This window comes from Dendrobates tinctorius, unplaced genomic scaffold (assembly GCF_039654945.1).
Source record: "Dendrobates tinctorius isolate UK_male_01 unplaced genomic scaffold, ASM3965494v1 ptg000028l, whole genome shotgun sequence".
NCBI lineage: Eukaryota > Metazoa > Chordata > Amphibia > Anura > Dendrobatidae > Dendrobates > Dendrobates tinctorius.
Window position 1 is genome coordinate 25,665,164 of NW_027361696.1, and position 144,179 is coordinate 25,809,342.

The 144,179-nt window shown below is 44.8% G+C and overlaps 1 protein-coding gene across 1 annotated transcript; it reads left to right on the forward strand.

The window, feature by feature from the left end:
* The first annotated feature begins 60,284 nt into the window (after positions 1–60,284).
* Positions 60,285–119,085, forward strand: LOC141085231 (uncharacterized). The gene is made up of 13 exons (XM_073570501.1): positions 60,285–60,391; positions 84,343–84,396; positions 95,001–95,051; positions 95,754–95,971; positions 96,474–96,527; positions 96,989–97,042; positions 101,386–101,628; positions 101,901–101,987; positions 102,660–102,722; positions 105,883–106,137; positions 109,410–109,490; positions 110,839–110,918; positions 117,436–119,085. Exons 2-13 carry the CDS (start codon positions 84,356–84,358, stop codon positions 117,436–117,438), a joined length of 1,230 nt encoding a protein of 409 aa, XP_073426602.1. The 5' UTR covers positions 60,285–60,391; positions 84,343–84,355; the 3' UTR covers positions 117,439–119,085.
* The last annotated feature ends 25,094 nt before the right edge of the window (positions 119,086–144,179 follow it).

A 144,179-nucleotide genomic window follows, 5' to 3' on the forward strand; every position in this document is an offset into this window, starting at 1 on the left:
ATGAGGACGTCATCTGGCAGAGGGTAAAGTCATATCAATCTCTGTTCTTGCAGGCTGCCCCTTCCCTTCTAGACCTCTCAGAAAAAAACCAGTGCAGAGTGACCAATCAGAGCTCAGCTTTATCTGGTTAAAAAGGATCAAAAATGTACATAAGACAGCATCCAGGATAGATCTTCTACTTACTAACATATTCACTCTGTCCAAAATTAAGGACATTCGCTTCATGCATAAGTCCATCTCGGATCATACCCCGGTTCTCATTGACTTCCTTGTGGGTCCTCCCCCTGACAAACCATTCCGCTGGAAGCTTAACTCAGCTTTGCTATATATACCAGAGTACAAACAAGAGATAGAAAATGCTCTCTTAAACTACTTCAAGGAAAACGTACCTGGTGAAGTAGATCAGTTCACAGTCTGGAACGCCCATAAAGCGGTCCTGAGGGGGTGTCTTATGCAAATTCTTTCTAAACATAAGAAGAGAAATAGGGAAAATATTTCAAACCTACAGGCCAAAATTAATGATCTAGAGAAAAAACAAACAAACTTAAAAGTTCCTTCCCAGACCATCCAGGCTGAGATTTTGAGACTTAGACAGAGTTTGAGATCTGAAATCTACCAGGAATATGATGCAGTCATCAAAGCATCTAGGTACAAATCGTATGCGTCTCTTAACAAGCCTACCAGGTTTATGATGAGGAAATTAAAAAGAGAAAGAATTAAAAGGAGAATAAATAAGATAGTATCTCCCTCGGGTGACCCCAAAACTCACCCTAGGGACATTGTCAACTCGTTTGCAGAATTCTTTAAAAATCTCTATAACCTGAAAGATGACCCCCAAACACCGGTGGTTAACTCGAATTTTGTAGATTCTTTTCTACAGAGTATTGATCTACCAAGAGTCGATGAGCTGGACTTGAGTTATGTCAATAGCCCCTTTACAGAGAGAGAAATTGCTGACGTTATCAAGAAACTGCAGTCCCAAAAATCACCAGGGCCGGATGGCTTCTCTGGAGACTACTATAAATCCTTTACAAAAATTCTGGCTCCACAGCTGGCTTCCGTCTTTGATCTGGCGTCCTCTCAGGGTTCCTTCCCAAAGGAGATGTTAGAGGCAACAATTATCATGATTCCAAAGGAGGGGGGGGACCCCGAGAGGATACAGAGCTATAGGCCAATATCACTCATAAATAGCGATATTAAAATCTACTCAAAGATCATTGCAAACCGATTAAAAAATATCCTTCCACGTCTGTTGGTGGATGATCAAATAGGCTTTACAGAGGGCCGCCAGGCCTCAGACGGAACTAGAAGGGTGTTGAATCTGATAAATTTAGCGACCAACCTGAGAACCCAAACTGCTTTTCTGGCACTGGATGCCGAGAAGGCGTTTGATAGACTAAATTGGCTTTACTTAAAAGCAACTCTCGCTAGATTTGGCTTTGATGAGAAGTTTCTATCAACAGTCTTCGCCTTGTACTCGGGTCCGAGTGCCAGGATTTATGCAAACAATTTCCTCTCCGACCCGTTCGACATTACCAATGGCACGAGACAGGGGTGCCCCCTGTCCCCCCTTCTATTTGTGCTTGCCATAGAGCCCCTAGCTGAAAAAATAAGAATAAATATTGATATTAAAGGCTTTGAATTGCCATCACGAAATTTTAAAATTGGATTATTCGCAGATGATCTATTCCTCACGCTACTGGATCCTGCAAACTCCATTAAAGCCCTTTCAGTTGAACTAGAAAAATTCTCTAGAGCATCTTATTTTAAGATAAACCCAAACAAATCAAAATTTATAACTCTAAACATGAAACAATATGAAATTAGCGAAATAAAGGCCCAAACCCAGTTCATTTGGGAGGAGAAAGAGATTGTCTATCTAGGGATTAGAATAGCAGGATCAATCCAAGCCACAGTTAGGGCCAATTTAGTCAGCATTATAAAGACTATTACAGGCGATCTATCCTTTTTGGCTCAGCTAGAGACTTCCATCTTTGGGAAGATTCTGGCAGTCAAAACTTTTATCCTTCCCAAAATGTTATACATATTTAGGACTTTACCAGTTAGCTTTCCACGCCAAGCCTTTGATAAAGCTCAAGAGCTCATCCGACTATTTATTTGGAAAGGTAAAAAAGCAAGAATATCTGCAGACTTGATGTACAAAAATAAAAAACATGGGGGCGCAGGACTGCCCACCATATACGCTTATTATCAGGCCTCGCTCATCAAACAGAGCTGGCACTGGTTTACTGAAAACATGACACATCCAGCTTGGTATGGCTTGGAGAGAGATGCTAGTGATAGAGGTTCCATTCAAAAACTTTTCTTTCACTTCCTTCTGCAAAAGCCCAGTGCGAACTCATCTCATCCTATATTCCGGCCGATAATCTCAGCCTGGAGGGATCTCATTAAGCCGACTAAAAATATCAAAAAAGCAGAGCAAATCTTAAAGTTGCCTCTATCTTCATTGGCACTGATGGATGATCTCCCGATACCGGAGGTTTGGGGGAAATCTGGAATTAAAAGGGTGGGGGATGTTTTTAGTGGAGTGGAGTTCCTGAAATTCAGTGAGATCAGGGTTAAATATAATTTACCGTCATCTGAGCTAGTCTTTTACACCATGTTGAAAGACAGAATTTGGAAATTCATAAAAGGGAAGACTTTGAATTATGAAATGCTATCTTCACTACTGTGCAACCTTAAAAATAAAAACCTCTGGAGTCTGCGTAATTTGTATAGATCTGTTGTCAAAGACCTAACGAGCCAAAAAAACATATACATGAAGAGATGGGAGTCCGATTTTGGTGCTGATATCCGTCTCGAGAACTGGAATAATGCCATCAAAAACACTTACAATTCCAACATATCAATGGGTCTTCATGAGAGTTATTTCAAATTGTTAAATAGATGGTACTATACCCCGACGAGGTTATCGCATTTTAACACAGAGCTATCTTCCTTGTGCTGGAGAGATTGTGGACACCAAGGGAACCTCTACCATATTTTCTGGGGTTGTTCAAAAATCAAAAACCTCTGGCTTCAAGTCACACAGCACATTAACCTCATTGCTAAGGACTTCATAATTACACCCGAAAGAGCACTTCTTTCTTTAGACATGGAACAATTTGATGATTCGGTAAGACACATTATCATACACATCCTCTTAGTGACCAAGACCATGTTAGCACAATGGTGGAAGAAAGCAGAGGTTCCCAAGTTTTCAGACATACTTGACAAGATAGGCCAACACAGCGATTTAGAACGCAGATTTGCGATCAACAACAATCACATTCACAAATACTCAAAAAAATGGAAGACCTGGAACAACAAATTTCATATCAACTAGACTTAACAAGAGGCACTATATTTTGAAGTTTAAACCTGGGCGCTTTAGTACTGGGATGCTGTATCTCCTTCCAAGAATGTTACCCCATAATAAGGATTGTCAATTTTTTTTTTTTTCTTTTATGTTGTTATTCGATATATGTTATTCTATGCCTGTGTGTGGGTCCTCTAGTTTTTAATTTTTTTTCCGTACCTGTACAAGGTTGTTTATTCCCCACTCCCTTCCCTCCCTTCCTACCTTCCTTTCCCTACCCTGTTTATTTAAAAAAAAACAATAAAATTATTTGAAAACAAAAAAGATCAAAAATGTTACATAACCCCAGAATCAAGTTCTCCAAAATCTTCCCTCCTTTTACAGCTAAATCACAATATCGTAGCTTCTTTTAGATTTTTTATTAAGGCGTCTTTGAAAGTCATCGTGTGTGCACATGAGAAGTAACACCATTTCTGGCCATTATTGGACTTTTCTTGGTTTTTCACCAGTTTCAGAGCATCAGAATCCATCATCAGAGCAAGATAACACACTTACTTTCCTCTCCACAGATTTTAATAGGCAGTAGTAATCTGACAGAGGGAGTGATAAATTAAGAAGACATGGAGGGTGAGGCAGTCTTATTTATATGGAGAAGTCTGTAGTGTTTTGGGCACAATAGTCAATGAGAATTTCCAGATCATGTCAGGTAATCCATTGAGAAAGGGTACAAACTCACAAGGGCAATAATCTTTTTATAATCAATAATCATTAAACTTTTTTCATTGCTTTTACAGATGGGTTGACTCACTCCTCTTGTCTGGGAAGAAAAGATAACAATAATGGCTGTGAATCCATCCCTTTACAAGACCCTCCCAATAATAATAATCCGATCAAGAACACCGTCTACTGAGCCGTTGTACTGATCGGATGGATATTTCTTCTCAGCTAATGAAGTAGAACACTGTCTTTCTTCGCTGAGAATGGACGGAGACATCTGGAGTAATTTATCTAGAGGTTCACGTGTTTTAATGAATTAAAAAAACAAAAGGAAACAAAAATCCGCACATGTATATTTTTCTTATTTGCCTAAGTAATTTTCAGAAATATTCCAAGAGGGCCAAATTGCAAGAGAAACATGACATGTCCAGTGTTCTCTGGCCACATATTCATTTCCCCAATGTCAGAGAATTGGTAATTCCTCAGTGGTTCTCTCTGGATATGGGTGAAGGATTTGTTTAATAACTGGGTTACAGTCACGAAAAATTTCAGTCTACAATAACTCAATTTTATCAAATATGAAAAAAATGAGCCTTCCTTTTTGTCTCTTTTCTTATTTTGTTATTAAATATGGCTTACAGAATACATGAAAAATCTGGAGTCCAAGGGTGAAATATAAATAACAAAAGAACATGCCACTTTTGGCTTGTAGGTGCCCAAGCAGGGACCTACTGACTCTAGTCACCCATTCCAATTTTCTAGTAAAGATCCTAACATAGTAAGTGAAAGACATGTGATCTTTCCTATTGGATACTGGATCCTTTTAAAACTTATTTCAGATCTAGAATATATCAACAGTGAGGCCCTCTTAGTTTAATTCAATGTCAGCAGTCTATATACATGTATTCCACACACCAGGGAGTTGGGATCTATCAAGAATCTATTCACAACATCTCGGTATGATGGCAGTCATTCACGAATGGATTTATATACCTTAGTTCTAACTGAAAACTTTTTCCTCTTCCAGCACACATTTTATTCATATAGAAGGAACCGCGATGGGCTCAAATTTAGCCCCATTTGCAAGTTGTGAATAAATGCTAGTGGTGCACTCGGTGGTCATCTCTGGGACCCGCATATATCAGGTTCCCTTGTCCTGATCTCTATTCTGCACTCCAGTAAGAAGTAGATGTGTACATCCATGACACATCTATCATTACACCTCTGAACAAGTCCTTCACATCAGCGGTCACCTCATCCTACATCCTAAAACTGTACTATTAACTTTCTATATTGCTCATAGATCCAGTAACATCAAAATCATGTTCTCATGCTGATTATAATAACGGGAATATCCAGAAAGATTGAGTTTATCTTTTGAAATATTGTACTTATTCCTTAAATTTATTTATATACTTGATGCTCCCTTTATAACATATTGCCTTTAGGCAGGTGTTACACAGCAAATTTGGCTGTGATACCGGTTGCTACTGCATCACAACTCAATACAACTAATTGGGATCACATTGCGACCTCAAGGGTTCCGTGACAAACAAATCACACAAAAAAAAAAAAAAAAAAAATCGCACCTGGTTGTATTGATCTGTGATGTAGCAGCAACACCTAGCAATATTTGGCCGTGCGACCTGTGTCATTGCCAAAGTCACCATATAGCCCCAGACTTATAATGAAACATGATCAAAGCCATACTGGCTAAAACGTAAAATTTGCATATTGACACATGAATTACCTAAACTTACTGATGTCTGTAACATTGCAATAAAGATATTTTTAACATTGAAGGTATGCACAATACTTGGCAACAATATGAAACAATTAAAGTATGTTTATTGCTGTGTAGTTACATGGCTCCATCTTTTCACCCTCCTGACATATTAGTTGATAGGCAGAGCCGTATTTGGCATTGATGCTGCCCTAAGTCGTCATCCCCCTTTTGATAACCTTTGGATGATCACATTTTTACTCAGGTTTGTTACAAAAGCAACAAATCCGTGATGTAAAGCGGTAGCAAATGTGAAGCCTCCAATCTGCATTTGTGTCTCCTGGATCTCCATAAACCTGAATGACCGAGTCTGATCCACGGATAGGATCAGGTTAAGACCTCTTCGGATTCACAGGGATGCACTACCAAATCCATGGTATTACCGATGTGTGAATACATTCATTCTACTATATGGGACAAAGTGCTGTCTGAGGGAAAAAGAAAAATTGAACAACACAAGTGAATTAGCCGAAGAGCGCAGTCAGATGATCGCATCGCAGTGCTCGAACTGGCCGGCGGCTCTCCTCACCTGAGTGTGATGGCTGTTTAGAAATACATTCGAGTCAGGAGAGCCACCGTCCAAACGGAGAACTGTGATGCGATCGTCGTCCATGTTATGCAGTCGTCTAGCTGCGCCTCAGGATAAGTTCCTGCAGTGAGTATTTTGTTACATGCACTTTTATTGAGTTACTGCTGTGGAAAAGCACAAAAGCATTTTCCCCATTACATTCAAATTTATGAGTAAAATCTGAAAATAAAACAGATATTTACTGCAAGAGAAACTGACGTGGGGCGAATTCAGCAAGATAAAGGTAAGGAGAATGGAACTTACCTAATATGCAAGATGATTACCATCAGACTGCTGATCCTTTCATAGGATAAGAGACGTTCCACCACCACAGACGTCGGACAGTGGGTCTGTCATAGAGAACATCGAAGACCTTGGTGTCTGGGCCAGATTGTTGTTGATATTCATCTTTTATCGGTTATGTGAGGAAGCTGCTCAGAAGATAACTCTGCCTCCACACTTCATCTATCTCACTTCCCTGTCGGCTGCTCATATCACAGTTCTCTTCTTTAAGCCACGGTCTTCCATCCTTCCAAGCATCAACTGCTGTTTCCAGTGCATGCAGCTGCTATACAGTAGGACAGAAGAGAACATGCACAATTTCCTCTCGAAATACCCCTATATATGGCCTATACACCCATATGTACCACTTCATATAGTCTGCAACCCCATAAGTACCCCTCACATTTAGCCTACACCCCATATGTACCCAATCTCACAAATGTACCACCCAGCATGTAGTCCACACCCCCATATATATTTTCATAAGTCCCAAATGTCTCAGAAGGATTTTCCAGCTGATGATTCTCCAATACTTGAACTCACACCTCCATTTTGGCAGACTGTTGCTCTACCAATGAGCCACAGCTTATAATTATACACATAGAAGAATCTAATGATCTTGACCTCTATAGTAGGCAATGAACCGAGAAACGGAGTATACATATCAATAGAGGTACATTGGTTACATAACAATGTATTTCTATGGTCCCTGTATACGGAGGTGAAGAAAAGGATTTATTTGTTCCCATAAAAGTAGTAAAAATAATAGTGACCAATTATAACAACATCATTTTATTTATATACTAGATGGAGGTCTGATGCTATCGCATCGGGATGGCGGTAATGTCAGGATGGGGCAGGCTTTGCAGCGTTGAGAATTTCTCCCCCCATGTGCTCAACCAACTATCCACTCTCTCTTTCCCCATGTGCTGACTTCTCCCGTCTGTGCTCTCTTTTTTGACCTGTCTACCCCATGTGCTAGCCCCCTTGTCTGCTGTCTCTCTCCTTCCTTCGCTGTGTTTTCCCCTCATGTGCTGTCCGTTTGAGTTGTCTGCCCCCTGTGCTCTCTCTCGCCCCTGTGTCTGACTGTGTACAGAACATACCACAGGTCCTGGGCAGGGGAGGAAGCAAATGACAATACTGACATTACAGCAGGAGATGGCAGAGGATACATTTTGTGAGGTAAAATATTGTTTAAAAACAGTCAGTGAAATATTTTACCTCACAAAATGAATCCTCTGTGATCCCCTGCTGTAATGTTAGTATTGTCTTTTGCTTCCTCCCCGGCCCAGGAGATGTGGTATGCTCCGTACACGGTCAGACACAGACAATTTTTAAAAAGAACTTTCGATCGTGGGAAAACCCCTTTAATGTGACCAGCTTCTTCTGCCTGTAGAAACATCGCGCATCTGCTGCCAGGATCAGCCGAATCATTCACTGCGCTTGCGCGGAATTTGCGCAGGTGCAATGCGACGGTGTTCCACTGGTGGTACCGCGCAAGAGGCTGCATGGGTGTGTGTGTGTCTGCGTGTGTGTGTGAATGGTGCGTACGGCGTATAGAGTGTGTGTGTGTGGTGCGATGGTGTTCCGCTGGTGGTACCGTGCAATAGGTTGGTACCAGCAGCAGTCTCCATATTGAGACACCCATCACTTGGGTGTCCTAATATGGTGGTCGGTGAACTTCCTCCGCTTGGAATTCTGGGATACAGTGACATCTGGAAAGAACAGGAAATGAAAACATTACCAGGCAATTATATAAATAGATAATATTAGCTTCTTCTCCTGTGATCAGGCCTTGCACTCATATCATAATGTTCACAGGCTGTTGCCGTACCAATGAGCCACTGTTTATAATAATATATGCTGGAGAATTTGGTAATCTTGACCTCTATTGCAGACTATGAACCCAGTAACAGTAAAATACATATCCATAGAGCTACATTGGATACATAACAATGTATTTCTATGGTCCTTGCATACTGAGGTGAAGAAAAGGTTTTTTTTTGTTCCTATAAAAGTAATAAAAATAGTAATGATGAATTATAAAAACATCTTGTTTTTTCCAAGTCTCCCCAGATTTCAAACCCACAATCTCAATATTATAGGTTGTAGCATTTGCTACCGAGCCACAAGCTCTGGTGATGTCACTAGCAGGCAGGTTACATAGAGATGCATTGTACACAGCAAAGTATTGATATGAATTTATATTCTAGAGGGAGAATAAGATTTTTTCATCCTATAAAATAATAATGAAAAACACTTGATAATGAAAAAAAGTCATGTTTATTATTGAAAAAGAAAATGCATTAAAAATCACAAATCCGCAAAAAACACAAACATATTTGCGTCCCTGCAGTTGTAATGACCCTACTGCGTTCCTTTTATGTGTTTTCCCCTTATTTGATGTCATTTTAGAGCAGATATTAAGCAGAGTTTGTGACACTTTTTTAGTACTACAGAAAAGCTTTGATTGTGTTTAAAAATTCAACTTTTTATCATGCGTTTTTTTTTCTTTTCCAATATTTTTATTGACAAATTTTAAAACCATACAGTAATGACAAAAGTGTTTCACAGCTGGATATTAATAGGAGGGGGGAGGAGGGGGACAGGAAAGGAGGAGGGGGATGAGAAAAGAACTTATGCTTTATTAAATATTACCATATGAGAAAACAGTGAGATAATGAGATCTACAATAATATGGCAATGCTCTTAAGACATTGTTATGGTTGAAAATATTACATTAACAACAAGACTATCAAAGCCTAAAAAAACAAAAGCAATAATAGCACAAAGGTTTCCTAACCAAAGAGGTATAGTTTAGACTGTAGACTAATTAAATGTCAGGTCCCTTCAAGACCATTTTTTATAGAATTTTGTAAATTGGTCGTTTGCCAAGGCAAACTTCAGCTCATATGTGTAGTGAAACCTCCACCAGGGGGAGCTGGTGAGGGAAGAGAGGTTACACACTAAGAGCAGCAACCCTGAGCAACAGCACAGGTGCCACATGTAATGAGGGAGAATAGTCAGACGAACCGAGTCAGAAACTAGCAGGAGCAGACGTACCAGAAGGAGCAGCAATACATGTAGTCAAAATACCAAGCCGAGAGTCAGAAAGCCAGAACATGAGCATGGGTTCCAAAACGTGAGGCGAAATATGTGGTTGGGGTACAAGCCGGGGAGTCAGATGCCAGAGAGGGAACGTAACAGCAGAGACGAATGCCAAGAGATGGGGTCAGAGATCAGTCTGGGTCATACACGTGAATATCAGTCAAAGGCAGGAGGATCACCAAGGTACAAGGGTCAGAGGCTCTAAACTGGAAGCTTGAGCTATCACTAACACTGGTCAGCAGGCTGTGAGAGATTGAAATAGCCCAGCTAGCTCCAGAACGAGGCTGAGGAGATTAACCCCCGCATGACCAGTCCGGAGTGAAGACAGCAGAAGATAAACTCCGGACTGGACCATGACAGTACCCCCCTCTCAATGGGGGGCCACTGGACCCCCAGGCTTCCTTGCATGACGCGCGTGAAAGGCCCGGACCAACCGATCCGCATGGACCGAACACGCCGGCACCCATGACCGATCCTCAGGACCGTATCCTTTCCAATGGACCAAGTACTGAAGTGAACGACGGAACATATGAGAATCCACCAGCTGTTCCACCTTGTACTCGGTCTGACCATCTACCATAACAGGCGGCGGGTGCGAGGGAGACTCATCAGAGGAAGGCACCGATGGCTTCAGAAGTGCCTTATGGAACACATTAAGAATCCGTAATGATGGAGGCAAACGCAGGCGAAAGGCCACAGGATTAATCACCTCTAAAATCTCATACAGACCAATAAACTTGGGACCCAACTTAGCAGAGGGAATTCTCAGCCTTATGTTTTTGGTGGATAACCATACCTTATCCCCCACCTGATAAGTCGGCCCCACCGAGCGTCGTTTATCCGCAAAAAAATTATATTTGCCTTGAGCCTCCCCAATGTTTCTCTGAACCTCCCTCTAAACCTCCTCCAACCGCGAAAAGGCCGAATCAGCCCCTGGACACTCCGAATCTAGTCTGGAGAATTCACCAAAATGAGGGTGAAACCCATAGTTGCAGAAGAAAGGAGAAATACCAGTAGCCTGATTGACACAATTATTGAAGGAAAATTACACTATAGGGATCACAGAGCACCAATCATCCTGTCTGGATGTGACAAGACACTGCAGGATCTGCTCCAAAGACTGTGTGAGACATCAGGTTCCTGCCACTGCACAGCAGGAATCCAGAGGCTTACTTCCAGCAGTCTCCCATTCCTCTCCAGCCACAGAGGAGGTTGCTCAGCAAACTCGTCGGCCCAGGCGCTCTGCCCAGAGCAGCTCCGTGGGTTTGCTTACTGCTGCCACCTCTGGCACAGCTATGTCAATACATGCTGCTCAGCAGCAAGATTCTCCAGGGACTAAGTCCCCATGTCGGGCCACTGAGCATGCCCATGGAGTGATCTCCCATCGGAGATCGAAGGTCACATGCTCAGGTCCTGCTCCTGTTCGGATTGGCCCATCCGAGAAACCAGGAAGGTCCCGGATGCTCGCGGCTGTAAAAGGTTCGCATGGCCACTCGGCCATGCGCTAGGATAAGACTGGATTTACAGACTATGTGGAGTGAGTGATGTATGCATGCATGAATGTCTCTGGTGAATGACTCATTAAGAAACCCCTACCCTTGGTATGCATGTGTTGTGCAGCCTAGCCTGCTAGCACCCAGGCTTAGGCGTAGGTAGAACAGAGGTTGAGTCAGGCATCAGTCCTCACCAGGTACTCGGCACGCCTCAGTTCACGTGCTCCATAGCCAGCGTCTATAGCGGCGTTCGCGGCAGCGACGCCGCGCGTTCATTGGGCCTAGAAGGACTCTAACCCTGTGTCCTTGGGGTAGAGTTCTGTGGCCGTACACTGTGCGCTCTTTTGGCCGGGCTCTGTGAGCTTAACAGGCTCCGGCATCTACGTTCAGAGGTTGTGCGGCTCTGTGCTTTAACAGAGTTCGCACCTGTTCACATTGGGTGACATAACCCAGGTGTTACTGGTTTCCCACCGCTTAATTCTTCCGCCATTACTTAGCAGCAGTGTACCACCTCTGCGCGGTGGACCCCGGGCTGCGAACGCACCTACTATTATTTTATAATTTTGTGCGTTCCGCCAGCCCTAACAGACTGATTGGTCCTTTCAGTCTGACCATACGTCTCGGGATGGTAGGCCGATGAAAAGGTCAGACTGATGCTCAGCCTTTTACAAAAAGCTCTCCAGAATTTTGCCACGAATTGCACCCCTCTATCAGACACCACACTGACAGGCACACCATGCAACCAAATCACATGCTCAATGAATAGCTTAGATAGAGTTTCAGCAATAGGAGGGCCCGTTAAGGTTACAAAATGTGCTTGTTTACTGAACCTATCCACAACTACCCAGATCACGGTTTTGCCATTAGAGGGTGGGAGATCGGTGATAAAATCCATGGACAGGTGAGTACACGGTCTATCCAGAATTGGCAGTGGCACCAATTCCCCGGCCGGCCGGTTATGGGAGGCTTTAGCGCGGGCACAAATTTCACAGGAGGACACAAAACTAGTGACGTCAGAAGTCAACGAGGGCCACCAGAACAGCCTAGTGATGGCTTTACGAGTGGCCGAGATTCCATGATGCCCACTCAGAGCTAAGTCGTGGAACTCCCGAAGCACCCTTAACCGATACTGGAGAGGCACAAAGAGCTTATTTTCAGGTATGGACGGAGGAGCAAGAGATTGGGCCTCACGAATCTCCTGCTCCAATCTCGGGGACACCACAGCCACCACCACCCCGCGCTGAAGAATGGAGGAAGGAGGCTCAGGAGGCGATACCGGATATAGGCTACGAGACAAGGCATCCGCCTTCACATGCTTGGAACCTGGTCTGAAAGTGATGTAAAACTGAAATCGGGGAAAAAAAAGTGACCACCTTACCTGTCTCGGAGTCAGACGTTTGGCGGATTCGATGTAAGACAGGTTCTTGTGATCTGTAATGACAGTGATACCATGGACAGCCCCCTCCAAAAATGCCTCCATTCTTCAAAAGCCAATTTAATGGCCAACAACTCTCGGTTACCCACATCATAATTTCTTTCAGCAGAGGAAAATTTTTTAGAAAAGAAGGCACAGGGTCTTAAGTTAGTTAATGTGGTGGGCCCCTGGGACAACACAGCCCCCACTCCCACCTCAGAGGCATCCACTTCTATGATGAATGGTTTAGACAAGTCAGGTTGAACCAGTACCGGAGCAGTCATGAAGCGTTCTTTTAACAAAGAAAATGCCGCCACAGCTGGAGCTGACCAGTTTTTGAGATCCGCCCCCTTTTGGGTGAGATCAGTGGGGGGTTTGACCACTTTAGAGAACCTCTTGATGAATTTTCTATAATAATTGGCGAAACCCAGAAATCGCTGAAGACCCTTGAGATCTCTGGGTTGCACCCAATCCACAATGGCCTGTACCTTCCTAGGGTCCATACGAAACCCCTCGGCGGACAGGATGACCCCTAGAAAGGACAATTCTTGAGTAAAAATTGAACATTTCTCCAATTTGGCAAAGAGTGGGTTCTCCCTGAGCCTCTGGAGAACCGCATGAAGATGACCCATATGACTTTGTCTATCAGAAGAATATATGAGTATGTCATCAAGATAAACAACTACAAAGCATCCAATAAAATCAGAAAAAACATGATTAATGAAATTCTGGAATACCGCTGGTGCATTAGTCAAACCGAAGGGCATAACCAAATTTTCAAACAGACCCTCAGAGGTGAGAAACGCGGTTTTCCATTCATCCCCCTCCTGCATACGGAGGAGATTGTATGCTCCCCTGAGGTCCAACTTAGAGAACCACCTGGCCCCCGACAATTGATTGTACAAATCAGGTATCAGTGGGAGAGGAAAAGTGTTTCTTATGGTCATTTTATTCAGTTCTCGAAAATCGAGGCATGGGCGTAAACCACCATCCTTTTTTTTTTTTTACAAAAAAGAACCCTGCTGCCACGGGAGAGACAGATGGCCGTATATGCGTTTTACGGAGGCTCTCAAAGATATACTCCTTCATAGCAGACTGCTCAGGGCCAGAGAGATTGTACAGCCGGGCTTTCGGCAATTTGGCACCAGGAACAAGATCCACGGCACAATCGAATGGGCGGTGTTGTGGTAGAACCTCAGCCTCCTTTTCGGAGAATACATCCTCAAAATCCTTCAGGTACTCCGGAATACCCTCCAGACTGACGGATGACATAGACACAGTAGCAAGACAATTTTCAGAACAACCAGGTCCCCATTTATCAATATCCCGGGACCCCCAGTCAATAACCGGGTTATGTCATTGCAACCAGGGAAACCCTAACACTAGGCCAGCAGGGAGGTTATCCAAAACAAAGGATGACATGCGCTCCTGGTGTAGGGCCCCCACCCTGAGGGTGAGTTCTTTAGAAATGAAATGGAGACTATCCTTAGTGAGAGGTGTAGAGTCAATAGCCACAATTTTTAAGGGAGTCCCCAACCTAACTGTCCCTAATCTACAGCGAGCCACCAGCTTAGAATCATTCAGGTTCAGGGATGACCCACAGTCTACAAAAGCCGACGTATGGAAAAAGCCATTCTCAACACCAAGTTCCACCTTTAGCAGTATCTTTGAAAATCAAGAAAAAGGTACCTGAGAGTCTGGGTGACCTCCACGATTATCACCCAGACTCAGCCGCTTGTTAGTCGGAGGACAGGAGGGGCAGTCTTTTTTCCAATGTCCAGGATCTCCGCAGTAAAAACACAACTTTCCATCACGTCACCGTTTCCTCTCCTTCTCCTGGGGGTTGGTGGCTCCCATCTCCATAGGTTCAGATGGAAGCAAAACATCAGGGTTAGCAGGGAAAAACGGAAACCCTCGCTTAGTAACACTTCTCTCCCGCAGTCTCCGATCCATACGGATAGCCTGAGTCATAGCCTCCTCCAATGAGCTGGGAGGTGGATGGAAAGCCAGAGTGTCCTTCAAGCAATTCGACAGTCCCTTCCTGAACAGACATCTCAGTGCGGAGTCGTCCCAGGACACCTCAGAGGACCATCGACGGAATTCGGAGCTGTACCATTTGGCTGAGTGCTTCACTTGCCCTAGACCCATAATAGTGTCCTCTGCCACCCTAACACGGTCCAGTTCATCATAGGTAAGTCCTAGGGCCTCAAAGAACCTATCTACCAACATCTGTTCAGGGGCAGTAGGGGGCAACGAGAAAGTCCAGGATTGGGGACCCTCCTTAAGTAAGGAGATAACAATCCCCACCTGCTGAGTCTCATCCCAAGACGATCGGGGTCTAAGAGAAAACCATAATTTACAACTCTCCTTGAATATGTGAAATTTATCCTTTTCGCCAGAAAATGTGTCAGGAAGTTTAACTGAGGGTTCAGGAGAGTGCAAAATAACATCTACAGAGTCACCTGGTGGACAAACAATAAGAGAGGTGTTTCCTGCATGGTCTTAATAGTCTCAGTCAGTTCCTTCTGTAAGTGGGTATGAGACATGACAAGGGACTGATGATTCACAGAAAAGTCCTGCGCCATCTGCGTCAAACTGGACACTTGATCTGCCAAGTTATGCAGCAGATCCATGACCAAAGAAAAAAAAGTGCAAAATCTCGTTTAAATGTATAGGTTAGTGATAATGTAGTGAAACCTCCACCAGGGGGAGCTGGTGAGGGAAGAGAGGTTACACACTAAGAGCAGCAACCCTGAGCAACAGCACAGGTGCCACAGGTAACGAGGGAGAATAGTCAGACGAACCGAGTCAGAAACTAGCAGGAGCAGACGTACCAGAAGGAGCAGCAATACACGTAGTCAAAATACCAAGCCGAGAGTCAGAAAGGCAGAACATGAGCACGGGGTCCAAAACGTGAGGTGAAATACGTGGTCGGGGTACAAGCCGGGGAGTCAGATGCCAGAGAGGGAACGTGACAGCAGAGACGAATACCAAGAGATAGGGTCAGAGATCAGTCCGGGTCATGCACGTGAATATCAGTCAAAGGCAGGAGGATCCCCAAGGTACAAGGGTCAGCGGCTCTAAACTGCAAGCTTGAGCTATCACTAACACTGGTCAGCAGGCTGTGAGAGACTGAAATAGCCCAGCTAGCTCCAGAACGAGGCTGAGGAGATTAACCCCCGCATGACCAGTCCGGAGTTAAGACAGCAGAAGATAAACTCCGGACTGGACCATGACAATATGACCTGTGTAGAGCTATTTTTCAGATAATGTCGTCCTTGTTCAGAAGAGTTTGACTTTTCCAATGAAAGGCAATTGTATTTTTAACTACCATGCAGATGTGAATGAACAATGGTTGTATTACTGTGTTTATCTTTTCCAAATCAAAAGAAAGTAAGGCCGATTGTGGGGAAATAATTATGTTTTTACCAGTTAATTTATTTAGAATGGAAGAGAAAATTTGCGACCAGAGTGATTTAAGAGTAGGACAATACAAAACATGTGAAGTATGTCGCCTTGTTGACCACAATTTCTCCAACATGTGGGTGAATTATCAGAGTCAAAGTGTGCCAGTCTAACTGATGTGTAATACCATCTTGATATTACCTTAAAGTGAGTTTCCTGTAGTGGCATTGACAAAATTGAGGCATATGTCAGGGTTAGGGCATCTTCCCAGTTTTCAGGGGAAAAGGAGGCTTTGGTTTCTTTTTCACATCTATCCATAAATGGGCTTTTGACCAAATTAGTGTCTTGGTTAAACCAGTCATAAATGAAACTATGACTCCAAAAGATCCCATAATTAAAGTTGAGCGAAACAGGTCGGTCAGATTAAAAAATCGCCAACTTTCGCCTAAGTCGGGTTTCGCCGAGCGAAACCCGACCATAGCGTGAGGTCGGCCATGCGGTCGTCGACCTGAGCGAAAAAGTCGCATTTCCCATAATGCTCGCAGGCGCCTTTTCTCAGACAATGAGCAAGGATGCACACTGTGGGCAACGAGATGACATGTGCACTGTCCGGGGGGAGGGAGAGAGAGAGAGTTTTTGCGCACTTTAAAAAAGCGGTCCGGCATGTAGGTGTGTTTACTGTCCTCCACTCCCTGCTGACTTTGCTTCCCCATTGACTTGCATTGGGTTTCGTGTTTCAGTCGAACCTCCGACTTTTCCCGTTAGTCGGCCGATTTCGTTCGACTCGACTTTTGAGAAAGTCGGGTTTCATGAAACCCGACTGGACCCTAAAAAAGGCAAAGTCGCTCATCTCTACCCTTAATTAATATTGCTTAGGGTCTAGTCGGAAAAACAACATAATGTTATACTTCAAAATTGTGTATTCTAGAAACAGTGATGAAGGTACACCATATTTAGTTTTTACGTTGCTGAGGTCTAGAAATTTCTCTCTGTCAAAAATATTTCCAAGCCTTTTGATTCCTGATTCTGACCAGATGTGGGAAGATTTTTGTTTATAATAGAGAACAAAAGGATGAGGGGTAACATCTTTAAAATTATTATTTTGGGGGTCCCTCTTTTTTTGGTTTGGATAATTTTTTCCAAACTTGTGATAGGGCCTGAAAAGTAGGATGGGCTGATGAGCTAGGTAGACGGTTAGAAATAGCATTGAAGGGGGCGTGGCCTGGGCACTGAGCATGTAGGCAGCAAGAGCTCTAAGCTCCCACAGTCACATTCTAAAGCTACAAAATAAGCGAGCATAAGGTTAACCAAAATTACCTTGCTGGACCCTATTTTATTTATGAACTTTGGGTGCCCATTTTGAGACAAAAAGCATGACTCTGGTCCAAAGAGGACCGAAGAAATAAGCTTTTACAAGTCTGGATGGCTGCAGTGCAGAAGAAGCTGAGGGACATTACCTCACATCATCTGCCCTCCTGTGAAGAGACCGGAGTGCCAGCGCTGGCTTTACTGAAGCCAGGATTGATCTGGAGGATCATTATTGGTACTTAGGACCTTATTTGGACCCCCCCAGTAAGGCACAATGTAAATCCAGCTGTCTGCACGGCTTTCTGTCTGTGGTGTGTGGAGGATAGCAGGGTGGCTGTGGCGGAGGGATACAGACTCCTGCATGTTCATCCCTGCTGATTACACCTGAGTGCCGCTGAATTTTAACTGCTATAACATCGGGGTGAGGTTAGCAGGGACAGAAGAGCTTCCCTGGACATATTCTAGCATGGCACGCTGAAGAGGAAAGCAAAGACATCGGCAGGGACTCTTTCTTTGCCAAGGAGCTGAAGGGCTGAGGGATACCCGGACTTCTAGGACCAGACCCCGGAATCGGCCAAGAACAGCGCTATACAGCCTCATAAAGGACCAGATCAGAGGTGACTAGCACCGGGGGAGCCACTAAAAACTGCTGAGGTGAGGCACAACTGAAATCCGGTCACTAGAATCGGACGCTGCACACTGATCACAGCCGCAATAGAACTCAATTGGAAGTAGTTCCGGCTGTGTACAGCCTGTCAGCATTGCAGAAACCTGATGTCACAGGCCCCGCAGCACATAGCAAGGGGCAGCTATACTCCTGAACTGTGCAGCGCAGCAGGCAGTTAGCCCCAAGAATACTGAGAAGGATATAGATTGCGGGGAGGGCCCTCACTATCCCCACGCAATAAAGGAACACTGACTATTCTGCACTTACCAGCGGCGCAGACTTATAACACAATAGTGACCGTAGTTTCTGGCTGGTGGCCCCGGTGCCCTATACCCATCTGTGCAGTGCACCATAATAGAGGATTATCCACTCTTCAAGCAAGGATCAGAGCTACAGTGGCCTGCTTGCATTATTATTGAGGAATCGTGTGACTTGGCTCTCTTACTGAGGGTTTTTTCAGTTGACTCCTTTTCTGAAACTTGTTTTTAGACCATTTTACTTAACTTGTCTGATTGATCAAGCTAAAAGGGTCATAGATCTGAGGCCAGGGAAGGCTGCGTGGCAAATTAAGATGGAGTCGGGCAGGGGCAGAATTAATAATAGCTCACACAGGGTGACGAGGCACAATTTGGGGGCATATTCAAAATCCTATGAGGATATCCCTAATGTGTTAAGCCCCACAAAATCTAGGTCATCTTTGAAAAGAGGTTAGCCCAAAACGCCTTATATAAAACAATCCCATAACCCTGCACCTGTCAAAGCTGCAAAAGGGGATCAGGCATCAATAACCCATTGACCAAAACACTGCCTAAAACACAACCTGAAACACTTCAAAAAAAGAAAAATTGGGGGGGACACGTTAAAACTCCTCCTCCAAATCAGCCTCTCACGGAGGAAATGGACACTTCCAAATCAAACAAAAGGAAGGGCCCAGACGATCAGGAAAACACAGAGAGTCTTTCTTCTGAGGACTCCAACAGTGTCTCAGCTGACTATACCCCAAACACAAGCCCTGAAAGGCAGAGGCCTAGAAGGGACACTGCAGGTCCATTTCCTTCATTTGAGGTTCCTCCTCCATCCGTCAACCTGGGGGAATACAAGGGGTCCAATAAATAAGCCACCGAAGGATTCATGGCGGATCTCTTCCAGTCCTTCAGTGATGCCCTAAAAATAGGGTTTGAGCAGAGGCGTATCTAGGCTTTCTGGCACCCGGGGCAAGAATTCGGTTCGGCGCCCCCCCCGCCCAAGTACATATGCGACTTGCACACTTAGCCATGTACCTGCGAGCTGCTCTTCCTAATGCTCTCAATGTTCAGTAAAAAACTGAGAGAAGCAGGAAGAGAAGCTCGTTGTCACAGGACCATACCTATGAAAATCGCATATGAGAGAAGTGTCCATGTGATGACTACTGGAACCTGCAGAGCTGAATCCTGACATTGCAGCTTCTGAATTCTCACAACGAATGCACTGCACACTTTTAGGGTTCTCCCTGGCCGATGTACAGTCATGTCAGCACAAGCATGTGATTTATATACTTCTGGCCACATTCCGACTAGACGTGCCCGGCCTCGCTCTGTTCATTTTCATTGAGTGAAATGTCTAGTCAGCATGTGACCGCATGTATGTAAATTACCGGCACGAGAGAATCCTAACAGCATTCAGTGAGCACTGTGAGAATTCAGAAGTCTGCAGTCACATAGAATGACTGCAGACTCCGTACAAACCTGGACAAACCCTTTAATGTTCCTAACAAATAAAAACATGAGAATAAGTCAGTAGCACAAATAACATTTACATCCAGGTACCTTATAGATGACATCGTCTCTGCAGTCAGTCACCTTTTCTTCTAGACCCCATGATGGGTTTTCTCATCCACATCTCGTCTCTGTAGACGTCCATCTTCTCCGGTCTTCTGCAGCAAATCTCCACACGACGCCCTTAAAGATAGAAGTGTCATTATACTGCCCCTAAATAAAAATATCTGCAATATACTGTCGCCTCACACTATTCCCCTCTAGCATCCCACCTGTTCACCATACTGTCTCTTCATATATTTACCCCCTCACTCTCTATACTGTCTGCTCACACATATCCCTGACTCCCCATACTGTGTCCACTTACATTAACCCATTCGCTCCCCATACTGTCTGCACCAATCCCCCACACTGTTTCCTCATACATACTCTTTATTTTGTGTCCTCAAATCTCCCCACACATTAAATCCCCCCATCCCCAATCCCCCACACACATTAAGTACCCCCATCCACACTCCAAATCCCCCCCACACATTAAATAACCCCCCATCCCCACTCCAAATCCCCCCACACATTAACCCAATCCTCACTCATTAACCCCCATCAGCACTCCAAATCCCCCCACCCCCACTCCAAATCCCCCCACACATTAACCCCAACCCCACTCATTAACGCCCCCACACATTAACCCCCATCCCCATTCATTAACCCCCGCACACATTAACCCAATCCCCACTCCAAATCCCCCCATACATTAAATAACCATCTCCACTCCAAATACCCCCACACATTAACCCCCATCCCCATTCATTAACCCCCACACACATTAACCCCCATCCCCACTCATTAACCCCCATCCCCACATTAACCCCCATCCCCACTCATTAACACCCCCACACATTAACCCCCATCCCCATTCATTAACCCCCGCACACATTAACCCAATCCCCACTCATTAACCCCCATCACATTAAATAACCCCCATCTCCACTCCAAATCCCCCCACACATTAACCCCATGGCATCCCCACTCATTAACCCCCACACACATTAACCCCCATCCCCACTCTAAATACCCCCACACATTAACCGCCATCCCCTCTACAAATCCCCCCCATCTCCACTCATTAACTCCCCCTCATCTCCCATCTTCGGTGGTTCTTCAGCTCCACAGAGGAGCACACTTACCACCAGCGTTTGCTTTGGGCGCCCGGGAGTGACGTCAGCAGCGTGATCACATGACCTGATCACGATGCTGACGTCACTCTGGCCCGGCGGTCAGAGCTTCATTTGTACTGGCATCTGTATAGACGCCAGTACAATTGTTCCCTGGGAGCCGGCACGCGCTCCTTCTCTGCGCCGGCTGTCAGCTTGACAGCTGACACAGAGAACCACCGACTCTCTGGCCGGGGGGGCGGCAGAACGCAGCCGCCAAGGAGGACACTGCGGACCGCTGCATTAGGTGGCCCGACTGCGCCCCCCTGCTGGCTGCGCCCGGGGCAACTGCCCCGGCTGCCCCCCCCTAGATACGCCCCTGGGTTTGAGACTCAGGCTAAGGCCCTGCAGGAAACTTGCAAGAATCTTAGCCAAAAGGTTGAGAAATATAAGATAAAGATGGTACAGACAGAGAGGGACATAGTCTACCTCTCAAAGGAAAATTCTCTCCTCAAAACGGAGGTTATTTCCCTTAAAAACAAATTAACGGATCTGGAGGACTGAAGCAGGAGAAATAACTTAAAAATGCGAGGTATTCCTGAGTCGGTCTCCCAGGCAGATCTTTCAGATAACACTAAAAATTTATTCAAAAAATTATGGCCAAAATTGACAGAATTAGAAGTAAATATTGATCGTATACCCCACCTCCCATGTCCAAAAAGGGTCACACAGGAAAAGCCTAGGGACACTATACTCAGAGTCCATTTTTTTGAAACCAAGGAGAAGGTTCTAAAATCTCTGAGAGAGAGGTTCACCTCCAGGGCCATATAAAGATTTAAAGATTTTCCAAGACTTCTCCAAAGAGACAATAGGCGCAAGAAGGTCCTTCAGAGATTTGACCTCTAAACTTAGGGAACTTAGAGTGTCATATAGATGGGGTTTCCCTACCATGCTATTAGTCTGGTATAATGACAAAAACTACTCCATATACACTCCACACGAGGGTTAGAAGTACCTTAAATTTCTGATGGATGAACCAGCAATTAGGGATAGGGATTAGGACTGATTTTTATCTTATGTTCGAATTTACATGGTGTATACTATTAATTTCCTTTTCATGAATATGAATATCTTATGACCTGTATTTACAGTTTATTGATGTCACTGTGGGAACTTGCCACTTAATTTTTTCCCACTTTTTCCCCCACACTAAGGTGAGACACCAACCGGTTTGGAGTCCTCCAGGAGAACTCTCAAGTTCCTAATTATTTTTTTTTCTGTATTTCACTGTTTTGCTTGTTTCCATTTTTCTGTTTTGATTTCGCACTCTAACGATGAAAATCTTATACAATGTTAGGGGGCTCAACAGTCCGAATAAGAGGTATGCGGTATGGAAGGAGATCAACCAAACCCGTGCCGAATTGGTATGCCTCCAGGAGGTTAAACTAGCCTCCGATCGACACCCAGTCTTCCAGCACAAGAACTTTCCACACATGTACAAGTCACTGTCCACAAAGAAAAAGTCATCACACTGGTAGATGGCACTGTTCCTTTTCAGCTCATCAAAGAGATACCAGACTCGTTTGGCAGGTTTCATATGCTCATATGCTTACTCCATGAAAGGCCATGCACAATAGTGAATGTATACGCACCTAAGAAGGGACACATTCGTTTCTTGAACAAGCTAATCAAAAAAATAGACAAAGTCAAAACAGGTGATCTGATCTTACTAGGCGATTTTAATATTGTCCCAGATAGTAGCATTGATTCATCCTCATTAGTTCGCCACAAGGTTCCAGCTTTGAAAAACTGGTTAATTCAAAATGAGCTTTATGATGCTTTTCGTTGCTTGAACACATCGTCTCGTGAGTATTCTCACTTTTCAGATGTACATAAGACAGCATCTAGAATCGATCTACTACTTACTAATATATTTTCTTTAACCAAATTTAAGGATATATGGTTCATGCAAAAGACCATCTCGGATCATACCCCGATTCTCGCTGAGTTCATCGTGGGTCCTCCCTCTGACAAGCCATTCCACTGGAGACTTAACCCAGCCTTGTTATATATACCAGAGTACAAGCAAGAGATAGAAAACATTCTCTTAAACTACTTCAAGGAAAATGTATCTGGTGAAGTAGATCAGTTCACAGTCTAGAACGCCCATAAGGCGGTCCTGAGGGGATGCCTTATGCAGATCCTCTCTAAACATAAGAAGAAAAATAGGGAAAAAATTACAAACCTACAGGCCCAAATTAATGATCTAGAAAAAAAACAAACCAACTTGAAAGTTCCTTCCCAAACCATCCAGGCTGAGATTTTGAGACTCAGACAGAGTCTGAGATCTGAAATCTACCAGGAATACGATGCAGCCATCAAAGCATCTAGGTATAAATCGTATACATCTCTCAACAAGCCTACCAAGTTTATGATGAGGAAATTAAAAAGAGAAAGAATCAAAAAAAGGATAATTAAGATTGTATCTACCTCGGGTGACCCCAAAATTCACCTTAGGGACATTGTCAACTCGTTTGCAGATTTCTTTAAAAATCTTTATAACCTGAAAGATGACCCCCAAACACCGGTGTTTAACTCGTACTTTGTGGATTCTTTTCTACAGAGTATCGATTTACCAATAGTTGATGAGCGGGACTTGAATTATGGCTATAGCCCTTTTACAGAGAGTGAAATAGTTGACTTTATCAAGAAACTGCAGTCCCAAATATCACCAGGGCCGGATGGCTTCTCTGGTGAATACTATAAATCCTTTTCAAAAATTCTGGCTCCACAGTTGGCTTCTGTCTTTTGTCTGGCATCCTCTCGGGGAGATGTTAGAGGCAACAATTGTCATGATTCCAAAGGAGGGGGGAGACCCCGAGAGGATAAAGAACTATAGGCCAATCTCACTCATAAACAGCGATACTAAAATCTACTCAAAGATCATTGCAAACCGACTAAAAAACATCCTTCCACGTCTGTTGGTGGATGATCAAATAGGGTTCACAGAGGGCCGCCAGGCCTCAGATGGGACAAGAAGGGTGTTGAACCTGATAAATTTAGCTAACAACTCGAGAACCCAAACTGCTTTTCTGGCACTGGATGCCGAGAAGGCGTTCGATAGACTAAACTGGCTTTTGTCAGGGTCCTGACAGCGCCGGTGTACAGCCTCCGCTAAGCAGGGACTCACCCGCACTGTAGGGACCCCTGGGGACAAGAACAGCTGGAAAATAAAGATGCATGGGACCTGAATGTGGAAATTTAGAAAGCAGGCACAGGACCTACGGTCATGTGAACGGTCATGTGACTGCATGGGGGCGGGGCTTAGCGTCCTGCTTTCAGAGGAGGAACAAAACTCAGAGTCAGGCAAAGCAGAGGTCAAGCACCATACAGACAAGCGAGGTACAGGAGGGATAAACAAATGGGAGGTCAGACAAAGCCAAAGGTCATACACAAGATATCAAAACAGTACCAGGGATGAGACAGAATGGACAGTCAGGGCCAAGCAGAGATCAAAAACCAAACGGACATAGAAGGTACCAAGCAGAATACAAAGCAATATCCAGAGCACAGACCGAGTCATACACAGAGAATCAAGCAACCAGAACACAGCACTAACACACTCAGGGGTCACCACACAATGCCAAGGGCGAAAGTTTAACTGACGGGGGATGGGAGCTTCCTGAGGCTATAAGAAGCCTCCCCAGAACCAATGAGAGGCCGCCATAATAGGTCCCAGGTGTGCAGGTGAGAGTCTGCACTGAGATCAGAACATTAACCCCAGAAGTGCCGGTCACCCAGCACTGGTATCATGACAGCTTTATTTAAAAGCAACTCTCGCTAGATTTGGCTTTGACGAGAAGTTTCTATCAACAGTCTTTGCTCTATACTCGGGTCCTAGTGCCAGGATCTATGCAAACAACTTCCTTTCCGACTCGTTCGACATTACTAATGGCACGAGACAGGGGTGCCCCCTTTCTCCCCTTCTATTTGTGCTTGCCATAGAGCCCCTAGCCAAAAAAATTAGATTAAACAATGATATTAAAGGCTTTGAACTGCCATCACGAAATTTTAAAATTGGGTTGTTCGCAGATGATCTCTTCCTCACACTTCTTGATCCCGCAAATTCCATTAAAGCCCTTTCAGATGAACTAGAAAAATTCTCTAGAGCATCCTAACATAAACTCACACAAATCCAAATTTATAACTCTAAACATAATAATCTTTATTTTTATATAGCGCTAACATATTCCGCAGCGCTTTACAGTTCGCACACATTTTCATCACTGTCCCCGATGGGGCTCACAATCTAAATTCCCTATCAGTATGTCTTTAGACATACTTCACTGTTGTGCAACCTTAAAAATAAAAACCTCTAGAGTCTGCTTAATTTGTATAGATCTGTCATCAAGGACCTAACGAGCCACAAAAACATATATGAAGAGGTGGGAGTCCGATTTTGGTGCTGATTAGAGTTGAGCAAAACGGGTCGGTCAAATTCATAAGTCGCCGACTTTCGCTAAAGTCGGGTTTCATGAAACGAAACCCGACCATAGCATGAGGTCGGCCACGAGGTCGGCGACCAGAGCGCCAAAGTCGCATTTCAAATGATGCTTCCAGTGCCCTTTTTCAGCCAATGATGGAGGACGCACACTGTGGGCAACGCGATGACATGTGCAGTGGTCACCACCATCTTTGAGAAGGGCATGCAAGTGATTGGCTGGCTTTGTGTGGCGTCACAGGGGCAATAAAAGGGCGTGCATGCCGACCGCCATCATACTTCTGCCGATCTTAGCATAGGGAGAGGTTGCTGCTGCTGATTCTGAATAAGGGAGAGCGTTAGGCAGGGAAGAAGAACAAAAAAACTGCTTCTGCTGGTAGCAATTTTCACTGTACAACACAACAGTTTGTGTGCAGTGACAAGGGAGGCTATATTTTTGTGCATCAGCTCTGTTGGTTATTAGGCTGCCTTATAAGGCTCCCTGATAGATGCATTGTTGTTTGCACACTACTGTGCAAACTGCTTTTTTAAAAGCAAAAATACTTTTCTTCCTCTTTTCTGCACAGTTACCAAGCGTTTATTTTTCCACACTTTTGTGTGCAGCAGTCCTAATGGCTGCCTGCTGCCATACTTGGACTGAGAGCATCATTGTCAGCCTGCTAAAATCTGTAGGGAGATTCAAATTCTCCCCAATACTATATACACCTTGTACTTTGTCATACACCAGCCAATTTCAGCCTGTTAAATTGAGGTGTAATCTATAGTGGGCCTGAGATAATAGTTCAGCCTCCTAAAATCTGTAGGGAGATTCAAATTCTCCCCAATACTATATACACCTTGTACTTTGTCATACACCAGCCAATTTCAGCCTGTTAAATTGAGGTGTAATCTATAGTGGGCCTGAGATAATAGTTCAGCCTCCTAAAATCTGTAGGGAGATTCAAATTCTCCCCAATACTATATACACCTTGTACTTTGTCATACACCAGCCAATTTCAGCCTGTTAAATTGAGGTGTAATCTATAGTGGGCCTGAGATAATAGTTCAGCCTCCTAAAATCTGTAGGGAGATTCAAATTCTCTCCAATACTATATACACCTTGTACTTTGTCATACACCAGCCAATTTCAGCCTGTTAAATTGAGGTGTAATCTATAGTGGGCCTGAGATAATAGTTCAGCCTCCTAAAATCTGTAGGGAGATTCAAATTCTCCCCAATACTATATACACCTTGTACTTTGTCATACACCAGCCAATTTCAGCCTGTTAAATTGAGGTGTAATCTATAGTGGGCCTGAGATAATAGTTCAGCCTCCTAAAATCTGTAGGGAGATTCAAATTCTCTCCAATACTATATACACCTTGTACTTTGTCATACACCAGCCAATTTCAGCCTGCTACATTGAGGTGTAATCTATAGTGGGCCTGAGATAATAGTTCAGCCTCCTAAAATCTGTAGGGAGATTCAAATTCTCTCCAATACTATATACACCTTGTACTTTGTCATACACCAGTCAATTTCAGCCTGTTAAATTGAGGTGTAATCTATAGTGGGCCTGAGATAATAGTTCAGCCTCCTAAAATCTGTAGGGAGATTCAAATTCTCTCCAATACTATATACACCTTGTACTTTGTCATACACCAGCCAATTTCAGCCTGCTACATTGAGGTGTAATCTATAGTGGGCCTGAGATAATAGTTCAGCCTCCTAAAATCTGTAGGGAGATTCAAATTCTCCCCAATACTATATACACCTTGTACTTTATCATACGCCAGCCAATTTCAGCCTGTTACATTGAGGTGTAATCTATAGTGGGCCTGAGATAATAGTTCAGCCTCCTAAAATCTGTAGGGAGATTCAAATTCTCCCCAATACTATATACACCTTGTACTTTGTCATACACCAGCCAATTTCAGCCTGTTAAATTGAGGTGTAATCTATAGTGGGCCTGCGATAATAGTTCTGCCTCCTAAAATCTCTAGGGAGATTCAAATTCTCCCCAATACTATATACACCTTGTACCTTGTTTTACAGTACCATATAGCTGGTGGTATTTTGGGTGCATTTTACCAAAAATGAGGAGGTATGGTGGAAGAGGCCGTGAACGTGGGCGGGGGTTGACAGCTGGTTCTGATGGTGGTGCTGAATCTGCTGGTAGTGGCAAAAGCACAATAGCACCTAAGGCAGGATGTGTTGAGCCTGCGTCATCGTCTGACTCCACAAGGCCTCGAAGGCTCCCTTTTCTGGGAGTAGGTAAACCGCTTTTAAAGCCGGAGCTTCAGGAACAAGTTTTGGCTTATATTGCTGACACAGCCTCCAGCTCTATCGCCTCCTCTTCTGAAGTTTCAAAAAATAAAAGCACTGAGTCGTCATTGGAGGCTCCTGGTCAGGAACAACACCTTTCCTTGTGTCCTTCACCCCTACCAAAAGTGAAGGATGTGGCAGGCCGCACTACAGATTACTCCATGGAGCTCTTTTCACATACCATGCCTGGGTTATCAAGTCAAATTGTGAATTCCCCAGTCCAAGATGAATCTGACATGGAGTGCACTGATGCACAGCCACTGCTAGATTTTTCTGCTGGTACATTGTGGAGGAACGCACACAGATCCGTTCCTCCCACGTCACCACCGTGACGTAACTACACAGGCACAGCTCTCGGCGCCCCCTTTGTCTCTCAGGTCAGTAAGGGAACTGCACCTAGAGCAAATGGTCGCCAGGGAGGAGGTCCTGTTACCCGCTGGGGGTCCTAAGATTCGTGATCAGAGTAAGAGCATCAGCCCAAGATTAAGTTTATAGTTTAATTGCCTTAAGGGCGCACTAGATAATTACAGAAATATACAGTAAATTTGCAGTCAGAGAAAAGATATAACAATAAGGGTACAAGACTTAAGATATTAAGCTGGAGGTCAATTTACCAGATTGTAGGGTCATGTGGGTGCTGGGGAGCTCTGCAGTCCACAGGTACAAGAATCTTAGTTGCCGGACAGACCCCCAAAGCATGTGCCGCTGCTCCCCTCGGCAGGTCTGTCCCCAGGTCCTTCTTAGATCGTCATCGTCCAGATCTTCTGTGTGAAAGAATGAATATCTGCCAGGGGCTGCTAGCCCATATACACGCTAGGTTCCTCCCCCTGTGTCAGAGGGTGGGCTAATAATCCATGCTCCTAGGATGGAGCCAAAGCATCTGGGACACACAAAGGACGTATATTCCTGCGTCTGCTAGCAGGTACATTCTAATTGAAGCCCTAGGCTTTTTTCCGGCCCCCTGCTGGCACGGCTCCGTACCTGAGCTTTGAAGCTCTGTTTTGGGACTATTCTCATTATCACACCAATGGCCCTGGCTATTTAGCATTGATCACTAAATCCTGCTTGTATTTACTAAGTACACAGCACCTGGGGGTATAGAAGCCGTTAGCTGCCTGTAATTCCTGAACTTAGACCAAAATGGATGCCAAGCTCAGACATGTGGCCCCATATCTAAGATGGCGGCTGCTCCTTCATCACATACATTCACTCAGAGCACTGCATTGTCCTCGCAGTGTACTGAGCCAGAATATGACCCTGATGAAACTCAGGTGCCTTTTACCGCATACTATACCACCTTACACGGTGACACAGAGGAAGGTGCACATGAAATTGAAGAGGAGGTGATGTATGACCCAGTTGTTGACCCAGATTGGCATCCATTGGGGGAAGAGGGTGCTGCTGCCAAAAGCTCAGAAGAGGGGGAGGAGGATCTGCAGCAGGCATCAACATCGCAACAGCTGTTAGCTGGCAGGCCCGTAGCAGTCCAAAAATGGGTTACAAAAACCAAAAGAGTTGCAGGACAGCTTGGCCCGACGGTCAAATTAGCACAGCATTCAAGGCCTCAAAATGTCTTCCATAGTAGGAAGAGTGCAGTGTGGCACTTTTTTGAACAAAATCCTAATGATCAGGCAAAGGTTTTCTGTAAGAAGTGCGCAAAGACCTTTAGCCGAGGGAAAAATCTGCGAAATTTGAATACCTGTTGCATGCTTAGACATTTAACCAACATGCACTTGCAAGCTTGGATGGACTACCAAACCTTACGTACCACATGTGCACATGCTCTGAAAGAAGGTAGTCAGCAACGCTACATCGCTTCCCCCACTGTAAGCCCACCGGTTAGCACACCACCAACAGCAAATGTTGAGGTGTCGTCGCAAGGCCAAAGCAGTCAGGGAATCACAATGTTATTGCTACGAAAGACTGAATCTAGGCCATCAGTAAGACCACCAACACCATCACCATCACCATCACCAACCCTCTCTCAGTCCGCCATGACCACCGCTAGTTCCACCATATGCAGAAGTCCAGCTCACCCTACCAGAGACTCTGAGTAGGACAAGAAAGTACTCATCCACTCACCGCGTTCACTGGCTTTGAACGCCAACATTGCCAAACTAATCTCGTTAGAGATGATGTCCTACCGGTTGGTTGAAAGCGAAGCTTTCCGCGAGCTCATGGCCTACGCAGTACCATGCTATGACGTACCCAGTCAGCACTTCTTTTCTCGAAAAGCCATCCCAGCCCCTCACCTTCATGTGAAAGACCGCATTGTCCATGCACTCAAGCAATCAGTGAGTGGAAAGGTGCACCTCACAACAGATGCATGGTCCAGTAGACATGGCCAGGGCCGTTACGTGTCCATCCCTGCGCACTGGGTTAATGTGGTGGATGCAGGGTCCACAGGGGACAGCGGCGGTGGAACAGTGCTGCCTAGCCCACGGTATAGGAAACAGTTGGCTGTAGGTGTTCGACCCTCCTCCTCCTCCAGAAGCAAAAGCTCATCCACAGAGCGCAGTCGCATGAGCACTCCATCCGCAGCTGCCAGCGTTGCACACGAGGTGTCCCACTATTGAACAGCTAGTGGTAAGCGTCAGCAGGCTGTGTTGAAGATGATGTGTTTGGGCGACAACAGACACACCGCAGAGGTACTGGCCGACTACTTGCAGCGACAAACTGAGTCATGGCTGGGCAGTCTACATCTTGAGGCAGGCAAGGTAGTTAGTGATAACGGATGGAATTTTGTGGCAGCCATAGCCCTTTCAAAACTCAGACACATACCTTGCCTGGCTCACACCTTGAACCTGGTGGTGCAGTGCTTCCTCAATAATTATCCAGAGTTAACAGCCCTGCTCCATAAGGTGCGAAGACTGTGCTCGCACATCTGCCGGTTGCCCGTACACTCCAGTCGTATGCAGAAGCTGCAGTGATTGCTCCACCTTCCCAAGCACCGCCTAATTATTGACCTTGCAACAAGGTGGAACTCCACCCTGCACATGGTTGAGAGGCTGTGCGAACAGAGGCAGGCTGTAATGCATTTGTGGGAGCATACACGGGCAGGCAGTTTGAGGGCAGACATGGAGTTGTCTGGTGTGCAGTGGTTGAAGCTGAAAGACCTCTGTAAAGTCCTTCAGTGTTTTGAGGAATGCACATGGCTGGTAAGTGCAGACGACACCATCATAAGCATGAACATCCCACTTATGCGCCTGCTCATCATGCAAACTTTGATGCACATTAAGGAGCAGACGTCTGCAGCCGAGGAGGAAGAGGAAGAGGAGGAGGGAAGCCTTGATGACAGTCAGCCATTGTCTGGTCAGGGAACTGTCCTGGACGAGGTGGAGGAGGAAGAGGAGGAGGAGGATGATGGGGATGATTATTTAGGGAAGGAGGATGCTTCTCAGGGGGCAAGAGAAAATGTTGGGGTGGCAAGGTCAGGTACAGGGTTTGCGCGTGACTGGAGGGATGTGGATTTGCCAGAAAGTGCTCCTCCACCCAGCACTTGCAGTGCATCATTGACACCTGGAACACTGGCCCACATGTGTGATTATGCCTTGCAGGTCCTAAAAAGGGACCCCCGCATTGCTAAAATGATGAACGATGACGACTACTGGTTGGCCAGCATCCTGGATCCACGCTATAAAGGCAAATTCCAAAACATCATGCCACAGGAGAACCTAGAGCTAATATTGGCTAACAAACAAGCAACTCTGGTAAACCGTTTGTTTGGGGCTTTCCCAGCACACAGCAGCGGTGATGGTTCTCACACGAGCCGTAGGGGGCAACATGGAAGAGGTGTTCGTGGTGCACACATCCGAAGTGGCGTTGGACACAGGGGTTTCATGACCATGTTGTGGACTGATTTTTCAAGTACCGCTTACACGACTGGTAATACTGCATTGATTGAAAGTGACAGGAGACAGCAGTTGTCAACTATGGTTACAAACTACTTCTCATCCCATATCGATATTCTCCCTCACAGGTCATTCTCCTTTGACTATTGTGCCTGTAAACTGGACACCTGGCCTGAATTGGCACAATATGCCTTACAGGAGCTCGCTTGCCCTGCTGCTAGTGTGCTATCTGAAAGAGTCTTCAGTGCTGCTGGATCAATCCTGACAGAAAAAAGGACCCGTCTGTTGACCCAATGTGTTGGTGATCTAACCTTCATTAAAATGAACCATGCATGGGTTTCAAAGGATTTTGTCCCACCTTCCCCTGCTGACACATAGGTTGACAGAAAAATGGCTCACTTTTGTCCTCTTCCTCGGACTTCTCCAATTCCTCCATTTGCAGCTGCTGAATGCCCAACATCAACATATGCCATTTTTTCAACCTCCCTAAATGGGCTGCCTCCCCCCCCCGGGCTGGGGTCACCACCTGGTGCACGCACCCGTGCGAGTGCCGTTGCCCTGGATAGGTGGGTGGGCCCACTCTTGGGCGATGGCACTGGCACAGGGTCCCTCATAGTACAATCAAGTGTCTCTGACGGTGGGGGTGCACACCCGCCATCAGACACACCGGCGTACTATAAGGGGCCCTGTGCCAGTATCGCCGCCCACGAGTTGGCCCCCCCCTGCTTTCTCAGGGCCCCAGCACTTGCAATACTTACCTCTCCCTGCTCCACTGCTGTGTAGTCTGGGCTGTTAAATCCTTTTCTGGGACTGCCACTACAAATTTGGTGAACTGATAGATGATGGTTAAGACGTAGCTATGCCCTGTCCTGCTGGGCTCTATCTTCAGATTATCAATGGCTTCCATTTGTTATGGACATCGACTCACAATGAGATGCAGTGGTGGTTTATCATCAGCTTTCACAGTTTTCCTACTCACAGCCATGTGACATTCCTGCCCACATTTTTAAATGTGTCCTCTCATGCCAATCCAATAGAATCGCCTACGGCCTGTGGCTTCAGTCTTTTGCACTCCAAAGTTACCTGACAGATCATGATAGGCAGTGAGGACCATGTCTACATCTCTCCCTGTAATCACAATTTGATGGAGATGAGTAACGGTGATGGGATCCACGGTACTGCGATACAGCAACCCTTTCTTCACAAAGAACTGTTTTCGCTGTCTCCACAGACAAAGTAATTGAGGGTCAGCATCGCCTGTGAGAATTCTCCCAGGAGTTTTTCCCATGATTAGTAATTACAAAATTTCTGCAATCACTCGACTTTCCATCTGTACTTGTATCCATCTCGTTTCCTCTTGCGGAGAGTCTGGACTGTCTTACTGAGACTGAAATATATATGAAGTTTTAAAAATGCCCCCACAGTATATACTGGTGTACGCTTCGAATACATTACCCTTTTTCAACTTTTTAGATTCTTGTCTAATCCATACTGAGGCTGTGAGTGTCCTTGTCGCACTCCGGAAATATACACAGAGATTTTTAATGTTTAAACTATGCTATATATACCTGTTATCCGGTGATACTGTACCCTTTCTCAACTTTCTACTATCTTGTCGAATCCATACTGGGCCTGAGACCATCTGAGTCTGCCTCCTGATTAGAGATGAGCGGTGTTCGAGTGGAACTGTTCGCCAAGTTCAAATTCAAGCTGTTTTGGACGGTGTTCGAGCCATTCGTCAAACTCGAACACTTTGCTTAAAATTCGGCTGTTCGAGGTTCCGATCGAAAACGGTTCGTTCACCAAAAGCGTAACTTTATTTTCACATTAATAATGGTTTTCAATGTTAATAGACAGTTTCATGGCATTGTAGCGCTGTCTGGTAGCCAGCGGTGTAGTACACCTGTCAAGGAGCTACACCATGTGTGTTTCTAAAAAATTTTTACTGCATCTTGTCCAGAAAATCCTTTTGGGCCTTGTAGCACTGTCTGCTACTCAGCAGACGAGCCCACCCGTGAACCAAGCTGTGCCGCCTGTTTATGTAAGAACCATTTTTTAACTCCATTTAGCCCAGTCAATACTTTGGGCCTAGTACCTGTGTCTACTGCTCAGCAGAGGAGCCCACCCGTGAACCTAGCTATGCCGCCTGTTTATGTAAGCACTGTCTGCTACTCAGCAGAGTTGCCCACCCGTGAACCAAGCTATGCCGCCTGTTTATGTAAGAACTGTGTGCTACTCAGCAGAGGAGCCCAGCTGTTAATCAAGCTACAGAACCTGTGGTTTGGACACTTAATTTTTGCACATTCTTTCTGGAATGCCAGTTAGGCCTAATTCCGGTTGACCTGCACTTACTGGGAAATCCTCGTTCGCGGGGAAGAATTGGAATCCCAGATACCCATCACTAACGGGGTTCAGCGGGTTATCCGCACATGTAAGCGACACACACTGGTCCTTTCAGTGTAGCGCGCATGCAGCCCCGGACATGTAAGGGCGTGACAGACCTGTTATTGCTCGATCTCGTGTGCCAGAGCCTTGCGTGTCCCTCTAGTAAGCTGGACGCGGACCACGGGGGCATGCCGGAGTCTCGTTCGTTAACGGAATTAAGCTGACAAATCGCTAGCACAACTAAAAACGGCCATGCACCAAAACCCACAGAATCGAGAAACCTTGCAATCTGTCCATCTTTTCTGTAGCTGGCATGGTTGAGGTTGCCCGTGTGGAGTCCAATTAAGCCGCAGGCTACACTCCTTGTGGTGGTTCCCTTCTGGACATTCCTTTAAGGTTCAGCTTTGCAACCATACTGCCCCCGTAAACCAAATACTTTGCCTTCATGGGCGCTGTTCGGAGGGTCGTGGGAATAACACCGCCCGATCGGCAGTTGGCATAATTTATGGTGGGAAGTCCGACGATATATGATCGTCTTCGATTTTAGAATTGTAGAATTTTTTTGGTATTTTAGATTTTTATTCCAGCCTTTCTTGACTTTATAAGGGCATGACATGCCTATATCTTTGTCTCCTCCTCCTCCTTTTAGTCCTCCACCTCTTATCTATATGTAGCTGCCCTTTTCCATATGTTATTTGTGTTTTCTGAGCATTATGTCTGCTTTGGGACACCTTTTAAGGTGTTTTGTATGTGTTTTCTATGTGTTTGCATGTGTTTGTGTTTGCCTGCCATTGTTTTCAATGGGGTTCGATGGTGTTCGTCGAACGTTCGTTGAACGTTCGACGAACTTGCCTCCTGTTCGACGAACCTAACCGAACTTGAACACTAGCGGGGTGGCTCAACACTACTCCTGATATATAGATGTACATTTTTAATGTTTAAACTATGCTATATATACCTGGTATCTGGTGATACTGTACCCTTTCTGCCAGAAAGTCCTCCTCCACCCACCACTCTAAGTGTATCATTGACACCTGGAACATTGGTCCACATGTGTGATTATTTCTTGCGGATCTTCTTTTTATATTGTGGTGTGATCCATCCTGAGCATGTGAGAGTCTGTGGGTTACTCCTGCATTTTATATGTAGATTTAAAAATTACCCCAACACTGTATACAGCTCTACGCTTGTGATACATTACCCACTTACTGCTTTTTATATTCTGGTCTAACCCAAACTGACCAAGTGAGTCTGTTTCTGACTCTGGAAATAAATACTGAGATTGACAATGACCCCTACACTGTATACAGCTGTACGCTTCATATCCATTACCGTTTTACGGCTTTTTATATTGTGTTGTAATCCATACTGATCCTGAGAGCGTCTGTGTCTGCCTCCTGAAATATATACAGAGATTTACAGTGATTAAACTATACTATATATACCTGCTATCTGATGATACTATACCCTTTTTCTACTTTTTATATTCTTGTCTAATCCATACTGAGCCTGTGATCGTCTCTGTGTGACTCATAAAATATATACGGAGATTTACAATTATCCTTTGACTGTATACAGCTGTACGCTTCTGATACAGTACCATATATAATGTTATTTTGGGTACATTTTCTCCAAAATTTGTAAGTATGGTGGAAGAGGCCGTGGATGTGGGCGTGGGGGGGCCAGCTGGTACTGATGGTGGTGGTGCATCTGCTGGTAGTGGCAAAAGCACAATAGCAGCTAAGGCAGGAGGTGTTGAGCCTGCGCATTGGTCTGGCTCTGGAACGCCTGGAAGGCTACCTTTTCTGGGAGTAGGTTAACTGCTTTTAAAGCCGGAGCATCAGGAACTGGTTTTGGCTTACATTGCCGAAACAGACTCCAGCTAATATGCCCTCCTCTTCTGTAGTTTCAAAAAATGCAAGTACTGAGTCGTCAAGTGCTGGCTCCTGGTCAGGAAGAACCCCTTTTCTTGTGTCCTTCACCCCCACCAAAAGTGAATGATGAAGCAGGCCACACTTCACATTAGTCCACATAGCTCTTTCTCACATACCATGCCTGGGTTATTAAGTCAAATCGTGAATTCCCCAGTCCAAGATGAATCTGACATAGAGTGTGGGTTGCCAGCCAGGGCAGTGGGGTTAATCGGTACCGGGCCGGTGTCTCAGAGGGATGTTTCACAGTCGTGGTGACCCGGTCCGTGGCCCTGGGCGTCCATGCAAAGGGGTGAATAACGTTTATGGGTGAATGATACATGACGCCACCTGTGGTTTCTGATCAGATTGACCAGCGCTGCAGTGTCGCTTCTCTGGGACAGATGTTGTGGTGCAGCTAAGATGAAGAAGCCCTGCACAGGTAGGGCCATAGTCGCAGATGAAAGAGTTGGTAGATGGTGTGCAGTGCAGGATGTAGCAGAGCCGTGCGCCAGGCGCATGAGAAAGACGACAGACACAGTCGTGCAGTTCCTTTACCTGTACTTGGTAAGTGCCATTCAGGACCCAGAGTACAGATGGAGAAGGAGTTGGTCAGCCTGGAAGCAAATTAGGAATACTCTCTCTGCAGATAGGTAGTGTGGCCTCCGTTCTAGCGCTTATCTGAGGTACTCGCAGTACTGAGTTCACTGAAGTTCCCCCTGTTGACTCTCTTTTTGAACTTTCTCGTATGGCAGGCAGCCGTAGCCTTTTCCTTCTGGCTCCCACACGTCACTGCTGGGGCCTCCGAGCCTTAGTTGGGAACAAAGCATTTACAGCTGCTACTTCCTCCGGTTTCTGCTGCAGGACCGTCAGTGTCCCTACAAACTCGGAGACCGGAATCCGGACCATGCGCTCCAGCTAGCAGTGAGCCTTAACTCTGCTCATCCTCCAGCTCCCCTTCTCACATCCACACGCTTCCCCTTCCCTTCACAGACTGCCCTAACTTCCCTCCTCCCGACCACAGAGAGCAACTCCTCAGCAGTCAGGTTCAGAGTTCTCCCTACTGGCCTGGAGTGGGAACTGTGTTGTGTGTTGGTTTAACTGCTAGAGAGATCCTTCGTTGCTCCCAAGCATGACATCACACTCCCTAGGAGGAAGGTAATACCACTGTGGCGACCGTACTCCTGGGGGCGCCACAAGTGCACTGTTGCCCAGCCACTGCTAGATGATTCTGCTGGTACATTGACCTAGACCTCTACATTCCCCTCGCACTCTACACAGCCAGAATCTGACCCTGAGGAAACTCAGGTTCCCCTTCCTGCATACTATACCACCTTACACGGTGACAAAGAGGAAGGTGCAGATGAAAGTGCAGGTTCCTTGAGCAGGTGGGGGGGCATACTCATGGGTGATGGCACTGGCACAGGGCCCCTCATAGTATGCAAAAGTGTCTCTGCCAGTGGGAGGGCCACCACCCACCATCAGACACACCGCCATACTATGAGGGGTCCTGTGCCAGTGCCAAATCGCTAACGAGTGGGCCCCCCCTGCTTGCTCAGGATCACAGCACTTGCAAAGTTGAAATACTTACCTCTCCCTGCTCCACCGGCGTGACGTCTTCCGCATTTCCTGACAGTGACATTATGGTCAGAGAGCGCGATGACATCACGTCTGTACGCCCTCTGCCTAAACAGTCCAAGTGCAGAGAGATGGAAGATGGGGACGATGAGGAGTCCAGAGTACAGGGATTCCCTAGCGAGAAGACTTATTTAATTGTTTTAAAGGTTGGGAGCAATTTTTGGGAAGCACTATACTCTGGAGAATGACATATGGGGCCACTATACACTGGAGCATTCCAAAGGTGGACATCAGACACTGGAGCAGCATTTACAGGGCCTATTATACACTGAAGCATTATAAATGGGGCCCATTATATATGGAGCATTATTTGGGCCCATAAGACAGTGGAGCTTCATCCATGGGGACCAACATATACTGTAGTATTATGTGGAGCTCATCATATACTGTATCGAACATTATATGGGACCAATGATTCTGTATGGAGAAATATATGGGCCTCATTACTCTGTATGGCACACTATGCGGTGGCCATAATACTGTATGGAGTAATATACTGTCCGTTTTTGAAGCTATTGGAGAATTTAAAATGGATATCAGTCATGTGATGTAAGAAATGAAGTATTTTGCATTGTACTATACTGCTATTTCTCTGCCGTAGGCGGAGATACCGGTGGAGGCGGGGCAGGGGGCGGGGCTTAGCGGCGGCCGTGCGCAGGCCGTTGCTGCGCTCAAAAGCGCGAATGTGAAACCGGCCTTAAGGTTGCCAAGCTTAAGTAATAAGAATTGATGTTTTTGGCATTAAAATGGGCACTGTAGATGTGTTTCCTGTCCTCCACTCACTGCCGACTTTTCTTCCCCATTGACTTGCATTGGGTTTCGTGTTTCAGTCGGCCTTCGACTTTTCATGATAATCGGCCGATTGCATTTGACCCGACTTTTGCGAAAGTCGGGTTTCATGAAACCTGACTCGACCCGAAAAAAGGCAAAGTCGCTCATCTCTAGTGCTGATATCTGTCTTGAGAATTGGAATGATGCCATCAAAATCACTTACAATTCCAACATATCAATGGGTCTTCACGAGGGTTATTTTAAACTGTTAAATAGGTGGTACTATACCCCGACAAGGTTATCACATTTTAACACAGATTTATCTTCCTTGTGCTGGAGAGGCTGTGGACATCACGGGAACCTCTACCATATATTTTGGGGCTGTTCAAAGATCAAAAACCTCTGGTTCCAGGTCACACAGCACATTAACCTCATTGCTAAGGACTTCACAATTACGCCTGAAAGAGCACTTCTTTCATTAGACATGGAACAGTTTGATGATTTGGTAAGATACATTACCATACACATCCTCTTAGTGACTAAGACCATGTTAGCACAATAGTGGAAGAAAGTCGAGGGTCCTAAGTTTTCGGACATACTTGATAAGATAGGCCAACATAGCGATTTAGAATGCAGATTTGCGATTAACAACAATCACATCCACAAATATACAAAAAAATGGAAGACTTGGAGCAACAAATTCCATATCAAATAGACCTATTAAGATGTGTCATATTTTGAGGCCTAAACATGGCAGTTGTAGTACCGGGATGTTGTAAAGCAATAATAAAGGATTTTGGGGATATGTCAAAAGTAAAAGAAAAGTCAAAGATGCTATAGGATTTTTACAGGATGAAAATGATGAAATGGCAAGACAGGATGTTGAGAAGGCTGTACTTTTAAATTCCTATTTTGCATCTGTTTTCTCTCAGAAAGGAAATGTAACATCAACTGTTCTTCACTGTCCTATTAAGGGAATAGAAGAATCCAGGATATCTATAAACAGAAAGATAGTGAGGAAACACTTATCTAACCTAAATGAATTCAAGTCTCCAGGTCCAGATGAATTACACCCCAGAGTACTGAAGGAGATAGCAGAAGAAATTTTTGAACCCCTCTCCATAATCTTTGAAAATTCTTGGAGAACAGGAGAAGACCCAGAAGACTGGAAAAGAGCAAATGTTGTTCCTATCTTCAAAAAGGGGAAGAAGGTGGACCCAGGCAACTATAGGCTGGTGAGTCTGACTTCTATACAAGATCTTTGAACAAATTATTAAACAACATGTATGTCAGTACCTGGATAAGAATGAAGTGATTAAACAGAGTCAGCATGGGTTTGTAACTAATAAGTCATGTCAGACTAACTTAATTTCCTTCTATGACAGAATCACTGATTGGGTGGATCAAGGAAATGCTGTAGATATAGTATATCTTGACTTCAGCAAAGCATTTGACAAAGTATCTCATACAATTCTTATTGAAAAAATTACTAAGTATGGAATGGACAAGGCAACTGTTAGGTGGATTCATAACTGGCTTAGTGATCGACCCAAAGAGTGGTCGTAAATGGCTGCACATCCAGTTGGAAGAATGTCTCAAGTGGGGTACCACAGGGCTCTGTCCTGGGCCCTGTATTGTTCAACATCTTTATCAATGATTTAGATGAAGGAATTGAGGGTAAACTGATTAAATTTGATGATGACACAAAGCTAGGAAGGATAGCTAATACTAGAGAAGAGAGAGAGAGGATTCAAAAAGATATAAATAAACTGGACAAGTGGGCAGCAACTAACAGAATAGTTTTTAACAGGAAAAAATGCAAAGTACTACATCTGGGCAATAAAAATGAAAAAAGCATATACAGAATGGGAGGAATAGGGCTAAGCAACATCACATGTGAAAAAGACTTGGGTATACTAATAGATCACGGACTGAATATGAGCCAACAGTATGATGCAGCAGCAAAAAAGGCAAATGCAATTCTAGGATGTATTAACAGAAGCATACAGTCTAGATCATGTGAAGTCATTATTTCCCTCTACTCCTCTTTGGTCAGACCTCATCTGGAATATTGTGTGCAGTTTTGGGCACCACATTTTAAAAAAGACATCAACAAACTGGAGCAAGTTCAGAAAAGAGCGACCAGAATGGTGACCGGTCTGCAAACCCTGTTTTATGAGGAAAGGTTGCAGGATTTGGGAATGTTTAGTTTGCGAAAGAGAAGACTGAGAGGAGACTTAATAGCTGTTTACAAATATCTAAAGGGCTGTCACATTGTAGAAGGATCATCTTTATTCTCATTTGCACAAGGAAAGACTAGAAGCAATGGGATGAAACTGAATGGGAGGAGACACAGATTAGATATTAGAAAAAACTTTTTAACAGTTAGAGTGATCAATGAGTGGAACAGGCTGCCACGAGAAGTGGTGAGTTCTCCTTCAATGGAAGTCTTCAAACAGAGGCTGGACAGACATCTGACTGGGATGATTTAGCGAATCCTGCTTTGAGCAGGGGGTTGGACCAGATGGCCCAGGAGGTCCCTTCCAACTCTGCGATTCTATGATTCTATGATCTCCTTCCAAGAATGTTACCACATAATAAGGATTGGCGATTTTCTTTTCCTTTTTTGTTGTTATTCGCTATATGCTATTTAATGCCTATTTGTGGGTTCTCTAGTTTTACATTTTTTCCGTACCTGTACAAGGTTCTTTACTTCCCATTCCCTTTCCTCCCTTCCTACCTTCCTTCCCTTACCCTGTTTAATTACTGAAAACCAATAAAATTATTTGAAAAGAAATAGCATTGAAAATTATATTTTTTGGGTGTTTGTTGTTGTTCAACACAGTCTCCTAATCAAACCATGCAGGAGGGTTATCATGAGATAACCAATGAGTGCTTTGTTTTGTCAAGATGGTGAAATAATGAGCTGTAATGTTTGGTATTCCCATGCCGCCATTCAATTTCTTTTTGCATAAGGTTGAGGAGGCTGTTCTGTTTTTTGTTCTGCCAGATGAAAGTGTTTATCAACCCCTTTCTGCCATTAGACGTACTATCCCGTCCATGTGCCCTGGGACTTAATTCCCAAGGACGGGATAGTACGTCTAATGCGATCAGCGGCGCCCACGTGGTGAGCGCCGCTGATCGCGGCCGGGTGTCAGCTGATTATCACAGATGACACCCGGCACAATGTGTCAGGGGCGGTCACGGACCGCCCCGACACGTTAACCCCTTGTACACCGTGATCAAACACGATCGCGGTGTACCGGGTGTTAAAGGGAAGCATCGGCAGGGAGGGGGCTCCCTCCGTGCTTCCCTTTAACACCCGGTACACCGCGATGGGCCTGTAGGGAGCTGACTTCCTCACTGCCTGCAAAGCGCAGGCATGAGGAAGTCTGCAGAACTGCCTGTGACAGATTGCTGATCAGCGATCTGTCACAGGACAGTGATGTCCCACCTGGGACTATGTAATAAAGTAAAAAAAAAAAAAGTGTAAAAATAATTTTTAAAAAATCGCTAAATAAATTAGTAAAAAAAAAAAATATTCCCCAATAAATTCATTTTTTGAAAAAAAAAATAAAAGTAAACATATTTGGTATCGCCGCGTCTGTAGCGACCCGCCCTATAAAACTGTCCCATTAGTTAACCCCTTTAGCGAACCCCTTAAAAAATAAAAATAAAAAACAAAGCAAAAAATAATGATTTATTATCATACCACCCAACAAAAAGTGCAATAACGCGCGATCAAAAAGACGCATATAAATATCCATGGTACCGCTGAAAACGTCATCTTGTCCCGCAAAAAACGAGCTGCCATACAGCATCATCTGCAAAAAAATAAAAAAGTTATAGCTCGCAGAATAAAGCGATGCAAAAATAATTATTTTTTATATAAAATAGTTTTCATTGCAAAAAACCGACAAAACATAAAAAAACGACCTAAATGAGGTATCGCTGTAACCATACTGACCCGAAGAATAAAACCGCTTTATCAATTTTACCGCACGCGGAACGGTGTAAACGCACCCCCCCAAAAGAAATTCATGAAACGCTGGTTTTTGTTCATTTTGCGTCCCAAAAATCGGAATTAAAAGCGATCAAAAAATGTCACATGCCCGAAAATGGTATCAATAAAAACGGCAACTCGTCCCGCAAAGAATAAGACCTCACATGACTCGATGGGTCAAAATACGGAAAAATTATAGCTCTCAATATGTGGTGATGCAAAAACTATTTTTACAATAAAAAGCGTCTTTTAGCGTGCGACAGCCGCCAAACATAAAAACCGCCATAAATAGTAAATCAAAACCCCCGTTATCACCCCCTTAGTTAGGGAAAAATAATAAAATAAAAAAAAGGATTTATTTCCATTTTCCCATTAGGGTTAGGGTCAGCGTCGGACTGGAGTACCTTGGGCCCACCAGAGAAAAATCATTCTTGGGGCCCACCATGCAGTTATATAGAAATAATACAATATATGCTACAGCCATTACTTAAAAAACCATCCCTCGACCAAAACTGTGCCGCTAACTATAGACCTGTCCCTAATCTTCCCTTCATCTCTAAACTCCTGGAACGCCTGGTCCACTCCCGTCTTATCCACTACCTCTCAGATAACTCTCTCCTCGACCCTCGACAATCCGGTTTCCGCTTTCTACACTTTACTGAAACTGCCCTCACTAAAGTCTCTAATGATCTACTAACAGCTAAATCAAATGGTCATTACTCCATGCTAATTTTCTTGGATCTCTCCGCAGCATTCGACACTGTGGATCACCAGCTCCTCCTCACTATGCTCCGCTCCATTGGCCTCAAGGACACCGTTCTCTCCTGGTTCTCCTCCTATCTCTCTGACCACTCCTTTACTGTATCTTTTGCTGGTTCTTCCTCCTCTCATCTTCCCCTTACTGTTGGGGTTCCTCAAGGATCGGTTCTAGGCCCCCTCCTCTTCTCTTTGCTTGACCAATAGGGACAGTATACAATCAGTAGATTTGGGTTCCAGTACCATCTCTATGCTGATGACACTCTATTATACACTTCTTCTCCTGATATCAGGCCTGAGTTTTTGGAAAACACCAGTGATTGTCTTACCGCTGTCTCTAACATAATGTCCTCCCTCTATCTGAAACTGAACCTGTCAAAAACTGAACTCCTCGTGTTTCCTTCCTCTACTAACCTACCTATGCCCGACATTGCCATTTCCGTGTGTGGTTCCACCATTACTCCCCAGCAACATGCCCCCTGTCTCGGGGTCATACTTGATTCCGAGTTTTCATTCACCCCCCACATCTGATCACTGGCCCGCTCTTGTTATCTGCACCTCAAAAACATTTCTAGAATTCAACCTTCTCTTACTTCTGACTCTGCAAAAATTCTTACTGTTTCTCTTATTCATTCTCGTCTGAACTATTGTAACTCTCTACTAAACGGTCTCCCTCTTACCAAACTCTCCCCTCTCCAATCCGTCCTGAATGCTGCAGCCAGGATCATATTCCTCACCAATCACTATACCGATGCCTCTACATTGTGCCAGTCCTTACACTGGCTACCCACCCACTCCAGAATTCAGTATAAACTTATTACCCTCACCCACAAAGCACTCCATGGCTCAGCACCACCCTACATCTCCTCCCTAGTCTCAGCCTACCACCCTATCCGTGCCCTCCGTTCTGCTAATGACCTGAGGTTAACATCCTCATTAATCAGAACCTCCCACTCCCGTCTCCAAGACTTTTCATGTGCCGCGCCAATTCTTTGGAATGCACTACCCAGGCTAATACGATTAATCCCCACAGTTTTAAGCGTGCCTTAAAAACGCAATTGTTCAGCCTGGCCTATCGCCTCAACGCACTAACCTAAATATTCCTGTGTGGCTCATTTCAAAATTTTTTAACATATCCAGGTTCCTCGCATCATGATCTCACATGCTTTTTGCAGTTAATAGCCCTCTGTGTCTGTACTGTTACACATTTAGACTGTTAACTGGTTCATGCAGCAACAGGAACACCCGATTCTTACACTATGGCAGGAACAAACAAGAAAAGCAATTGTTACTATCCACATTTCGTGTCTCCCCTTTTACCTTATAGATTGTAAGCTTGCGAGCAGGACCCTCATCCCTATTGGTATCTGTTTTGATCTATGTGTTTATTGCTATGCTATGCTGTAATGTCTATTTTCTGTAAAAGTCCCCTCTATAATGTAAAGTGGTGCGGAATATGTTGGCGCTATGGAAATAAAATTATTATTATTATTACTACTACTACACCACACAGGACACACACTCTATATACTTCACCACACAGGAAACACCCTCTATATACTACACGGGACACACCCTCTATATACTACACCACACAGGGACACCCCCTCTATATACTACACCACATGGGACCCACCCTCTATATACCACACCACACGGGACACACCCTCTATATACCACACCACACGGGACACACCCTCTATATACCACACAACATGGGACACACCCTCTATATACCACACCACACGGGACACACCCTCTATTTACTACACCACACGGGACACATCCTGTTATGAATGGGTCACTGAGGAGAAAAAAGCAAAACAAGCTAAGTCACAGAAAACTAGAGAGGTTGGTAACTATGCAGATTGCAGATCCCTGATCCTACCACACAACTAGCAGCAGCCGTGGGGCGTACCTATGATGTTCCTAGACGCTTCGTCACAGCCGGAGGACTAAATAAGCCTGAAGCATGAAAAGGGGAAAACTAACTGCCCCAGAGCAGACCCCAAAGGAATAGATAGCCCCCACACATGTATTGACGGTGAAACAAGATGAAGGCACAAACACAGGCAGGAAAATAGGCTGAGCAAACGATGGGGCCCAAACTAACAAGAAAGGAAAGGAAAGACACTGTCTGCAACCTGCAAAAAACCCTACAAAAATAATGTCCAACACTTCTGATAGCAAAATTAACCCTGAAGTCACTAGACTTCTCCCACTATATCAGCACTCTGAAATATTCTGAGACAGAGCAAAAAGAACCAAACTAGTAAGAGACAAAAAGCAAATTGGCAAAATACTGATAAATAAGAGTGGAAATTCAGCCCAGCCCCCAGCCGGGGCTGGCTGACCACACAAAAAACTGAATAGACCAACAAAATCAAGTGTGAATATTAGCAGAAAAACTTAGCTTTAGATGACTGGAACAGAGCTGAAAACCAAGAGCTGACAAGCCAGAAGGAATCACCAGCAACTGAATAGGGCGTCGGCTGTCTTAAATCCAATCTGAGACTCCTGAGGTCCAATCGTCATCCTCATTCTCAGGTGGCAGATCTCCACCGATCAAATCAGCCTCACTACCTCCTGTCACCACCAGAGGGAGTCTGGAAGGAGAACTCACAACTGGTGAACCAGAGAATGAACTCACAACATCCTCTATATACTGCACCACACGGGACACATCTCCTATATACTGCACCACACGGGACACACCCTCTATATACCACACCACATGGGACACATCCTCTATAAACTACACCACACGTGTTAGGGCCTGCGGAACGCACCAAATAATATAACAGGAGATATGAGGTGTGTTCGCAGCCTGGGGTCCACCGATGGAACCTGCTGCTGAGTAATGGCGGAACTAGATGGTGAATGAACGCTTACTCACGCGTGGGTTCACTTCACCCAGTGTGAATGGAAGCGAACTCTGTTGCTCCACAGAGCCGCTAAAACAAACGCCGGAGCCTGTCGAACTCACAGAGCTCGGCTGAGTGAGCGCTAATTAGAGGTCACAGAGCTCTGTTTTAAAGGCACAGGACTAGAGCTCCTCTAGACCATCAGCGCTCGGCACCACGACTGTGGTGCCAGCAAAAGGAAGTAATCTATATGATCGCACCAAGTGCACACAGTACCGCTTCAGCGGACGCTACTAACCACCCAGGGAGGGGAGGTAAGCGCTAGAGGTGCGCACGGCGTCGCATTGATGGTTACTGCTTCCTGGTGCGGTACGACAGTGCCCTGAGCAAGGAGGCACAGTCGGACGCTAGCTAGTCCAGAGGACTAGGATGCACTGTGGCGTATAGCTAGCCACTGACAGGTGCTGACTCTAACCTCTAAGCCCTATCAACAGTCACAAGCAAGGGTAGGGGTTTCATAATGAGTCATTCGCAGTCAAAAACATCCGTCATCATACACACCATAAGCCAAAAGAGTCTATACTAGCGCATGGCCGTGCGGCCATGCGAACCTTTTATAGCAGCATCCTTCCGGGACCTTCCTGGTGGTCCAATCCAAGCTGGAGCAGGACCTGAGCGTGTGACCTCCAATCTCCAATGGGAGATCGTCCCACGGGCATGCTCAGTGGACCAAAACGGAAGACTTAGTCCCTGCAGTTGTTCGCTGCAGGCTAACATGCGTTGCTATAGCTGGACCAGAGGTGACAGTGGCAACCAAACCCACAAAGCTGGTCTGAGCAGAGCACCGGGATAGACAAGTCAGCTGAGCAGGCTCCTCTGCGGCCGGAGAGGAATGGGAGACCGCCGAATGCAAGGCTCAGGATCTCTGCTGTGCAGCTACAGAAACCTGATGCCTAACAACACAGGACACATCCTCTATATACTGCACCACATGGGACAAATCCTCTATATACTACACCACACGGGAAACATCCTCTATATACTGCCCCACATGGGACACATCCTCTATATACTACAGGACACAACCTGATGGGCCCCATATAATGCTCCAGTATATGATGGACTCTATATATATAATGGGCCCCATATATTGCTCCATACAGAATGAGCTGCATATAATATTCCATATGTAATGGGCACAATATATGATGAGCTCCATATATAATGGGCCCCATATACTGTATGATGCTCCAGTGCATAATGGGCCCCATAGATTATGTGCCAGTATATGATGGGCACAGTGGCAGATGGGGTGGTCGCCCGGGGCAGGGGTGGGCTGGGCCGGGTGACAGAGAGGCAAATGCTCCCCCAGCTCCTGTACAGGGCCGGCCGTGCCCTGTGCTGTGACGCCGCCGGCAGCAGACAGCTGCCCGCGTCACATTCTATGAGGGGCCGGGAGCTGTGCACGGCCGTCACCTTGACGGCTGCTCAGCTCCGGCTGTACTTCCGGGTCAGATGTCGGGCGTGCGCGATGACGTCATCGTGCACGCGCTGACATGTCCTGGAGGATGCTGAAAGCAGAGGCGCTGTTGGGGAGCGAGCCGGCTGTGAGGTAAGTATGGGGAACTTTTTTTTATTTTTTTTTATTTATAAAATGAATTAAATGGGGGAGGGGGTGAGTGGGGGCTGTACACAATGAAGGGGGGGTGACTGGGGCTGTATATGATGAAGGGGGGGTGACTGGGGCCTGTATATGATGAAGGGGGGGTGACTGGGGGCTGTACACAATGAAGGGGGGTGACTGGGGCCTGTATATGATGAAGAGGGCTGACTGTGGCCTGTATATGATGAAGGGGGGTGACTGGGGCCTGTATATGATGAAGGGGGGTGACTGGGGCTGTACATGATGAAGGGGGGTGACTGGGGCCTGTATATGATGACGGGGGGGTGACTGAGGGCTGTATATGATGAAGGGGGTGACTGGGGGCTGTATATGATGAAGGGGGGTGAGTGGGGTCTTCACATGATGAAGGGGGGTGAGTGGGGCTACACAGGATGAAGGGGGTGAGTCGGGGCTACACATGATGAAGGGGGTTGAGTGGGGCTAGACATGATGAAGGGGGTGAGTGGGGTTGTACAGGATGAAGGGGGTGAGTGGGGGATTCACATGATGAAGGGGGTGAGTGGGGCTGTACAGGATGAAGGGGGGTGACTGGGGTTGTACAGGATGAAGGGGGTGAGTGGGGGCTTCACAGGATGAAGGGGGATGAGTGGGGGCTTCACATGATGAAGGGGGGTGAGTGGGGCTGCACATGATGAAGGGGGGGTGAGTGGGGCCTGTATATGATGAAGGGGGGGTGACTGGGGGCTGTACACAATGAAGGGGGGTGACTGGGGCCTGTATATGATGAAGGGGGCTGACTGTGGCCTGTATATGATGAAGGGGGGTGACTGGGGCCTGTATATGATGAAGGGGGGTGACTGGGGCTGTACATGATGAAGGGGGGTGACTGGGGCCTGTATATGATGACGGGGGGGTGACTGAGGGCTGTATATGATGAAGGGGGGTGACTGGGGGCTGTATATGATGAAGGGGGGTGAGTGGGGTCTTCACATGATGAAGGGGGGTGAGTGGGGCTACACAGGATGAAGGGGGTGAGTCGGGGCTACACATGATGAAGGGGGTTGAGTGGGGCTAGACATGATGAAGGGGGTGAGTGGGGTTGTACAGGATGAAGGGGGTGAGTGGGGGATTCACATGATGAAGGGGGTGAGTGGGGCTGTACAGGATGAAGGGGGGTGACTGGGGTTGTACAGGATGAAGGGGGTGAGTGGGGGCTTCACAGGATGAAGGGGGATGAGTGGGGGCTTCACATGATGAAGGGGGGTGAGTGGGGCTGCACATGATGAAGGGGGGGTGAGTGGGGCTGCATATGATGAAGCGGGGGTGAGTGGGGCTGAACATGATGAAGTGGGGGATAAGTGGGGCTGCACATGATGAAGTGGGGGATAAATGGGACTGCACATGATGAATTAAGGGGTAAGGGGGACTGCACATGATGAATTAAGGGGTAAGTGGGACTGTACATGATGAATTGGGGGTAAGGGGAACTGCACATGATGAATTAAGGGGTAAGTGGGACTGAACATGATGAATTGGGGGTAAGGGGGACTGCACATGATGAATTGGGGGTAAGGGGGACTGTACATGATGAATTGGGGGTAAGGGGCACTGCACATGAAGTGGGGGTAAGGGGGACTGCACATGATGTGGGGGTAAAATTAACTGCACATGATGATGGGGGAGTGGGGCTGCACATGAAGTTGGGGGGGAAGGGGACTGCACATGATGAAATGGAAGGGGGGATAAGGGGCTGCAAATGATGAAGCGGCACTGCAGATGAAGTGAGTGGGTGATAGGGGACTGCAATGGATGAAGTAAGGGGACTTCAAATTAAAGTGGGGACATTAAAGTGGATCCCCTATGGCCAGGATCACGTTGGGCGATTTAGTGCGTATTGGCCGTAGGCCTACAGCTTATGTGCAACGTCTTTTTAGGCCATGTCCACACGTGGTGGAATGGTGGCGGGTTTTCCGTATGGACCCGCAGCAAACCAAGTGCTGCGGTCCGTACGGCTGTCAATTCCCGCACGGGGACCGCAGCGCTCAGGTGGGAAGGGGGGTACAGGGGCCCAGGTTTTATGAACAGCCCTGGGCCCATAGTCCACTTAATCCGCCACTGGATGGGCACCATATATGATGCTCCAGTGTACTGTATATTGCTCCAAACATTAAAAAAAAACAAATTCTCCCCTCTAATGACATTAGGCTTCCTTTAGTTACTGCACTCACATAGTGTACTTTAAAAAGTGAAACAAATTCCAAGTGCAGTGAAACTGGGGAAAAAAAATAAAATTCTGACATTGTTTTTTGGAATTGTTTTTATGGTGTACATTTTGTGGTAAAAATGACTGTGCAATAGGATTCTGCTCATTACTACAATTACGGCGATACTAAACATGTACAGTTTTTTTTATTATTTTAGTAGTGAAAAAAATAGAATTTGGGGAAAAAAAATGTTTTTGAGGTTGTGTCACTATCTTCTCAGACAAGTAATGTTTTTATTTTTCGGTCGATGGAGCTGTGTGACTGGAACTTAAGTGACACAGTGACACAGTGGGGGAAGGGGCCCACAGGAACTTAGGTGACACAGTGAAACATTGGGGGTGGGGGCCCACAGGAACTTAGGTGACACGGCGGGGGAGGGGGCCCACAGGAACTTAGGTGACACAGTGACACAGTGGGGGAGGGGGCCTACAGGAACTTAAGTGACACAGTGGGGGAGGGGGCCCACAGGAACTTAGGTGACACAGTGAAACAGTGGGGGTGGGGGCCCACAGGAACTTAGGTGACACGGCGGGGGAGGGGGCCCACAGGAACTTAGGTGACACAGTGACACAGTGGGGGAGGGGGCCAACAGGAACTTAGGTGACACAGTGAAACAGTGGGGGCCCACAGGAACTTAGGTGACACGGCGGGGGAGGGGGCCCACAGGAACTTAGGTGACACAGTGACACAGTGGGGGAGGGGGCCCACAGGAACTTAGGTGACACAGTGACACAGTGGGGGAGGGGGCCAACAGGAACTTAGGTGACACAGTGAAACAGTGGGGGCCCACAGGAACTTAGGTGACACGGCGGGGGAGGGGGCCCACAGGAACTTAGGTGACACAGTGACACAGTGGGGGAGGGGGCCCACAGGAACTTAGGTGATACAGTGAAACTGGGGGTGGGGGCCCACAGGAACTTAGGTGACACGGCGGGGGAGGGGGCCCACAGGAACTTAGGTGACACATTGGAGGAGGGGGCCCGCAGGAACTTAGGTGACACAGTGAAACTGGGGGTGGAGGCCCACAGGAACTTAGGTGACACAGTGACACAGTGGGGGAGGGGGCCTACAGGAACTTAAGTGACACAGTGACACAGTGGGGGAGGGGGCCCACAGGAACTTAGGTGACACAGTGAAACAGTGGGGGTGGGGGCCCACAGGAACTTAGGTGACACAGTGAAAGAGTGGGGGTAGGGGCCCACAGGAACTTAGGTGACATGGCGGGGGAGGGGGCCCACAGGAACTTAGGTGACACAGTGACACAGTGGGGGAGGGGGCCCGCAGGAACTTAGGTGACACAGTGACACAGTGGGGGAGGGGGCCCACAGGAACTTAGGTGATACAGTGAAACTGGGGGTGGGGGCCCACAGGAACTTAGGTGACACGGCGGGGGAGGGAGCCCACAGGAACTTAGGTGACACATTGGGGGAGGGGGCCCACAGGAACTTAGGTGACACAGTGACACAGTGGGGGAGGGGGCCCACAGGAACTTAGGTGACACAGTGACACAGTGGGGGAGGGGGCCCACAGGAACTTAGGTGACACAGTGGGGGAGGGGGCCCACAGGAACTTAGGTGACACAGTGAAACTGGGGGTGGAGGCCCACAGGAACTTAGGTGACACAGTGGGGGAGGGGGCCCACAGGAACTTAGGTGACACGGCTGGGGAGAGGGCCCACAGGAACTTAGGTGACACGGCTGGGGAGAGGGCCCACAGGAACTTAGGTGACACAGTGGAGGAGGGGGCCCACAGGAATTTAGAAATTTACTGTGTGGCTCCCACACTCCATGTCACCTTTAGACTGCATGGGGGCCCCCTCCCCTAACTGCCTCCTGGCTGGAAAACTAGAAATTCTGCTGGCCTCATATATTTTACTTACTTTCACAAGTCACACTGCTGCAGTCATATATGTTCCTCTGTTTATCTGTCCTGCCTGCTGCTTGGTCAGAACAGCCAACCAATCACAGTACAGTTCCTTGCCTGAGCTGTGCTGTGAGGTCACACCAAGAAAACTAATGCTGATTGGCTGAATTTCAGCCAGTCAGCATTAGACCACCTCTGTCCTCGGTTTTGAGGATGAAGAGCCTGAGACGCAGCCAGCACAGGAGGAAACAGGTGACTGCAGTGCAGCATGTGCTTGTTGTGTCACCTCAGACTCCGCCTCACACAGTCAGCTGTTCCTCTGACTGTGCTGGATGAAGTGAGGTCGGCACTAGGCACATCACACATGCATGCTGCGCACGGTTCTTAGCTCAAAGCCGGCAGCAGGTGATGTGAACGAGCTGCCGCGGGGCTGCACTTCACATCACTTGTGCAGCCTGCTCACCGCTGCTGGCTATAGAAAAAAGCATGCACCGCTTGGTGCACACTATTCTCGTACAGGGCAGGGACAATTGAAGGATGCAGAGGCTGGGGGCGGGGCCCACCGGAGGATTCTCCGGTGTCCCGGTGCCTCAGTCCGACGCTGGTTAGGGTTAGGGCTAGGGTTAGGGCTAGGGTTAGAGTTAGGGCTAGGGTTGGGGCTAGGGTTAGGGTTAGGACTAGGGTTAGGGCTAGGGTTAGGGCTCAGATTAAGGTTAGGGGTGTGTTGGGGTTAGGGTTGGAGTTATAATTGGGGGGTTTCCACTGTTTGGGCACATCAGGTGCTCTCCAAATACAACATGGCGTCTGATCTCAATTCCAGCCAATTCTGCGCTGAAAAAGTCAAATGGTGCTCCTTCCCTTCCAAGCTCTGCCATGCGCCCAAACAGTGTTTTACCCCCACATATATGGTATTATCATACTCAGGACAAATTGCAAAACAACTTTTGGGGTCCAATTTCTCCTGTTACCCTTAGGAAAATAAAAAATTGGGGGCAAAAATATCATTTTTGTGGAAAAAAATGATTTTTTTATTTTCACGCCCAGGCGTTATAAACTTCTGTGAAGCACTTGGGGGTTCAAAGTGCTCACCACACATCTAGATAAGTTCCGCGGGGGGTCTAGTTTCCAAAATGGTGTCATTTGTGGGGGGCTTCTACTGTTTTGGTACATCAGGAGCTTTCCAAACGCGACATGGTGTCCGATCTCAATTCCAGCCAAAAACGTCAAATGGCGCTGCTTCCCTTCCGAGCTCTGCCATGCGCCCAAATAGTGGTTTACCCCCACATGTGGGGTATCAGCGCACTCAGGACAAATTGCACAATATCTTTTAGGGTCCTGTTACCCTTGGAAAAATAAGAATTGAGGGTGAAAAGATCATTTTTGTGGAAAAAATATGATTTTTTAATTGTACGGCTGTATGTTATAAGCTTCTGTGAAGCCCATGGGGGTTCAAAGTTCTCACCACACATCTAGATAAGTTCCTTGGGGGGTCTAGTTTCCAAAATGGTGTCATTTGTGGGGGGTTTCCACTGTTTTGGTACATCAGGGGTTTTCCAATCGCAACATGGTGTCCGATCTCAATTCCAGCCAAAAACATCAAATGGCGCTGCTTCCCTTCCGAGCTCTGCCATGCGCCCAAATAGTCATTTACACCCACATATGGGGTATCAGCGTACTCAGGACAAATTGCACAATAACTTTTAGGTATTTGTTACCCTTGGAAAAATAAAAAATTGGGGGTGAAAAGATAATTTTTGTGGAAAAAATATGATTTTTTAATTGTACCGCTGTACGTTATAAACTTCTGTGAAGCCCTTGTGGGTTCAAAGTTCTCACCACATATCTAGATAAGTTCCTTGGGGGGTCTAGTTTCCAAAATAGGGTAACTTGGGGGGGTTTCCACTGTTTAGGTACATCAGGGGCTCTCCAAACGCGACATGGCGTCCGATCTGAATTCCAGCCAATTTGCATTGAAAAAGTCAAATGGCGCTCCTTCCCTGCTGAGGTCTGCCATGCACCGAAACAGTGGTTCCCCCCCACATATCAGGTATCAGCATACTCAGGACAAATTGCACAATAACTTTTGCAGTCCAATTTCTCCTGTTACCTTTGGTAAAATAAAAAAAATTGAACCTGAAGTTAAATGTTCATTTTTTTTTTAAATATTCAAAAAATTCCTGTGATGCACCTAAAGGGTTAATAAACTTCTTGAATGTGGTTTTGAGCACCTTTAGGGGTGCAGTTTTTAGAATGGTGTCACTTTTGGGTATTTTCTATCATATAGACCCCTCAAAGTGGCTTCAAATGTGATGTGGTCTGTAAAAATAAAATAGTGTTGCAAAAATGAGAAATCGCTGGTCAATTTATAACCCTTATAACTTCCTAACAAAAAAAAATTTTGGTTTCAAAATTGCGCTGTTGTAAAGTAAACATGTGGGAAATGTTACTTATCAATTTTTTTGTGTGCCGTATCTCTGTGATTTAAGGGCATAAAAATTCAAAGTTGGAAAATTGCAAAATTTTCGCCAAATTTCCATTTTTTCACAAATAAATGCAAGTTATTTGAATGAAATTTTACCACTAACATGAAGTACAATATGTCACGAGAAAAATGTCAGAATCACCGGGATCCATGGAAGCGTTTCAGAGTTATTACCTCATAAAGGGACGGTGGTCAGAATTGTAAAAATTGGCCTGGTCATTAACGTGCAAACCACCCTTGGGGCTTAAGGGGTTAATGATTGGAGATTCATTAGGTAGATTGTAGGTATCAGAAGAGGCAGGAATCTCAAGACATATAATATCTTGGGGAGCGTGAAAGTTTTAATTGTAAAGTTTCTACCCCACCAGGATAAGTCCTTATCCTTAAAAATGATGCAGTCTTTATTAATGGGTTCCGTTAAAAATTTTAAATTGGACGTCATTGTATCTTGTAAGTTTTTGCTTAGGACTATGCCTAGATATGTAATATCTTTGTTGGACCAATTTAAGGAGGAGATCTTTTTAATTAAATTGACCTGTTGCGTGTTTAAATTGATTGGAAGAATGTTGGATTTTTCCTCATTTATTTTAAAATTTGAGAGCACTGAAAACTCTTTTAATGCTTTGAAAGCTTCTAATGTGGAATTTGTGGGATCAGTCAGGGTGAGGATAATGTCTTCCGCAAAAAGATTCAATTTGTGTTGACGAGTAGAGGTCTTTATTCCTTTAATTTTTGAGTTTTGTCTAATATGTTCGGCCAATGATTCCAGTGCCATGATAAACAAGAGAGGGGAGAGCGGGCAGCCCTGTCTCGTACCATATAATACAGAAAAAGAACCAGAGATATGGTTAATAGAGAGAATTTTTGCTATGGGGTTGGAAAAGAGGTCCTTAATAGTAGAGGTAAGACGATCAGTGAAACCGAATTTTTGTAATGTTTGCTTCAGAAAGCCCCAATCTAAGCAATCGAAGGTCTTCTCTGCGTCAAGCGAAATGAAAACTGTTGGTTCTTAGAAACAGATTAACCATTCTGCTGGAATTAATAATCCTTCTAGTAGCGTCAGAGGATTGGCGTCATTTTATAAATCCCATCTGGTCATTGCCAATGAGAGTGGGTAGTAATGTGCTTAACCTATTTGCCAATATTTTTGAGTAAAGTTTCAGGTCAGTGTTTATCAAAGAGATAGGGAGATAATTAGTTATTTTTTCAGGGTCACCTTTTGGTTTGGGTATCAGAGTTATTGAGGCTTCAAGCATCTCGGCTGGGAAAGATCCCATTGTTGAGGCTAAATTAAATGTTTCGGCAAAATGGGGGGAAAGTAGACTACTGAATACTTTGTAGCATGTATTGCCGAATCCATCTGGTCCAGGTGATTTAAACTGGTTGAGATTTTTAACAGTCTCCTCAATTTTTGGGGAGTAAAGGGAGAGGTCATAAATTCATGGTCTTCTGGGGATAATGTGGGTAAATTAATTGATGAAAGGTAAGCTTCTATGTCTATTTTATTTGGTTGGGAAGAGGATGGGTTAGATTTTAGGTTATATCATTTTTTGTAGAATTTAGCGAATTCGTCTACGATGTTTTGGGGGTGAGATAAAATGTTATTGTTGGGGGTGATTATTCTATTGGTCCTGTTGTGAACTCGTTTTTTATTTATGTGATTAGACATATACCTGGTGGCTTTGTTCAGTGATGCGTAAAATTTGTACCAGGAAGATTTGATCACTGCGTCATAAAAGGAATAAAGTAAAGCTTTGAGATCTTGCCGCAATTTAAATATCTCCGATTGTATAAGAGGGGAGGGTGAGGGGAGACTAATTTGAGATTTTTCTTTATTTCGAATTAAAGTTTGGATTTCTCTTACTTTTTTAAGTTTTCCTTTTTTATCCTTGAGGATATTTCAATAATTACCCCTCTTAGGACTGCCTTATGAGCACACCACCTAACAATTGAACTTGTGGAATATGAACTATTTTCATCTAAATAGATTTTTATAGCCTTTTCAATGGTGATTTAATGGGTGGGGTTGTGAATTAGTTTTGAGTTACATTTCCAAAGTTGAGTGTTTTTGAGAGGGGGGCATAAAAAGAGTGGTCTGAAATGGATCTGTCCCCTATAGACACTTTTCTAAACCTTGGGAGGGAGAAAATATCCATGACTATTATGTCGATTCTGGAAGCAGTTTGGTGCACATCGGAGAAATGTGTGAATTCCTCTGAGGAGGTGTTTATAGATCTGAAAGCATCGTAAAGTTCATTATTAAAGAGCCAATTATTTAAGTTGCCAGTATATGGTCTGGTTTGTGAAGAGGAGTCCATGGAGCTGTCTGGGACTGTATTGACGTCACCCAGTAACAGCAGTTCGCCTTTTCTCACTGTGGTAATTTTTTAATAAGTTTATTAGGAATCTGATCTGATTGTAATTAGTGGCGTAGATATTAACCACGGTACAGAGTTGATTATTGCGGTTGCACACTAAAATGTGACACCTAACTCTAGCATCCTTGTGCTCTTCCAAAAATTCGAATGGGAATGAATTTTTTATTAGGGTTATTACACCCTTTTTCTTTGCATTATTGGACTCATAAATGTGGGGGAATTTTTGATGGCCAAAGTATGGGTGATTGTTATTTAAAAATTTAGTTTCTTGAATGCAAATAATGTCCGCCTGGGATTTTTCGAGCTCTCTCCATAAGGAGAATCTCTTCCTGGGGCTGTTTAAGCTTCTAACATTGTAGGATGTTAGTTTGATACTCATAGTAATGTCATACACAGAAGTTATAAACCAAGAAAATATTTATTAAGTAGTTAAGTACTTGTGCTTCTTTAGTAAAAAAGAACTATTTTTCAAATACACACAAAATACACCAAACAATAAATAACAACTTTAGGTTTAGTTAGTGTGACAATTTTTGAAATAAGGAATTTTATATAAGTTCTTCTTTAGGTAACTCACTTAAAAATGAATTACTTCTTTATGATCTGGATAAGTGTGGACGGGAAAGACTGAGGTGAAACCTCATTATCAACTTTTTTGCAAGCCAGATGAGTCTGGTAGTAATAGAACTGCTCTACATGAATAATATCTAGATCGTTTTTTATCTCTAGGGTAGGAAGGATCATTCAAGGATTTTAAAAATTCCGCTCCCTCTTTTGGAGAGAAGAGCGGAATTGTTCTTCCTCTGAAATGTACTAAGAGTTTAAGGGGAAATCCCCATTTGTAGGGTTATCATGAGTTTTTTTGCAGAAGAAGTTTATAGAGAAAAAATGCACCAAAACCGCATTGTTCAGGAGCGTCTTCTGATGCACAGAGAGAAGAGACTTCATGGAACCACATCCACTTTGCTTGTAAATGTATACCTTGTTCACAAGTAGCGTAAATGCTGTGTATTTTCTGCTGCGCTGCTTTTTTTTTCCAAAAATTCTGGTGTTTAACTGACCAAGCAAAGTGGATGTGATTTCATGAAAACTGCGCCCTCTGTGGTCTAAAGATACCGCTGAACTGTTCAGTTTTGGTGCTCTTTTTCTCTGTTGTCTTCTATGTGAAGCCTAAAAAAACCACAGGCTGCTTTTACACTTGCCGTGTTTTTGCGGGCCATTTTTGCTGCCCCAATAGCTTTCTATGGGGCCGCAATACCGGCCTGCAAAGATTCATCGGAGCGCCGTGTGCCGTACGGCCGTGAGGGCCGTAGATACGGCCGTGAAAAAATATCAAGCATGCTCGATATTTTTCACGGATTATGGACACGGCCGCAATAGATTTCAATGGTACCGACCGCAAAAACAATGGTAGCTTGTTTTTGCAGTACACCGTATTTTTTCCCACCAATTTGTTAAAACTGGGAAAATCGGCGATCCGAGAAGGTTTTTTGCGGCCCGCAAAAACGACCAGCAAAAACGGCCAGCAAAAAACCAGGGGAGTGTAAAAGAAGCCTTACTTTTTTTATCAAAGCTTTTCTGTACTATAAAAAGCATATTAAAAATGCGGCTTCATAGCATCACTAAAAACACATCAAATAAGGAGGAAAAGATTTTTAATATGCAGTTTGGTGCAGATCCTGCAGAAAACAAAAAACACAGTATTTCTACACCGTGTGAACCCTGCCTTACAGACACAAAAAAGCCAGATGTCATATAGTGACGCTACATAAGGATAAGAAAGTTCTGGCGGCTCCAACTATGAATGAAGGTGGAACGACTGGTATGCTGTTCGCTGCTGAAAAACAGAATATGGCGCTACTATGAATGACTCAGAGCACAATATGATATTAAACCAAATTTTCTTGATATCCTTTGCACAAGTTAACGGGATTCTATGTCTCAACAAAATATGGGCCACAACAGCCACAAATCACACAATACAAATTATACAGCCTGAGAGATCCCAAGTGCCAGCTTCATGGAGAAAGACTACCCCAAGACTATGCCACTCCCTCCCTTATCCGGTACGGTGCTTATACAGTGTTTTACCGTCCTCTCAGGTATACAATCTTACACCTGCATCCCGCCTTAATTTCATTAGATTACAAGTTTTCCTTTATAAAATATATATTTACGTGACAAATCACTCAAAGGGAATCTGTCACCCTTTTTTTGGACTATCAGCTGCCGGCATTGACATCAGGGGATTATCTCTAATTTTCATTATGTATTTTCAAACGCTGCACAATCTCTCCATTTGTGGTAAGTAAATCTACTCTCAGTATCAGAATATTTCACTTTTCAGTTGTTCAGTGAACACATTTAGTGTTTTGTTTCAGTATTTTTTTCCACCCATGAGAACTTGGTGTCATATCATGCATGAAAATCATTTTTTTACTTTTCTTGCCATTAGAAATACAATTATTCAATAAATATTTGTGCAATGATTACAACCACCACAATTTACATACACAGATGTTGCCATTCTTATAGAAAGATACCATGCAGAAAGTAAACTCTTAACACAAAAAAACTAGGGAATCTGTGTAGTTACATCTCAAGATCCACTTTATGGAATATTCTTCTGCACCATAATACCTTTGTCATTGACCAGACCACTTCTTCATCATCTCTTGTTTGTATCTGAGCACTTCTTACCATCTCTCCTATGGTAGAGATCACTCCTTCATCAACAATCCCATGGACCAGACAACTTCTTCACCAACTTTCCTATGGACTTGACCACTTCCTCACCACCTTTCCTTTTGTCAAGACCACTTCTTCACCTGATTTTCTATGGACCAGGCCAACTCTCCCATGGACCAGACCACTTCTTCACCAGCTCTCCTAAGGACTAGATCTCTTTTTCACCACCTCTTCTTTGCTCCAGGCCATTTCTTCATCAGCTCTCCCATGGACCAGACCACTCCTTCATCAGCTGTCCTATGGACCATACCACTTCTTCACCAGCTTTGTTATGGACCAGACCCCCTTTTCACCAACTCTCCTATGGACCTGACCACTTCTTTGCCATCTTTCCTATAGACTAGACCACTTTTTCACCACCTCTTTACTTGGGCCAGATCACTCTTTTTCCAGCTTTCCTATGGACCAGACTACTTGTTTACCAGCTCTCACATGAACCAGACCAAGTATTCATCAGCTATCCTATGGACCAGACAAGTGTTTGCCAGTATTCACCCAACTGTGCTACCTGCAAAGAAAAAAAGATCAAACAACTTACTAATAAGGTCAATACCCCACTAGCAACTACTTCACTGTCTATTTTCAGGATTAGTGGCACATATCAAGGTGAGATACTAGATTTATGAACCATCCTCATTGGATCATTTTGTTGCGGTGGGATGGCTTTCAGGCTCTTTTGATCAAAAATGTGTTAACAAAGTCTCATATGTTATACTTGTACTACTACGGATCATTTTCTTACTACAGGGTATCTATTCATTGTTTTATTCTAGATTTTAACCACATACTTGTCTGCCAGGCTGTGTTATACAGGCACTTCTGGCTCTATTATGTGGGTTTGTATGAAGGCATTATGTGACAACAATAAGGTGCCTGAAAACCAAACTTCCATGCAGATTACATTTAGCACAGAGCTCAGTGAGTCGTGTTCAGCTTTAATAATTGGAAATGTTCCTGTGGGCGTTACACCTCAAAGTCCTCCCTAATCAGGAAGCTGAAAAAGAAAGTAAAGCAAAGCTTTCTGACAAGTAAAGAAGTGACAGCGGAGGTCGCACAGATCCCTGGACAACAGTGGCTGTAAGTCTTCTGCTCACCTGTCCATCAGTCTGTAATACGTCGATATGGGTCCTTCTGCTACATATGTGGTCACAAGTCCTCAGACTTCAAAGGCGTTGTCCCTGTCGAAATGGCACAGCTGCCTGTAGGCCTAGATGTTGGAGTTTTGAAACTTATAAGGGAGGCTGAGATTAATCCTAGCTGGATAGCTAGCTAGATAAATAGATAGATAGATAGATAATAGATATGTAGATAATAGATAATGATAGATAGATAATAGATAGATATATAGATAATATATAGCTATATAGATAATACATAGATAGATAGATCGATCGATCGATAGATAGATAATTGGTAGATAGATAATAGATAGTAGATGATGGATAGATAGATAATAGATAATTGGTAGATAGATAGTTAATAGTTAGATAATAAATGATAGAAAGATAGATAGACAGATAAATAGTAGATAGGTGGATAGATAATAGAGTAGACAATAATGCTTGAAAAAGTTTCTGCAACACTTGTGTCAAAATGCCACAGTTTCCATTGGCCACTAAACATCTACTTTTGTTGCACAAAAGTTTGCTTTCTGCACTCCACTAAAGTATTAATACACCTATGTTCCCATTAAAGGGAATCTGTCTCCCCATTTTCGGCCTATAAGCTGCGGCCACAGCCATCAGGGGCTTATCTACAGCATTCTTTAATGCTGAAGATAAGCCCCCGATGTAACCTGAAAGATAAGAAAAACAAGTTAGATTATACTCACCAGGGGGCGGAGGCGGGTGCAGTGGGTGTCGCGGTCCGGTGCCTCCCTTCTTCTAGAGATGACTTCCTTCTTTTGACTTCTACTGCGTCTCATGCGCAGGCATACTTTTTCTGCCCTGTTGAGGTCAGAGTAAAGTACTGCAGTGCGCAGGCGTCGGGAAAGGTCAGAGAGGTCCGGCGCCTGCACATTGCAATACTTTACTCTGCCCTCAACAGGGCAGAGAAAGTACGCCTGTGTAGGAGCCACAGCAGAAGTAAGAAGGAGGATGTCATCTCTAGAAGATGGGAGGCACCAGACCGGACGGCGACACCCATCGGACCGGACCGGACGCCAGGGTGAGTATAATCTAACTATGTTCCCACTATTGTTATAATGCCCCCTATGTTCCCACTAAAGTAATAATACCCAAATGTTCCCACTTAAGCAGTAATGCTCCCTATTTTCCCACTAAATTAATAATGCCCCTATGTTCCCAGTAAAGTAATAATGCCCTTTTGTTCCCACTAAAGCAATAATGCCCCCTATGTGTCCCTCCAAAGTAATAAAGTTCCCTTTGTTACCACTAAAGTAATAATGGCCCCTATATTCCCACTATTGTAATAATGTCCCCTGTGTTCCCACTAAAGTACCATAAAAATGTTCCTTTGTTCCCACTAAAGTAATTCCCCTATGTTCCCACTAAAGTAATATTGCCCCCTATCTTCCCACTAAAGCAATAATGTCCACTTTTTAACCATTTATCTAATAGTGCCCCTATTTTTCCACTATTATAATAATGCTCCCCATGTTCACACTAAAGTAATAATTTCCATGTGTGCCACCAAAAAATAATAATACCCCCCCACAAAATAATGACCCTCACATAATAAAAAATCTCTTACTAGTGCCCACTGATACTTTATTGCATCCTCTCTGTTACCCAGAAGAAAATAAAATTTATACTCGACAGTGATTGACTGCAGCAGTGATGTGCACTGCAGCCAAGATAGCACCCCTGGAACCAAAACACATATATCAGGGCAATGGCGGAGAGCTGGAGCTGCATACGAGGAGAGTAATATCTGTGTTGTTTTTGGGGGGAGGATTACAAGTTTTGTTAAAGTGGAAAACCCTTTTAAAATTGTGGAACTATACAAAAATTACCTACTGAACCAACACCATTAAGGGCTCTCTCAAAATAAATACCAAAATCTTATAAACATGGAGGGACATGAGAAAAAAGAAGCACCCAGATGCGCGTTTCGCGTACAGCTTCCTCCTTGCGTGGGTGCTCCTTTGGCTGCAACCCAGGTCTATTTGTACTCTTGTACAATGTTATTTCCAGCTTTTATGCTATGTTGCTCATGATTGAGCCTATTCTTTATACATCTATGTCTTACTTTAGACACAGTGTTCATAAAATCATAGAGTCATAGAATTGTAGTGTTGGAACTGACCTCCTGGGCCATCTGGTCCAACCTCCTACTCAAAGCAGGATTCACTAAATCATCCCAGACAGATGTCTGTCCAGACTCTGCTTGAAGACTTCCATTGAAGGAGAACTCACCACCTCTCGTGGCAAGCCTGTTCCACTCATTGATCACCCTAACTGTCAAAAAGTTTTTTGTAATAAATAATCTGTCTCCTCCCATTCAGTTTCATTCAGTTTCATCCCATTGCTTCTAGTCTTTCCTTGTGCAACTGAGAACAAAGATGATCCTTCTACAATGTGACAGCCCTTGAGATATTTGTAGACAACTATTAAGTCTCTTCTCAGTCTTCTCTTTTGCAAGCTAATCATTCCCAAATCCTGCAACCGTTCCTCATAGGACATGGTTTGCAGAGCGGTCACCATTCTGTGCGCTCTTCTCTGAACTTGCTCCAGTTTGTTGATGTCTTTTTTAAAATGTGGTACCCAAAACTGGACACAGTATTCCAGGTGAGGTCTGACCAAAGGAGTAGAGAGCAATAATGACTTCATGTGATCTAGACTGTATGCTTCTGTTAATACATCCTAGAATTGTATTTGCCTTTTTTTGCTGCTGCATCATACTGTTGGCTCATGTTCAGTCTATGATCTATTAGTATACCCAAGTCTTTTTCTCATTTGCTGTTGCTTAGCCCTGTTCCTCCCATTCTGTATATGCTTTTTTCATTTTTATTGCCCAGATGTAGTACTTTGCATTTTTCCCTGTTAAAAACCATTCTGTTAGTTGCTGCCCACTGCTCCAGTTTACTTATATCTTTTTGAATCCTCTCACTTCTCTGGTATTAGCTATCCCTTCTAGCTTTGTGTCATCAACAAATTTAATCAGTTTACCCTCAATTCCTTCATCTAAATCATTAGCAAAGATGTTGAACAATACTTGGCCCTGGACAGAGTCATGTGGTACCCCACTTGAGACATTTTTCGAACTGGATGAGCATGTGGACCTGGTGACTTGAATTAATTTATATTAGCTAAGTATTAGCTAAGTATTCCCTCACTATCCACTTGATATTCTTCCAACTGGATGTGCAGCCATTTATGACCACTCTTTGTGTCCGATTACTAAGCCATATAAGAATCTACCTAACAGTTGCCTTGTCCATTCCATACTTAGTCACTTTTTCAATAAGGATGGTGTGAGATACTTTGTCAAATGCATTGCTGATGTCAAGATATACCATATCTACAACATTTCCCTGATCCACCCAGTCAGTGTTTCTGTCATAGAAGGAAATTCAGTTAGTCTGACATGACTTATTAGTTACAAACCCATGATGACTCTGGTTAATCACTTCATTCTTATTCAGGTACTTACATACATGTTGTTTAATAATTTGTTCAACGATCTTTCCTGGTAAAGAAGTCAGACTCACCGGCCTATAGTTCCTTGGGTCTACCTTCATCCCATTTTTGAAGATAGGAACAACATTTGCTCTTCTCCAGTCTTCTGGGACTTCTCCTGTTCTCCAAGAAATTTCAAAGATTATGAAGAGTGGTTAAAAAATTTCTTCTTCTATCTCTTTCGGTACTCTGAGGTGTAATTCATCTAAACATGGAGATTTGAATTAATTTATGTTAGCTAAGTATTCTCTGTCTTTCTGTTTATAGATAGCCTGGATTCTTCTAATCCTTTCATAGGACAGTGAAGATCAATGTTACATTTGCTTTCTGAGAGAAAACAGATGAAAAATGGGAATTTAAAAGTTTGGCCTTCTCAACATCCTTTTTTACCATTTCACCACTTTCATCCTGTAAAAATCTTATAGCATCTTTGACTTTTCTTTTACTTTTGACATAACCCCAAAATCCTTTTTATATTGCTTTTGACGTCTCTTGCAAGCCTTAATTCATTGTCAGCTTTAGTAATCTGATTCATGCCCTGCAGGGTCTGCAGACTGCATTATAATCTTCTTTCTAGATTATAGAATCTAGATATGCCTCCCTCTTTGACCACGATTGTGCTTAGAGAATCTATTTTTCAAGATTTCCCTTCCTTCCTGGACATTTTTGTCCTTAAGGATATCCAGCCATTGGATCCATCCAATTTTCTTTCTGAGTCCCTTAAAATCTGCCTTTCTGAAATCTAACCTTGAAGTCTGAGTCTTCACAGGTCTTCCTCCTCTAGATATCCAAAAATCTAAAATAGCATGGTCGCTACCTCCTAGGGTCCCAGTATCTCTTACCTCCTCAACCATTTCCTCCCTGTTTATAAGGATTAGATCCAAGGTAGCAGATCTCCTTGTTTTCTCCCCTATCCTTTGGAAGATAAAGTTGTCAGAAAGAGGTGATAAGGATCTGCTTGACCTGTTAGTTTTACCTGAGAGAGATTCCCAACAAAAGTCTGGATTTTTGAAATCTCCCATGACCACTATGTCATATTTTTGGAGAACTTGGCCATCTGATGCATAAAGAGTAGTGATGGGCAAGCACTAAAATGCTCGGTTGCTCTTTGCTCGGGTCAAGCAAATTGGAATGCTTCAGGTGGTCGATCCGAGCAATCAGCCCAATGTAAGTCTATAGGAAACTCGATCATTTTTCCTGCAGCCCCCCTGGCAGTCTGCAGAGGGACTAGAAATTGCGGAAATCAATGAGAATAGTGCTCATCTGATATGGTAACAGCATGGAGAAGACCCCTGGAAGCATTTCTGGCTCCCAGGTCACTGCTGTGAACAATGTTGTCAGAGTTTTATGCCACTTTTACAGACTCACAATAAAACATACAAAAACGAAACCAAAATACATTTTCCTGGGAAATATGTTAAGGAACATCCTTTCCAGGGTAATGACTTGTATATAAGGCAAAATATATAACCAAAAACAAAAATGCTCCTCCACACCTTGGGTTATGTTCACACGTAGTGTTTTTGATGTGTTTTTGAACTTTAGCATTGCTTTCAACCAAGACAAATGCATTCACTGGGAAATGTCATTTTAACATTTTACAACCTTATCTGGCCATGTGGTGTGTGACTTATCATCAGACACATACTATTTCATTTATGAAGGAGGGATTCTGTAAGTCACAAAGCCTACTTTTATGGGGCCATTAGGCGGTCTTTACTATTCTTAAAGGACCAGCAGTCTGCCCTCACTATTCGTAGAGAGCCATCAGCCAGATATGCTTTGTTGTTCCCATTATTAAACAGTGGGTCTCCTATACTGTTATTGCGTATGCAGTGAGTGTCAGGGCTGCCCAAAAGTTTGGATGTACCCCAATACCCCTTTGAAGAGATGTACAGGAGGGCCTCCTGAAAACAATGTTCCCATTGTTAGAAAGTGGGTCTCCCATAGCGTTTTTCCTATGCAGTGAAAAATTTGGAGGCACTCCAATGCCCCTTGGAAGAGAGGTGGAGGAGGGCCTCATAAAAAATGTTCCCATTAGAAAGGAGCGGGTCTCCTATACTTGTAATGCCCATGCACCAAGTGTATGGGCTGACAAACATTTACCCTTGGGGGCATATATGAACATACCGTATAATAAATTTTTTTTACAGGCATCATAAACACCTTTTAAAAAAAATTATGTGGGTGTTGCATCACCGACCACGGTCACCCTGAGGATATGATGGTGGAGGATGAGGATGAGGAGAAGGAGGTGGACAACAGCAAATAGCCACAATCAGGAAGGTTATACCCCTGTCTGGGTGTGAAGAGGTGCATGGAAATAGACCTCCCAAAAAAGACACTGGATTTGAGTTTATGTTACGCTGCTAACAAACAGTGGTATTGAGAAGTCTGGCCCAATCCAGCCCTTGTTCATTTTTACAAGAGTCAGCCTGTCAACATTTTCAGTTGACAGGCAGATGCGCTTATCAGTTATAATTCCACCAGCAGCAGTAAAAACCTGCTCTGACAAAACGCTAGCAGCAGGGCAGGCCAGGACTTCCAAGATGTAGAGAGCCAGTTTATGCCATGTGCCCAGCTTGGATACCCAATAATTATAAGGCACAGAGGAATCACAGAGGCCATTGGTACAGTCAGCAAGGTACTCCCTCAGCATCTTCCCAAAATTTGCACTACTTGTTAGAGTACCCAACGCCACAGGGTCTGTGCGATGTGAGGGTGTCAGGAACACCGCACTCCACTTGCTCACTGAGCTAGTGCGTGTGTCCTGAGTAAGACAAACTGTGCTCAGCGATACCTGTGGAGCGGGCAGCAGCAGAGAAGGTGCGTGCTTCAGACCAGTAGGACCTAAAGCACATGACTGCTGGGGGCGTGGCCTAAACCTCAGAGAGATAGGAGCTGCAGGAAAACTCCTAGCAGGGTAACTATGGGACAAAGTTACCACAGAGCATAGACAGGCTGGGGTCAAAGCGCGAGATAGCACGACAAAACCAGAGGATAGACAGAACGGGGAGTCAGGATGTAGCCAATGAGTCATACACTGAGATAGCTGCAAAGTACAAGAGAGGCAAACAGAATAGTCAGGTCACAGGCAAGGAGTCATACACAGAGAGGGTAGCGCAGTACAGAATCAACAGGCAAACTCACAACGGGGTACAGAACCGGGTCAGAACCATATAAGCAAGCTAGAAGACAATGAACAGGTACAGACACACAGGGGTCAATACACTCGGCCAAAGGCAAAAGTATAACTGACGGGGATTGGAGTTTCCCAGGGCTATAAGAAACTCTCCCTGAACCAAAGAGAGGCCACAATAAATAACCCCAGGCATGCAGGTCAAAGCCTGCACAGGGCTCAAGACATTAACCCCTGACGTGCAGGTCAAAACCTCCACTGGGATCATGACAGAGGGCCTGAGAAAACTTTCCCAGAACTTTGACAGTGTTCCCCTGGCTCTGCTGGATTGGAGTTGTGTCTCTCTCGATTGTAGTCCTTGGTTGACCAACCAACTGTGACCTATGCTGCCAGCATTTTCAGATGGGAATTTTTTTAATAATTCCGCAACAACGGCCGTCTGGTACTGCGCCATTTTAGTAAACCTGTCCGCCTAGCATATAAGAGATAGAAGGTTCTACTTATATCGTGGGTCTAGATGTGTCATCAACCAGTAATGACTGTCACCCAAAATTTTGAGAACGGGAGGATCACGGGAGAGGCAGCATTACATAAACTCAGCCATGTGTGCCAGACTGCTAACAGACAAGACTTCCATGTCCTCACCAAGAGGACAACTGACCGTGCCCTCCTACTCCTCCTCCCTGTCCTCAGGCCATCCAAGCTGAACACATGGTATCACAGTTGTGCAGGCAGTAGCATCTATAGCACATGAAACTAGCTCCTGTTCTTCCTCCTCCTCTTCTTCCTCATTGTCACCCAATCCACGTTGGGATGAGATGAGGCTGGGCTGTGTGTAATCACCCTGTATGGTTCCTTACTCCATCTCATCGTGCTCTGCCTGCAATGCATCCTTTTTGATTGTGAGAAGAGAATGTTTCAGAAGACAGAGAAGCGGGATGGTGACGCTAATTATGACGTAATCACTGCTCACCATCTTGGTGGAGTCCTCAAAGTTTTGGAGGATGGTACATATGTCTGACATCCATGTCCACTCCTGAGGTCTTATGTGTGGAGTCTGAACTGAATATCGATGGTCTTGTTGATGCTGGTAGTCAACAACTGCCCTGTGATGAATGGGTCACCGAGGAGGATGGCAAGAACAGGCTAAGCCAAAAGAAGACCAGAGAGGTTGGTAACTAACGGGATTGCAGACCCCTGATCCTATCCGCACAACTAGCAGTAGCCATGGAGCATTCCTACGATGCCCTAGACGCTTTGTCACAGCCGGAGGACTAACTAAGCCTAAAGACAGAAAGATGAAATCTAAACTGCCCCGGAACAGATCCCCAAAGGAATAGACAGCCCCCAAACATATATTGTCGGTGAGACAAGATGAGACACAAACACAGGCAGAGAACAGGCTGAGCAAACGGTGGGGCCCAAGCTATCTAGACAAGACAGGACAGAAAAGATACTGTCTGCAATCACGCACAAAACCCTGAAAAAGTCCAACACTTCTGATATACAAGAAAACCTGAGATCACACGATCTCACCCTCGCTAGATCAGCACTCTGGTATAAACTGGCAGCAAGCAAAAATATACTAACATAACAGGGAACTGAACAAGCTGCAACATATGAAGCAGGGCCCAGCGCTGCCCCCAGCAGGGAGCACGCTGAACCCTAGCAGCAAAGCAAAAAAAGACACAACCAGATTAGATGCAAAGGATTAACAAAAGAATCACTTAGCTGAACATGCAGATCAGGCAGGGGACATAAGAGCTCCAAATGCACACAGAGGAAAAAATCACCAGCAACCTTCAAGAGCAGCCAGCTCCATTATATGCTCCCAGCCAGAAATCCCAGATTCCCAATTATCATCGTCAGGTGGAGAACCTCCATCCACCTGGCCAGCTCCACTATTCTCAGTAACCACGAGAGGGAGCAGAGGGAGCTTCGGCTCAGAAATCCGAGCAAGGGAGTTCACAACAGTACCTCTCCTTGAGGAGGGGTCACAGAACCCTCATCCACGCCACCAGGCCGATCAGGATGGGCCCGGTGAAAGGCACATATCAATCTCTTGGCATGGATGTCAGAAGCAGAGACCCAAGAATTATCCTCCTGGCCATAACCCTTCCACTTGACCAAGTACTGAAGCCTCCGTCTAGCCAGACGAGAATCCAATATCTTCTCTACCTCATACTGCAAATTACCCTTAACCAGTACAGGGTCAGGGGCGCTGCCATGGGAACGACTGGCTCCACAAACCTTTTCAGCAAAGATTTATGAAAGACGTTATGAATCTTAAACGTAACTGGAAGAGCCAAACGAAAAGAAACGGGGGTTAAGGATTTCCAAAATCTTATAAAGTCCAATAAACCTTGGCTTAAATTTTGGAGATGCAACCTTCATGGGAATATTTTTTGAGGACAACCAAATCATATCACCCACTTTAAACCAGGGACCAATGGTCCTACGCCTGTTGGAAAACAGTTGGGCCTTTTCCTGAGAGTGGGACAACTTATCCACTACTTGGTCCCAAATCTGCTGCATTCTCTCTACCACAGAATCCACACCTGGGCAGGCAGAAGCTTCTACCTGCCCTGAAGAAAATCGAGGATGAAAGCCAAAGTTACAAAGGAAAGGAGACATCAAAGTGGCAGAGCTAGCCCTATTGATTAGCGTGAATTCGGCCAATGGCAAAGATGAGACCCAATCATCCTGATCAGCAGATATGAAACATCTCAAATAGGACTCCAATGTATGGTTTGTTCTCTCAGTCTGCCCATTGGTCTGAGGATGAAATGCAGAGGAGAAAGACAACTGAATTCCCAGTTTGGAACAAAAAGCCCTCCAAAGTCTGGAAAAAAAGTGGACTCCTCTGTCCGACACAATGTTCTCAGGAATCCCATGCAAATGAACCACTTGTTGTAAAAACAATGGCACCAACTCAGAAGAAGATGGCAACTTTAGGAGTGGTACAAGATGAACCATCTTAGAAAATCTATCACATATCACCCAAATAACAGTCATTCTCTGAGAGACAGGAAGATCAGAGATAAAATCCATTGAGATATGGGTCCATGGCCTCCTGGGCACCGGCAGGGGCATCAACCACTAGCACAAGAACAGGGCTTAGACCGAGAACAAGTCCCACAGGAAGAAAGAATTACACCCTCATTTAGAATGGTCGTAGGCTCAGTCACGTCAAGAGAATCCGCAAAGAAACTCCTAGAAAGGGCGTCCGCCTTAACATTCTTAGTGCCTGGAAGAAAGGAGACCACAAAATTAAAACGCATGAAAAGCAAGGCCCACCTAGCCTGTCTAGGATTCAAGCGCTTGGCTGATTCAAGATAAATCAAATTCTTGTGATCGGTGAGGACCACAACTTGATGTCTAGCTCCCTCCAACCAATGTCTCCACTCTCCAAATGCCCACTTCATGGCCAATAATTCCCGATTCCCCACATCATAGTTACGTTCAGATGGAGAAAATTTTTGAGTATAGAAGGCACAGGGATTAATCTTAGAGGTTACCGGATCTCTTTGAGACAAAACGGCTCCTGCACCAATCTCAGAAGCATCTATCTCCACCTGAAAAGGGAGTGAAACATCAGGTTGCCGTAGAACTGGAGCAGAAGTGAATCTCTGCTTAAGCTCCTGAAATGCCGAGACTGCCTCTGGAGACCAATTTACCACATCAGCGCCCTTTTTGGTCAAATCCGTCAAAGGTTTAACAATACCAGAAAAATTACTTATAAATTTACGGTAGAAATTAGCAAAACCCAAACACTTCTGAAGAGCCTTCAGAGAAGTGGGCTGAACCCAATCATAAATGGCATGTACCTTGGCCGGGTCCATTTCAATAGTAGACGGGGACAAAATGAATCCCAAAAACGAATTCCTCTGTACACCAAAAAGACATTTTGATCCCTTAACATACAGAGTATTTTCCCTCATAATCCAGAACACAGTCCGGACATGTTCCACATGAGAATCCCAATCACTAAAAAAAATCAAAATATCATCCAGATAAATGATCAAAAACTTATCCACATGGTCCCGGAAAATATCGTTCATAAAAGATTGGAAGACGGAAGGGGCATTAGTGAGCCCAAAAGGCGTCAACAGGTACTCAAAATGTCCCTCCGGAGTATTAAACGCCATCTTCCATTCATCCCCGTGCTTGATGCAAATAAGATTATACGCCCCCCTGAGGTCAAGTTTGGTAAACCAACAAGCACTTTTAACTCTGGAAAATAAATCAAAAATCAGGGGTAACGGGTACTAATATTTAACAGTGATCTTGTTAAGGGATCGATAGTCAATACAAGGCCTTAATGAGCCATTTTTTTGGCCACAAAGAAAAAACCAGCCCCCAAAGGCGAAGAGGATGGTCTGATATAACCCTTCTCCAATGATTCCTTGATATAAGATTGCATAGCATCATGTTCAGGTACAGATAAGTTTAAAATCCGACCCTTGGGAAATTTACAACCAGGCATTAACTCTATTGCGCAGTCATAACTCCTATGAGGAGGCAAAGATGCGGACTTACTCTCACTAAATACATCAGAAAAATCAGCCAAATAGTAAGGAACGTCTTGAGACTGGGGAGAGGTGGAGAAAACAGGAGTGTCACTAAGAACACATTGACAACCCCAACTCACCACAGACAGAGATTTCCAATCTAAAACAGGATTATGGGTTTGCAAATAAGGAAAACCTAGTACAATAATATCATGCAAATTGTGCAACACCAAAAATTTACAATTCACTTGATTGTCTGGGGCGACCCGCATTATCACCTGGGTCCAAAACTGGGGTTTATTCTCCGCCAAAGGGGTAGCATCAATCCTCCTCAAGGGAATAGTTCTCAGGGGCACCATGGGGAAACCACAATGCTTGGCAAAGTCAAGATCCATCAGATTCAAAGCTGCTCCTGAATCCACAAAGGCCTTAGCAGAAAAAGTAGACAAGGAGCAGATCAAGGTAACGGCCAAAAAGGAACTTAGGCTGTACACTGCCCACAGCAAATGCATGAGTAAAACGTTTTTCTGGTTTAGTGCAGACAGAAATAACATGAGAGGCGTGCCCACAAAAAAAGCATAACTTATTACGCCTTCTAAACTCTTGACGTTGCGCCCTAGACAGAACCCTATCACATGGGTTCAGAAGTTTGTTCAAAAGGCAGCACCGCCTCTCGTGTACTTTTATGTTCACGTAAACATCGATCAGTTTGAATGGCTAATGATATGGAGTCGTTAAGACCAGAGGGGACAGGAAATCCCACCATAACATCTTTTACGGTTTTTGCCAGACCTTTCCGAAAGAGAGCTGCTAGGGCATCATTCCATTTAGTAAGGACCACCCACTTTCTCAACTTCTGGCCGTATAACTCTGCAGAATCCTGACCCTGGTTCAATTCCAAAAAAGTCTTCTCAGCTTGATCAATAGTATTAGGTTCATCATACAACAACCCCAGGGCCTGAAAAAACACATCCACATTAGCCAGAATAGGATCTCCAGGTGTCAGAGAAAAAGCCCAATCCTGGGGATCGCCGCGCAGCAGTGAGATGACAATTTTAAGCTGCTGCACCGAGCTCCGTGATGAATTAGGCTTCAAGGCAAGAAATAATTTACAGTTATACTTGAAATTCAAAAATTTAGACCGATCCCCAGAAAACACATCAGGAGTAGGGATCTTTGGTTCTAAAGCAGATGACTGAGCGAGATAGGAAGAAATTCCCCGCACTTCAGCAGCGAGCTGCTCAACACGATCAGATAATTGCTTAGTCTCCATTAAAGGAAAAATCCTCCTACGGCCCCAGAGAAAAAGTGGAAAAAATGTATGTAAAAAAAAAATTCTGACACTTTTTTCTTTACAATTCTTTCCTTCTTTTGAGTACCCTAGTGTCTGCGGTTTGGCAGGTGATTCTGTTATGAATGGGTCACTGAGGAGGATGGCAGGAACAGGCTAAGCCACCAGAAGACCAGAGAGGTTGGTAACTAAGCGGATTGCAGACCCCTGATCCTATCCGCACAACTAGCAGTAGCCATGGAGCGTTCCTACAATGCCCTAGATACTTCGTCACAGCCGGAGGACTAACTAAGCCTAAAGACAGAAAGATGAAATCTAAACTGAACCGGAGCCGATCCCCAAAGGAATAGACAGCCCCCAAACATATATTGTCAGTGAGACAAACACGAACACAGGCAGAGAACAGACTGAGCAAACGGTGGGGCCCAAGCTGTCTAGACAGGACAAGACAGAAAAAGATACTGTCTGCAATCACGCACAAAACCCTGAAAAAGTCCAACACTTCTGATATACAAAAAAACCTGAGATCACACAATCTCACCCCCGCTAGATCAGCATTCTGGTATAAACTGGCAGCAAGCAGAAAGATACTAACATAACAGGGACTGAACAAGCTGCAACATATGAAGCAGGGCCCAGCGCTGCCCGCTGAGCCCTAGCAGCAAAGCAAAAAAAGACACAACCAGATTAGATGCAAAGGATTAACAAAAGAATCACTTAGCTGAACATGCAGATCAGGCAGGGGACAAAAGAGCTCCAAATGCACACAGAGGAAAAAAATCACCAGCAACCTTCAAGAGCAGCCAGCTCCATTATATGCTCCCAGCCAGCAATCCCAGATTCCCAATTATCATCATCAGGTGGAGAACCTCCATCCACCTGGCCAGCTCCACTGCTCTCAGTAACCATGAGAGGGAGCAGAGGGAGCTTCGACTCAGAAATCCGAGCAAGGGAGTTCACAAGACTACAGTCTTCTGCTCACAAATCCTTCTTAACATCTGCAGTGTAGAGTTCCAATGTGTGCAACATCACACACCAGATGGTGAGCCGGAAGCTACAAAAGCTGCTAAAGCACAGCAAGGCCGTCGGAAGCTGTAGCTGACTTTCTAAAATGGGCATACAGGAAGTGTACTTTGACAAGCAGATCCTGCAGCTCCAGATCAGTTTTGAGAAACTGCTGAACCACAAGGTTAAGCACATGGGCACAGAGACACAACGTTTATGGACGAGTAACCTGGGTCAGCAACCACAAACCGAGTATACGGAAGTATCACCGACACCAAATCCCGGAACTGCCAACATTAAATAATCGCCCCAGAACAAAAGAGAGGCGAACTAGAATTAACCCTGACCTGACCAGGATGGAGGTTGGAACCATTTTGACCAGAATCATGACAGTGGGTGTTTGTTGTGGCACAATTTGAGCTTGCCCACGGCCTCGGCCTCTGCATGCACTATCACCATCACGTCCAGTTCCCCATCTTTTGCCACGCGCCTTGCCCATTTTAAATGGAGGACAATATTTTCTATGTTCACTACAAATGGCTGAATTTGGAGCGAACTTATATGTGATCCGTGTGATGGACAAACCATAGTTTTGAATAGCTGACCTGTAGGTAACTATTTTTAGCAGCAAACTGATGTCAATAACTTCGCTAACACACTGCAACAAAATTTAAATGGAGGCCAGAAATGGCAGAATTTTGAGCGCACTTTTTATCTCTGATCCGTGTGATGGATAAACCACAGTTTTAAATAGATGGATTTTTAGCGCTGTAATATGGAAAGGATCTGGCTGTATTCTGCAGTGCCAACAAGCAAATATTCCTGGCCCCTGATACCTGGGGCTATGTCTAGAAATATCTGTAAAAGCAGCAGTTGCAAACAGAACTGGAATGGACCCTCTTGCTATATGCACTGCAGTCTGCCAAATACACTGCCTGCCTGCCTAGCACTGATATCTATGCAACTGGATTGGTCCTCAGAAGGACTGTTAGTTGAGATGGATATGTGCATAATATATTGTGGTATACCTATACTAAGAAACAAGCAAATCTCTCCCTAGCTCAGCAGCACCTCTCCCTATACTGCCTGATTCCGGAGCTGACTGTGACGAGTATGGCGGTGCCAAGTCTGATGTAGACCTGATGACGCTGTGCGCCCGGCCAATCACTGTAATGCCACAACCAACATGGTTGTCTGTGTGGCAGACAATCCCTGCATGCTCATTCGCTATCTAAAGAGCGCCAAACATGCAAGGAGGGGACCCGAGCTCCCACCGAGTAACCCCAGAAATATTCGGCGAACTCCAAGCATCTCAAGCAGTGAGATGTTCGGGCGAGTATCGAGTAGTGGCGAGCATGCTCGCTCAACACTAATAAAGAGTTCATCCATATCTTCAGCTTGCACAAGCAGCCTGTAGTAAATGCCTACAGTGGTGTCCTTTCTGTTGTTCTCTCCTTGTATTCTTACCCAAACAGTTTCCATAGAACTACCAGTCTCTGAAGCTTCACTCTCTGTGCAGATATATGCGTTTACACGTTTCTAACATTCAATGCGACACCTCCTCCTCGTTTATCAAGTCTGTTTCTTGCAAATAAGTTGTATCCTTCTAGCCTTGTATTCCAATCATGTATATCGCCCCATCAAGTTTCAGTGATTCCAATGACATCATATTTCTTTTCCTGTGTTAGTAGTTCCAATTCTCATTGTTTGTTGCCCATGCTTTGTGCATTCGTATAGAAACATTTTAGCTTGTGATTGGTTTCTCTTTCTCCAATATTTTTATTATTTAGATTTTTTTGTCTTTGTTCTTCCTTTTCACTTCTAATAGCAGAATTCTCAATGGTATTTGTCCGGTGTGTGACTTTTTTCAATGAGTGATTCACTTATGCAGTTGTATTTCATGTTTTGTTCCAGTGGCTATTTGCCTATACTCCATATCAGGGATGGAGTGGGACTAAAATTGAGCCCTGGCATTTGAAATGACACAGGCCCATGCTGTCCTCACCCCTGAGTCCCAGATAGCGATATCTATTACTAATATAACCCTACCTGGGAGAAATCAAGATTTTCTACAATGCTATTATTTCTAATACCAATAATATTGCTATATATGATGAATAATGATAATAATTATTATAATTATTATAATAATAATACTGCACATAAAGTGATTTCAGACTTTAAGTTCTTGCCTGGAGAATCTTTCTCTAAAATCACTGAACTAGGACTGATATCACCACCATACAGTGACCATATAATGATAATATCAGTTCTGCACTTGTGCTCTGCAGAGCATATATGTTTGTACTATACAGGTTCTCACTAGTAATGTTCTACTGATTGTCATAATTCACTTTCCCTTTTTTTCATTTGACCTGGACCCACCATGACCTCTTCTTCCATCTATAATTCTTCCCTGTAAAATGTCACACACAGACATCCTTGATTTAGTGCTTTCCTCAAATCCTACCAATTCTACACAAGCCATACAGTGCTATTTATAATGCTCTAGACAGTGATAATGCCCCTTCTTTGCCCCATATAGTAATAGTGGGTCGCCCTCCCAGGGCTGTGGGGTACTCGGTACCGGGCCGGTGTCAGGGGGATATGCTGCGGTGGCGGTGACCCGGTCCGTGGCCCTGGGCGCCCAGTAATATGGTCGTTTAATGTAATGGTTTATATGGATAGTTCGTGACGCCACCTGTGGTGTTTGGCAAGTAAGATGTTAGGCCAACGCTGCATACAGACCCGCTGAGACTGATGGTATGGTGCAGCAAAGATGGTGTAGTTCCCCACAGGTGGAGCTGTGGTCCCAGGGCAGTGTAGATGCGCTGGTGGAGAGGTACCGGCAGTGTGGATGTTGGCACCCAGATGTAGCAGTGCTGAAGGTGTGAACGCACAAATGATTGGCGGACACCAGGGCTTGCAGTTTCAAAGCTTTACTCACAGTTCGTGGTGCACACTGGTGCCTGCCTCCGTGCCGTGTCCTCTGGGGAAGAGGCCCAGCCAACCTTCAGGCAAGACAGGATTCTCCCCGCCAACACTCCGCCAACGTGTGCCTTTCTGAACGACTCCTCCAATGCGCCTTTAATTGTGAAGCACTCCAGTTATTAGTTACCCTGGAATGCCTCCTACAGATGTTCCTAGAACCTCACTTGTATGACAGACAGCTGTAGCCTGCTCGGGGACCTCCTGGATCCCGGCTTTCTATCAGTGTTGCTGATGTGTCCCAAGTCTTAGATGGGAGTAGTGCATTTACAGCCAACTACTCCACCGGTGTCTGCTGCTGAACCATAAGTGTCCATGCAACCTCGGGGACCGGGCCCCGGCCTTGCGCTGAGAACCTATAGGCAGGGTTCCTCTCTCAACCCACGTCTCCTCTCTGTTCTCTTCTCCTTCGTTCCATGCTTGTCTTTCTCTCTCTTATGGAAATGCAGGTTACAGTTCTACGTCTCTCTCTTTCTCTCTCTCCTTTCCTGTGCCAGCTGGCTCAGATCACTGAGGCAGCTGCAGCACTCCTTCTCCTCAGACCAGTCCTCAGACTCTCCTGTCTGACTGTCTTCCTCCTCTCCCCTCCTGAGACTGACCTATAAATCCTATTTTTCCCCTTCTTTTATATCTAACTCCTCCCACCTCCCAGCACATCTCGTGTTTCGAAGCAAGGAACCACCAGAGGTGCTCTGCTACTCTCTAAGCACTGAGCCGCAATGTGGCCCTGCTGAACTATCCTGTGTGTGGGGTGCAGGTGTTGGAGTGTGGCAAGGAGTTCCCACCTTACCTGGATGCTGAGGCACTACACCTTAGGAGAAGGTGCAGCACCTCTGTGGCGACTGAGCCTCAGGGGCGCCACATACCCCCCCGTTAAACGCAGCACGTCCACGGGCTGCAAGGTAAACAGAGTTGACAGCAAAGAAACATACAAAAATTTTGTAATGCAAAACAAACTTTTCTTATACTAATCTTCCTAGTATAGGAGGCACTCATCTTGAACGTTACTAACAATTCTTATCTAACTATCTAAAATTTTTAATTCCTAAGTGCAATTCTCAGTTCAAAGTGCTATGCTCTGTAACACATTTTCTTTATTAGTTTCCTCTTACTCTGTCAGTTTACTCTTCTTGACGCAAGACGCTGACCACAGATACCTGGTTCGTCATCTGTCTCTTTCAATTCTTTATTCACACTGCTCATCTCTATATCAGACATTCCTAATTTTCCATAAAAGCCGTTTCTCAGTTATTAATACTCTTATAAAACACATTATCAAATGCTTTTCAATAAAACATTTCAAAGATTCTTGTAAGTGCTGGACACCGCTCTTAGCCGGGATTTCTTGCAGTGTCCTTGGAGGTAGACATCATTCTTCGAAAAGTGTCCATGCAAAACATCATCTTCGCAAAGTGTCTTTATGTAAAACATCATCTTCGCAAAGTGTCTTTATGTAAAACCAAGAGAAAGCACCTAAAGAGGTGCAAACTATTTACAATAAAGTTTTGGATCATACAGCGTCCATGATCTCCTCAGTTCCAATCAGAAAACAACGCTGCCAATCAAAACTAGGCAACCATGATGAACAAAAAGGCACAACTAGTGCAACAAACCCTCCTGGGTAACAAGATTATTTGGGGAAATTTTACTTGTGTTGATCCCCTCCTGGGGTTCTAGAAGCTGAACTGGAACTGCTTCCAGATGTAGTGTCTTCATCTTGATTCTGGTTTCTGGCTAAACGCATGTATTCTGCCTCCCACAAGGTGAGATAGGGACTAGTCGGGGTAATTGAAAGGGCCATCGAAACGTCCACTGCCTGCGGGGACAGCGCATCTGCTGCCGGCGCCACTGCTGCTGTTGAGGATTCAGCCAGCTCTGCCGCTAGTTCCTCGGGGTCTGATTCCTCAGTGTCCATTGGGACTTCAGTCAGCGGTACCGCAGTCGGGGGTCGTCAGCGTAGGTCAGCTGGGCCTTTCCTGTCCAGAGGTTCCGTTCCCAAAGCTAAGGTCACCCCCAGGGCAGTCACCATACCTGGCCTTTCCAGCCGCGGGTCCGGCTCCAGTTCCGGGTGATGGATGGCAGCCACTGCAACTCCCAGATTTCTTGCCTGGATGGGCCGCAGCTGAAGCCAATCTGGAGCAGGGCTGGCTTCTGCTGGGGTTGTCGGTGGAGGCTGGGGCAACCGCGCCCGGTCCAGACGGAAGCGTGGTCCCGGTCCTCCGTTCTGTTCCAGAGCTCTCATATATCTCCTCCGAACGAGACTCACCCAATGGCAGTATTGGGTGTGAGGTGGTGGAGGCCGCTACTGAGGATGTATCAGTGGTCGCAGTCTCCGCAGGGGCGGCCTGGGGGCAAGTGGCCTCTCCTCCCCCTGTTCTTCTGACTTCCCCTCGCTTTTCATCATGGCGTTCTGGCATTCTTCTTCCTGCCTTGGCCCCTTTCCCGCCACTGGCTTCTTCTGCCCCTCCTTCCGGGGGCGGCGCCTTCTTCCCACGCCTCCATACCAAGCCAGTATACGAACCCCTCGGGGGGTGGGCCATGTCGCTGTCACATAGTAATTCAAGCAGGGAAGGCCCAATACTCTTCGCGATCTTTTCTTAGGACCTCCCATCTTTTCACGCCCTTCTTCTCAGTGCCAGCGGTCATTTCTAATGTCCATTTTACAGTCAAAATAGGTCTTCTGCACATTTTCAAAAGTGTAAAGTCCAATAAATCTCAGGCGCACAGAACCCGATGGTATCGGGTCTCATCCTTTTCGTGACGCCAAAATTGGGTCGCCCTCCCAGGGCTGTGGGGTACTCGGTACCGGGCCAGTGTCAGGGGGATGTGCTGCGGTGGTGGTGACCCGGTCCGTGGCCCTGGGCGCCCAAAAAAATGGTGGTATAATGTAATGGTTTATATGGATAGTTCGTGACGCCACCTGTGGTGTTTGGCAAGTATGATGTCAGGCCAACGCTGCATACAGATCCGCTGGGACTGATGGTATGGTGCAGCAAAGATGGTGTAGCTCCCCACAGGTGGAGCTGTGGTCCCAGGGCAGTGTAGATGCGCTGTTGGAGGAGAGGTACTGGCAATATGGATGTTGGCACCCAGATGTAGCAGTGCTGAAGGTGTGAACGCACAAATGATTGGAGAACACCAGGACTTGCAGTTACAAAGCTTTACTCACAGTTCGTGGTGCACACTGGTGCCTGCCTCCGTGCCGTGTCCTCCGGGGAAGAGGCTCAGCCAACCTCCAGGCAAGACAGGATTCTCCCCGCCAACATTCCGCCAACGTGTGCCTTTCTGAACGACTCCTCCTATGCGCCTTTAAGTGTGAAGCACTCCAGTACTTAGTTATCCTGGAATGACTCCTACAGATGTTCCTAGAACCTCACTTGCATGACAGACAGCTGTAGCCTGCTCGGGGACCTCCTGGATCCCGGCTCTCTATCAGTGTTGCTGTTGTGTCCCAAGTCTTAGATGGGAGTAGTGCATTTACAGCCAACTACTCCACCGGTGTCTGCTGCAGAACCATAAGTGTCCATACAACCTCGGGGACCGGGCCCCGGCCTTGCGCTGAGAACCTATAGGCAGGGTTCCTCTCTCAACCCACGTCTCCTCTCTGTTCTCTTCTCCCTCGTTCCATGCTTGTCTTTCTCTCTCTTATGGAAATGCAGGTTACAGTTCTACGTCTCTCTCTTTCTCTCTCTCCTTTCCCGTGCCAGCTGGCTCAGATCACTGAGGCAGCTGCAGCACTCCTTCTCCTCAGACCAGTCCTCAGACTCTCCTGTCTGACTGTCTTCCTCCTCTCCCCTCCTGAGACTGACCTATAAATCCTATCTTTCCCCTTCTTTTATATCTAACTCCACCCACCTCCCAGCACATCTCGTGTTTCGAAGCAAGGAACCACCAGAGGTGCTCTGCTACTCTCTAAGCACTGAGTCGCAATGTGGCCCTGCTGAACTATCCTGTGTGTGGGGTGCAGGTGTTGGAGTATGGCAAGGAGTTCCCACCTTACCTGGATGGTGGGGCACTACACCTTAGGAGAAGGTGCAGTACCTCTGTGGCGACTGAGCCTCAGGGGCGCCACAATAGCCCTTCCTATTGTACCTACACATTAACAGTGCCCTCTGTGGCTCTACACAGTAAAAAGGTTCTTTCTATACTTCCTCATAGTAATAATGCACACCTGACACTGTGAGGGATATGTATTGCTGCACTTGCACAATTATTTTGTCCCTACTGAAGCCTCTAAGTGTTCACATCCATTAGGATACCCTTTTCATGTCTCCCATAGAGTATGATGACCCCACCCTGTATGATTGCCCCACAAACCCACCAGAGTAAGATAGTTGCTAGAGCCCATGGTATTCACCACAGCCCCAAATATACAGCATGATGTCCACCATATGCCCCTATACAAAGTATGATGTCTACCAAAGCCCCTCCATTCAGTATGATGCCCCTCTTAACCACCTGATAGTGTGATGTCCACCACAGCTACCCTACACAGTATAATGTCCACCACAGCCACCCCACACAGTATAATGCCAACCACAGCCAGCACACACAGTATAATGGTCCCCCTACAGTATAATGGTCCAACACAGCCACTTCACACAGTATGATGATCCCCACAACCCCAATACAGAATGATAATACCCCACAACCCACCATATAGCATATTGGTCTCCTCCACACATAACCCCATTACAGTATGGTAGTCCTCCACAACTCTCTATATAGTATGCTGATCCCATCCACACACCTTATATAGTATGGTAGTCCACCTCACAGCCCCTTACATGGTATGATGGTGCACCCCATAGCCCCCTATACAGTATGATGGTCCACCTCACAGCACCTTATATAGTATGATGTCCAACCTTACAGCCCCCCATACAGTATGATGATCCATCTCAGAGTCACCTATATAGTATTATGGTACCGCCAACATACCCCTATGTAGTATGATGGTTCATCTCACAGCCCCCTATACAGTACGATAGTGCACCCCACAGTCCTCTATATAGTATGATGTTCCACCTCAATACCCCATGTATAGTATGATGGGCCTCCTCACAGCCATATATGTGGTATTAGGGTCCTCCCCACATACCCCTCAATAGTATGATGGTAAATCCTTCAGCATGTCATGTAGCATGATGGTCCAACTCACAGCCCCTTACATAGTGTGATGGTCCAACCCAAAGGTCCTTATTTAGTATGTTCGTCCACTACACAGCTCCCTATATAGTATGACTGCCCCCAACAGCACCCTATAGAGTATGATAGTGGACCCCACAACCCCCTATATAGTATGATGGTCAATCTCACAGCCCCCCATACAGTATGATGATCCACCTCAGAGTGACCTATATAGTATTTTGGTACCGCCAACATCTCCCTATGTAGTATGATGGTTAATCTAACAGACCCCTATATAGTATGATGGTGCACCCCTCAGTCCTCTATATAGTATGATACTCCACCTCAAAGCCATTTGTATAGTATGATGGGCCTCCTCACAACCACTTATGTGGTATGATGGTCCACCTCACAGCCCACTCTATAGTATGATGGTCAATCCCACAGCATGTCATATAGTATGATGGTCCACATAACAGCCCCTTATATAGTATGATGGTCCACTCCAGCCCCCTATATAGTATGACTGTCCCCCAACAGCACCATATGCAGTATGATAGTGGACCCCACAACCCCCTAAATAGTATGAAGGTCTCACCAACAGCCCCCTATGTAGTTTGATGATCCACTGCACAGCCCCATATATAGTATGATTGTTCACCTTACAGCCCTCTAAATAGTATGATGCTCGACACAACAGCCCCCTATAATAATAATTTTTATTTTTATATTGCCAGCATATTCCACAGAACTTTCCAATTTCAAAGGGGACTTGTAATGACAATAAAGACATTACAGACTAAACATAACTTAGATATCAAAAGGAGTGAAGGCCCTGCTCCTATATAGTTTGATGGTCCATGCCACAGCCCCCTATGTAGTATAATGGTCCACCCCATAGCTCCCTATATAGTATGCTGGGCCACCCCACGGCATCCTATACAGCATGATGGTTTTCCACAGTCGCCAATATAGCATGATGATCCACCCCAGAGACCCTACTATAATATTATATTCCACCCCATAGCACCCTATATAGTATAATGGTCCTTCACATCCACCCCAAAATAAAAAGCCTTATACCTTAATCCAGTCACTTCATCCTACGCAGCCTCCCTCTACTTTTCTATCCTGTCTTGCAGTAGGCGCTGGTGACACAATGCAGTGACGTAATCGCTCCTCCAACGTCCCCTGCATGGCCCCTGCCTCTGGCAGGTCATAGTCTAAAAAGATAAAAAGAAGCCTGCTGGGGTAAGTGACGGAGTCGGTGACTCTGAGCTCCGTCACAACTGTTAACAGTATTGGCATTCTGAGCACGCCAATTCTGTTAACAGTGTAGCACACAATGCAGCCCATGATCAGACAGGCCCTTCTGGCATTTGGCAGAATTGCCAGATGGACAGTCCGACCCTGCTCCATATGCGATATTTGTTTCTCTCTTTAGCAGGCACCTGCTTTGGAGATATACATTTTTATATACTATACAATCTTCAACAGAGAACTCTATATCACATTTCAAATGACATATACAGGTGCTTCTCACAAAATTACAATATCATCAAAAAGTTCATTTATGTCAGTTCTTCAATACAAAAAGTCCTTATACATCATGATTATTGTAATAAAGAATTGAGTTTGTTATTTACGGCTCATATACAAAAAGTAACACTACGAGAGGAACCGGAAAGGCACTTTTATCTGTGAAGCATGAACTCAGTGATGATGCAAGTTTGTTTCCTTCAGACTTTGTGCTGAACTTTCAGCCCAGAATAACACATCATTTGACAAGTGAAACAATGCTGTGTTGTTGCTGTGGTGTCAGAGATTTTATGGTTTCCACCTTCTATTAATAACACATAGTATGAGAAATCAGTGAAGATTTTCACATCTTACGAGGTATTTTCTTATTTCTGTAGTGAAATGACTGTCCTGGGTAATGCATATGGTATCACTTGGTTAGAGCTTTGTCCGCAAGGCACTGCGTGTTTGAAATAGTTTAAAGTTTACTAACTTTTTTTTTATCAAGGGTTCAGGATGCTACTTTTTAATGCTCTATACTGCAGCTCTGCTCCTTTAGGACGCACCTATAATTAATAAGCTCCACCTAGTGGTGGCAGCAGGAAGTCAAGAAGTTACTTTAGTCATTTTATTCTATACCTATCCAATGAAATGATGATAAAAGCCGGAGACTCGTAGGTACACTCTGATGGTGTAATGCTCCTTGATATGCTGTAATATAATATCTATAATAGCTAGAATTTGGATGATGAGAAAAGAACTGGAGCGGTTTAGTAATTTTATCTTTTACTCTATTTTCTCAGCAGATATTCTGCAGACATGGCCATTATTGCTGATGATTCTCCTTACAAGGAAAAAGAGTAAGTGGTCAGAAAGGTGATAGGAAAGTGATCATCACTCTAAGACCTGGAGATACACTATAAGGAAAACAGTATTGATACATGTCTTTAACAATGAATGTAGCTTTCTTCTTCAGCCCCATTGCCCCCAATGTATAACATTAAGCCCCCCAACTTCCTGCCCCTCGCCCCCAGTGTATTACTTCTGGTCCCTCACCCCAGGTGTAGAATTTCCGGCTCCTCAGCCTCAGTGTATAATTTCCTGCCCCTCAGCCCTGGTGTATAACTTCTAATCCCTTGTGCCTGGTGTATAACCTCCAGCCCCCTGCCATACTGTCTACCATGTGACAGAGCAGCAAGTGGTGCAGAGCTCACCAATACCAACGCGGTCATGTAATAGGAGCAATCAGGGTAATAATGTTCATTCATAACTTTTCTTCACTCCTGAACCGCAGCAACTTAGCCATGAAGTGGAGACCCAGTAACGTTACAGAGCGGGGAGTCGAGTGATGAAGACCAGAGGAATGGAGAGTCATCACCGCTCTGCTGACTCCATAACTGAAGAGTCCAGATCTCCTCTGGCATCAGCACAGACACTGCGCCCCCACCAGGAGCTTCATGGCTGAGTAGCTGCATGCAGCCGTACATCACCAAGCACAATGCCGAGTGTGGGATGAAGTGGTGTAAAGCGACCACAGCTGGACTCTGGAGGAGATGTGTTTTGTGCAGTGAGGGATCACACTTCTCTATCTGCGTCTGATGGAGGAGTCTGGGTTTGGTGATTCCAGGAGGACATTACTCCCTAACTGCATTGTGCCCCCTGTAAATATGCAAATTACTTTATTGGCCACATGAACAGGTATGGATAAACGAGGTTAAAATGTGCACAATCATGCAGCCTTGCAATGCGGACGGCAGGTGAGACCAAATATATACTATCTTAAACAGTTCAATTTATAGCTGTTTCAGCCATCATAGCTGAGATCCACTGCCTATTATCAAGATATATACCTTGCACACAAATATAACAAGACAATGGTTTGGAGCCTATTGAGTCGAGAATATTATGTAATACGCCTTTAAATCTGAGGTTTGGAAGTATAATACATATGTCCCGATCATTAATTACCTGGCAGAGTGTGATAGCAGAATCTCCCGTGGTCAGTCCGCCTGCCCCTACGCACGTTTCAGCATACTCCTTACTCAGGGGGCATAGCTAGTGTCATCACGAGTCAAGTTTAAAAAGGGTAGAAACCGGAAATAACTTAGGTCGAGAATCAGGAAGTAGCGCCGTGCTGCCATGGTTACCGAAACGCCCTCCGGCCCATACATTGCACAGCAGCTGAAGTCAGAAACACGTTGGGTCCCACATGTTCCGGTGCTGTGTGCATCGCAAGTATGGAAGCCAGCGGAGGCAACGGAGACAGGGCAGTGCATGTGCGCTAACATGACTGCGGATCAGCCATAGAAAGTATTGGCAAGCCTGGGACCAGGTAAAAAAGAGGGTGGGCTCAGAAATGGGGCCACTATTACTTATAAATAACAAAGTGGACTGTCCAAATAAGATATAGACAATACCAAAATGCACATCATAAGTGAATTTTTACAATTTGCTACAGTAATAACAGATACCGATCATCATAATAAACAATATGTCAATTCCATAATCACATCAATAGTCGCATAAATCAATTTAACCTATTAACATATACTGTATAAGGGTACGTGTGTGTGCACCCACACAATTATGCAAAGGTGCACAAATGTAACTCAACGTGTATGCATGATCCACTGTGCGTGTTCACATATCAGTATGGAAATGATAAATTATAACATATGCAAATGGCACAACCATGTGTAGATAGACCAAAAAGATTGAAGAACTAGAAGCAGAAATATCTACAGGTAACTATGACATAGTGGGAATAACCGAGACATGATTAGATGAAATCTATGACCGGGCCGTTAACTTACAGGGTTACAGTCTGTTTAGATAGGATCGTAAAAATCGGAGAAATGTCTTTATGTAAAGTCTTGTCTAAAGTCCACTTTAAGGGAGGATATACAGGTCAAAATACATGGAGGGAAAAATAGTAACAAAATTCTCATTGGGGTCTGTTACAAACCCCCAAATATAACAGAAATCATGGAAAGTCTACTGCTAAGGCTAGTTTCACATTAGCGTTTTTTAGCGCAGCGCATCGTGCGCGTCAATGCGCATGCACTATGCACCTCTATGTTTAACATGGCGGGCGCATGGTCTAGCGTTTGCACGCGCACGTATGCATGCGTTCTGTGTAGTGTGCGCCTAGGCGCCCCCGACGCAACCTGTTGAATTTTTGAGTTCGTCCAACGGCGTCAAAAAACGCATGCGCACGCTAGCACACGGAATGCACAAAAATAACGCATTGCAGTCTATGGGAACGCAGGCGTGCGCATGGACATGCGCACGCCTGCGTTTGAAATCGCATGCGTTTTAAAAGTTAACATGTCTACAAACTGGTTAAAACGCATGCGCCTAAAAAACGCAAATGCATGCAAAACGCATGATGCGTTTTCTGCATGCGTTTCTATTGCGCACGAAGCGCAGCGCTAAAAATCGTTAATGTGAAACTAGCCTAAGGCAGATAGTTGAAGCTGCAACCCATAATGAGGTCCTTGTTATGGGGGACTTTACCTGGATATTAACTGGGAAACTGAGACTTGCGAAACCCATAAAGGCAACAGGTTTCTGCTAATAACCAAGAAAAATTATCTTTCACAATTTGTGCAGAATCCAACCAGAGGAGCACAGAGCAGCACTTTTAGACCTAATACTATCTAATAGACCTGACAGAATAACAAATCTGTAGGTAATTGGGCATCTAGGAAATAGCGACAACAATATAGTGCAGTTTCACTTGTCTTTCGCTAGGGGGACTTGTCAGGGAGTCACAAAAACACTGAACTTTAGGAAGGCAAAGTTTGACCAGCATAGAGATGCCCTTAATCTGGTTGACTGGGACAACGTCCTCAGAAATAAGAATACAGATAATAAATGGGAAATGTTTAAGAACATCCTAAATAGGCACTGTAAGCGGTTTATACCTTGTGGGAATAAAAAGACAAGAAACAGGAAAAACCCAATGTGGCTAAACAAAGAAGTAAGAGGGGCAATAAACAGTAAAAAGAAAGCATTTAAACTAATAAAGCAGGATGGCACTGTTGAAGCTCTAAAAAAAACTATAGGGAGAAAAATACTTTATCTAAAAAACTAATTAAAGCTGACAAAAAGGAAACAGAAAAGCACATTGCTAAGGAGAGTAAAACTAATCCCAAACTGTTCTTCAGCAATATCAATAGTAAAAGAATCAAAAGTGAAAGTGTAGGCCCATTAAAAAATTGGGAGGAAAGAATGGTTGTAGATGATGAGGAAAAAGCTAATATATTAAACACGGTCTTCTCTACGGTATTCACGGTGGAAAATGAAATGCTAGGTGAAATGCCGAGAGACAAATGTGGCGCCCCCAGGAGTATGGCCGCCACAGTGGCTTTGCCTTCCTCCAGGGGAGGGTAATGCCAGGCTTGGAGGCAATGATGGGTCTCTCTTGCAGTCATTCCATACATGCAACACAGTTCCACTCCGGGCCAGCAGGGGGAACTCAACCAGGATTAAGGGGAGGAGTTCTCTCTGAGGGCCAGGAGGAAGGAGAGATCAGTTAGTCTGCGGAGGGTGAAGTGTGCAGATGTGTAGAGAGCTGCTGGAGGTTGAGCTAGGAAAGGAGAGCTCCCTTGCAGCGAGAGCGCAAGAACTGGAGCCTGGTCTCCACGGCTGTACGGATACTAACGGTCCTAAAGCAGATACCAGAGGAGTAGGAGGCTGTAAATGCAATACTACCATCTAAGACTTGAGGCACAACAGCAGCTTGGATAGAGAGCCAGGACTCCGGAGAAGGGAGTCCTCGAGAGAGGCTACAGCTGTCTGCCGTGCAAGTAAGGTTCTTGGGAACATCTGACAGGAGGAACTTCAGAGTAACTTAGTACTGGAGTACTTCATTCAAACAAGCTCTAGGAAGGAGACTGCACAGCCCATCTGCTGAGAGAGAATCCCTGAGTTGCTTCCAGGCTAGCCTGCTTCAATACTATCTGTAATCAGGACCCTGGACTGCAGTTATCAAGTAAAGGTACAGAAATTGCACCCCGCTGTGTCTTGTCTGCTTCCTACCCTTACAGAACTGCTACATCACCATGCCATTCACCTCTACGCTGCCCTGGGACTATAGCTTCACCTGTGGGGAGCTTTTACACCCTTGCTGCACCCTACCATCAGTCCCAGCGAATCTGCATGCAGCGTCGGCTTAACACCTCCCTTGCCGAGCACCACAGGTGGCGTCACGAACTATTCCATTCCACTTAAACTACATCACATTCCGCCATTACTTGGGCACCCAGGGCCACGGACCGGGTCACCGCTGCTGTGACACATCCCACTGACACCGGCCCGGTACCGAGTACCCCACAGCCCTGGGAGGGCGACCCACAAAGAAAACCCTATAATAAGGGTCACAAATCTAACCCAAGAAGAGGTGATAAACTGGCTAAATAAGATTAAAATAGATAAATCTCCGGGTCCGGATGGCATACACCCACGAGTGCTAAGAGAACTAAGTAATGTAATAGACAAGCCATTATTTCTTATATTTAGGGACTCTATAGCAACGGGGTCTGTTCCACAGGACTGGCGCATAGCAAATGTGATACCAATAGTCAAAAAGGGCTCTAAAAGTGAACCTGGAAATTATAGGCCAGTAAGTCTAACCTCTATTGCTGGTAAAATATTTGAAGGGTTTCTGAGGGATGTTATTCTGGATTATCTCAATGAGAATAACTGTTTGACTCCATATCAGCATGGGTTTATGAGAAATCGCTCCAGCCAATCCAGTCTAACCAGTTTTCATGAAGAAGTAAGCTATAGACTGGAGTCATTGGCCATGGTATATCTTGATTTTTCCAAAGCGTTTAATACCGTACAACACAAGAGGTTGGTACACAAAATGAGAATGCTGGGTCTGGGGGAAAATGTGTTTAAATGGGTAACTGGCTGAGTGATAGAAAGCAGAGGGTGGTTATAAATGGTATGTTCTCTAACTGGGTCGCTGTGACCAGTGGGGTACCGCAGGGATCGGTGTTGGGACCTATTCTCTTCAACATATTTATTAACGATCTGGTAGAAAGTTTACACAGTAAAATATTGATATTTGCAGATGATACAAAACTATGTAAAGCAGTCAATACAGGAGAAGATAGTATTCTGCTACAGATGGATCTGGATAACTTGGAAACTTGGGCCGAAAGTTGGTAGATGCTGTTTAACAATGATAAATGTAAGGTTATACCCATGAGAATAAGGAATCAGTATCATCATTGCACACTGAATGGGAAACCACTGGGTAAATCTGACATGGAGAAAGACTTGGGGTTCCTAGTTAATGATAAACTTAGCTGGAGCAGCCAGTGCCAGGCAGTGTCTGCCAAGGCTAACAGGATCATAGGGTGCATTAAAAGAGGTCTGGATACACATGATGAGAGCATTATACTGCCTCTGTACAAATCCTTGGTTAGACCGCACATGGACATGGAGTACTGTACTGTGTACAGTTTTGGGCACCGGTGCTCAGGAAGGATATAATGGAACTAGAGCGAGTACAAAGGAGGGCAACAAAATTAATAAAGGGGATGGGGGAACTACAATACCCAGAGAGATTAACAAAATTAGGATTATTTAGTCTAGAAAAGAGACGACTGAGGAGCGATCTAATAACAATGTATAAGTACATAAGGGAACAATAGAAATATTTCTCCGAGGATCTGTTTATACCAAGAAAGGTTATGGTCACAAGGGGGCATTCTCTGTGTATGGAGGGGAGGTTTTTCCACCAACATAGAAGAGGATTCTTTACTGTTAGGGCAGTGAGAATCTGGAATTCCTTGCCTGAGGAGGTGGTGTTGGCAAATTCAGTCGAGGGGTTCAAGAGAGGCCTGGATGTCTTCCTGGAGCGTAACAATATTGTATCTTACAGTTATTAGGTTCTTTAGAAGGACGTAGATCTGGGGATTCATTCTGACAGAATATAGGCTGAACTGGATGGACAAATGTCTTTTTTTGGCCTTGCTAACTATGTTACTATGTTACATAGTGCAACTAAGATATTCCTTATTATTCTATAACATTTTAAGTATCCAAAAGGAACACAAAGGCAGTGTCAACAATGAATCCAAATTGCACTCATGTATAAGCTACAAGGAGACCATAACACAAAATCAAAATCTCCATTGGACCAGGAATCTGTTTTGGACTGTCTACTTAAGAACTAGAAAACAGAAGAAAAATAGTTGCTGACATCATTGCTACTTATAATTATGTTGTATTAAATAACATACAGAAAAATTCATTTTATGTGGTTACATTCGCATTTGTTCCACTGTCATGTAAGTTTTTCGTAGAAGACATTTTGATGTATTTTGATTTTGTGTTATGGTCTCCTTGTAGCTTATACATGAGTGCAATTTGGATTCATTGTTGCATTGCCTTTGTGCTCCTTTTGGACACTTAAAATATTATAGAATCATAAGGAATATCTTAATTGCGCTATATCTATCTACATATGGTTGTGCCATTTGCATATATTATCATTTATCATTTCCATACTGATATGTGAACATGCACAGTGGATCATGCGTACACGTTGAGTTACATTTCCGTGTGCGCCTTTGCATAATTGTGTGGGTGCACACACGTCCCATTATATATGTTAATAGGTAAAATTGATTTATGCGACTATTGATGTGATTATGGAATTGAAATATTGTTTATTATGATCGGTATCTGTAATTACTGTAGCAAATTGTAAAAATTCACTTACATGATGTGCATTTTGGTGTTGTCTATATCTTATTTGGACAGTCCACTTTGTAATTTATAAGTAATAGTGGCCCCATTTCTGTGCCCACTCTCTTTTTTACCTGATCCCAGGCTTGCCAATACTTTCTATGACTGATCCGCAATCGTGTTAGCGCACATGCGCTGCTCTGTTGCCGTTGCCTCCGCCGGCTTCCGTACTGGCGATGCACACGGCGCCGGATCACGAGGGGCCCCACTTGTTTCTGACTTCAGCTGCTGTGCGATGTATGGGCCGGTGGGCGTTGAGGTAACCATGGCAGCACACCACTTCTTCCTGATTCTCAACCTAAGTTATTTCCGGTTTCTACCCTTTTTAAACTTGACTCGGGATGACTAGCTATGCCCAGTGAGTATGGAGTATGCCAAAACGTGCATGGGGTGGACTGACCATGGGAGATTCTGCTGTCACACTCTCCCAGGTAATTAATGATCAGGACATATGTATTATACTTCCAAACCTCGGATTTAAAGGCGTATTTCATAATATTCTGTGTCTCGACTCAATATGCTCCATACCGTTGTCGTGTTGTATTTGTGTGCAGGGTATATACAGTATCTTGATAATAGACAGTGGATCTCTGCTATGATGGCTGATACAGCTATAAATTGGACTGTGTAACATAGTATATATTTGGTTTCACCTGCCCTCCGCATTGCAAAGGCTGCATGACTGCCCACATTTTAACCTCGTTTATCCAAACCTGTTCATGTGACCAATAAAGTAATTTGCATTTATATATTTGGACTTTGTGATTTTATTTAGTTTTTCCTTCCCCCTTGGTATGGTATTTTAACAATCAGTCCACATTTTGGTCCTATGCATGTGTCCAAGGTGGCCTAGTATGTGTATCTAAATAATGTACAGTACAGACCAAAACTTTGGACAAACCTTCTCATTCCAAGAGTTTTCTTTATTTCCATGACTATAAAAATTGTAGATTCACTCTGAAGGCATCAAAACAATGAATTAACACATGTGGAATTATATAATTAACAAAAAAGTGTGAAACAACTGAAAATACTGTATGTCTTATATTCTAGGTTCTTCAAAGTAGCCACCTTTTGCTTTGATTACTGCTTTGCACACTCTTGGCATTCTCTTGATGAGCTTCAAGAGGTAGCCACCGGAAATGGTTTTCACCTCACAGGTGTGCCCTGTCAGGTTTAATAAGTGGGATTTCTTGCCTTATAAATGGGGTTGGCACCATCAGTTGTGTTGTGCAGAAGTCTGGTGGATACACAGCTGATAGTCCTACTGAATAGACTGTTAGAATTTGTATTATGGCAAGAAAAAGCAGCTGAATAAAGAAAACCAAGTGGCCATCATTACTTTAAGAAATGAAGGTCAGTCAGTCCGAAAAATTGGGAAAACTTTGAAAGTGTCCCCAAGTGCAGTGGCAAAAACCATCAAGCGCTACAAAGAAACTGACTCACATGAGGACCGCACCACGAAAGGAAGCCCAAGAGTCACCTCTGCTGCGGAGGATAAGTTCATCCGAGTCACCAGCCTCAGAAATCACAGGTTAACAGCAGCTCAGATTAGAGACCAGGTCAATGCCACACAGAGTTCTAACAGCAGACACATCTCTACAACAATTGTGCAGCAGGCCTTCATGGTAAAATAGCTGCTAGGAAACCACTGCTAAAGACAGGCCACAAGCAGAAGAGACTTGTTTGGGCTAAAGAACACAAGGAATGGACATTAGACCAGTGGAAATCTGTGCTTTGGTCTGATGAGTCCAAATTTGAGATCTTTGGTTCCAACCACCGTGTCTTTGTGCGACGCAGAAAAGATGAATGGATGGACTCTACATGCCTGGTTCCCACCGTGAAGCATGGAGGAGGACATGTGATGGTGTGGGGGTGCTTTGCTGGTGACACTGTTGGGGATTTATTCAAGATTGAAGGCATACTGAATCAGCATGGCTACAACAGCATCTTGCAGCGGCATACTATTCCATCCGGTTTGCGTTTAGTTGGACCATCATTTATTTGGACAATGACTCCAAACACACCTCCAGGCTGTGTAAGGGCTATTTGACCAAGAAGGGGAGTGATGGGGTGCTACGCCAGATGACCTGGCATCCACAGTCATCAGACCTGAACCCAATCGAGATGCTTTGGGGTGAGCTGGACCGCAGAGTGAAGGCAAAAGGGCCAACAAGTGCTAAGCATCTCTGGGAACTCCTTCAAGACTGTTGGAAGACCATTTCCGGTGACTACCTCTTGAAGCTCATCAAGAGAATGACAAAAGTGTGCAAAACAATAATCAAAGCAAAAGGTGGCTACTTTGAAGAACCTAGAATATAAGACATATTTTCAGTTGTTTCACACTTTTTTGTTAATTATATAATTCCACATGTGTTAATTCATAGTTTTGATGCCTTCAGAGAGAATCTACAATTTTCATAGTCATGAAAATAAAGAAAACTCTTGGAATGAGAAGGTGTGTCCAAACTTTTGGTCTGTACTGTATATGTTGTAGTGCAGCGGTGTCCATGCTGTGTATTGATGAGGCAGTGTCCCAAGCAAGTTCAAAACAAACCGAGTTTTATTGTCCAAAACTCACACAGTGCACAGCCCGCTGTATCCTCCGGATCGCAGCCGGGAAAACAAAAAGACAGTCCGGGCTAGTTGCCGTGAGTGACCACACTGCCGTGTATGCAGGGGGTGCCAGATCCTTTACCTCACACAAGGAGTGCTCTGCACACCAACTGCTCTTTTCCTTGCCAGAGCAAAACTGACACACACCAAAACTCTTCCTGCAGGTTTTTTTTTCCTTCTTCCAACCTGTGGCCATAGGCCACTTATAAGATCTGAGCTGGAGGAAACGGACCAGACCCCACTAACTTCTTGCAGTCCGTTTCAAAAACAAAAACCCATACCGGGTTTTCCTGAACAAGCTCCTTGGTCAAAATTACTTGACCAGGTTCAAACTTACTTTTATTCTGCCTTGTGATTCACAGGCACGCTGCTGTGACCACAAGGCACTCCAGCAGATGTAAAACACTTATGAGCACATCCTGGGGGACACATAGCGACCCTCACATATGACACCGGTCACTGCCTCACAATGTGCATACATACATATATTTATTAATTGCATGTGACTATCTTTACTTCCCCTGACATATCAATGTCTGTGTCTGTCATTCATCTATATTACCCCTGTACAGATGGTAAAGGAGGATAATGCTATATGCTGTTATCAGGGGGCATCTGCGGAGTCTCAGCTCCAGTGATTGGAAATCTTAATCTTCAGCACAAGACATTGTGGACAATTGTAGCTTCAGCTTTGTGGGAACAATTTTGAGAAGACCGTGATGTGTTCCCAATGACTGTGCCCAGTGCACGAGGTCCATACAGACATGGAGGGGAGAACATGAGTGGCCGCATAAAGCCCGGACCTCGACCACATCCATCACCGGAAATTGTAAGCCCAGACTCCCCAACATCTGGGACTGACCCCACATATGCTCTTGTGGATGAAGGATCAAAAATGATCATAAATGCCTCCAAAGTCTTTTAGAATTGGATGGGCATGTAGCTAACATTTGGAGGATGATGTGTCTTGTGTTACTTTTGAGTGTGCTTTGTATATGTTATGTAGTTATTATTGTATAAGGAGCGATGGTTGTCACTATATACTGTATATACATGTGTTTCACTTGTTTTTCCTCCACAGAAGTACAGCAGACATCACTTTGGCTGTCAATGAGTCACCTGCCAATGAGGGGTAAGGGAATATCTCCAATATGTAGTATCTTCTGTGTGTCAAAATGAGAAACCACCCAAATATATAAAAAACAACTCTAATTTTCTAGGATCTTCTTTGAGTATTTATTAAAGTTGATAGCTAAGTTGAAGGCTCCCCCTGTTCAGGACCCTCGTCTATTAAAACAGTAGAGAAGTTTCTCTTATTTTTCTGAGGACCTGGCATGTCATTTCTCTAAATGAGCAGAGTGTAATACTTTATTTAACCTGCGGGGGTGCTGCAGGGAAATTGAGCACATGCTGCTAAATTTCCAGATCTCAGCTGATCACGCGGGTAAAATCAGTAGATCATCATGAAAAAAATGGTCAAAAGTAGACAACTCCTTTAGGTTCCATTATGGGGTAAGTTACAGACTGGACCTAGATGAGGTTGTAGATATCAAATATATTGACTTTTCTCAGACATTTGACTCTGTTCCAGATAGATGCATGACATAGAAAGTTGGGACGGGAGGAATAAAGCGTGTGCCAGAGAGAAAAGAAGAAGTCATCAATGGGACATACTCAGATTGGGGTATTGACACGAGTCAGGACCACACTGGTCAGAATTAGGTTCTTGGATCCATCTTTCATAATGGTGCTGTCCCATAACCGATGAGGTCATGGCTTCCAGAAATGTCATGAAGATGATGAGGATTCTGTTTTGTTTTGCCATTTTTTAAAGGTTTTGCACAGACAAAATCATAAACATCAGTCAGCAACCCTGCACCATTGAACAGGATCCCGACAAGGTGGCTTTACCACCCCCAGAAATAACCTCAGAGCCAGAGATCTCCTGTCCACTGCCGGTCGAAACGAAAGTGAAGAAGAAGAGGCAGAGGAAAAGGAAAAGCAAAAAGATAAAGGCAGTGGTGCTCGTCAAGGGTCCACGTACAAAGCCAGGTAAGTTCTTCAGGCCAACTCCAACTCAAAAATTGGAGAAAGCCAAAGTAGATGAGACCTGGGTGAAGCAGAAGACTTTATTTAAAGGGCTTCATCTGATCCAATGTTGTTTATAGGTAAAACATTGTGGGGCCCCCAGTCGTTCATTATATACCACAATGGTGTCATCTACAGATTCCTATGAGAATGAAGATTAATAATAGAAGGTGTGAAGGCTGGTGTTGCTGGTTGGGGTGGGACTTATTGAATTTCCACTTTCAGGGCTGGTTTGTACCCTTAAACTGTATTTCTGAGGAACCCATAAATGGATTAATGTCTTTGATGTCCCTGAAACAATTGCCTTTTTTGTGCCACTGATAATTGGACCCCATGTTTGTGATGGGAGCTATGGGTCATTTCCTGATACCGCCTTCAAAAAATACCGTAATGTTGTAATGCCTTTGGGTATATGAGCCTTTTACTACTTCTCTTCTCTTCCTAATTGGTAGTTTTTTTACTTTAGGTATTTCGTCTGGAAAATTTCATCTTACGTTGCCTAAAAAATCCATCAAAAATGGTAAGTCATCAAAGAAATTCAGCCTTTGGTCACCGTTCTGCAGAGTTTAATGGGTAGCTGGTATTTCCTTCAGGCAAAGATTTCGTTATTTTACCTGTCCCTGTATCCAAATATCTTGGTGAAGGCTGGCTTTTGTTATTGTCAGTGTCACCACCTCCCTATGGCACATGACTCGCCAGTCACCATGTGGCTACACCGTAAATTAACGGAACTGTCCCAGAGATCCCCGCTGTCTGTGCCGTATGCCGTATACCAATACCACAAGCTTCTGTCGTCAGTAGTCATCAACACTTTTACTCTTTGTATAATTTTGGTTGACTCTCCAAATCGAGGCACAGGTAGATGATCCTATAATATATTGCTGTAAAGGGTCGGGTTCAAATGTAACAAGTAGATTGAGCTCAGAATGAAGATCTAGCAAGTCCCAGCCATAGTTACTAATCAGCGTTCCTTATTTACAGGCCTTTTCTTCATTGCCCTCAGCTCCATTCTTGGATACCAGCTGGCTCAGTCTTGTACGTACCATATATGTTTTAGAGTATCTTTTCTGTTGCTTTTCGCTCTGCTCTTTCTATCAGTCCCATAAAACACAAGCATGACCACTTCTTTTCTTTTTTAACTCAACAGTGCAGGAGATGGCCAACAATTGGCGTATAGGGCCATCATTGGATAGTATTTTGGTTTGGCTGCTGCAAATCTGTCCAGATATTCTTTAATGCATTCCTTTAGACTGGGACACTTTTTAGATGTCATTCAGGACAAGCTAAATGGATCCACTAAGAGGGTTCTCAAACTGCAGACTGTGCTCAGAATACTAATGTGTAACTTATCACTTTTGCAGCAGCTTTTATGATCACCTGATGCTCTTCTTCACTTCAGAAAGCTCTTCCCCTTATAGAGACTTTTCTCCTCTCCAGAAGTTTTCTTCCTGTCCAGCTTCTATACAGAAGCTCTTCTTCCATGAGCAACTGACCTCTTGTCCAAGCAGATCTTCTGTTCCTGCAACTTTTGTTTCCTAACAGAAGCTGTTCTTCCAGCCTCTCTTCCCTACAGCAGCTTCCTTCTCTGCCAAAGCTCTTCCACCTCTAGTACTTCCTCTCCTGTCCTGCAGCTTCCATGTGCAGCAGCTTTCTTCCACACAAGGTCTCTCCTGACCAGCAGCAATTTTCTCCAGCAGCTCTCTTCTCCACAACTGCTCTCCTGTTCTGTAGCTGCTGTCTCCAGCTGTTTTTCTTCCCTACAGAAGCACTCACCTACTACACCAATTGTTCTCCTGTTCAGCAAATCTCTTTCTCTGCAGCATCTGCTCTCCTGTCTTGTTGCTCTTTCTTTTCAACAACTGTTCTCCTGTCCTGCACTCTCTTCCATTGCAGCAACTCGCATCCCAGCAACAGCTCACTTTTCCAGTGACTCTCATCCTCTTTAGCAACTCTTTTCCTTTCCAGCAATTGCTTTTGTCCAGCAGTTCACTGCTTTTTCAGCTTCTGCTTGCCTATGCAGCAGCTTTATCTCCATCATCTATTCTCCTGTACTGCAGCTCTCTTACTTTCTAGCCACTGCTATCCTTTGCAGATCACGATACTTTCTTTCGATTCAGCAACTGCTTTAATGTCCAGAAACTTCCTTCTGCAGCAAATTTCTGCCCCACAAGGTCTCTCATAGACAGCAGCTTCTTTCTTCAGCAGCTCTCTTCCCCACAACAACTCTCATGACTAGAAGCTTTCTTCTGCAGCAGCTCTCTTCCCAGTACATCTCTCATGTCCAGTAGCTTCCCTCTGTAGCCTCTATCTTCCCCACAAGGTCTCTCATATCCAGCAGCTTGCTTCTGCAACAAGAGCCCCATAAGCATGGTATGGTACTATGGAGGTGGGGGAGAGAAACCCAAACTCCAGTACCAAATGCACAAGCTCAAACAAGCTATTAAATCCAGGAGAAAAAACTAGCGCATGCGATAAGATGCATATAAAAAATATCAAAAGCTTTATTCAAAGAATACTACAGGTTACATATAATAGTAATAGAGTGTCAGTCAAAAAATGCAGATGACATTAGCCCAAGTATCACCGACTCCTCCCACAATGATGGAACACCTCCCGGAAAGCATCCCCAATACATGACCATATACCGAAAACCCCATGTATATACAAAGTAATCAAGCCCAAAGGCCATGTAAGGGGCTCAGGAACTGAGAATAGCATTAGGGAACACAACGCATAGTGGCGAATAAAAAATGTACAGCCATATGATGTCCCTAATACAGCAGAGAAGCTTACCAGGGGAGACGAAGAGAAGGGAAGCCCGGCAGTGACACCCTGACGCACGTTTCGCAGCACACCGGGCCGCTTTGTCAAGAGGAATCCTTCCTTCTGCAGCAGCTCTCTTCCCCACAATGTGTCTCATGTCCAGAAGCTTCCTTCTGCAGCAGCTTTCTTTCCCATACATCTCTCATGTCCAGCAGCTTCCTTCTGCAGCAGTTCTCTTCCCCACATCTCTCAAGTCCAGAAGCTTCCTTCTACAGCAGCTCTCTTCTCCACAATGTCTTTCATGTCCTGCAGTTTACTTTTGCAGCACCTCTCTTCCCCACAACGTCTCTCATGTCCAAAAGCTTCATTCTGTAGCGCCTCTCTTCCATATCCAGCAGCTTCCTTCTGCAGCAGCTCTCTTCCCTCCTACAAGGTATCTCATATCCAGCAGCTTCTTTCTGCAGCAGCTTTCTTCCACATAAAGTCTCTCATGTCCAGAAGCTTCCTTTTGCTGCAGCTCTCTTCGTCACAATGTCTCTCCTATCCAGTAGCTTCCTTCTGCAGCAGCTCTCTTCCCCACATCTCTCATGTCCAGAAGCTTCCTTCTGCTGCAGCTCTTTTCCACACCATCTCTCATGTACAGCATCTTCGTTCTGCAGCACTTCTCTTCCCAACATCTCTCATGTCCAGCAGGTTCCTTCTGCAGCAGCTCTCTTCCCCACATCTCTCATGTCCAGAAGCTTCCTTCTGCTGCAGCTCTTTTCCACACCATCTCTCATGTACAGCATCTTCGTTCTGCAGCACTTCTCTTCCCAACATCTCTCATGTCCAGCAGGTTCCTTCTGCAGCACTTCTCTTCCCAACATCTCTCATGTCCATCAATATCCTTTTGCAGCAACTATCTTCCCCACAATGTCTCTCATGTCCAGAAACTTCCTTCTGTAGCACCACTCTTCCCCACAAGGTCAGCCATATTTAGCAGCTTCCTTCTTCAGCAGTTCTCTTCCCCATAACATATCTCATGTCCAGCAGCTTCCTTCTGCAGCAGCTCTCTTCTTCAAAATATATGTCATGTCCAGAAGCTTCCTTCTGCAGCAGCTCTCTTCCACACAAGGTCTGTCATACCCAGCAGCTTCTTTCTGCAGCAGTTCTGCCCCACAATGCCTCTCATGTCCAGCAGCCTCTTTCTGCAGCAGCTTTCTTCCCCACAACATCTCTCATGTCCAGATGCTTCCTTCTGCAGCAGCTCTCTTCCCCAAAATGGCTCTCATGTCCAGAAGCTTTCTTCTGCAGCAGATCTCTATCACACAATGTCTCTCTTGTCCAGAAGCTTCCTTCTGCAGCAGCTGTCTTCTCCACAATGTCTCTCATGTCCAGCAGCTTCCTTCTGCAGCAGCTCTCTTCTCCACACCGTCTCTCATGTCCAGCAACTTCCTTCTGCAGCAGCTCTCTTCTCAACATCTCTCATGTCCAACAGTATCCTTTTGAAGCAGCTCTCTTGCCCACAACGTCTCTAATGTCCAGCAGCTTCCTTCTGCAGCTGCTCTATTCCCCATGTCTCTCATTTCCATCAGATTCCTTCTGCAGCACCTCTCTTCCCTACAACATCTCTCATGTCCAACATCTTCCTTCTGCAGAAGCTCTCTTTCCCACAACGTCTCTCATGTCCAGCAGGTTCCTTCTACAGAAGCTCTTTCCCACAACATCTCTCATGTCCAGCAGGTTCCTTCTACAGAAGCTCTTTCCCACAACGTCTCTCATGTCCAGCAGGTTCCTTCTACAGAAGCTCTTTCCCACAACATCTCTCATGTCCAGCAGGTTCCTTCTACAGAAGCTCTTTCCCACAATGTCTCTCATGTCCAGCAGGTTCCTTCTACAGAAGCTCTTTCCCACAACATCTCTCATGTCCAGCAGGTTCCTTCTACAGAAGCTCTTTCCCACAACATCTCTCATGTCCAGCAGGTTCCTTCTACAGAAGCTCTTTCCCACAACATCTCTCATGTCCAGCAGGTTCCTTCTACAGAAGCTCTTTCCCACAACGTCTCTCATGTCCAGCAGGTTCCTTCTACAGAAGCTCTTTCCCACATCTCTCATGTCCAGCAGGTTCCTTCTACAGAAGCTCTTTCCCACAACATCTCTCATGTCCAGCAGGTTCCTTCTACAGAAGCTCTTTCCCACAACATCTCTCATGTCCAGCAGGTTCCTTCTGCAGCAGCTCTCTTTCCCACAACATTGCACATGTCCCGCAGCTTCATTATGCAACACCTCTCTTCCCCACATCTCTCATGTCCAGCAGCTTCATTATGCAACACCTCTCTTCCCCACATCTCTCATGTCCCGCAGCTTCATTATGCAACACCTCTCTTCCCCACATCTCTCATGTCCAGCAGCTTCATTATGCAGCAGCTCTCTTCCCCACAACATCTCTCATATTCACTAGCTTCCTTCTCTTCCCCTTTTGCACTTCTTCTTTCATCTACAATCTCTTATCCAGGATGCCTCTTTTGTCTGTTTTAAGTCTAACTGTTGCTGTTTCAGATTTTTTCATGTTTTTATTACAACGGTTCATTTCAATTCATTTAGTAATATATTTGCTCGTTACTTTCCTCCATCAGCGATCATTTGTACACAGTCTGTTCCAGTGCCGAATTATCCCTTACCTCTCAGCCATAATGATCAGAGGTACACTTTCCAAAACCCGACATTCTGTCCAGAAAACGTCCACATCTCTAACTCCTGCGTTGCTTGTTTTGAAGAAACATCTCTCCTGAATATTATCTGTAACAGTGCTGTCAACATAAAGATTTGGGGCGAATCGAGAAAAGGAGAAGTGAGCTTCATAAAAATAACCTCTGAAGGTAAAAATGTTACTTTGTGGGAACAATAAAAACTTATTTTTTGTTAATCTGTCAGAAATTCTGGGAAAACTTTCTGACAAGTAAATGGAGCCTGCCACACCTCTCTAAATACTGTAGGTAAGTCCTCAGGATTTTGTAGATCAGGTAGTGTAAAATCCGCCATGGTGGTGGCCATTTGTTAACTACCAAGCTTTCCCAGTATTACGGTATAAAAAAAACCCACATTTTTTACCTAATTAATATTTTAAGACATAAATGTTTTATGTTTTTAGAGACAGGTTTTAACTACTTTGTGAACAACAGTGTGAAACTCCGGAAGAAGAGATCCATAGAATGGAGTCTTGGCACTAATCTGAAAGGTGAAGATCTCTGTAGATTTGCTATATCCTTATTGTCTGAGGGTTTTCCCACCATAGTATTTTCATATAATTAATATTTAATGGACTTCAGCTTCATCTCAAGCCATGGCAACTTGTAAGTGGTGATATATTACTAGCATCTACCGTTACTGATCGGGGAGGTCTGTCAAGACCACGAAGGAGCCTTGGAATGAAAGGGTTTGCCTTTCTACCTTTGTCAAATGTTCTCTTCTGGGTCATCTGTCAGTGAAATAACAGTAAAATAACACAACCCCATACGCTCGACTGGAGCTGTGCTAGGATGGTAGGATGATGGGAGCACATGGAGAAAAGATGAAGGATACCCATCCCCTCCATTCTGAGAGTTAGAGGGGTTATCATTGATGGAAGGATGGAAACCCACAATTGTACATTCAATCAATACATCAGATGTAGCTGTGACCAACATTATGGCTGCATGCTGTGGGGATGTGCGCGGAGTCTGTATGTCCTCCCCTCTCATTCACATTACTAAGAATTACGCTGCGTTAATGTTCCAGTGTATCACAGCCACCCTGCTGCCGCTACCGCTGCCTCCATTTGTGCCATAGACACCATTACATCATTGGAGAGCATATACAATGTAATTCACACGTTATTTTTTTAATGCAACATTGTATCATTTACTCCCAGGAAATAAAGAGATAGCCTTGGAGGACAAAAAAGGGAACTTGGCACTTGATACATACGATGATGGTACGTATGGATCTGTTATCTATTATCTATCTGTTATCTATTATATATTTATTATCTATTATTTATCTATTTTCTATCTATCTATATATGCATATACCTAATTTGGACGTGTGCGTGTGTTTGTGCACAATGAGTCATCCACAGCTCAACAGTAACTTAGGTATCCATACTTACTACCACTAGCAGCTAATTGACTATATGCGTGGGCGTAACCATGGATACCTAAGTACTGTAAGGCCCTGTATAGGAGTTAAGTGACATATCTAATAAGGAGAGGAGCTCTCCCTGGTGACTAAAGTAGTTAAGGCATAAGCCTTTTTTGAACGTTAGCCTGTGAGGCAACACTGTGAGGCAACACTGTGAGGCAACATTGGGAGGCAACACTCAGGCAACAGTGTGAGGCAACATTAGAAAGATGGATCAAATTGATCATGCTGCTGCACGTAGAGAAGGGAATCGCAGACTGATGTGTAACCTGCATCTTAATGAAACAGAAGGCGAACGAAATTGTCGAAGAACTGCTGATGCCACCCAACAGAGGGCGGCCAGAGCAAGAGAAACTAATGAAGTAACTGAATCACGTAGAACATCTAATGCTGCACGACAACGAGCAACACGCAATGCACAATGTGATACACAAATTTCACAAAAACGAGAACAAGATAGAAGACGTGTGCAAAATGCAAGTTACATTTGCCGCTAGAGGGCTTCTTAATCAAATTGATGAGACACGCCATTATGCTGGTGAACTGACATTTTGATGTCAGTACTGCCAGTCTAAAAATTTAAAAGGCGAAATGGCGCAGGACAAAACATTCCCTTCCTGCTGCAAGAGAGGGCTCATCCAATTACGTCCCATTCGTATGGATGATCAATTAGTCAAGTTGATGAAAGGAGAGCATCAGCACTCCAAAAACTTTATGGCTAATATAAGGCAATACAATAGCTCCCTTATTTTGGCATCAACGGGAGCACAAGTAGCGCCACCTCCTGGGCATGGTCCATACTGTTTTCGAATCCATGGACAAATTTACCACAGAACTGCCCCATTGCATCCCGCTGTGGGTAGTACTCCCAAGTATGCCAAGTATGCCCAGATTTATATCTTGGACAGTGAAGAAGCATTAAGTACGAGAGGTCAAGCAAATAAAAAGTGCCTCCTAGCGCTGCTGTCATCTCTTGGAGAGAAAATGAAAGCAATTAACCCACTTGCAAGAGCCTTCACAGTGATGAGGGAATTTGAAAGAGAGGAAGAGAGGATTGCTGAATTATAAAATCGGCATCCACTGGTACACCAGGTATTTATGTTTGCTTTTAGTCTGCACATATACCAGTCTGGTGCGTGGTTACACCCCATTGCATGGTTCACAATCCCAGCGCTCGCCAGAAGGGCGCGCAATAACTCGTTATCTATCTAGTTAAATATTATCTATTTATTTTCTATCTATTATCTATCATCTATCTATTATATATATTTATCTATTATCTACCTATTATATTTATATTTATCTATTATCTATCTACAGTCAAAAAAAGGTCATAGTTATAATTTTATTTTTTTTGGATATTATTTTTTCATTTTTTTCTTTTATTTTTATTATTTTTTTAGTCATAACTTTGCTAAGCAGGGCTTCACCCATATGTATTACTTAGTGGGGAACAATATACATGGTAGCTCTGGTATAATGACATTGTTGCCATATATAGTCATTTGGATTGACTTGTGGGCGATGTGCTCTTTGTAGGGTATGCTTCTCACTGGTCTCCTTTGGTGTAATGGGTTACTAATCCCAGCTCATGGGTAGTGTTTCTATACCAATGACTTGCTGGCTACGTACCTGTTCTAATTGCATTAACCAGATTATATCTTCCATTAATCTGTTATTTCCCCTTTCTCATGGTAATCTCATAGATCTGTTTTTTGATCTGATTTGGGTGTTATGGCAGAGTATTGTTAAATAGATTTTTAGTTTGCCGTTTTCTTGGTAATGACCTGGTGGGCAGGTCTGTGTTACTGAGATGATTTTTGTTTTGATTGGATTTTGGGGGCAAGATTTAGGAAGGACCAAAAGACCCTGGATGAAAATCGTCGGTCTCATACTCCAGTCCGGGTCTTTCCTGCCTAATAAAATGCACCTGGTCTAGCCCAGGTAGTAGTAGTGTGCTGAGGCTGGAGAAAGACACAGCTGGGGGATAGTCTGTACTGCAGCCTGAGAGGTTCCTGTAACACCAAGTGGATGAGATTGTTTTGTTTACTTTGCCTCATCCAGAGAGAAGACTGTTTGATTATTCACTTGTGCTGAAGAAAGGACTGTTTGGTTATTTATTTGTGCTGAAGAAAGGACTGTTTGATTATATACTTGTGCTGAAGAAACAACTGTTTGGATATTCATTTGTGCTGGAGAAATTATGCTTTCATTATGGAGCTGTAAAGTCTATGAAGTACAATAAACTTTATTCTGTTTTGATATAAAAAACCCTGTGCCTGTGCATGTCCATGTGACTACCAGAGAGCACAGACCCCCTACAATACACATTTGATTTTTTGGGACTATATCAGACACTTCTCCTGTAAGCCGGTTCTGTGAACCACCCGCTATATACTCTATATCTTGAAGAGTTAATATCTTTATTTGTTCTCTAGTGTGTTGTACAATCCAGCCCACACACTTAATTAAGTATCTACATTATAAACTCTTATTAAATCAGCCACTAGTGTCATCCACACATGTGATAAGCTTTATCTTGGCACTAAAGACATGATCCTGGGACAGGAGTTTTTTGGCTCTGCTCTCTGCCCTTATTGACTTATGGTTGGCTTCTTTTGAGCTCGAAATTGCTCTTGATAGGGAACAATAGATCATATTAATCTGCAAAGGTAAAAGACTTTAGGATAAAGGATTTTTTAACCATTGAAATGTATGCGGTAACCACCGGGGACCTGAATTATTGGGGACTCCTCTTTCTGCTGTTTTCTTCTTCTTCTACTCATTTTGGCCACTATTTGCCATTTTGATCAACACAACAAGATCAAGGACCCCCAATTCTGTGGTCAGAATTCCCCTTTAAGTGCATTCCACCCAAAACAGAAACCTATGGGAGTCTGTGATATGGCACCATGCATGACTACATATAACTTCTGCTCTTCTTTTTCTTGTAGAAATCTGTTCTATTACCGTCCCAGTCACTGATTTCCCAATTGTCATCAGGAAAGATGTCCATTCCGACTCTTTTAATGAAGCCACATTTTGTCCTGAGAGTGTTGAAGTATTGAAGAATTACTCCGCTTGTTTTAAAAACTTGACGTTGCTGAAAATTTCCTACAGAAAAAATGGAAACGAAGATCTTGAACCTTTGTGGGTTGAACATGGGAAAGGACGAGGCACGAGTGACCTTGTGGATATGAATTCTGCAGGTATGAGGTGGACATCAAGGTGGGTCATATTAAATAGTCTCAGTAGACAAGGTCTTCAGGAATTGGCAGGTCCAAAGATTTTAACAAGGACCAGACATAGGCGAGAAGGAGATGGACAGTGGTGCTAACCGTTTTCATGATGAGATGGTTTGTTGCAAGCCAGGACTTCCAGATTGCCCCAAGTAATCCTAAACCCATGCAGTAGAAGGTCCATAACTTACTATATAGGCATCCAATAAGCCTTGTAAAATTGGGCACTGAAAAAGAAGGTGCAAAGGTAATTCTCATTAGTACCTCAGTAAGTCCTAAGTTTTACAAAGGTTTTAGTCACTAACGAGGGACCACAGAAGAAGGTGTTCATTTTTAGCCATCCATGCCAAGTCCTTCTGCCCATTGGTTACCCTACTGAAAGCCACATTAGTCCTTAAAGGGAACCGGTGAGCAGTTTTGTCCGATATAAGATGCGGCCGCTTCCTTTCAGGGCTTATCCACAGCATTCTATAATGCTGCAGATAAGCCCCGATCTGACCTGCAAGATAAGAAAAATAAGTTTTATTATACTCACCCGGGGGGGGCGGTCCGATGGGTGTCGCAGGTCTGGGTCCAGCGCCTCCCATCTTCTTGCGACGACGCCCTCCTGCTTGCATCATGCCTACCTGGCATCAAGCTCCTGTGCAGGCATACTTCTCTGCCCTCTTGAGGGCAGAGCAAATTCCTGCACTGTGCAGGCGCTGGGTCTCGCTGATCTTTCCCGACACCTGCGCATTGCAGTACTTTGCTCTGCTCTCAACAGGGCAGAGAAGTACACCTTCGCAGGAGCGCGATGCCAGGGAGGCAGGAAGCAAGCAGGAGGGCGGCGTTGCAAGAATTTGGGAGGCGCCGGACCCGGACCTGCGACACCCATCGGACCGGACTGCACCGGACCGTCCCCCGGTTGAGTATATTAAAACTTATTTTTCTTATCGTGCAGGTCGGATCAGGGGCTTATCTAAAGCATTATATAATACTGTAGATAAGCCCAGAAAGGCAGTGGCTGTATCTTACAGCGTGCAAAACAGCTGACATTTTTGGTTTTAGGACTTTATTGGAAAGAGTTCATAAAGCCATAGGTTTCTTAGATTGCTCCAAATCTTCCCAATTGGAGGAAAATGTCCATAATCTATCGAACAATATAAAAGAAGGTTCCTGAGTGCAGATCTTGTTTGTATGCAACACCCAACAAGTCATGGGCAAGTGGTGATAGCTAAAAAGGTGCAAAGCAGTTTCTCATGATGCCTCACCATAGACAGTGCTACGTTTTCCACGGTATGTAGGCATGAACAAGAACCTCAAGTACCTCTGAGAAATGTCTCCACCTGTAACCATTCCATAATGTATCATATCTTTTTAAATGGTTTGTCCAATCTTTGTTCACCAATGTCAACTCTCTCCTGTCTCCTTGATTCTAGTTTTGCCGCTCCTGAAGATTAACAGTTCAGGTCGGCGGTACGGCTGGATACAGCGATCCGTCCAATTTCAAAGCAGTGTTTGCAAGCTATATAGTAAAGATCTTGCAAGCACTGCATTCTTTGTCTCGGAGACAGACCACCTAAGAGAAATTATAGAGGTGGCCATTAACCTAGGCAACAATAAAGTAAAATAAAAAAGAGGACTTTTAATAAAGGGGGACATTGCAATGTGCCTTGTTTTTACTACCACTTTGCAATTTTACCCATTAATGAATGAGACAAACACTTTATTAGGTTGCTGGCAGGTATGAAGGACCGGATCTCCCTCCATGCCGAGTGCTTGTGTCCATTGATTGAACTGTGAGAAACCACATGTGGGCTAGAGAATTAGCTTATTTCCCTTCTGAAGATCTGGCAAGGGAATCTTAGGAAATGCAAAGGAAGAAACTGTGCAAAATAGCTCTCCTCCAGAAGAAAACTTCCCCAACAGTCCCGCTACATAGACGACTACCCTGTAAGTCAATTTAATGGCAACTTCTCATGTATGATAACGCTATTGACCTTCAAAATTTAGAGTTAATGTGCAGGTTAATAGTGCTATGTAGATGCCAGGCCTCAGTACTGACAGTGCGGTACCTAGGAGAAAATGAATTTTATTTTTTCCAGAAGCCGCTGGCTTTCAGTCATAGAGGTGCAGCTACAGTCACCACTTATAGCACTGAGGACAGATATAAGCATGCTTCGACACTGACTGTCTTTTATGCACGGATGCACTGCACCATTGTTAGCGCGGGTGGTCTGGAGCGGGAAACTCCGAGAGTGGACCCTCTGGACCGTGGCACCGAGGGACCCCGGGCGAGCTGCCAGGTGGAACCGACCCCTATACAGGGACCGTTAGGAGCAGGCACAGGGGTTCGAGTACCACGGTAGCCGGTACCGAGAGGGGCGGCTCAGGATGGACCGGAGTAAGACTGAGATTGGAGTAGGACAACAGGAACACTGAAGGCAGGACTGGAGTAGGACGGCAGGAACACTGAAGGCAGGACTGGAGAAGCTGCTGTGAGGAGCAGCTGAGACTGGAACTGCAGGAGCAGAGTGTGCACGATGGAGCGAGGCCGGAGTGTCAGGAAACACAACGATCAGGCGCCTCCCTCAGGGGGAAGCGGCCTGATATGGCCCCGTCTGGTCAGCCATTGGTCCAAAGGTGCTTCCGGGTCAGGGCACAGCCGGAGCATAAGAAGCAGGAAGGAGGCGCGGCCGCGGCCTATGGCGCATGCACATAGCATGCAGGGAAGGCATCGGTCGCAGGCCTGTCTCAGGTGACCGCCGCGGCCGTCGGGTGGAGAGAGGCTGCGGCGTGGGAGCGAAGGGCGACTGCGGCGTGGGAGCGGAGGCCGGGTGAGTATGGCGGAGCGGTGTAACAACCATGAGTTTGTCAATCAGTGCCAGGGCGTGCTTACAGCCACCACTCTCTGTGCTGTCAGTGGTGACTGTAGCCGCACCTCTATGACTCAAAGACGGCAGATCCTGGAAGAAGTAAAGCTCATTTTCTCCCGGGTGCTGCACTGTCTGATCAAAAGCCAGGCACCTTCATACAGCTATTAACCTGCAGATTAACCAATACCTGTAGGTAAATAATGTGATTCCTCCTGACAGGTTCCCATTAAAGACCCCTTAAAAATGACTTTGGCTTCCAGTCCAAGAATTCTCCAACTGTTTTTCCACAAGGTCTAGACAACTTCTAGGAATTAATTCTGTCCCTGCCACCAAGAAGTATCAAGATCCGAACTCCTTGTCTAATGAGAACTATTTTTTTCATTGCAGTGTGTCACAAAATCGCAACGGATGTGACCCATATACAACGTCACCAGTCTGATGGTGGCACATCCACCGAAAAAACTGCCGGTGAGGACATCCATGACTTGGATGGCTTGCAGGGTTTAATATTAAAATATAAAATATCCAACTCGACATTCCTGACCACTCCTGTCCTGATGCTTCGCGGGTTGCCCACCATTATTTGTACTTCCTGCTCGGCCAAAATCTGGACTAAGCAGGAAATGGAGATAGGTAGGGACCCAGGAAATGTGAGCACTGGAAGGGTATGGAAATTGGAAGGAGAGAAGTTTCTCTTTTATATTTCTATGCTTTCTACCTGGCTTAGTGATCGGACCCAAAGAATGGTCGTAAATGGCTGCACATCCAGTTGGAAGAATGTCTCAAGTGGTGTACCACAGGGCTCTGTACAGGGCCCTGTATTGTTCAACATCTTTATCAATGATTTAGATGAAGGAATTGAGGGTAAACTGATTAAATTTGCTGATGACACAAAGCTAGGAGGGATAGCTAATACTAGAGAAGAGAGAGAGAGGATTCAAAAAGATATAAATAAACTGGAGCAGTGGGCAGCAACTAACAGAATGGTTTTTAACAGGGAAAAATGCAAAGTACTACATCTGGGCAATAAAAATGAAAAAAGCACATACAGAATGGGAGGAATAGGGCTAAGCAACAGCACATGTGAAAAAGACTTGGGTATACTAATAGATCACAGACTGAATATGAGTCAACAGTGTGATGCAGCAGCAAAAAAGGCAAATGCAATTCTAGGATGTATTAACAGAAGCATACAGTCTAGATCACGTGATCAAGTCATTATTGCCCTCTACTCCTCTTTGGTCAGACCTCATCTGGAATACTGTGCCCAGTTTTGGGCACCACATTTTAAAAAAGACATCAACAAACTTGAACAAGTTCAAAAAAGAGCGGCCAGAATGGTGACCGGTCTGCAAACCATGTCCTATGAGGAACGATTACAGGATTTGAGAATGTTTAGCTTGCAAAAGAGAAGACTGAGAGGAGACTTAATAGCTGTCTACAAATATCTGAAGGGCTGTCACATTGTAGAAGGATCATCTTTATTCTCATTTGCACAAGGAAAGACTAGACGCAATGGGAAGAAACTGAATGGGAGGAGACACAGATTAGATATTAGAAAAAACTTTTTCACAGAGTGATCAATGAGTGGAACAGGCTGCCACGAGAGGTGTTGAGTTCTCCTTCAATAGAAGTCTTCAAACAGAGGGTGGACAGACATCTGTCTGGGATGATTTAATGAATCCTGCTTTGTGCAGAGGGTTGGACCAGATGGCCCAGGAGGTCCCTTCCAACTCCACGATTCTATGATTCTATGTGATTTACCTATATTTTCTTAAGTAGTTGTACAACCTTTAATATTAATTTTTATTTACAGGTAGCAAAGGACGATCGTTTCAGTACATCGGTATACTTGTAATTCCAATTGTCTTTTTGGCTGCCATTTCTGTGTTTGCGGTAAGTAATATATCTTTTGTAGCAGAAGTAGGAAAAGCATCAGCTGCCATAACTTAAAGTCACTTTTTTTTTTAATAAATGTATTAGAGACATCATTTTATACGATAATGGCTTCAGTCATCCGTCATGTACGGACCTGAGGTCGGTAGCCTCATGGTCACCAGTAAGTACATCGTAGTCCGTGCTCGGACCGTGAATGTGTGATGCTGACCATTATTAGTACCTGTATTATTGAAGGACTGTCCAGCTTTTCTGTCCAAACAATGTAAGCTACTATAGAAGAACGTATCCAGACCTTTCCATCAATCTGGAGGCTGGAGCACAGATCTGGTGTAGGTCTGGGAATAGTTGATTTATTGGAGGAGAACCAGTAGACTAATTTCAGCACAAATCCCCATCAGCTGCTCAAAAGCCAGTAGGGTAGTGGTCCTTATTTGAGGATTATTCCCATGTGGGACATTTATGGCTTATTGGTAGTATGAGTAGATCAGAGTCCCACCGCTGTGACCACATCGATCTTGAAAAGATTTATCTTGCAACTTTTGACGATCCCACAGAGATGGAGAGAACCACACATGCACTGCCACCTCTCCATTTCTGACAGCGCACCAAGACCCCATTTTCAAGATAGAAGTGGTTTCCAGACTTGGGATATCCTATGAATTTGCCCAAATGGGACAACCCCTTGGACAGAGATATGATCTTGTTGCTAAAAAGAGCATTGCCTCAGCTTCAACTACAATATTGAGTTTAGTTTTGCCTTCACTTTACATATACTGTGCCTCAACATTGGAAAACTACAAACAATATGGACCTGGAGAACTTTTTTTAAAGTGATAAATATCTGAGAAGTACAAAGCCCATCTTTGAAACCCTTAACTATTAGAGCAGTGGAGGTGCCACGACCACTGGGCATCAATTAATGGCAGTCATAGAGCCTAGTGGAGAGGGGGCAACAATGTCCAAGCTGAGTCATTGGTGTTGTGGGAAGGAAAATGTTACATAGCTACTAATGAGCAGCTCTACAGACTTGCAAGGTTCGGAGTTTCGTACTTTTACCATTCCCGGAGCGCACAACATAGAGGAGCAGTGGTGGCACATTGGGAGCATCATTGCACTCATGAAGATGGAGAATCACGTATACTTTCTGCACAGAGGTCAAATGGAATCTAAAAGTTTGTGGTGAGAACAGATGTGATACATCTATGTGAACGATAGGTTGACCATTGTCCGGCTCCTGATATGCAGACCTATGTGGATTTCAAACTCCATTAAACATTGATGTTCATCAACTGTGTGTCAGAGACACCGCACTGAACTTGCTCACTGAGCCCGTGCGCGTGTCCTGAGTAAAGCGAACAGTGCTCAAAGCTACCTGTGGAGCGGGCAGCAACCGAATAGATGTGTACTTCACACCCGCAGGACCTGAAGCACGTGACTGCTAGAGGTGTGGCTTAAACTCCACAGAGCTAGGAGCTGCAAGACAATTCCTAGCAGAGTAACTGCGAGACAAAGTTACCAAGGGGCATAGACAGTGAGAATAGTCAGGACGTAGCCAATGAGTCACACACAGAGATAGCTGCAAGGTACAAGAGGGGCGAGCAGAGAGTAGTCAGGTCACAGGCAATGAGTCATACACAGATAATAACGCAGTACAAAATCAACAGGCAAACTCACAACGGGAAACAGAATCGGGTCAGAACCATATAAACAAGCTATAGCAACAAACAAGCACACGGGGGTCAGCACACTAGGCCAAAGGCAAAAGTATAACTGGCAGGGATTGAAGCTACCCAGGGGTTTATGAAGCTCTCCCAGAACCAGAAAGAGGCCACAATCATTAACCCCAAGTGTGCAGGTCAAAACCTGCACAGAGCTCCAGACATTAACCCCCGGTGTGCAGCTCAAAAACCTGCACTGGGATCATGACAGTACCCCCCTCTCAACGGGGGGCCTCTGGACCCCCAGGCTTCCCCGGGTACTTGGCATGGAACACCTGAACCAGGCGATCTGCATGTACCGAGCGAGCAGGGACCCATGAGCGCTCTTCTGGTCCATATCCCTTCCAGTGGACCAGGTACTGCACAGAGCAGCGCACCCGCCGAGAGTCCACAATATGTCCGACCTCATACTCCAATTGACCCTCCACCAGCACTGGAGGAACAACAGTCTCAGAGTTCTCTTTGACAGATCCTGCTGGTTTCAACAGAGACTTATGGAACACATTAGATATTTTTAAGGAGGCGGGGAGACGCAACCTATACGCCACAGGGTTGACTATCTCCATAATCTCGTACGGACCAATGAACTTTGGTCCCAACTTAACTGATGGTACCTTTAAGTTGATGTTACGCGTGGAGAGCCAAACCTTCTCTCCCACCTGAAACATGTCTCCCGAGGCTCTCTTTTTGTCCGCAAAATATTTGTATCTCCCCTGGGCTCGAGAGATATTACGCCGGACTTCAGCCCAGAGGTTTTTTAACCGTAGAATGGACCCCTCTGCTCCTGGACAACCGGAATCCACCCGAGAAAACTCCCCAAAATGCGGATTAAAGCCATAGTTAATCAGGAATGGGGACATGTTGGTGGACTGACTCACCCGGTTGTTAAAAGCGAATTCAGCCAACGGTAAAGCATCACACCAATCCTCCTGTCTGGCGGAGGTCAGACACCTGAGAATTTGTTCCAGGGATTGATTGGTGCGTTCTGTCTGACCATTACTCTCCGGGTGATATGCCGACGAGAAGGAGAGTGAGATGCCCAATTTCATACAGAACGCCCTCCAAAATTTGGCCGCAAACTGCACACCTCTGTCAGACACAACATTCAGGGGTACCCCATGCAATCGGACCACATGCTGCACAAACAATCTTGACAACGTTTCTGCTGATGGTAATGCTGCCAAGGGAATGAAATGGGCCTGTTTAGAAAACCTATCCACCACCACCCAGATCACGGTATTGCCCCTGGAAGGTGGAAGGCCGGTAATAAAATCCATGGAAAGATGAGTCCATGGCCTATCAGGAACCGGTAAAGGTATGAGTTCCCCAGCCGGTCGGTTATGCGAGCTTTTGGAACGGGCACATATGTCACAAGCAGAAACAAATTCCTTGATATCGGACCTTAATGAAGGCCACCAAAAACTCCTGGCTACTGCCTCTCTAGTGGCCATGATACCTGGATGAGCACTCAGCCTAGAATCATGAAACTCCTGCAGAAGTCTAGGCCGCAATGAATCTGGAACAAACAGTTTATTGCTTGGCCTGGTTGCCGGAGCTAGGGCCTGAGCCCTTAGGATTTCTTGTTCCAACTCAGTTGAGACCCCTGCCACTACCACCCCTGGGGGAAGAATGGAGGACGGCTGCTCAGGGGGAGACACTGGATCAAAACTTCTGGACAGGGCATCCGCTTTAACATTTTTGGACCCCGGTCGAAAAGTAAGTGAGAACAGAAATCGTGAAAAAAAAAGTGACCAACGGGCCTGTCTAGGAGTAAGCCTCTTAGCAGATTGAAGGTATGCCAAATTTTTGTGATCCGTGACAACCGTGATAGGGTGAGCCGCCCCTTCCAAAAAGTGCCTCCATTCCTCAAACGCCAGCTTGACCGCAAGAAGTTCTCTATTGCCTACATCATAGTTTTTCTCAGCTGAAGAGAACTTCTTGGAGAAGAAGGCACAGGGTTTGAGATTGGTAAGGGTGGCCGGACCCTGGGACAGCACAGCCCCCACCCCCACTTCAGAAGCATCCACCTCCACAATGAATGGTTTGGACGGGTCAGGTTGCACCAACACCGGGGCAGACATAAAACATTTCTTAATCGCTGAGAAGGATTCCTTAGCGAGTACAGACCAATTTTTTACATCAGCTCCCTTCTGGGTAAGATCCGTGAGTGGTTTCACCACTTGTGAGAAACCTTTAATGAATCTCCGGTAATAGTTCGCAAATCCTAAGAAGCCCTGGAGCCCCTTGAGATCTCGAGGCTGAACCCAGTCAGCGATCGCCAGCACCTTCTTAGGATCCATACGAAACCCCTCACAGGACACAATCAACCCCAAAAAAGACAGCTCCTGTACAAAAAAACGAACATTTTTCCAATTTGGCGAACAATTGGTTCTCCCTGAGTCTCTGGAGAACTGTCTTTAGATGTTGCAAGTGAGATTGACTGTCCGGGGAATACACCAAAATATCATCCAAATAAATAATAACAAAACGGCCTATCAGATCAGAGAACACAACATTGATGAAATTTTGGAAAATAGCGGGTGCATTAGTTAACCCGAATGGCATTACCAGGTTCTCAAAGAGTCCTTCTGATGTGAGGAATGCCGTTTTCCACTCGTCCCCTTCCCGAACCCTTATCAGATTGTAGGCCCCCCGCAGATCTAATTTGGAGAACCATTGGGCCCCAGCTAACTGGTTACATAAGTCTGGGATGAGGGGAAGCGGGTAAGAGTTCCTAACTGTTATCTTGTTCAGTTCCCGAAAGTCGAGGCACGGCCGCAAACCACCATCTTTTTTCTTCACAAAGAAGAACCCTGCTGCCACAGGTGACACAGAAGGCCTGATATGCACTTTGCGGAGACTCTCAGCTATGTACTCCTTCATGGCTTGGCGCTCAGGCCCAGACAAATTGAACAATCGAGCCTTAGGTAACTTGGCTCCGGGTACTAAATCAATGGCACAATCATAGGGTCTATGTGGTGGCAGCGCCTCAGCCTCACTTTCGGAAAAAACGTCTTCGAAATCTTTCAGGTACTCCGGAATACCTTCCAGATCGACAGACGACACAGACACGGATTTAACAGCGTTAACAAGATGTCCCCGGTTACCACATTTATTATTGCATCCCCATTGAGTGATTTCCCCTGTAACCCAATCAATGGTAGGATTATGGCGTTGAAGCCAAGGCATCCCCAGTACCAGTCCTGCAGGCAAGTTATCTAGCACCAGACAACTTAGTTTCTCCACGTGAGTGGAACCCACTTTAAGAGAAAAAAGTTCAGACCTGCAACAGATACCATCTTGGGTAAGAGGAGATGAGTCAATTGCCACAAGTTTAACAGGATCATGGAGCCTGACTGTCCCTATCTTATTAAGAGTCATAACCTTGGTATCAATCAGGTTCACAGCCGAACCGCAGTCAATAAAAGCAGTAGTCTGAACAGGACCATAACCAAGTTCCAGTTCCACCTGCAGCACCATTTTTGCACATGAGGAAAATTGTACCTGAAGGTCTGGGTAGCCTCCTCGATTACTACCCAGACCTAGTCGTTTCCCGCCATCTTGGAGGATGACGGACAGGAGGGGCAGTCCTTCTTCCAATGTCTAGATTTCCCACAATAGAGGCACAACTGCTTTTCCCGGCGGCGTCTTCTTTCCTTTCCCTCACAGGTGACAGCGCTCACCTCCATAGCCATAGGAAGAGTCTGGGTCTCATCTCCACTGAAGAATAAGGGCGTTTTGGAAATAAGATCTCCTTCGTCAGGGGGATAGACGAAGGAGATCTTATTTCCGAAACGCGCGTCGGGGCGCGTTCTTATACAACCCATATAGCGCCAATTGGCTTACAGGTATTTTATATTTTGCACACGCCTTATGGCGATTTATATACATTAATTCTTTGCACAAACAGCACTTTTTGCACTTTGGGCACACTTATTAGATATTTTGTGTCACTGTACTCAATTTTTTTTACCTGGATTATTAATTAAGCCTTTTGTTATGGATTGGTTTTTCCATTGTCCATAAATATATTGCTCATGTGGTTGTTTATGTTATTATTTTATTTTATTATATACATATATATTTTTAATGCATTTATTTGTTGTGCCAATATTTCAATAAAGGCATTTTTAACAGATTGTATTATTTATTATTATTGTTATTATTTTCTCACTATCATTGTTACACCTTTTTTATCCTGGTGTTTTTTATTCTAATCCATCTTTGAATTTTTTCTTATTAAAGTTACCAAGGGGCATAGACAGTGAGAATAGTCAGGACGTAGCCAATGAGTCACACACAGAGATAGCTGCAAGGTACAAGAGGGGCGAGCAGAGAGTAGTCAGGTCACAGGCAATGAGTCATACACAGATAATAACGCAGTACAAAATCAACAGGCAAACTCACAACGGGAAACAGAATCGGGTCAGAACCATATAAACAAGCTATAGCAACAAACAAGCACACGGGGGTCAGCACACTAGGCCAAAGGCGATAGTATAACTGGCAGGGATTGAAGCTACCCAGGGGTTTATGAATCTCTCCCAGAACCAGAAAGAGGCCACAATCATTAACCCTAAGTGTGCAGGTCAAAACCTGCACAGAGCTCCAGACATTAACCCCCGGTGTGCAGCTCAAAAACCTACACTGGGATCATGACACTGTGTTACCGCATTGTGAGGAGTCATCACAATGGCTGACCTTTAACCATACCTCATCAATTTTCTGAATTTTCCAATATTCGAGGTTCTAATTCTACTGCAAGAATAATGTGACATCCTATTTGTGTTTTGCAGTGACCTCCGCAGGCGATTCCAAGATGGATTTCCGCCAATCCCACGTTCTAGCCATGGGACGATGTCTCATCTTTATTTCATAGTTTTGCTTTACATTATTAGCTCTTGTAGTCCTGCTGCCAAACTTCTTGCTTCTAAGATATTTATCATGTCTAGTTTCCCAAAGTATCTCAAGATAAATCCACCCAAACCACGTAGACCTGGAATACGTCGTGAACATCTGGCATCTTCTGGTGACTGTCGCTTGTGTCCGGTGATAGGAAGTTCGCTCTGCTGCAGAAAACACTACCTCTGTAAATCACAAACTTGTTTTAGGGTTAGGTACAAATATGCGGCCCACTATTGGGGATAGATGAAGCCACCCTAGTAGATGTTTCCCATTTGATGATCCTTAGTTCTAGACCCCACATATGGAGTAAAGTCATAGATAGGATCTCCCAATATAACAGCAAAGTGAATCGGACCATGTAGGGAAGAGACCCCACTATGGAGCCTATAGCAGGAGAATGGCCTTCATTTATGGTGACCCGTTGAAGCGCTCGGACAGTGCGAAACGGCCGTTGTCAGCTCCCTCTGCACTCCCGATATCACTCCCCCGGCCTGACATGTGTAACGTGTCAATAAATCAAGCTACATTTTCATCAGCTTGTTGAGTGCGACCTCATCTCTACTTCATCTCATACAGTACTGTGAATTCCCAGGTCTAGCACCCGAAGCTGCCAGTTATCAGCGCCCCGAATGCCGCACACCATCTGAGGATATACGGTAACAGCGGTGCCGTCCGCGCTTTTTCTTTTATTTCATCCACCCTAGTAGATGTTTCCCCTTTGATGATCCTTAGTTCTAGACCCCACATATGGAGTAAAGTCCTAGATAGGATCTCCTAATATAACAGCAAAGTGAATCGGACCATGCAGGGAAGAGACCCCACTATGGAGCCTATAGCAGGAGAATGGGCTTCATTTATGGTAGGTTTGCTTTTACCACTAACAGGTCCACACATCTTGGACAAATAGGACATATGTCTATGGAGGAACTGGTACCACGGGTGGTGTAGACATCACCGGCACATCCCAGTGCACATAGTACATGGTGTAGCTTCAGCTTGTATTAACAAAAAATGGATTTATATGAATTAGTTTTTTATCTTTGCATTTTCTCCTTTTTTGTGTGGTTTGTGGAGAGCCACCCGAAGTTCTGCAAATATGAGAAAACTTGAAATTGTTATGTATATTATCATAAAAAATTATCAGCCCATGTATTATCATGCTATCTGCTTCATTGGCATTAACACATTGATACATTACATGGACGGACGATTGTTTCTAAAGGGAATTGTGTAATACCTTATTCCCCCTGTGGTGGCGCTGAAGTGAATTTTAACACTTGCTGCTCGGATCCCCCACATTTCACAATTGATCATTGTGGTCCCAACCTGCGATCATGTTATTTTGCAAGAATCCTTCCATCGAAAAAAGTGAAAGGTTGGAACATTTCCTGTACAGAAATGAAGAATTCCACATTGTTTACTCGTGTATCAATCTTATATAAACAAAAAATCCACGTGCATGCTCATTATTTTTCTTTTAAAGGGCCAGTCCAGCAATGTGTAATGTTTATCCTTGTACAATGAAAAGTCCTGCAACTTCATTATTGCATTTGTGTCTTTTTTTGCTAGTTTTTTCTAGCCTGTTTTTCATTTAAGCATTTTGCTACTTTTAATTTCTCCCCGTCAATTTTATGTGTAATATGTTTGTCTTTTTTTATGTTCGCCATTGTGGACGGATTTTGAGTTTCCAAAATGTCTGAGTCCGGTTCATTGATACATAAATTGTTACTTTTTAAAAAGTTGCAAAATGTTCACATGTACTGCACCCCCCAAAAAAAAAATGACACTTTCTGAGCAAATTTTGCAACAAATTTTTGCTCTAAACAGTCACAAAAACGTCCAAGGGCATTTATCATTTTGTACAAAACTCATTAACCACGCATACAATTATTAAGGATTTGGCACAAAAAACCTCAACGAATATCATAAGACAAAAACAAAAGGGACTAAAAAATGCTAATAATGAATCAGGGACTTCATTTTCCTGATTCTTCACCATTTATGGTTGCTTACAATTTTACAATGTATCACTGTCATTGGATCTAATGAGGTTTTAGCTTCTTACATTAAACAGGAGTGACTCTATTCACTGACAGCATGCAGAGAATGTAACCAAGGATTATTATACATCATTACATTTTGCAATGTAAATGTCTGATTTGTTCAATATACAAAAATCTCAATTAACTTTTCATTTCATCAGGAAACATTTACGATATGTGGGGTTTTTGTGGTTTATATTAGGAGTGAGAAGTAGACAATTAGTATCTTCAAGCATGGACGCATATGATGCAGGTTCATGCTTCACCCCTTATTAGTTTACCCACACATCCTAACCTGCCTTATGACCTCTGGTCAATCCTGTGTTTTCACACTAATTTCCCAGTGCTTGGGCCCCGGAATTGTTCCAAAGCGTAACCCTCAGGACAGGTCAACCCCACATAGGACCAACCAGCACAGGGAGTTTAATGTTATTTAGTCCAATTACCACATTGTCATACTGAACCAATCCCAAGGGCCACAAAAAAAGTAAAGGCGTGATGACATGAATACATCAACAGAACCACCATTAGTACAGTAATACATCACCAGTACATTAACCAAAAACAGAAACAAGTTTTGAATATTTGAGGAGGATTTGGAGAGTTTCTGCTAAAAAAAATCAGTGTTTTTAGAGCAGAAACGTGACAAATCCTCCTCACAATCTCAAATGTCTAAGGTTTGAGTATTTTTAAGCTTTAACATAGACGTGAAGCATGTTATGGATTGTTGCATCTGTACAAGATCAGAACAACCGTCAGCACAGGAGTGTGGCACCAAAACCACCATTAGTTCTTGAATGCAGTGCCCGATGCACCATCTGTACAGAAATGCAGAGCAAGAACCACCGCCAGCACATGAATGCAGAGCAAGAACCATCGCCAGTACATGAGTGTGGTACCAGAACCACCATTAGTTAATGAATGCAGTGCCAGAATCATCGTCAGTACATAAATGCAGTGCCAGAACCACCTTCAGTACATGAATGCAGGGCCATAACCACGGTCAGTACATCTATACAGCACCAAGCTTAGCACAGCGATCAGCTGCAATGTCAGGTCAGCCCCATATTCAGTTGTATCACATGGACCTTCAATTTCCAGTATGTCCTTAAAAGTATGTAAATGCTGAGAGTTGCTGTTACAAGCCATTATCAGCACTGATGAGACACAGGCAGTATCACAAATGTTTACATCCAGTCACCTTATAGGTGATATCTGTTTTGATTGAAACTGTTCTACTTTTCTTTTTCATTCTGTCCAGACGCCATGATGAGATTTTATGCCCAAAGCTTGTCTTTGCAGACCTCCCTCTTCTCTGTCTTCAGCAGCACATCCCAACACTGTGCTCTTGAAAATAAAAGCATTGCTATATTGCCCCATAACTACAGGGTGGGCCATGTATATGGATACACCTAAATAAAATGGGAATGGTTGGTGATATCAACTTCCTGTTTGTGGCACATTAGCATAAGGGAGGGGGAAAACTTTTCAAGATGGGTGGTGACCATGGCGGCCATTTTGAAGTCGGCCATTTTGGATCCAACTTTATATTTTCCAATAGGAAGAGGGTCATGTGACACATCAAACTTATTGAGAATTTCACAAGAAAAACAATGGTGTGCTTGGTTTTAACGTAACTTTATTCTTTCATGTGTTATTTACAAGTTTCTCTTTGTTTACAACCATTGACATGTCGCAGAGGTTAATACGTGAGGAGTGGATAGAAATTGTGTTGATGTCTGGTGAACGCAGTACCCGGGTCATTGCAGCAGATTTCAATGCAAGACACCAATGCCATATAAATGGCCCACCAAAAAAAGTTTGCCTCATCACTGAACATAATGTTCTGTGTAAACTGAGGGTCCTGTTCCAATTTTTGTTTTGCCCATTCTGCAAATTCAGCACGCCGATCTGGGTCACCAACCATTCCCATTTTATTTAGGTGTATCCATATTAATGACTCACCCTGTATATATATATATATCCTATGCTGCACCCCTGAATAACTGCCCCTCATTGCGCTTCCTACACAAAATACCCCCCATACTGTTCCTCTAATATTATAATACCTCCAGCACTGCTCCTCTCTATAATATACCCCCTCACTGCTCCTCTCCATAAATAGCCCCTCACAGCCCCTCTCCTTAATATCACTGCAAACTGACCCTTTCTATATCTGCCCCACAATGCCTCTCTGTGTATTGTCCCCACTGACCCTCGCTATACTATGCCCCCTTTCACAATCTGCCAATTGCCCCATGATGTCCTCCATTGCCCCTTTATGTGCCCTTGCAGTAAATTAGAACCAACATTATAATATCAAATAGCAAAAGTAAATAAATTAAAGTAACAATCTGAACTAGGAATCCCCTGGCCCAGCCCGCCCCTGTAGATACGTATATAGACAGTGAAGCAGTTTTGCTATAACTCTGCTGTAAGAAGAAATTATGTTCACATATGGAAAATGATTGCTCTCACGATGTAGATGTTGCTGTGCCATCTTACAGAAGACAACTCACTTTCAGAGTAATGTAATGGATAAAACTTTCCCCATTACTCATTTCCTTCATTGTAAATCTGGGCATAGATTATATTTACTCCAATAAACCCAAATTCCCGATCAGTCAACGGAAAACTGAAGGATATTAAGAAACTCCAGATTAATACAAAATATAATATTTATTAAGTCAATAGTTTAAAAACAGGAAAAGTAAATAAAAAGAAAGGGCAAAACCTCCAAACAAAAGGGGGGGCACCAGCATAACATAGATCCCAATCAATATAGAGGTATATCCAGGGTGATACAATGTTCAAAGTGAAAATGTATATGTTGTCTAGGAGCTTCAACATCACACTAAGCATGGACGCTCGTATGGTCAAGCGATTGTATACAAAGTGCAGCTGCAATAGTGCTAGTATAGTGAACAATGCAACAGTATACGTTTCGCTTATTGCTTCTTCCGGGGATGCCCCTGTAAGAAGCAATAAAGGAAATGGTGCTGGGTAGAGATGAGCGACTTTGCCTTTTTTCGGGTCGAGTCGGGTTTCATGAAACCCGACTTTCTCAAAAGTCGGGTCGAACGAAATCGGCCGATTATCGTGAAAAGTCGAAGGCCGACTGAAACACGAAACCCAATGCAAGTCAATGGGGAAGCAAAGTCAGCAGGGAGTGGAGGACATTAAACGCACCTACAGTGCCCATTTGAATGGCAAAAACATCAATTTTTATTACTGAAGCTTGTCAACCTTAATTTACTTCATAATAATAGTTACGCACTGAAAACTGGGGGTTATTTGGCTAAAGTTGTGGGGGGGGGAGGGCTGGCTCCAGGTTTTCATGTGCCCTGGACCAAAGAGCGCCCCTTTAATACATACCACAACTCATGATGCTCCGATACGTCAGAGAAATAGCGGTATAGTACAATGAAAAATACTTCACTTCTTACATCTCATGACTGATATCCATTTTAAATTCTCCATTAGCTCCAAAAACGGACAGTATATTACTTCATACAGTATTATGGCCGCCGCATAGTGCGCTATACAGAGTAATGAGGCCCATATATTTCTCCATACAGAATCATTGGTCCCATATAATGTTTGAAACAGTATATGATGAGCTCCACATAATGCTACAGTATATGTTGGTCCCCATGGATGAAGCTCCACTGCCTTATGGGCCCAAATAATGCTCCATATATAATGGGCCCCATTTCTACTGCTCTAGTGTATAATGGGCCCTGTAAATGCTGCTCCAGTGTCTGATGTGCACCTTTGGAATGCTCCAGTGTATGGTGGGCCCCATATATCATTCTCCAGAGTATAGTGCTCCCCAAAAATTGCTGTCCCAACATTGAAAACAATTAAATAAGTCTCCTCGCTAGGGAATCCCTGTAGTAGTCTGAACTCCTCGTCATCCCCATCTTCCATCTCACTGCACTTGGCTGTTTAGGCAGAGGGCGTACAGACGTGATGTCATTGCGCTCTCTGATCAGAATATCATTGTCAGGAAACGCGGAAGACATCATGGCGGTGGAGCAGGGAGAGGTAAGTATTTCAACTTTGCAAGTGCTGTGATCCTGAGCAAGCGGGGGGGGCCACTCGTTGGCGACGGCACTGGCACAGGGCCCCTCATAGTACAGCGATGTGTGTCGGTGTGTCTGACGGAGGATGGCCCTCCCACCGGCAGAGACACTTTTGCGTACTATGAGGAGCCCTGTTCCAGTGCCGTCGCCCATGAGTATGCCCCCCCACCTGCTCAAGGAACCTGCACCTTCCTCTTTGTCACCGTGTAAGGTGGTATAGTATGCGGGAAGGGGAACCTGAGTTTCCTCAGGGTCAGATTCTGGCTGTGTAGAGTGTGAGGGGAATGTAGAGGTCTAGGTCAATGTACCAGCAGAATCATCTAGCAGTGGCTGGTCATCAGTGCACTTGTGGCACCCCCAGGAGTACTGTCGCCACAGTGGCATTACCTTCCTCCTAGGGAGTGTGATGTCATGCTTGGGAGCAACAAAGGATCTCTCTAGCAGTTAAACCAACACACAACACATTTCCCACTCCAGGCCAGCAGGGAGACCTCTGAACCTGACTGCTGAGGAGCTGCTCTCTGTGGTCTGGAGGAGGTAAGTTAGGGCAGTCTGTGAAGGGAAGGGGAAGTGTGTGGATGTGAGAAGGGGAGCTGGAGGATGAGCAAAGTTAAGGCTCACTCCTAGCTGGAGCGCATGGTCCGGATTCCGGTCTCCGAGTTTGTAGGGACACTGACGTTCCTGCAGCAGAAACCGGAGGCAGTAGCAGCTGTAAATGCTCTGTTCCCAACTAAGGCTCGGAGGCCCCAGCAGTGACGTGTGGGAGCCAGAAGGAAAAGGCTAGGCTGACTGCCATACGAGAAAGTTCAAAAAGAGAGTCAACAGGGGGAACTTCATTGAACTCAGCACTGCGAGTACCTCAGATAAGCGCTAGAACGGAGGCCACACTACCTATCTACAGAGAGAGAATTCCAAATTGGCTTCCAGGCTGACCAACTCCTTCTCCATCTGTACTCTGGGTCCTGGACGGCACTTACCAAGTACAGGTAAAGGAACTGCACGACTGTGTCTGTCCTCTTTCTCCTGTGCCTGGTGCACGGCTCTGCTACATCCTGCACTGCACACCATCTACCAACTCTTTCATCTGCCCTGCGACTAAGGCTCTACCTGTGCAGGGCTTCTACATCTTAGCTGCACCACAACATCTGTCCCAGAGAAGCGACACTGCAGCGCTGGTCAATCTAATCAGAAACCACAGGTGGTGTCACGTATCATTCACCTATAAATGTAATTCACCCCTTTGCATGAACGCCCAGGGCCACGGAATGGGTCACCACCACCGTGACACATTCCTGTGAGACACCGGCCCGGTAACAATTAACCCCACTGCCCTGGCTGGCCACCCACACTCCATGTCAGATTCATCTTGGATTGGGGAATTCGCGATTTGACTTGATAACCCAGGCATGGTATGATAGAAAGAGCTACATGGACTAATGTGAAGTGTGGCCTGCTGCATCATTCACTTTTGGTGGGGGTGAAGAACACAAGGAAAGGGGTTCTTCCTGACCAGGAGCCAGCACTTGACGACTCAGTGCTTGCATTTTTTGAAACTTCAGAAGAGGAGGGCATATTTGCTGGAGCCTGTTTCGGCAATGTAAGCCAAAACAAGTTCCTCATGCTCCGGCTTTAAAAGCGGTTAACCTACTCCCAGAAAAGGTAGCCTTCCAGGCGTTCCGGAGCCAGGCCATGATGCAGGCTCAACACCTCCTGCCTTAGCTGCTATTGTGCTTTTGCCACTACCAGCAGATGCACCACCACAATCAACACCAGCTGCCCCCCCCACGCCCACATCCGCGGCCTCTTCCACCAAACTTCAAAATGTTGCAGAAAATAGACCCAAAATAACATCAGATATATGGTACTGTATCAGAAGCGTACAGCTCTATTCAGTTAAAGGATAATTGTAAATCTCCCTATATATTCCATCAGTCACACAGAGACGCTCACAGGCTCAGTATGGAATAGACAAGACTATAAAAAGTAGACAAAGTGTACAGTATCATCAGATAGCAGGTATATATAGTATAGTTTAAACATTCTAAATGTCCGTAGATATTTCAGGAGGCACACACAGACACTCTCAGGCTCAGTATTGCATTACAACACAATCTAAAAAGCCGTAAAACGGTAATGGATCTGAAGAGTACAGCTGTGCACAGTGTAGGTGTCATAGTTGTCAATCTCAGTATTTATTTGCACAGTCAGAAAATAACTCTCACTTGGTCATTTTGGATTAGACCAGAATATAACAAGCAGTAAATGGGTAATGCATCACAAGCGTAGAGCTGTATACAGTGTTGGGGTAATTCTTAAATGTACATCTAAATTGCAGGAGTAACCCATAGACTCTCACACGCTCAGGATGGATCACAAACACAATATAACAATAAGATCCGCAAGAAATAATCACACATTTGGGACAATGTTTCAGGTATCAATGATACACTTAGAGTGGTGGGTGGAGGACTTCCTGGCAGAAAGGGTACAGTATCACCAGATACCAGGTATATATAGCATAGTTTAAACATTAAAAATGTACGTCTATATATCAGGAGTAGTGTTGAGCCACCCCGCTAGTGTTTTGGTTCGTCGCACAGGAGGCAAGTTCGTCGAATGTTTGTCGAACCCCATTGAAAACAATGGCAGGCAAACACATACAAACACATAGAAAACAAACACAAAACACCTTAAAAGGTGTCCCAAAGCAGACAAAATGCTCAGAAGACAAAACTAACATATGGAAAAGGGCAACTACATTTAGAAAAGAGGAGAAGGAGTAAAAGGAGGAGGTGGAGGAGACACAGATATAGGCTTGTCATGCCCTTATGAAGTCAAGAAAGGCTGGAATAAAAATTGTAAAATACAAACAAAAAAAAAAATTCTGAAATCGAACATGATCATATACCGTCGGACTTCCCACCAATAAATTATGCCAACTGCCGATCGGGCGGTGTTATTCCCACGAACCTCCAAACAGCGTCCATGAAGGCAAAGTGTTTGTTTTCTGTGGGCAGTATGGTTGCAAAGCTGAACCTTAAAGGAATGTCCAAAAGGGCACCACCAGGAGTGGAGCCTGCGGCTTAATTGGACTCCACCCGGGAAACCACAACCATGCCACCTAAAGAAAAGATGCACACATTGAAAGCTTTGTCTATTCTGTGTGTGGTGTGGTATGTCCGTTTTTAGTTGTGCTAGCGATTTGTCCGCTTTATTCCGTTAACGAACGAGACTCCGGCATGCCCCCGCGGTACGCGTCAAGCTTACTAGAGGGATACGCGAGGCTCTGGCACGCGATATCGAGCAATAACAGGTCTATCATACCCTTACATGTCCGGGGCTGCATGCGCGCTACACTGAAAGGACCAGCTTTTGTCTCTTACAGGTGCAGATAACCCGCTGAACACCATTAGTGATGGGGATCTGGGATTCCAATTCTTCCCCGTGAATGATGATTTCCCAGTAAGTGCAGGTCAACCGCAATTCCGGAATTAGGCCTAACCGGCATTCCTGAAAAAATGCAAAATATTACGTGTCCAAACCACAGGTGCTGTAGCTTGCTTAACAGCTCGACAGCTGTTCTCAGGCCCAGTATGGATTAGACGTAATTAGACAAAGGTGAGAAAGGGTACCGTATCACTGGATAACAGGTATGTTTAGCATAGTTTACACATTAAAATCCTATGTCTATATATCAGGAGGTAGGCTCAGACAGTCTCAGGCCCAGTATGGATTACACGTGATTGGCCAAAGGTGAGAAAGGGTAACGTATCACTGGATAACAGGTATGTATAGCATAGTTTACACATTAAAAACCTATGTCTATATATCAGGAGGCAGACTCAGACGGTCTCAGGCCCAGTATGGATTTGACCAGATTGTGCAAAGCTGAGAAAGGGTACATTATCACTGGATAGCAGGTATATAGAGCATAGTTTAAACATTTAAAATCTCCGTGTTCTCTGTATGGATTAGACAACAATCTAAAAAGTAGAAAAAAGGAAATGTATTTGAAGCGTACACCAGTATACACTTTTGGTGGTATTTTTAAATCTTCATATATATTTCTGTCTCAGTAAGACAGTCCAGACTCTCCGCAGTAGGAAATGAGATGCATACAATTACTGACATAAAGTCTAGTGATTGCAGAAATCTAGGAATTACTAATCACGGGAAAAACTTCCGTCACAATTCTCAGAGGCGATGCTGACCCTCAATTAATTAGTGTGTGGAGACAGCGAAAACATTTCATTGTGAAGAAAGTGTTGCTGTATCTCAGTACCGTTGATCCCATCACCGTTACTCATCTCCATCAAATTTTGATCACAGGGAGAGATGTAAACATGGTGCTCACTGCCTATCATGATCTATCACGTAACTTTGGAGTGCAAAAGACAAAAGCCACAGGCCGTAGGTGATTCTATTGGATTGGCATGAGAGGGCACATTTAAAAATGTGCGCCGGAATGTCACACATCTGTGAGTAGGAAAACTGTGAAAGCTGATGATAAACCACCACTGCATCTCATTGTGAGTCGACATCCATAAGAAATGGAAGAAATTGATCATCTGAAGCTCGAGCCCGGCCAGTAGGACAGGGCATAGCTACGTCTTAACCATCATCTTCTATCAGTTCACCAAATTTGTAGTGGGAGTCCCAGTGAAGGATTTGACAGCCCAGACTACACAGCAGAGGAGCAGGGAGAGGTAAACATTGCAAATGCTGTGGCCCTGCCCAAGCAAGGGGGGCACACTCGTGTGTGTCTGTACTGGCACTGGGCCCCTCAAAGTATGGCGGTGTGTCTGACGGTGGGTGTGCACCCCCACTGTCAGAGACACTTGATTGCACTATGAGGGACCCTGTGCCAGTGCCCGCGCCCAAGAGTCAGCCCACCCACCTGTCCAGGGCAACGGCACTCGCACGGTTGCGTGCGCTAAGTGGTGACCCTGGCCATGGGGGGGAGGCAGCCCAGTTAGGGAGGTTAACAAAATGGCATATGTTGATGTGGGACATTCAGCTGCTGGTAAAGTGAAATTGGTCAAGTCCGAGGAAGTGGAAGACCAAAGCAAGCCATTTTTCTGGCAACCTATGTGTCATCAGGGGAAGGTGGGACAAAATCCTTGGAAACCCATGCATGGTTCATTTTAATGAAGGTTAGGTCATCCACATTTTGGGTCGACAGATGGGTCCTTTTTTCTGTGAGGATTGATCCAGCAGCACTGAAGACTCTTTCGGATAGCACACTTGCAGCTGGGCAAGCAAGCTCCTGTAAGGCATATTGTGCCAATTCAGGCCAGGTGTCCAGTTTAGCGGCCCAATAGTCATATGGGAATGACCTGTGAGGGAGAACATCGATATGGGACGAGAAGTAGTTTGTAACCATAGTTGACAAGTACTGTCTCCTGTCACTTTCAATCGATGCAGTATTACCAGTCGTGTGAGCGGGACTTGAAAAATCAGTCCACAACATGGTCATGAAACCCCTGTCTCCAACGCCACTTCTGATGTGTGTACCACGAACACCTCTTCCAAGTTGCCCCCGGACCCTACGGCTCGTGTGAGAACCATCACCGCTGCTGTGTGCTGGGAATGCCTCAACCAGCTGGTTTACCAGAGTTGCTTGTTTATTAGCCAATATTAGGTCAAGGTTCTCCTGTGGCATGATGTTTTGGAATTTGCCTTTATAGCGGGGATCCATGATGCTGGGCAACTAGTAGTCGTCATCGTTCATCATTTTGACAATGCGGAGGTCCCTTTTTAGAATCTGCAAGGCATAATCTGACATGTGGACCAATGTTCCCGATGTCAATGATGCACTGCGACTGCTGGGTGGAGGAGCACTTTCTGGTAAATCCACATCCCTCCAGTCACGCACAAACCCAGTACCAGACCTTGCCACGCCAACATTTTGTCTAGCTCCACGAGAAGCATCCTCCTCCCCTAAATAATCATCCCCATCATCATCCTCCTCCTCCTCTTCCTCTTCTTCCTCCACCTCGTCCAGGATAGGTCCCGGAGCAGAGAATGGCTGACTGTCATCAATGCTTCCCTCCTGCTCTTCCTCATCATCCTCGGCTGCAGACGCCTGCTCCTTAATGTGCGTCAAAGTTTGCATGAGCAGACGCATAAGTGGGATGCTCATGCTTATGATGGCGTCATCTGCGCTTACCAGCCGTGTGCATTCCTCAAAACACTGAAGGACTTTACAGAGGTCTTTCAGCTTCGACCACTGCACACCTGACAACTCCATGTCTGCCCTCAAAGTGCCTGCTTGTGTATCCTCCCACAAATGCATTACGGCCTGCCTCTGTTCGCACAGCCACTCAACCATGTGCAGGGTGGAGTTCCACCTAGTTGCAACGTCGATAATTAGGCGGTGCTTGGGAAGGTGGAGCAATCGCTGCAGCTTCTGCATATGACTGGAGTGTACCAGCGACCGGCGGATGTGCGAGCACAGTCTTCGCACCTTCTGGAGCTGGGCTGTTAACTCCGGATAATTATTGAGGAAGCACTGCACCACCAGGTTCAAGGTGTGAGCCAAGCAAGGTATGTGTCTGAGTTTTGAAAGGGCTATGGCTGCCACAAAATTCCAGCCGTTATCACTAACTACCTTGCCTGCCTCAAGATGTAGACTGCCCAGCCATGACTCAGTTTGTCGCTGAAAGTAGTCGGCCAGTACCTCCGCGGTGTGTCTGTCGCCCAAACACATCATCTTCAACAAAGCCTGCTGACGCTTTCCAGTAGCTGATCGATAGTGGGACACCTCGTGTGCAACACTGGCAGCTGCGGATGGAGTGCTCGTGCGACTGTGCTCTGTGGACGAGCTTTCACTTCTGGAGGAGGAGGAGGAGGAGGGTCGAACGCCTACAGCCAACTGTTTCCCATACCGTGGGCTAGGCAGCACTGTCCCACCACCGTTGTCCCCTGTGGACCCTGCATCCACCACATTAACCCAGTGCGCAGTGATGGACACGTAACAGCCCTGGCCATGCCTACTGGACCATGCATCAGTTGTGAGGTGCACCTTTCCACTCACTGATTGCTTGAGCGCATGGACAATGCAGTCTTTCACATGAAGATGGAGGGCTGGGATGGCTTTGCGAGAAAAGAAGTGGCGACTGGGTAGGTCATAGCGTGGTACTGCATAGGCCATGAGTTCGCGGAAAGCTGCGCTTTCAACCAACCGGTAGGGCATCATCTCTAACGAGATTAGTTTTGCAATGTGGGCATTCAAACCCAGTGTACACGGATGAGAGGATGAGTATTTTCTTGTCCTACTCATAGTCTCTGGTAGGGTGAGCTGGACTTGAGAGCTGCATATGGTGGAAATAGCGGTGGTCATGGCAGACTGAGAGAGGGTTCATGATGGTGATGGAGTTGGTGTTCTTTCTGATGGCCTAGATTCAGTCTTTCGTAGCAATAACATTGTGATTCCCTGACTGCTTTGGCTTTGCGACGACACTTCAACATTTGCTGTCGGTGGTGTGCTAACCGGTGGGCTTACAGTGGGGGAAACAATGTAGCGTTGCTGACTACCTTCTTTGGGAGCAGTTGCACATGTGGTACGTGAGGTTTGGTAGTCCGTCCACGCTTGCAAGTACATGGTGGTTAAATGTCTAAGCATGCAACTGGTATTCAAATTTCTCAGATTTTTCCCTCGGCTAAAGGTCTTTGCGCACTTCTTACAGATAACCTTTGCCTGATCATTAGGATTTTGTTCAAAAAAGTGCCACACTGCACTCTTCCTACTATGGAAGACATTTTGAGGCCTTGCACGCTGTGCTATTTTGACCGTCTGGCCAAGCTGTCCTGCAACTCTTTCGTTTTTTGTAACCCATTTTTGGACTGCTCCGGGCCTGCCAGATAACAGCTGTTGCAATGTCGATGCCTGCTGCGCATGCTAATCCTCCTCTTCTGACCTATTGCCAGCGGCACCCTCTATCCCCAATGGATGCCAATCTGGGTCAACAACTGGGTCATCATCACCTCCTCTTCAATGTCATGTGCACCTTCCTCTGTGTCACCGTGTATGGTGGTATAGTATGCGGGAAGGGGCACCTGAGTTTCATCAGGGTCAGATTCTGGCTCAGTACACTGCGAGGACAATGTAGTGCTCTGAGTGAATGTAGCAGCAGAAAAATCTAGCAGTGGCTGTGCCTCAGTGCACTCCATGTCATATTCATCTTGGACTGGGGAATTCACGATTTGACTTGATAACCCAGGCATGGTATGAGAAAAGAGCTCCATGGAGTAATCTGTAGTGTGGCCTGCCGCATCCTTCACTTTTGGTAGGGGTGAAGGACACAAGGAAAGGTGTTGTTCCTAACCAGGAGCCTCCACTGACGACGCAGTGCTTTTATTTTTTGAAAGTTCAGAAGAGGAGGCGATAGAGCTGGAGGCTGTGTCAGCAATGTAAGACAAAACTTGTTCCTGAAGCTCCGGCTTTAAAAGCGGTTTACCAACTCCCAGAAAAGGGAGCCTACGAGGCCTTGTGGAGTCAGACAATGACGCAGGCTCACCACCTCCTGCCTTAGGTGCTATTGTGCTTTTGCCACAACCAGCAGAAGCACCACCACCAACACCACCATCAGGACGGACCAGCTGGCAACCCCCGCCTACTTCCACGGCCTCTTCCACCATATTTCTTCATTTTTTTGAAAAAGGTACCCAAAATACCAACATCTATATGGTACTGTAAAACAAGGTAGAGGGTGTATATAGTATTGGTGAGAATTTGAAGCTCACTGTAGATTGGAGGACGCTGAGCTATTGCCTCTGGCCCAGCAGAAATTACACCCCAATGTTACAGTCAGAAATTGGCTGGTGTATGAGAAGGCAGAAGCTGTATATAGTATTGGTGATAATTTGAAGCTCACTGTAGATTGGAGGACGCTGAACTATTGTCTCAGGCCCAGTAGAGATTACACCGGAATGTGACAGGCAGAAATTGGCTGGTGTATGACAAACTACAAGGTGTGTACAGAATTGGGCAGAATTGGAATCTCCCTAGAGTGTAGGTCTGTAAGAACTAACAAACTCCTTGGCTTTTTCTTACAGAGTCACACACAGATAGCTTCAATTTGGCCGCTGAACTAGTATCAAGCGCAGTTGAGATTACACCGCAATGTCACAGGCAGAAATTGCCTAGTGTATGACAAACTACAAGGTGTATATAGAATTGGGCAGAATTGGAATCTCCCTAGAGTGTAGGTCTGTAAGAATGGACAAACTCCTCGGCTTTTTCTTACAGAGTCACACAAAGATAGCTTCAATTTGGCCGCTGAACTAGTATCAAGCTCAGTTGAGATTACACCGCAATGTCACAGGCAGAAATTGCCTAGTGTATGACAAACTACAAGTTGTATATAGAATTGGGCAGAATTGGAATCTCCCTAGAGTGTAGGTCTGTAAGAACTAACAAACTCCTCGGCTTTTTCTTACAGAGTCACACACAGATAGCTTCAATTTGGCCGCTGAACTAGTATCAAGCGCAGTTGAGATTACACCGCAATGTCACAAGCAGAAATTGCCTAGTGTATGACAAACTACAAGGTGTATATAGAATTGGGCAGAATTGGAATCTCCCTAGAGTGTAGGTCTGTAAGAACGAACAAACTCCTCGGCTTTTCTTACAGAGTCACACAAAGATAGCTTCAATTTGGCCACTGAACTAGTATCAAGCGCAGTTGAGATTACACTGCAATGTCACAGGCAGAAATTGCCTAGTGTATGACAAACTACAAGGTGTATATAGAATTGGGCAGAATTGGAATCTCCCTAGAGTGTAGGTCTGTAAGAACTAACAAACTCCTTGGCTTTTTCTTACAGAGTCACACACAGATAGCTTCAATTTGGCCGCTGAACTAGTATCAAGCGCAGTTGAGATTACACCGCAATGTCACAGGCAGAAATTGCCTAGTGTATGACAAACTACAAGGTGTATATAGAATTGGGCAGAATTGGAATCTCCCTAGATTGTAGGTCTGTAAGAACGGACAAACTCCTCGGCTTTTTCTTACAGAGTCACACACAGATAGCTTCAATTTGGCCACTGAACTAGTATCAAGCGCAGTTGAGATTACACCGCAATGTCACAGGTAGTGTTGAGCATTCCGATACCGCAAGTATCGGGTATCGGCCGATACTTGCTGTATCGGAATTCCGATACCGACTTCCGATATTTTTTCAATATCGGAATTCGGTATCGGAATCGGAAGTTCAGTTGATTGACGGCCTGACGTCATCATGATGCGCGGTGTGTGCGCATCATGATGCGCCGTCATTTCGGGCCTTCCGGGGGTCTCTGCCGGCCTGCCGGGGGGCTGTGCCGGCCTGCCGGTGGTCTGTGCACCCTGTGGGGGTCTGTACCGGCCTGCCGGGGGGCTGTGCCGGCCTGCCGGGGGGCTGTGCTGATGTCCGGGGGTCTGTGCAAGCATCGTCCGATGGGACTACAAGTCCCATCGGGCGATGCCTGCTACCATGACAGTGATTGACACATTAGCCAATGATGGGACAGTAGTAGTCCCATCATCCGGCTAATGTGTTAAATGTTAAAAAAAAAAAAAAAAAAAATACTACATACATACTACATGCATACTACATACATACTACATGCTACATACATACTACATATATACTACATACATACTACATACATACTGCATGCTACATGCATGCTACATACATACTACATGCTACATACATACTACATATATACTACATACATACTACATATATACTACATACATACTACATACATGCTACATACATACTGCATGCTACATACATACTACATACATACTACATACATACTACATGCATGCTACATGCATACTACATATATACTACATGCTACATATATACTACATGCTACATACATACTACATGCATGCTACATACATACTACATATATACTACATACATACTACATACATGCTACATACATACTGCATGCTACATACATACTACATACATACTACATACATACTACATGCATGCTACATGCATACTACATATATACTACATGCTACATATATACTACATGCTACATACATACTACATGCATGCTACATACATACTACATATATACTACATACATACTACATACATGCTACATACATACTGCATGCTACATACATACTACATGCATGCTACATATATACTACATACATACTACATACATGCTACATACATACTGCATGCTACATACATACTACATACATACTACATACATACTACATGCATGCTACATACATACTACATACATACTACATGCATGCTACATGCATGCTACATACATACTACATGCTACATACATACCATATACATACTACATGCATGCTACATACATACTACATGCATGCTACATACATACTACATGCATGCTACATATATACTACATGCATGCTACATACATACTACATGCTACATACATACTACATATATACTACATGCTACATACATACTACATGCTACATACATACTACATATATACTACATGCATGCTACATACATACTGCATGCTACATGCATGCTACATACATACTACATACATACTACATGCTACATACATACCACATATATACTACATACATACAATACATTCATACAATACATACATAGACATACAGTACATATAACATAGAGTAACATACTTACCAATACTTGTCACATTGTTCCCCGAAGCCATTGTCTTTCCGGAATAAATATTAACATAACAAACCACAAAAATACTCACCCACGATCCGAAGCAGTCCACGAGTGTGTCCCACGACGATCTTGGGTAGAGAACGGCAGCATCAGATGATGCTGCCGTTCTCTACGGGCTGCAGGAATCCAATGACGGAAGGTAGGTATCCTTCCGCACTGTATTCCTCCGCCACTTAAAAAAAAAAAAAGTCCCTAGTCTCACTTTATGCCATTGCTGTGTGGGAAATTCCCACACAGCAATGGCATAAAGTGAGACTAGGGACTTTTTTTTTTTTTAAGTGGCGGAGGAATACAGTGCGGAAGGATACCTACCTTCCGTCATTGGATTCCTGCAGCCCGTAGAGAACGGCAGCAACAGCTGATGCTGCAGTTCTCTACCCAAGATCGTCGTGGGACACACTCGTGGACTGCTTCGGATCGTGGGTGAGTATTTTTGTGGTTTGTTATGTTAATATTTATTCCGTAGACGACAATGGCTTCGGGGAACAATGTGACAAGTATTGGTAAGTATGTTACTCTATGTTATATGTACTGTATGTCTATGTATGTATTGTATGAATGTATTGTATGTATGTAGTATATATGTGGTATGTATGTAGCATGTAGTATGTATGTAGTATGTATGTAGCATGCATGTAGCATGCAGTATGTATGTAGCATGCATGTAGTATATATGTAGTATGTATGTAGCATGCATGTAGTATATATGTAGTATGTATGTAGCATGTATGTAGTATGTATGTAGCATGTAGTATGTATGTAGCATGCATGTAGCATGTATGTAGTATGTATGTAGTATGCATGTAGTATGTATGTAGCATGCATGTAGCATGCAGTATGTATGTAGCATGCATGTAGTATATATGTAGTATGTATGTAGCATGTAGTATGTATGTAGCATGTAGTATATATGTAGTATGTATGTAGCATGTAGTATGTATGTAGCATGCATGTAGTATATATGTAGCATGCATGTAGTATGTATGTAGCATGCATGTAGTATGTATATGGTATGTATGTAGCATGTAGTATGTATGTAGCATGCATGTAGTATATATGTGTTATGTATGTGGTATGTATGTAGCATGCATGTAGCATGCATGTAGTATGTATGTAGTATGTATGTAGTATATGTAGTATGTATGTAGCATGTAGTATGTATGTAGTATGTATGTAGCATGCATGTAGCATGCAGTATGTATGTAGCATGCATGTAGTATATATGTAGTATGTATGTAGCATGTAGTATGTAGCATGCATGTAGTATATATGTAGTATGTAGCATGTAGTATGTATGTAGCATGCATGTAGTATATATGTGTTATGTATGTAGCATGTAGCATGCATGTAGCATGCATGTAGTATATATGTGGTATGTATGTAGCATGCAGTATGTATGTAGCATGCATGTAGTATATATGTAGTATGTATGTTGCATGTAGTATGAATGTAGCATGTATGTAGTATGTAGTATGAATGTAGCATGTATGTAGTATGCATGTTGTATGTATGTAGCATGTAATTTTTTTTTTTTTTTTTTTTACATTTAACACATTAGCCGGATGATGGGACTACTACTGTCCCATCATTGGCTAATGTGTCAATCACTGTCATGGTAGCAGGCATCGCCCGATGGGACTTGTAGTCCCATCGGACGATGCCTGCACAGACCCCCGGAGCCTGCACAGCCCCCCGGCAGGCCGGCACAGCCCCCCGGCAGGCCGGCACAGCCCCCCGGAGCCTGCACAGACCACCGGCAGGCCGGCACAGACCACCGGAGCCTGCACAGACCCCCTGGCAGGCCGGCACAGCCCCCCGAAAGGCCCGTACAGACCCCAGAGAGGCTGTACAAGGGCAGGAAAGGGTTTTTCTTATTCCGATACCGGAAGTCCCATAGACTTGAATGGGACTTCCGGTATCGGAATCGGCGATACCGATACTTTTTTTAAAGATCGGCCGATACCATCCGATACGATACTTTGAAGTATCGGACGGTATCACTCAACTCTAGTCACAGGCAGAAATTGCCTAGTGTATTACAAACTACAAGGTGTATATAGAATTGGGCAGAATTGGAATCTCCCTAGAGTGTAGGTCTTTAAGAACGGACAAACTCCTCGGCTTTTTCTTACAGAGTCACACACAGATAGCTTCAATTTGGCCGTGATAACAGCCGGTACACGGTACTGTGTGAGGAGTGTACACCGCTGTACTGTGTGTGAAAAAATGAACGCTCAGTAACTCACCAGGACAAAACAATAAAATTTGGATTGCTTTGAAAAAAGCAGTTTGCTCAGCAGTGTGAAAACAGCAATGCAGCTATCAGGGAGCCTTAAAAGGCAGCCTAATAACCAACAGAGCTGATCCACCAAAATATAGCCTCCCCTTGCACTGCACAGTGACTGGTGTGTTGTACAGGCAAAATCGCTAGCAGCAGAAGCAGTTTTTGGTATCTTCTTCCCTGCCTAATGCTCTCCCTACAGAATCAGCAGCAGCTCTCCCTATTCTGAGATCAGCATAAGTAAGATGGCGGTCGGCGTGCACGCCCTTTTATACCCCCTGTGACGCCACACAAAGCAAGCCAATCACTTGCATGCCCTTCTCAAACATGGTGGTGACCGCTCCCTATGTCATCACGTTGCCCACAGTGTCCGTTCTTCCTGATTGGCTGAAAAAGGGCGCTAAAGCATCTTTTGAAACGTGACTTTGGCGCTAAAGTCGCCGACCTCTTGGCCGACCTCACGCTAAGGTCGGGTTTCGTTTAATGAAACCCGACTTTGGCGAAAGTCGGCGACTTTTGAATTTTTTCGACCCGTTTCGCTCAACTCTAGTGCTGGGGTAGGGAGACACTGCACCTGCACTTTCTACCCCTCTGGTGGTTTTCATTCTTAGGTAATATACTCTTTACTTATCTTTATAGATATGCTGCTGTTTGTGACATTTTTTCTACCTATCTCTTGTACTTTCCATACCTGAATAGGTATGCCTTCCCTGGCATGATGATAGTTGCACTTGTACTTTACTAAGGTCATTATGGATTTAATTGCCTTCTGTTTATGGTAATAGACCTTGCATGATTTCATCATTAGAGATATGCTGCTGTCTATACTTCTCCTGATTGTGTTTTTGGTATCTAGATATTAATAGTGAATTATTAGGGTGTTTATTTTTTTGGTTCAGACTACTATTGCATTGTCTCCTGTAAAAAAATGAAAATAAAAACAACAATATCCCTCACCTGTCCGAAGTGAAGATGTCCCACGCCATCACTCTCCTGCTGTTACATCTTGTCCTATCCTACAGTCACCTCCAGAGCTGCAGTCACTATTCTGCTGTTACATTGTGTCTTATCCTCCTGTCAACTCCAGAGCTGCAGTCACTATTCTGCTGTTACATTGTGTCTTATCCTCCAGTCAACTCCAGAGCTGTGGTCACTATTTTGCTGTTACATTGTGTCTTATCCTCCAGTCACCTTCAGAGCTGCACTCACTATTCTGCAGTTACATTGTGTCGTATACTCCAATCACCTCCGAAGCTGCAGTCAATATTCTGCTGTTACATCGTGTCTTATACTCCGGTGACTTCCAAAGCTGCAGTCACAATTCTGCTGTTACATCATGTCCTATCCTCCAGTCAGGTCCAGAGCTGCAGTCACTATTCTGCTATTACATCATATGTTATCCTACAGTCACCTTCAGAGCTGCACTCACTATTCTGCTGTTACATTGTGTCTGTTACACCATGTCATAGCCTCCAGTCACCTCCAGAGCTGCACTCACTATTCTGCTATTACATGATTGTTATCCCTCAGTCACATCCAGAGCTGCAGTCACTATTCTGCTTTTACATTGTGTCTTATGCTCCAGTCACCTCCAGAGCTGAGGTCATTATTCTGCTGTTGCATCTTTATTATCCTTCAACCACCTCCAGAGGTGTTGTCACTATTCTTCTGTTAGGACCCCGAGACACATAGCGATCTCGCTAGCGAGATCACTGCTGAGTCACAAGTTTTGTGACACAACAGCGATCTCACCAGCGAGATCACTGTGTGTGACAGCGATCAGCGACCAGTCCCCCGCTGGTATCGCTGATCAGTGTAGGAAAGCCCAGTACTTTTCTTTGGTCGCTGGTGTCCCGCTGGCCAGCACGCATCGCTGCGTGTGACAGGCGGGAGACCAGAGATCTGCTGGTAACTAACGTACACATCGGCTATCCAAGGGACGCCCGTCCCTTAGATACCTGATGTGTACGTTAGTTACCAGCGCGCTGATGCAGGGAGCTGGTAACTAACGTACACATCGGGTATCTAAGGGACTCACGACGCTTGGATACCCGATGTGTACGTTAGTTACCAGCTCCCTGCATCAGCGCGCTGGTAACTAACGAACACAGCGACGCCGCGCGTTCAGCGTCGCTGTTCTGATCGCTGGTGAAGCTGTCTGTGTGACAGCTCACCAGCGATCACATAGGGACTCACCAGCGATCCTGACACGTTGATATTGTTGTCGGGATCACTGGTGAGTCGCTATGTGTGACTCCAGCTTTACATTATGTCTTATCCTGCAGTCAAGTCCAGAGCTGCAGTCACTATTCTGCTGTTACATTGTGTTTTATCCTCCAGTCAACTCCAGAGCTGCAGTCACTATTCTGATGTTACATTGTGTCTTATCCTCCAGTCAGTTCCAGAGCTGCGGTCACTATTCTGTTCTTACTTTGTGTCTTACCCTCCAGTCACATCCAGGGCTGAGGTTACTATTCTGCTGTCAGTGTCTTATCCTCCAGTCACCTCCAGAGCTGCAGTCACTATTCTGCTATTACATCATATGTTATTCTCCAGAACTGCACTCACTATTGTTTTGTTACGTCCCTTGGATACCCAATGTGTACCTTGGTTACGAGCTCCCTGCATCAGCTCGCTGGTTACTAACGTACACAGTGACGCGCGCGCTCGGCATCGCTGTTCTGATCGCTGGTGAAGCTGTCTGTGTGACAGCTCACCAGCGATCACATGGCAACTCACCAGCGATCCTGACACGTTGATATTGTTGTCGGGATCGCTGGTAAGTCGCTATGTGTGACACCAGCTTTACATTATGTCTTACGCTTCAGTCAAGTCCAAAGCTGCAGTCACTATTCTGCTGTTACATTGTGTTTTATCCTCCAGTCAACTCCAGAGCTGCAGTCACTATTCTGATGTTAGATTGTGTCTTATCCTCCAGTCACCTTCAGAGCTGCAGTCACTGTTCTGCTGCTACTTTGCGTCTTATCCTCCAGTCAGTTCCAGAGCTGCGGTCACTATTCTGTTGTTACTTTGTGTCTTACCCTCCAGTCACATCCAGGGCTGAGGTTACTATTCTGCTGTTAGTGTCTTATGATCCTCCAGTCACCTCCAGAGCTGCTGTCACTATTCTGCTATTACATCATATGTTATCCTCCAGACATCTCCAGAACTGCACTCACTATTCTTTTGTTAGTTTGTGCCTTATCCTCCAGTCACATCCAGAGCTGAGGTTACTATTCTGCTGTTAGTGTCTTATCCTCCAGTCATCTCCAGAGCTGCAGTCACTATTCAGCTTTTGCATCATGTCTTATCTTCCTGTCACCTCCAGAGCTGCAGTCACTATTCTGCTCTTACAATAGGTCTGATCCTCCAGACACATCCAGAGCTTCACTCATTGTTCTGCTATTACATCATGTCTTATCCTCCAGTCACCTCCAGAGCTGCAGTCACTATTCTGTTGTTATATCATGTCTTATCCCCCAGTCACATCTAGAGCTGCAGTCACTGTTCTCTAACATTAGATCTTATCCTCCAGACACATCCAGAGCTGCACTCACTATTCTGCTGTTACATTGTGTCTTTTCCTCCAGTCACATCTAGAGCTGCAGTCACTATTCTGCTTTTACATCGTGTCTTATCCTCCAGTCACCTCCGGAGCTGCAGTCACTATTCTCCTCTTTTGTTAGGTCTTATCCTCCAGACACATCCAGAGCTGCTGTCACTATTTTGCTGTTATGTCGTGTCTTATCCTCCAGTCACATCCAGAGCTGCAGGCACTATTCTCCTCTTACATCTAGACACATCTGTGCACATATAACCCCATAACACTATATAATCTCTATCTGATGTATCCTTATTTTTTCGCTCTTCAGCATTATGTTGAGGGAGTGAATGGGGCTGTGGTTTATTAAAGGGGCGTGGTATATTATATTTGAGGTATATATTAAGGGAGCTCTGATGACGTTCATAACAATCTGAGCTGTTTATGATTTGTGGGTTTGAAATCCTGCCATTGTCTTTGAGGATTGGCACAGAGACATAACGTGGCGGTCGCCTGTGGTCCGTCCCCTCCCCGGTCATGTATGTGACGTTACACCACCAGGTGTAGACGACCTGTAGGAAGCTGCACTTAACTCTCACTTCTGGAAGGACGAGGAGCGCAGCGACCGGTGAGAACTCCATCCACTCATCATTACACGCACTGACACTCTGACAACTATTGGATTCTGGGGTTGGACACAACGTTGTAAGTTCCTTTCATGCCACCATTGGGCTCTTTGGTAAATACTTTGCTTCCCTAAATCTTCCTGTGATCGGTGATGCCTGCTTGCTACTCCTCACACCTCCTGTAAAGTCTGAGTTCCTGACGTAATATCACAATTATGTGACTTTGTATATTCTCCAGAGGTCACTGCTTCTGGGCAGCTGCAGAGACTGCGCTCCCATCCTGCCTGACAGTCTTCCCTTGTATCTGTATGTAGACGGAGGGCGTATATGGATCGCCCTCCCAGGGCTGTGGGGTACTCGGTACCGGGTTGGTATCAGTGGGATGTGTCACAGCAGTGGTGACCCGAACCGTGGCCCTGGGCGCCCAAGTAATAGGGAGATGTGAATGGTGGAATGTAGTTAGATAAATAGTTCGTGACGCCACCTGTGGTGTTCGGCAAGGGAGGTGTTAAGCCGACGCTGCATGCAGATGCTCTGGGACTGATAGTATAGTGCAGCAAAGATGGTGAAAGCTCCCCTCAGGTGAAACTGTAGTCCCTGGGCAGAGTAGATGTGGTCGGCACGGGCATGTAGCAGTGCCGGAAAGGTAGGAAGCAGACAAGACACAGCGGGGTGCAATTTCTGTACCTTTACTTGGTAACTGTAGTCCAGGGTCCTGATTACAGATGGAATTGGAGCAGGCTAGCCTGGAAGCAACTCCGGGATTCTCTCTCAGCAGATGGGCTGTGCAGTCTCCTTCCTAGCGCTTATTCGAATTAAGTACTCCCAGTACTGAGTTACACTTGAGTTCATACTGACAGGTGTTCTCAAGGATCTTACTTGCACGGCAGACAGCTGTAGCCTATCTCGGGGACTCCTCTCTCCTGAGTCCCGGCTCACTATCCAAGCTGCTGTTGTGCCCTCAAGTCTTAGATGGGAGTAGGGCATTTACAGCCTCCTACTCCTCTGGTGTCTGTTGCAGGACCGTTAGTATCCGTACAACCGTGGAGACCAGGCTCCAGTTCATGTGCTCTCACTGGAGATTAGCTCTTCCTCTCAGCTCTATCTCAGCGCTCCTTCCACATGTCTGCACACTTCACCCTCCGCAGACTAACTGACCACCCCTTCCTCTTGGCCCTCAGAGAGCACTCCTCCCCTTAATCCCGGTTCAGAGTTCCCCCTGCTGGCCTGGAGTGGATCTGTGTTGCATGCATAGATTTACTGCGAGAGAGACCCGTCATTGCCTCCAAGCCTGGCATTACCCTCCCCTGGAGGAAGGCAAAGCCACTGTGGCGGCCATACTCCTGGGGGCGCCACATTTACAAACACAGTGGGGAAAGTAAGTACTTGATAGACTGCCAATTTTGCAAGTTCCCCCCCCTACAAAGAATGGAGAGATCTGTAATTTATCAGAGGTACACTTTCACCTGTGAGAGACAGAATCTAAACATCAAAAACCAGAAAATCGCATTGCTCGTATGATTGTTACATCATTAATTTGCATTTTATTGCATGAAATAAGTATTTGATACAAGAGAAAAACAGAACTTAATATTTGGGCCAGAAACCTTTGTTTGCAGTTACAGAGGACAGACATTTCCTGTAGTTCTTGACCATATTTGATCACACTGCAGCAGGGATTTTGGCCCACTCCTCCATACAGATCTTCTCCAGATCTTGCAGGTTTTGAAGCATAAGTCAAAATATCTGACTTTTAACATGGATAATCTGGAGATTGAAGAGCTTAGGAAGGAGAATGGGTTCACTTGGGAGGAAAGAGGGGTAACGTACTTGGGGATCACTATAACAAATAACCTACCAAATATTATTAAAACAAATTTGAATGCGATCCTCAGGACTGTCTCCCTCGACCCATCTTTTCATGCCAGACTAGATCTTTCTTTATTTGGAAGAATGCTGACTATCAAAACTATTATTCTGCCAAAGATTCTCTATACTTTTTTAGGGTTCTGCCTTTGACAACCCCTCATAAACTCATTAATAAGATTCAAAATTTGATTAACTCTTTTATTTGGGGAGGGAAAAGGGCTAGAATCTCACGAGATATACTGTATAAAAGCAAATGTAATGGCGGTACGGGTTTGCCAAATATACACGCGTACTATCAGGCACTGTTGGTCAAACAAAGCTGCTTTTGGTTTAGTGACAAGTTTCGACCTGCTTGGAATAACTTGGAAAATGATGTGGGTAAAAGTGTTTCAGCAAGAGAGCATTTCTTTAATTATGTGTTCCACAACCCGAGGCTGATCTCATCTCACCCAAAGTGCATTATACTTGCATGGAAAACATTC

What these genes read in the sequence shown, in the direction of transcription:
- LOC141085231 (XM_073570501.1), top strand. Translation starts at nt 84,356, where the DNA reads ATGGCCATTATTGCTGATGATTCTCCTTACAAGGAAAAAGA. An exon ending in GAGTCACCTGCCAATGAGGG is followed by an intron (nt 95,052 to 95,753) that starts GTAAGGGAATAT and finishes CATTTTTTAAAG; the next exon opens with GTTTTGCACAGACAAAATCA. An exon ending in GGGTCCACGTACAAAGCCAG is followed by an intron (nt 95,972 to 96,473) that starts GTAAGTTCTTCA and finishes TTTTTACTTTAG; the next exon opens with GTATTTCGTCTGGAAAATTT.